This window comes from Antechinus flavipes, chromosome 2 (assembly GCF_016432865.1).
Source record: "Antechinus flavipes isolate AdamAnt ecotype Samford, QLD, Australia chromosome 2, AdamAnt_v2, whole genome shotgun sequence".
NCBI lineage: Eukaryota > Metazoa > Chordata > Mammalia > Dasyuromorphia > Dasyuridae > Antechinus > Antechinus flavipes.
The window spans coordinates 42,219,920-42,364,098 of record NC_067399.1 but is presented as its reverse complement, the minus strand read 5'-3'; the positions used below and the strand labels follow the sequence as shown (position 1 = coordinate 42,364,098).

General features: G+C 42.0%; 2 protein-coding genes across 3 annotated transcripts; both read right to left on the bottom strand.

Annotated features, from left to right (window-relative positions):
• Positions 1 to 18,831: 18,831 nt before the first annotated feature.
• LOC127546396 (U4/U6 small nuclear ribonucleoprotein Prp3-like) lies at positions 18,832 to 35,619 on the bottom strand. The gene is made up of 2 exons (XM_051973527.1): positions 35,468 to 35,619; positions 18,832 to 20,771 (listed from the first exon to the last, which is right to left on the bottom strand). Exons 1-2 carry the CDS (start codon positions 35,617 to 35,619, stop codon positions 18,896 to 18,898), a joined length of 2,028 nt encoding a protein of 675 aa, XP_051829487.1. The 3' UTR covers positions 18,832 to 18,895.
• A 33,581-nt stretch (positions 35,620 to 69,200) lies between these two features.
• ST3GAL2 (ST3 beta-galactoside alpha-2,3-sialyltransferase 2) lies at positions 69,201 to 133,364 on the bottom strand. Of its 2 annotated transcripts, none has more exons than XM_051974626.1 (7): positions 133,135 to 133,364; positions 83,411 to 84,796; positions 78,521 to 78,714; positions 73,908 to 74,087; positions 73,253 to 73,298; positions 72,390 to 72,509; positions 69,201 to 71,692 (listed from the first exon to the last, which is right to left on the bottom strand). In XM_051974626.1, exons 2-7 carry the CDS (start codon positions 83,747 to 83,749, stop codon positions 71,519 to 71,521), a joined length of 1,053 nt encoding a protein of 350 aa, XP_051830586.1. In that variant the 5' UTR covers positions 83,750 to 84,796; positions 133,135 to 133,364; the 3' UTR covers positions 69,201 to 71,518. The 2 variants fall into 2 exon arrangements, with proteins under 2 accessions (XP_051830586.1, XP_051830587.1); XM_051974627.1 differs by having other exon boundaries at positions 83,411 to 84,793.
• Between the last annotated feature and the right edge of the window lie 10,815 nt (positions 133,365 to 144,179).

Genomic DNA, 144,179 nt, shown 5'->3' with positions numbered 1-144,179 from the left:
ATCTTCTATAAATAAATGTTAGAGACTTAGGATAAATTCTTTTTTTCCTCCTTCTGAAAGTTCCCAAATGCTTCTCCAAAGTCTCCTCACCCACCCACCCCCCACACTTCTGCTTCTGAAGATACAGGAAGGGGTCTGCTGTGGTCCATTGAGGTGGAATGGTGGGGAAGGAGAGGAGAACTGGGACCTGAGTTAGGACTTTAGAAGGCTGGTATCACTTGAAGCCATGGTTTACATGGTGCCCAACAATGAGTGCCCAGCTTGGCCCTGAATACCTCTAGTAGGACTCCTTAATTTCTGACAAATCCTAATATAGAAAAATTGTTTCCTGAAACTAGCTAACCATGGGGTCACATTTCAAGTCCTTTCAGGGTCTGGTCTGGGTCTGTTTACCCCTTGTATAAAATCTAAATGGAGCTAGTTAGTGCTATGGACGTTTACCACTACTCAGATCATGTGAGAGCAGTTAGCTCAAATCTTGTACCTCTAAGAAGGACATCCATTTTTTTTTAGGAATCTCTAAACCAGAGCATTTACATTTCTAGGCTCCTTGCTGCATCTATCCTTATCTAAATCAGGCAGTTGGTTTAGACACTGTCAGCCACTGGAGGAAGGGGTTATCTAAAGGGGATACAAAGGGATGTGCCCTTCTTGTTAAAAAAAAAAAAAAAGTTGAATGTATGTATTTCAGTTAAAAAATTTTACAAGGATTATAATTAAGAAAATATGTATCAGAGAATTTCATTTTCAACATTTATTGGACTGCTTGCCTTCTGAGGGGAAGGTCAGAGGAAGCTGGCAAATTTGGAACAGCAGGTTTGGCAAGGGTCAGTGTTGAAAAATTGTCCTTACATATGTTCTGAAAATAAAAAGCTTTAATATAAAAGAAAAAATTTAATAAAAAATGAATAATCAAACCACTCATTAAAATATATATTCTCTTCATTACTTCTTCATTAATCAGAGTCAATTGCAGCCCTTAGAAACATCCACTCATCTAAGGGCACATAAGCATTGAGTGAGTTCCAATAAGGGTTTCTGGCATTTAAGAGTGTCATTGATCTCTGTCATTAAAGTTTTTGCTAGCATGATTAATAAAATAATTACTTAAAACAAATTTTACAAGAAACAAGAAAAAATAATTTAAATATGCTGGAGCTACAATTAGAACTGTACAGCACTTAGCAGCAGCCACAATAAAAAACCATAGGTCCTGGAATCATACCAAGTAACAATTAAAAGAATTAGGCCTATGGCTTAAAACATCCTATCCAGCAATCTTTTCTACAAGATTGAATGAGAAAAAATTGACATTCCACAAAGTTGCAGATTTTTCTATCAGTCCAACCCGAATTTAATAGGAAATTTAACATATTAACATATAAGAGCCAATATAGAAGATGAATTTCAAGGCACTCAAAATGGACTTGTTTTTTACATGAGAAATGAATATCATATGTCACAAAAGCAGCTCTAAAAATGTCCATCTGCGAGGTGAGAATTACTAAGGAAAGGCAGATGGGACCTGAGGATTTTATGTTTTAGCTTATTGGTGCCTAATGTGAAGGTAAGGACAAACATGTCTTCCTAAGAGATCCTGAACACTAAGCATAGACACATAGTAAGAGGTACTTTGAATCAGAAGAAGACATGGTTATGTCTCCTATGTTTCATTGGCCAATTATGTCCTATTTTCTTCCCTGAGTGATATCCCACAGCATTTTCCTCTGATATTCAGATGGATAACAACTCAATTTTTTAAAAATCTTGTCTTTTGCCCAGGTGTATCCTCCTTGTTCCCCTCAAAGTGTATTTGGTCCTCATTAGGTAACTAAGGCTGTTTCCAATTGCCTGGACTTCTGGGATTGGTTCTTTAGAACAATCAGAGGACCTATATACACCTGAGCTAACTCAGTCTGAGCTAATCCCAATTTGAGGAGCCAGTACGAACAAGAGCACCAGGGACCAAGAGGGAGGCACCTTCTCAAAGGTAAAAATTTCAGGGAAAGCCTGGACTCTGAGGACCTTGTGCTATACCCTCAGGCCCACATTGTTGAGAAACAGGCTGACTGACCAGGTTCTGGAGGGAATTGGAGGTGGGGAAAAGGGGGATCCAAGGGACAATTACTTGATTGCTTTGCAGGTTTGACCTAGACTTGACTCAGTGGCCGTACTATATACTCAAGAAGTTGCAGAATCTATCATGGTGAAATTGCAAGTCAGAGGAGCCAAGAGCTCTGGTTCCATTGACAGACACCCCCTCTGTAGATTATTCAGAGCCTGGTTTGTACTTCTGGGTCTCCAGAAGCTCTGAATTAATCTTCTGTGATCTACTATGTATGAGGGTGTAGTGGGAGTCGGAGCTGGGACTATATCCAGACTCTGACATTGCTGCTGGTGTGATTTTTGGACGATTTCATGTTTGGGTCTCAGTTTCATCTGCCAAATGAGAGACTTGGACATTACTGTCCCATCCATCCCTTAATCTAGGATCTTCTTTCAAGCCACAATCTAGGGATGTAGAGAGGATTGTTGGTGGGGATTCTTTTTGGAGGGTTTCTTCTGACCACAATCCCCTCACTCTGCTCTCCCTTTTTCCAGCCCTCCTCCCTTTTTTTTATTCCTTTTCCCTTCTAATTTTTATTCCTTTTCCTTTCTAATTCTGCTTTCCCTTCCACTAGCCTCCCCATTTCCTTTCCTCGCCTCTTCCCTGTTGAATGACACAAGTATCTATATCAAACTCCTTATAATATTCCCTCTGAGCCCAAACTGATAAGAATAAGATTCCAACAATGCTCATTCACCTTCTTTCTTTCTCTCAACTATAATAGGTCATTTTTGCCTCTTCATGTGATATAATGTACCACATTTTACCTCCTCTTTCCTCTTCTTCCATTATGATCCCTATGGCACCCCTGGTTTCTTTTGTATAGCACATTAAAGTCGACTTATAGTTAAACTTTGGGGGATTTCTTCTTCAAAGCTTATGTAAAAGAAGGGAAAATTGGAAAGTCATTGAACCATCTTGTTCAGGAATAATACTTTACAGCCAGATTGAGAACCCAGGTAGAGGGTATGTTTTGACTAGATTCAGGTGTCAGGAATTTGTTTTCATTAAGGAATTCCACCAAAGTTGAAGCAGTGAGCGCGCGCGCGCGCGTGTGTGTGTGTATGTATGTGTGTTACTGAGAGACAGAAACAGAATGAGAGACAGAGGTAGGCATTTGTACGGGTTTCCTAGCATAGGAATGGCAAAGAGAGCAGAAATTTACTATCCAATTAAGGGCTTGCAAAATGTCAGTGGTGTGATGTACAGATATGAGGGCCACCAAAAAAGTTCAAGATCCAAGGGAGGGACACAATGATTTAGAAAATTACATAGTAATCCCATCTCTGTTTGTTCATCCTATTTGTTTAATTTGTTACCTATTTCCTCAGATGATCACTAAAGTTCCCTGCAGGTGTTGGTCTCCTTCATTGGAGTCTAAAGGCAGACTTGGGAAAGATAGTTTTTCAGGAGCTCAGGCAATTGGGTTGTAGATTCCTGCTTTGTCAGAGGACAACATTGCCCAAGATCAGCACATGCTCGTGTTATCTCTGATACTCTGTGTTGATAAGGTCCAGATTTAGGAAACCAAAATGAGATTAGGGTTTCTGGTGATCAGGGAGTTAAATGATAAGGTCTAGTGGCCAGTTCAGGGAACCAAATGAAGAGGTTTGGCTCTCCTGCAACTCCTTGGGATGAAACACAAGGGTAGGGAGTTTTGGGGACTCCCTTCTGGCCATGCAGAGGTTCTTTGTAAAGGAATTTATAGACCCAAAAACCTAGATTTATAAAAGAAGTTTATTATAGGGAAGGTTAGAAATCCTGTCAGAGACATAAAGTCTGGATAGGGAAATAAGTGAGGGTAAAGAGAGTGTGTCACTGGAAAAGAATATTCCAGTGGACAGAAGCTCCTTGGCATAGCAAGCATAGCTAGCTGGCATGTTTAGAACCTCTACAAAGAGAGGATTTTAGTTTGGCTCTTTTATATTGAGTGTCTTAGTCGGGGCTGGGACAGCCCAAGTTGGCTCAGACCAAGTTGGGGCTGGGAGAGCCCAGATCCCTATTGGAATTTAAAGAGATGTTTTTGACCAGGATTTGTAATTGAATCAAAGGCTCCGGCATCCTGGACCAGGGAGGATATGCCTCAGCCAGGAGGGGCTGGGAATCTGAAAGGAATCACAGATCAATAGGGTCCACAACCTGCTTCAATGTGACTTCCAGCCCCGATCTTCAAGGGTATGGGGCCTTTCCATCTGGGACACTTACCATTCAGGACTTTACAAATTCCCCTTACTTAGGCTTTTTCAGACCTGAAATTTTCTACCAAAAAATCCCTTCGAGCTTGAACAACTTCCAGTTTAAATCGGGCTAAATCCTAAGGATCTCTAAGTATTGCATAAAATGAATGTGAAGAGAGGAAGGCTTTGAGGGCAGGGTTCCCTTGGAATGAAACCTGCAAGGAGAATATAAGGCAACATCTCACAAGCTAATAACTGATTAAGAGTAGGCAAGAATGATTGACTTATTAATAATAATAATAACTAGGTAACAAAGGACTTGTTCCCAACCACTACAAATGACCTATCTCAGATGGTTTTTCAAACTCTAGAGATTCTCATTAATTGTTACAAAGGAGGGAGAGAGATCAAGGAGTGATAAAAGTCTTTATATACATAACTGCTACATCTTAACTAGCTAAAGTGTCAAGCAGGCAGCCATTACAATGGCTGGGATCAAGTGAGAACTCTCTTCTCAAATCCCTTCCAGAGCCTCCATAAACCTGAGGGAACACAGTTTGAGAAAGTCCTGGTTGGAGGAGACGACTTCAAGGAGATCCAGCTCTAGCCCTTTCCTTAAACACTGCAAGGACAAAGGTAAGGGCAAGTCTTGTACGAAATTCCTTGGGTTTCAGTGGACAAACCTTGTGTCTTCTTGGGGTTATTGGGTTGAAAATGGTTGTATGGAGTCCACTTCCTGGAGAGCCTGGGCCTACAGATCAGTAGAATGAGATGGACATTGGCTAATCTGTGGAAATGTGTCTGAATATGCATCTAAAGAGCTGCATCTTCTCCTGAGACTTACTTCCTAGAGGTTATTAGGGATGTCCTTAGCTTTCTTTGAGCTGTTTCCTCCTCTGTACATGTGAGTGTGGGGAAAGTAAGTGGGCCCAACATGGCCTATACAGCCCCTTCCAGGTCTTCCTCTGTGATCTTTGGAAAGAGAAAAAGCATCCTGCCTGATCCCAAAGGATAGAGGTTGCCCAACCAGGTCAGAGTTCATCTGCAGTAATATGGTCACTGGTTACTTTGTCAAGCTGTAGAATGTCCAGAGGACAATTGCCAACAGGGGCAGTATCTCAGGCCCCTGTCTTAGGAAGTGAAGGACCAGGGGATCTTTGTATTGGAGAAAAATTGGGGTGACACAACCATGTTGTTAAATTGAGAGGTTGTGATCTGGAAAAGGAAAGCGGTTCCTGCTTGGACCCTGAGGGCAATTTAGGGAGAAGTAGGTAGTGGTGGTGGGAAAGAGGGAAATTCAATCTTGATGACAGAAAAAGCTTATTGTCAGGGAGAATGTTGTCTGGCAGAGAAAAATTCATTCTTGTCTATTCCTTCCAGGACTACCACTAATGGCAGGGGTGCTTGGAAAGGTAAACTTTTCTGTTCCCAAAGAGCAAGAGGGGAGAGTAGAAACAGTAGAGTCTCCTGCAGCACCTTCAGGTACCATTCCTCCTATACAGTTTGGGTTCCTTGAATTCCATGCACCTTCCCATAGAGGCCTCTTTCCTCAGGGGCAAGATGAACAGCAAAAGAGCAGAGAAGGTGCAATCCTTGGCACTGGAGAGCATGATAAGACCATTCATTGGCATAAACAGAGTAAAGAACACTCAGCTGGCAAAAGCTGATCCCAGCCCTGATCCTTGGGTTTAGGATCTTTGGGAGTTCTCACCCTGAAGGAAGATATTTCCCTCTCTGTATCCTCATTCATTTCTAAGGTGCTAGAAGCTGCTGGAGAGCAATAAGCCAGACTGAAAGTCAGGAAGCCCTGCTTCTGAACCTACAACTGCCTTGACCTCAGAGCTTGTGATTCCGAAGACATTTATTGGTAGAAATGGTACCCAGCTGTAAGTCAAGGGCAAAAGGAATGCTAGTGTCAAGGAAATCCCAGTTCCACTCCCTATCCCAGAAACTATGGCATTGCTGACCACTTGGTACTGGGGAGGTAGGAGGAGGTAGGAGTCCATTACTCCTTCAAAATCCGTACTCAATATGATTCCCTTCATAAGGAAGTAAGAAAGTCATATCCACATGACAATAAGACATGGAGAGCAAGGCTCAAGATGGCCCCAGCATGTCTGGCCTGCTTCCTTGAGTGCCCATCGTGACACAGACTCAGAGGAGGGCATGTAGGCCCAGGGATGGACCCATTAAGTCACCTTGGACTGTGCAGAGTTCCAACCATTTCTTCATGTCGTCTCCAGCCATTGGAAAAAGTCAGAGGCCTCAGCCTTCTGTTCCTCAAGGAGACACCTGGAGCCCAGGATCTATTAAAGTCTTTTTGGGTGTGTGGGCTCTGAGGGCAGCCAGGAAGAGATGCTGGGTCATATACCAGACCATCTCTGGGCTTTTATACAAGGATGGTATCCAGAGAAGCGGGGCCGAGTGTCAGGAAATAAGCATAGCTCTGAAAGACTTATATTGGACTATCCAAGATTCAAACCAGAAGAGGCAGGTGATCCCATTCCGTGCCCATTTCATGAGGTCTTTGAAAAAGTCCTTCCCTTCACACGTGCCTGGAGGCACACAGGGCATGGAGAGCGTGAGCCTGAACTCCATGATGCTGGCTCCACAGACTATGAAGCCTCAGGTAAGTACTGGACAAAGGGATTTAGCAGACACTCTCTGTTTTCAAGCACGGCAACTTGGGGCACCCAATACTCACAATTCCTGCTCCCTGGAAGGCACCAGAAAGGGTTATTGGGATCAAGCCTCTCCCAGGACTCTTTCCCCTTGGTTAATAGCACATGTGGCCTTCCACATCAAAAGCCACATTTGAGAATCGGGAAAAGGACAGGGGAAAATTCAGAGAGCTTCTAGGGATAGACTTTTTAATATCTTAACTCTTGTCATTTTGATAGGGGCATATGGTTGGAACCCCAAAACAGCTTGGACTCCTCCTTGGCTGGGTGCAGTACAATCTGAGTTCATCCCTTGAAATGAAACCTCCATTGCCCAAGTGTAGAATAGCCAGATGATGAACAGCACTCTGAAGCCTACAAGGATGATCCCCACCACATTTATGTGTACCAAACCATGTGACTTGTGGGAGCACCCCCAAGGTTTCCAACAGAAGATTCCTCTATTCCAAGCCCTCTATCTAGACTGGAGATAGCTTCACTCAGCAGCACGTGTTGTCCCATGCACCACATATGATCCCATTTCAGGAAATTCTACTTCCCTACACCCATCATCCATGGATTAAGGAGAACAATCCCAACTGTCAGCTCCAGGAAAGTCTTTCAATGATTGGTAATGACAAGAAAGATCAACAGACAACAGTAACAATTTTACCTCATAGACAAAGGAATAATCAGGTGGGATACCCACAAAAGTGAGCCAGAAGGATCCTACCTAAGAGGAACTTAAGGTTCCCGCCAGCTTGTCCTCAGAAACAGATCCCCGCCTGTAAAAGTTTACAATCACATCTTGCTCAACAGCTTGTGGCATTTCTCTTGAATGGTGGGTTACTGACTTAATGATCCAAATCATTACCTGAATTCAAAATTCAAAAACAATCAGTTATAATCTCAAGACACTTTTTTCTCAATTGACAATTCTCACTAATCAAGAGTAGCTTCTGGGTTCAGCTCTCAAGGATCACATACCTAAATGGGTATTGATTATAACTTTACATTTACTTTTACTTTTTCCTTCTTTAAGAAGAGGAAAAAATGCATCCAAATAAGTTAACCTTTTAAACTCATTCTGGTGTAAGGACCTATCAATAGAATCTTCCCCATATAATAAACAACTTGGAAACCCTCAGCCAAGCCAAGTTGATTCTCTAAAATCTAAACTATCATATTGTCCAGGACTGATGAGCTTGCACACAAAATGAATTAAAGAAATCTGGCAAAATTTTAAATTATGGGGAATAACAGATAAGGAGCCCAGAGAAGGGGCAGAGCCTGCTATTCTTGCTTACCCACTCCATCTATCCCTTAGAGCTCCCATGAGCTGGGCTCTTTGACACCTCCTACACTCTCTGAAGAGGGAAAGGAAAAGGCTAAGTCTTATGCATACCCTTATTCTCTATGAAATAATAGTTTGGATGATCAGAGAACACCAATTTTAGATTTTTAACAAATGACAATAACTCCAAAACTTAATCTTACATGTTATATAAATGATACCCAAATTGTGGGTTAGTTATAGTATCTTCTAAACTTACAAGCAAAGGTGAAAGGATCCTGTTTCTAAATGACAACTTTTGGAATTCGGGGAGATCTCAAGGGGGGCTTGAGCTTCCCTCTTCTGTTCACTTAATTAAGTGGGAGCCCAGTTTTTGGCCATCTTTAAGGTGATCGTAACTTATTTGAATGCCCTTCCCACTTGCCTTGCTTAAAAAAAAATCACTCACCTGAACATTTGGATTATATGATAGTCACATCTACAAATGCATATAAAGTTATCAAGTGTGATGATAGCTTTTGATCTATGCCATACACATTTACAGTCAACTTTTTCCTGGGTTCTTTCTCATTTCAGCCTTTAGAAGTTTCCCTACATTTGACGTCTTTCAACTGTAACATAATCTTGCTCATTATGAGTTTTGGGAAGGATATTTAATTTAATTGGGATTATAGTAAGGGTCATAAAATTATTCTTTCTTGCTTCACCTGATATAATATTTAGGACTTACTATTTGCAGTTTGTTTTAGTTCTACTAGTGAGATAATGTAATTACTCTAATGCTTAAATCTGAATACTACAAGGGTCAGAGATAGAAAAAATAGCTTCATACCTAAAGGAAAAAATTTGTAAATCAACTCAGTTTATAAATCACCTTCTGTCAAGAAAGAGAGTCCCACCTAAATTCCTTGAGCTATATTAACTCCAAGTGATAGGATGGATGATTTCCTGTCTCAGAAGGTTTGGAACTATATCTAACTAATTTAATATCATATCAGACCTGAGTCTTCATTTATGAGATTGCAAATATTATCAAATTTCTACATTTTCTTGAATTGTAATATTTTATAAACCATATAATAGATGAAAGGAAAGCAGCTTCTCTTGGATTAGATTATGAATGAATTGAAAGAAAGGATAAAATAACAAATTTGAAAATATTATTATTTAATTAGCCCTGTTGATTAGCTGTTCTCAAATTTTGAGGTAATGCATGTCCTGGATATTACATTTCTCTTGAATGGAAAATTTTCCCACATGGCTGTTTCTAATGTTTCATTAATATGTGTATATTAGGGCTGTATATATTAGGGTATCTTAAACTTTTTCCACTCCATACTCTATCGGAATAATTTTTATATAACATCAGGTATATAGGCATATAAAATACATATACAATGGAAACATATGCTGATAATAAATAATACAAACTTATTTGAAAACAATTCTTTGACATACATAAAATTCTCATTTATTAAAGATAGAAACTAATCTGTGTAATAATGTGCATGTGCTTCTTTATTTGTACATAAAGAATTAAATCTTGGTGAAATTTTTAATGTTTTAATATTGTCAGATTTTCCGCAATCCCCATTCAGTTGTGAGCCCATATGGGGTCTTGACCCTCAGTTTCAGAAATTTTGGCCTAGATAACTTTAAAAGTGATATCAAGTTGGGGAAAAATTTTCTCTTTATTATTCTTAAGTCCCTATTTTCTTTTCTCTGGCAAATCTCTAAAACCAGTTGATCATCAATAGAAGAAATGAGTACAAAATTCAATCTTTAACTCCTATAAGATAAATTCAAAACTAGAGCACATCTGAACTACTATAAGAACATGTAAGTATGAAACCTCAAAATATTTCAGCCTGAAATTATGTTCTTTTCAATAACCTACTCAACTAAACAGATGTAAGTTCTTGGTTTTGTTCTTTGCCTTTTATTATGTATGCTATACAAGGTAGCATCCTTATAGCAATTTTGGGACCAGTAGGTAACTATTGTTGAATAAAGTTAAAATAGAGAAATTTCAGTATTGTTTTTAAATTGTTTTTAAAAAATTCTATTTCCCTTGAACACGGTTAGTGACTGTGTCTGTAGACAATTCATTGGAAAAAAAAAAAAAAACGGAACAATTTCTTTAGTCCATTCAGATATCCCATCAAACAATTTATTTTTTTTATTCTTTTTTTAAATATTTTATTTTATTTTATTTTATAATAACTTTATATTGACAGAATCCATGCCAAGGTAATTTTTTTACATTATCCCTTGCACTCCAAACAATTTTTTAATACAATTGCAGTAGAACCACCATTTTTTGGGTATGTTCATTTATGTAGCGATCAAATATAGACCAACAAGTCACCTACGTATAAAGTTTTGTTACCTAGATACATCTGTATATTAGATTCTTTGCACCATACCATCCTCTTACAACAGGAATGCCCAGCCCAACAATGGTTAAAATAAATGATTAAAATGAATAGCTAGAATGAAATTTTCAGAAATAACCCAATTACATCACTTAAACCTTAGCTGAAATAATCATTCATAATTATCATTTTTGTAACTAGAGCTGCATATTCTTTGAGATTCTTTCTTCATCCAGTGTTTGGCAGTGTCTAAATCAAGTTCCTGATTTAGATTAGTTTAAGAGGGTTAAAAAGTATAGAAAATATAAATTCTCTGGTCTAGAGTTTCTTAATTGAATGCTCTTATTAGAACTAAGTCTGTTTCCTTTTGTGTTTTTTCCCCCAAGGCAATTGAGCTTAAATGACTTGTCCCAGATCACATAGCTAGTAGATGTTAATTGTCTGAGGCAGGGTTTGAAGTCAGGGTCTCCTGAATGCAGGGCCCCACTACTATCCACTACACCAGTGGTTCTCAAAGTCTGGTCCAGAGCATCCTGGGAATCTCTAAAATCCTTTCAGAGAGTCTACAAATTCATAATTAGTTTTTATTTTTAATGTGATCAATAGCTATAACTACAAACCACATAAACAAAAACTCTTTGGACAGATATTCAATCATTTTTAATAGGATAAAGATTTTGAGACCAAAAGTTTGAGGACCACTGCTACACCATCTCACTGGCCCTAGAAATATGAGATAGGAGCTAACTCATACAAGGATGGGCTTATTGTCAAAGAAAAATTCCAATGTATTAAATTTCATTGAGATCTGTCTTACAAGGGATTTGAAGAGAAAGAGATCTGTATAAGTGATTTAACCTAGAGAAGCAGATCTGCTGGAAGCAGGTCCTCTGAGAATCAGTCTGTTCCAGAATTCCTAAAAAAAGAGGCTTCCAGAGCATTGGAGGATTGCATTAAAAGATGCTGAAGGAGATGTCTTGAGTCCTGAGGATGATGGACTGATGACATGGACAGTGGGAATGTGTTCCTGAGGAAGAGTCATTGACCTTCCCTGTCACTCCTTTTTTGTTCACCATTCTTCTTTGTAAAATCAGCTCCTGTCAATGCTTTGATCAGTCTCTCTACTCCTACCCTCATGCTAAAACCCATCATGTTAAAACCAATAAGTCTGACAGTTAAAAACCTTTAACGGAATGTTTGTCATACTAGTCAGCTATTCATTGAGGAGAAATCAAAGGGGCATAAAATGGGTGATGATGTAAATGAATTTAATGTATCATTTTCTTATTAATATTAATTAGTAATGTTTCCTTCACTTTAAAATTTTGCTTTGTAGTTCAGCTGACATAGAATAACCATCTAAGAAAGGGATCACATACCAAGCCCTGGTCTGGACCTGTTTATCCCATGCATAAAAGCTAACCTGAGCAGATAAGCGCTATCAAGAAGTCCTCCAGTCCCTTTGTCATCACTACAGTTTAAGGCACCGTGACTCACAAAGGAGAAATTAAGCCCAAACAGAATGTGTTTTCCTGCCCCAATTCTTGGAGGCAGCACAATCTTGTAACTAGGGCTCCCCCTTAGTGATGAAATAATAGGGAAATACTGAGTACTTGTGGCCCAAGCATCATGGAATATGCATCAATCGCAGAGAACGTTTCCATGTCAAGGAAAGTTTTTGTCAGAAGGGAAGCATGTCCAGTGACATGACATGCTGACTTTTCTAAGTGTTTTGTCACAGAGAAGTACCATTAACCATCGATTTCTGGATTATTGGCCTTCTAGTTAATAAACTGATTTTCAATATTCTAGGTTTTCTCAGAATTTTAATTATAAAGGGAAATAAGAGAAGGAATCCCTCAGAGACATTTTGCCTTCATCTCCAGTGAGGAAGAAGAGGTAAAATGAGAACAAGAGGAAAACTAGAGTATAAGGAAGCAGACAAAGAATCCAACAGGCTAGTCCTATCTGAAGTTGATAATGAAATTATTTTATATTGTGCTTGTTTTGGGGTTCCTATCTTGTTTGGACATAGATGTTGGGAAGGAAATATAGAGGTACGGGGAGAATGGTGGGGGTCCATGTGGATAGAGAAGTGGGGATAGATAGAGTAAGCCTGGATTTGGAGGGTAGCATTCATAGATTCCTGGTTTCTGGGTACAGGATGTTAGAGTGGCAGGGATCTTCTGTAGAACATGATCTTGTTTGATGTTACCAGTCTCCTCATTCTGAATTGAACTAGAGTTGACAGTCTGTGGAATTTGGGCTGTTGAGTTTGGGGGACTGTTTCCAATTAGCTCCTAGGGGAATTGTTTTGTTTAATTTGTCCTTTGTGAGCCATGTTGCCCTAAACTACAATGATGACAATAAAGTGACTGGAGTAGCTTTTGATGGCATTGACTAGTTCAATTTAGCTTGCATGTATAAGATAAATAGGCCAAGACTAGGTTAGGAGGGCTTGCAATGGTTTCCTATTCTTAGCTAATTGTCATTTTTTCCCGAAGATACATATTATTCCATTTCAAGAAATAACATGAAGCATGAAGTGCCCCTTAAAAACCTTTCCCCAAATCAACTGTCAGCTAAACTAAAAAGTGAAAATTTTAAAGAGAAGGGAATAAGACAAATTGATATCACTAATAAAAGATACTACTTGGAAATTCATCTATTTGCTCACCAATCTTATGCCCCTTGATTATCTTTAGTAAGGAAGGTTCTTGTCAGAAGGGAAATAGATGGGAGGTGACATGAAATGCTGCCTTTCTGAAAGTGTGCAACTACTGAGAAAAAAACATTTCCCATCTATTTGTAGATTATTTAACCTCCTATTTACTAAATTGATTTTAATGCTCCAGGTTTCCCAGAATTTTATTCAAAACAAGCACTTGAAATGGGACATTGAGAAGGAAAGCACGTACATTAGAGATAATTTTCCTTCTTCTCCACCCAGGAGGAAGAGAGGTAGAATGAGGACAAGAGAAAAACAGGAGTATAAGAACTAAGCCATGCCCTCCAGCAGGCTATCCCTACCTGGAGTAGGTAATGGAATTACTTTGTGAGGCTGTTTCTTGGGATTTCTATCTTGTCTGTATATAATTGTGGGGAAGGAAATATAGAGGTGGAGAAAAGAACAGTGGGGATCCATGTGGGTAGATAAGTGGGGACAAACACATTAAGCCTGCATTTGGGGAGTACCATTCACAGGTCCATGGATTCTGAGTAATAGATGTTGGGGTGTCAGAAATTTCCTGAGGAGTATGATGTTCTATGCTGTTCACTGTCTCCTCATTGGTCACTGAATTAAGAGCTGGCACACTCTGTGGCATGTGGGCCATTTGATTTGGGGGACTGATTTTAAGGGGCTCCTCATGCTGCAAGTTGATCAAAGGGGTATCCATGGAAGAAGTTTCCTGCAATCTAATCTCAGAGAAATTCTGATCCATCTCTTCCCTTTTCTTGTTAACATCCCAAACTGAAGGGCTGTCCTGGAGCTGACAACCGAGGTTTGTTCTCCATAGTCCATGGAAGATAGGTGAAGGTAAATGGTATTTTTTAAACTGGAATAATATGTCATATGGAAGAGCATGTGCTCCTGAGGAAAGCTACTTTCAATATAGACAAGAGGCTCTGGGGTCCATGGCTTGAACCTTGAAAGGTACTTCAATGAGGTGGTTGGTATGGTATACAGGACAAAAGTCTAAAACTTATCTAAAACTTATATTAAATCACTTCAGTGGTAAATATCTTTTGTTGTTGTTGTTGTTTTCTACTAGGGAATATTCTACAACACAAGATAAAATATTTTTAGATTTAGATATATTTAGTTTCTTGTAACAAACTCTTTAGTAGCTACTTGGACATCAGTCACTCAATCACATATGTTCATAATAACCAATTCTGGGTTTGGGGAGAAAGTGTCAACTCAATCAAGTGGCTTGATCCTGATTTTCCAGTAAGTAAATGTCAGAGACTTAGGATAAATTCTTTTTTTGCCTCCTCTTGCAAGGTATCAAACAGTTCTCCCAACTCTACTCGACCACTCCCCCCCTCACACACACCCCTGCTTTTGAAGACTACAGGAAGGGGATTGCTGTGGGCCATTAGGATGCAGGGTAGGAAAAGAGAGAACAACTATGGCTATGTTAGGACTCTAGAAGGCTGGTATCACCTGAGGCCATGGTCTACATGGTGTCCAACAATGAGTCCAAAGCTTGGTGCTGAACACCTCTAGACCAGAGAATTTACGTTTTCCATACTCCTTGTCTAAATCAATTACACTGTCCACCACTAGATGAAAGAAGAATCTAAAAATATTTTATCTTGTGTTGTAGAATATTCCCTAGTAGAAAACAACAACAACAACAAAAGATATTTACCACCAAAGTGATTTAATCTAAGTTTTAGTCTTTTGTAATTGGGCTTGGGTTTTTTATTTGTTTGTTTCGGTGTTTTGTTTCTAGGAAGTGTTAAGTGTCTGAGGTCAGATTTGAAGTCTGGTGCTCCTGACTGCCAGGCTGGAGCTTTATCTATCCACTGAGCCACCTAGTTGCCCTGGGCATTTGTTTAAAAAAAAAATATTCTATTTGCTCCAGTTTCTTACTCTACTCATTCCCTTTTGGCTGCTCATTGCTGCTTTATATACCTGCATCTTATTGTAGTAGCTTACATGTACTCTAGGTTTATGACTTAAAGATTGCATTTTGTTTTCATCTGTTCTCTCGACCATTTGCTATAGTTTGTAGTTAGAAATTTGCCATGGAAGGAAAAATAGGGACATAAACATAGATAGGGGAAATTGCTCCCCCACCTTGCTAGTAATTCTAGATAAGAGTTATAAATGCCAGAGTTTCAACTTATGAGTCACGTGAACTCCATATTGAGTCACCTTACTGAATGTGAGATTTGAGAAAAATTTGGCAACAGTAAAAGGTACCAAATATTTTCCCAAGATATAATTTTTATGTAAAAATAAACAAGCAAACTACCTCATTAGTGTGCAAAGAGCTTTTGTCTTTAATAAATAGTAAACATGTATACAAAAGAATTGTTTTCAAATAAATTCCTTATTATTTATTTTCAATAATTGTTTGGTTCATATACCTATTTTATGTAACCATATATTTGGAGTCACATAATTTCTCTGGTGAAAAGACCTTAGGAGTGGAAAATTTTAAGGGGCCCTAATATAGGCAGCCAATAGTATTAGCAAATGTCATAGAATCAACCAGGTAGGGAAATTTGCCATTGAGGAAAAATGACATGTGAGAGAAATCAAGTTAGAAGAGTTTTATTACAATTCATGTCAGAAATCACTCTCCCAGATTTCCTTGAAACAAAAGAACTCCACTGAAGGTCATAGAAGCAATAGCATTTCTTGATGATTGTACCAATAATCAGATACAAACTGCTGAGATGAATGAGAAGTCTGATTAACACAGTTTCTAGATAATTAATAGACAGTTTATTAGGCTAGCTGATCATAAATTAATAAATTAATAGACCACTATTAATCAGTAACCAAACCTTGTCTTTGATTTTTTAGCAGTATGGCACAGGAGTTAGAAGAATGTCCAAGGTCTAGTCTACTTGGTAGGTTATGCAGTTCATGGGTGTTAACAAAAATTGTGTTTGTGAAGTTCATGACTAATGGGACTTAACTATTCTCAAGCCTCTTTTTACATCCCAGTTCATAGATAAGATTTCAAGTATTGCCTAGACTGTTTGGAAACCCTGGAGAATGGAAAGGAGGGATGGATCTTATGCTCTTGATATTGACTGTAAATTCAAGGTGTACACGTTTCAAGAATATACACAATTTTATTTCAATAATTATTCCCCAATTACAAGTAAAACAATTTTAACACTCATTGTTAACAATTTGGAGTGCTCTTCCCCCAATCCCTTAAGTAGGGAAACAATATATTGATTATACATGTGCTGTCAGGTAAAACATTTCCATATTAGCCATATTGCAAAAGAAAACACAAACACATACACACACACATTCACAGAAAACCCACTTTACAATAAAGGAATAAAAGGGCAGCTAGACGGTGTAGTGGATAGAGCACAAGCTCTGAAAACTGGAGGACTTAAGTTCAAATAACCTTCAGAAACTTACATCCCAAACTGAAGGGCTGTCCTGGGGCTATGTGGGACAGCTACCCTTACCTAAATTAAAGTCAGAGACTCTCAAGGTAAAAACCAAAAAGGATTTATTATGACAGAAATATTCATGATAAGAGTGTAACACACAAATTGTAAACAGGTTTTTATAGATCTTAAAACACAGAAGATCTCCCAACCCCACTTCCTGAACTTTTCTCTCATTGCCTGGGAGTCCAGACTTAAGTTGGAATCTACCTAGAGCCAAAGAAAACTAGCCAATAACCAACAGTTTACCAAAGTAGGAACTTCACCTGGAAAAGCAGATCTGCTAGACACAGCTGCTCTGAGTATCAGACTGTTCCAGAATGCCTCAGTGAAACTTTCAGGGCACTGGAGGATTGCATTGGAAACCCGAAAGCTAAATGACATGTCTGAGCCTGGAGATATGATGGACTCATAACATGGACAATGAGAAGGGGTTACTGAGCAAGAGGTACTTGACCCTTCTTTTCACTCCTTCTCCATGCACCATTCTTGTTTGTAAGATCAGCTTGCCAAAGGGGAAAGCCACCATCAGCTCCTGTCAATGCTTTGGTAAATCGCTCTCTACTCCTGCCTCTCATTCTAAAACTATCATGTTAAAACCTTTAAGCTTGAGAGATAAACACCTTTAAGGAAGTGTTTGTCCTGCCAGTCAGTGATTCACTGAGGAGAATAAATCTCTCCGAGAATCAAGGAGCATAAGGTTGGTGAGGAAATAAATGAATTTTCAAGTAGTATCTTTTATTACTGATATTAATTAGTAATATTCCTTTCACTTTAAAATTTTCACTCCTACATTGCTTTAAAAAAAAACACTATAGTCCATTTAAAAACTTATAAATATGTTTCTTTTAATAAAAAGGTTGGTAAGCTCTTGCTCCAGGACATAAGGGACAGTTGGGTACACAGTGCTGTTTGTACCTGGAAGAACTTGGGGATTAAGGAAAGAGAAAGGATATGTGTTAGGAAAACCTTATTTTCCCTGATGTCTGAGAATCTGTTGTAAGTTCCAAATATGCACAGATTGACTGGCACCCCAACTTGGTTAGCAATATTAATTTTTAAGGGAACACCAAATGTAAGCATCCTTTCTCTAACTCTACTCCCCAATGATGTTAAATTAATATCCCTGAGCTAGAAAGAACTTAAGAGATATTGTTGACTCCCTTGCATTATTCAAATGAGGAAATAGAGGCCAAGAGAATTTAAGTAAATTACCTGGCAAAGGTCACATAGCAAGTAAAAAGAGTCAGGATTCAAGCTTAAGTTCCTAAATCCAAATCCAGAACTCTTTGCATGTGCCTGATACAAATTATACAGCATAAATGGAGGGTATAGATATAATATGAAGGAATCCCAGACCTTAGATTATTTCTAGAATGACTTTAGAGGATGTCAGGGTGATGAGATGTTAATATCTCCCCCAAGCTATCCTAGAGATCAAATATCAAAGTAGAATTCTAGTAGTCTCTTAAGTGTAGGGGTGGGGAGGAAGAGAAGGAGAGGGGAAGGGGAGGAGAGAAAGAATTTTTACTTTGTAAAGGGGAGAAGTTTCACTACATCTCCAAATCTTACCACTTCATCCATCTACCTACTACAGCCTTCTTAATTGCCTCTCTATACGGCACTGCCAATATCTCCTCTTCACCAGGAAAGGATTTAAAAGTTTCCTGGATAGGAGTATAAAATCTCTACTTGCTGTCTAAATGCCTTTGGGGAAATGAGATACTATTTTCTCTCCTTTCCTCAATGGCTACCCCACTCTGCTCCAAAAAATATTAGTCTTTACTGCTTCATTCATAAAAAGGTCCCTATTGTATTTGTCAAAAGAAAGTGGAGTAAGAAAGTTCCCTCAAACAGCTAGGTGTGGAAAATGCCATAGCAGGTTTAAAAGTAATTCTTTATCCATATGCACAGAAAGGGAAAGGAAGGCAGCACCAGACTGACTGGGAACAAAGCAGCAATTCTTGCTCAGTCCCACAGTCCTGTCTGGTAGTTTCTGGAGATCTCTCACACAAGTACACGCTCATATGTGCGTGTGCACAGAGACAGACACAGGTTGGGGTGAAGGAATAAAGGAAAGCTGGAGGGACAAAGGCAGTGGAAAGGAATGGGTGGGGACTGTAGTGGTCTCAATCTGTGGACTCCAACACAGACTCACTCAGTGCAAGGTCCCAGTAATGTTCAGCCCCATGCTTTCTGAAATGCTCCCTGGCCATGTTCTCTGTGGTGCACTGTTTGAACTTCATTTTTCCAAAGCTCCGATCCTTGGCTGTGCCCTCCCAGACCAATACACACTTGTTGGGTTTTCTCACAGCCTCCTCCTCAGACTCAGCTTTCTCATCTCCTTTCATGTCCGATGTCTGTTCATCCCATTTTATCCGGTGCAGCATTAGGTGCTTGAATTTTTTCTGTGCCTTAGGGCCTCCTTCTACCACCACGACATTGACGTCCCTGTGAAGTACAATCACCCCTGAAAGGTACAGCTGCTCAGCGTTGGCTTCAATCTTGAACCTCTTGGCTGGGTGCCTCAAATTCCGTACTCTAAACACGGATATGTGCACCCCCTGGGAAGTGTCTTCCTGCAGCTTTCTCATTTTCTTGACCCTCCTCTCTTCTACTGTCAGTTTCCGGGCAGCATTCGCCTCTTCGTGCATTCTCTGTCTTTTGGCCATCTGGGCCCTGATGTGAGCTTCCACTCGAGTGGGATCTTGAATGGCTTCTGTGCCTAACACTCTCATCAAATTGGAAATGTTGACTTTGGGTTCAGGAGGAGGCAGGAACCCCAGCCGGACTTTCTCTTGCAGCTCCTTCTGGGCTTTCCTCCGGGTCTGCCTCCTGAGTCGTTTCTGTTCCTTTTTGGTGAGGTACACCCCCAATGTCACTGGTGGGTCACTGTCCACTGGAGGATTTAGTTGGGTTGGATGTTCTACAAGGTTTGTGATCCCAAAATAATCTTCTTCCTTGGGAGCTTCCCCTGTAGGGTCAAAACCCTTGGGGATGATGTAGGCGTCCCACCATTCAATATCAGGAATCTCTCCTTTTAGTTCGGTTTTAGTGGCGATGAGCTCCAGCTTGGCTGCAGTATGGATGCCAGTTTTTTGGGCTGCCTGTGAGATCTCTGCCTGCAGCTTCTCTAGCTGAGCCTTTGTCCGTAATCTCTGGGCAATCTTTTCAAATTTGCCCTTGTCATGGAATTTAAAGCTTCGTCTCTGGCGTTGGGAAGGGGCAATAGAGACTCGGGGATCAAAAAATGTGTTGGATTCCCCGTGCTCTGGTGGCTTTTGCTTGAGCTGCTGCTTGAGTTGTTCCCGCTTCGCAGCCCGAATGTTGGCCTTTAGTGTTGGCATTCGGGGTATCAACTCAATCTCTCTGCCTGCAGCATCTACGGTTCGGCCTTGTTCATCCAGGATAAGGGGTGCGGGCTTCCTCTGGTCCTTCTGTTCCACTTTCGGACGAACAATGCCCATAGCACAAAGGCTGGCGGGTCCAACCATGATGGCATTGCCAATAAGTCCTGGTCTCGATGCCAGCAGAGCCTGAATCCGAGCTTGTAGTTCAGCTGCTTTCCGTGTCCTTTCGATGGCATCTTTCATGAAGGTGGCAGCCTGGGCAGGCTGAATAGTATTGCCCATTGGCAGTCGTTCTGGTGGCGAGGAAGAAGTCTTGGGCTGAGGGGGAGGAGCACTAATGAAGCTCAGCTGTCTTTTCCTTTCCTCGATCTGCCTTGTGGTTGCCTCCTTTATTTGTTTGATCTGTAATTTAGTCAGCAGGACTGAGCTCTCTGATGGTGGTGCAGGAATTACCTCTAGTTCCTCCTGCACCTCCTCAGACCTTGATATACGCCTCTTCTTCATCCCTGGTGACTCCTTAGAGTCTTCTGAGTCTTCATCAAACACCTCCTCCAACTCTCGTTTTCGCTTCCTGTCACTGCTACAGTTGGAATGTCTGGAACTATGGCCCCCTTCCATTGCTTCAAAGAATTGGAGCTGGTCCTGCTCAAGCTGCCTCTTCCAAACACAAGTTTCTCAGACTGTGTTCCTTCAGGCTTTTATAGGCTCTGGAAGGGATTTGAGAGGGGAGTTGGCACCTCATTCCAGCTATCCTATTGGCTGCCTGCTTGACTCGGCTACTTAAGAATTCAATAGGAGACTTGTAAACAAGGATCCTTTCTCAGTCTCCCATCCTGTGAGGATGAATGAGGACAAGTGTGAACTCAATCACTTATATCTCTATCAATCAATTCTAAAGGATGGGGGAGAATGAGAAAGTGTCAACTCAGTGAAATAGCTTGATTCTCATCTCCCTGCAAGTAAATTTCAGAGACTTAGGATAAATTAGTTCTATGTTAGAGTTATATAGGTCATAATTTCAAACTATGGATCACTGCCGTTCCATATAGGATCTTGTAACTGAATATGGGAGTTGAGACAAATTTGTCAAAAACATGATATCAAAATATTTCTCTAAAATTTAATTTTATGTAAAAATAAAAAAGCAATCCAGCTCATTAAGTTCAAAACAACTTTTGTCTTTAGTAGATGGTAAAATTTACTTTCAGAGAGATGAGAATCAAGCTATTTCATTGAGTTGACACTTTCTCATTCTCCCCCACCCTTTAGAATTGATTGATAGAGACATAAGTTATTGAGTTCACACTTGTCCTCATTCATCCTCACAGGACAAGTATATATGTATGTGTGTGTATATATATGTATACGTATATACATATATATATACACACACATACATATATACATATATATAAATATACAAAAATATTCTTTTGAAATAAATTTCTTTATGATTTATTTTCAGTAAATGTTTGGTTTATATATCTACTGTTATATCTGTATGCCTAAGGTCACATAAAAATTTCATTGGTGAAAAGGATAATGAGTGAAAAAAATCTAAGAAGCTCTGACATATAGGCAGACAATTATATTAGCAAAAGGTTATCGAATCAGCCAGGTGGGAAAATTTGCCATTCAAGATCAATGACAAACTGGAGAAATCGAGTTAGAAGAGTCTTACTTCAACCCATACCAAAAAACACTCTCCCAGATTCCCTTGAAACAATAGAACTCCACTGAAAGTCACAGAAACTCAATAGCATTTCTTGATGATTGTACCTAGAATTATATGCAGAGTGCTGAAATGAAACCTGAAACAGAGTTTCTGAGTAATTAACAAACTGTTTTTTAATTAGGCTAGCTAATCACATCTGGAGGGCCCTGTCTTAGAATCCTTGAGCTCAACTGGGATACAAGGAACCTGCAGGTCTCTTCCCACAAACATGAGTCCAAGGGCTCCCAGATACATAACAAATAATAACAATCTAAGTTTACAAGAACAGGTGCATACATTGTGCCTATCAGTACCAGGAATGTTTTGTACTTTCAAAACATTGATATGAGATGTTAACAAGAAAATTATGTTATCCTTGCATTATTGCTTTTCAAATGAGAAAGGACAAGCTTTCTCTGTGATATAAGGACATTGCTTGCTTAAATAAACTAGTCAAGTTTTGTATTGCAACCTAACCCACCAAGCTCAAGCTTTTTCTTTATTTCGATTGCCTTTTCTCACTATCTCAGCCTGTACCCACACCAGTTGCTGACAACTGCAAATTGATAGTCTTTTTTTTTTTTTTTTTTCTGAGGCAATTGAGATTAAGTGACTTGGCCAGGGTCACACAGCTGGGAAATGTTAAGTGTCTGAGGCTAGATTTGAACTCAGGTCCTCCTCACTTCAGGGCCAGCACTCTATCTACTGCACCATCTAGCTCCCCCAATAGTTTTTTTTCAGTAATAAAAAAAAAACCTGTCTTGGGTTTCTTTTGCCACCAAGGGATATGGATTAGTAAAACATCCAAGGGCTAATCCCTTGTTCTGGTTCACAATGTTGTTTATAGGAAGCATGTTTTTGATGTGGCTTGAGTAATGGGATTTTAACTATTCTCAAGCTGTTTTTTCCACCCATTTCATTGATAGGACATAAATTGTTACCTGGGCATTTTTCTGGGGAATGGAATGGATGGCTTATGTGTTCTTGATGTAGACTGCAGAATCAAGGTTGTCCTTGTTTAAAGAATATACATATTTTTATTTCAATATATATTTGCCAATGACAAAATAATTTTAACACTCATTATTAAAAATTTGGAGTGCTCCTCCCCCAAACATATAAGTAGACCAAAAAATATATATGTTATACATGTGAAGTCATGCAAAATATATTTCCATATTAGCTATATTATAAAAGTAAACAAAAATCTCCACATACATACAGTCACACAAGTTATTTTAAAAGTAAATGGAAAGGGAGGCAGCTAGATGGTGCACCGGACAGAGCACTAGCTTTGAAGTCAGGAAAACATGAGTACAAATCTGGCTTCAATGACTTAACACTTGTTACCTGTGTAACTCTGGACAAGTCGCATAATGTCAGTTGCCACACACACACACACAGCCAATAAAGTAGGCTCTAATCTGAGTTCTTTAATTCTCTCTCTGAAGAGAGAGAGAAGTTTTCATCATGGGTGCTTATAAATTATCTTAGATCATTGTCTTGGGGAGAGTAGCTCCATTTTCCAAAGATGATTGTTATACAATATTTCTATAACCATGTACCATGTCCTCCTGGATCTTTGCATCAGGCCATGGAAGATTTCTCAGGTTCTCGGAAGTCTTCTTCCTCATTTCTAATGGCACAGTGAGTCACAGTAGTTCTCATTGAATTAGTTGCTCTTTTTTCTGATCTTCTGCTCCCTCTGCTTTCCTTCTCCATCTTTATCTCCATCCTTTGCTGGCTAGAGATATTCACAATAAAAAAAATTTCAAGAGCTAACTATTCAAAGATGTAGGGATTAATTTTAGTGGTTTTGGGAGACAAAAGGAGCAAATGAAATTGTGAGCATTTCTAAAATCAGTGTTTGGGAGGTCAGCTCTTCCAGGGATCTGAAGTGAAGGATCAGACAGCGCCCATAAAGAATGAATGCTCAGTTCCCTACATGCAAACCAATCTTGAAGAGAATTAGAGATAGGAAATCTCTGAAGGGTGAAGTCATTGGGAAGAACTGAGTTACCTGCACCAACCTAATACAGGATCACCTGAACAAAGTGTAAGGGTCAATCCCTTCACCGTGTCCAATTGGAATGAGCCTTTCTCTCGTCTTAATTATTTTTTTTCTGAAAAGTCAATAAATTTGATTATGCTGTGCATAAATTCCAAAAGGGGTTTAAGCCATTGCCATTCCCTCATTGCAAGGAGCAATATATTATAAGGTATGGCAAGTTGCTTCTGAACTAGATATAAAAAGGGGGAAAATGTCGTTAGGCTTGGCAAAGGTCTTAGGGAACTTACTGCCATAAGGAAGGCTAAATTTTAGAGAAGTTAGCCTTTGTGATTATGCAACAGAATAGTGGGACAGTTCTTAATGAACCTACACAAAAGGGGAGGTACAAGTAGGTTCTTTTATTGGGGAGGTGTTATGGGCCAGAACTTGAAACAATCTTGCTAACTCACTGGAATTGATAGAAACAATGCTTATGTACTTGAGTTCACATCTCTAAGAGTTCACACATTAGCATTTGAGATTCACAAGTCAGGATTCAGTTGGGAGATTCACAAATCAGCAACCCACAGTCCTACTCTCTTATGGGTTCTACTTGAAGATGTGATGAGTGGAGGGCCCTGAAGCTAGTCACAAAGGATGCTGAGTCTCAGGATCAGAAATAAGATGGTGTTTGGTGTTGATCAAAGTTGATCAGCTGGACAGGAGAGGAAACAAACCTAATGAGAATGGGGTAGGGACGACAACATTATAAACAGTAAAGGGGTAATCAGGTAGCCAGGGGTAGCCAAAGTGTTTAAAGGAAGCTACACACTGGTCTGACAGGATTGAGCTGAGGGTTTTTCCAGCTTTACACCAATTGTGCTTAAGTATTTAAAATTCTCCAAACTATACTGATCCATCTTTCTAACTTCAGCCTTTAGAAGTTTCCTTTTGCTGGCTATATTTGAAGTCTTTCAATGTAACAGAATCTAATTTACTACTTTGGAAAGGATATTTAATTTCATTTGGGATTATAATAAGGGTCACAAAATTATTTTTTCTTGCTTCATCTGATACAATGTTTAGGAATTGTTTTTTGCTGTTTATTTTAGCTCTGCTGGTGAGATAATGTAATTAATTACTCTAATGCTTAAATTTGAAGGCTACAAGAGTCAGAGGTAGAAAAGATAGCTCCACACCTAAATAAAAGGAAGAAATTTGTAAACTAGCTCACATTACAAATCACCTTCTCTCAAAAAAGGGAGTCCCACCTAAATTCCTTGAGCTGTATTAACTCCAAGTGATGATTTCCTGTGTCAGAAATTTTAGAACTATATCTAAAATTATATCAACTGATTGATCCCGAATCTTGTTTTATGATATTGCAAATATTATCAAATTTCTACATTTTCTTGAATTGTGAAATGTTGTAAACTTGTGTAATGCATATGTTGTAAGGAAAGCAACTTCTGGATTAAACTATGAATGAATTGAAAGAAGACAAAGGGTAAAAAAAAATGAAATATTTGAAAATGTTATTTAATCAGACCTGTTGACTAACTGTTCTGATATTTTGAAGTAATGCATGTCCAAGTATGACATTTCTCTTGAATGGCAAATTTTCCCACATGGCTGCTTCTGTGATTCACTAATGTAATTGGTTGTGTACATTAGGATGTCAAACTTTTTCCACTCCATATTCCTTTTCATCAGAGAAATTTTTATATGACACCAAGTATCTAGGCATATAAATTAGCTATATAAAGGAAACGTACTGATAATAAAGTATACAAACTTGTATTTGAAAACAGTTCTTTGATATACACATAATTTTCCATTTATTAAAGACAAAAAATAATTTGCATACTAATGATATTGATGTGCTTGTTTATTTTTACATAAAAAATTAAATCTTGGTGAAATATTTATTATGGCCAAATAAATTGGTATATAAACGTAATGGAATATTATTGTTATGTAAGAAACAATCAGCAGGATGACTGTAAAAAAGCCTAGGGAGACCTGATGTTAAGTGACATGAGTAGAACCAAGAGAACATTGTAGACAGCAACAAGATTATGCAATGACCAACTCTGATGGACTTGGCTCTTTTTAACAGTTAGGGGATTCAGGCCAATTCCAATAGATTTGTGATGGAGAGAGTTGTCTGCTTCCAGAAAGAGGTCTATCGGGACTGAGTCACAACATAGTATTGACCTTTTTGATTGTTGTTTGTTTGCTTGCTGCTTTTCCTCTATTATTTCTCCCCTTTTTGATCTGATTTTAATTGTACAACACAATAAATGTGGAAATGTGTTTAGAAGAACTGTACATGTTTAACCAATATTGGATTGCTTGCTGTCTAGCAGAGCATAGTTGAGAGAAGTGAGGGAGGAAAATTTGGAACCAAGGTTTTGTAAGGGTGTATATTAAACTATCTTTGCCTATATTTTGAAAATTAAAAAGCTTATTTGAAAAAACTCATGCCTATATCTAATACCTGTCTGTCAATGTCCCCCTGTCCTTATCCGGACTCCCATGTGGAGCTCCAGATGGACCCCACAGTCACATATACTATTAACCAAGGGGGAGAGCCATGGGAGAGGCTTGATTATGATTCCTTCTGGTGCTTTCCAGTGAGCAAGGAATGTGAGTGTTGGGTGCCCAGAGGTGCCCTGCCTGAGCACAGTATGACTGGTAAATCCCTTTGTCTAGTATTTACCTAAGGTTTCATAGCCTGTGGATTCAGCATCAAAAACTTCATGCCCAGGGCTTCCATTCCCTGTGCCTCCAGGAACACATGAAGGGAAGAACTTTTTCTAAATCTTTATAAAATGGGCAGGGAATGGGGTCATCCTGCCTCTTCTGGTTGGACCCCTGGATAGAACAATACACGTCTTCTAGAGCCAGCACTATTTCCCAACACTCAGAAAAGCTCCCTGGATCCCCTTTTTATAAAAAATCTTGGATATTGTCCTGTATATGACTCTGAGCCTCTTCCTGGCTGTCCTCAGAGCTTGGATATCAGGGCCTGCCCAAACATCCAAAAGGACTTTCATGGATTCTGGGCTGAGCAGAAGGGGAGCAGAAGGCTGAGGCCCCTGACTTCTTCCAGTGACTGAAAGAGGCATGAAAATATAATGAGACCTCTACACAGCCCAAGCTGACAGTGAATATGTCCATCCTTGTCCTACATGCCTTCTTCTACAAGCCTGAGGCAGAATGGGTGCTCAAGAAAGCAGTCTAGATTTGTTGGGTCCAACTTTGAGCCCTGCTCTCCATCTCTTATTGCCCTTTAGACTCGGTGTCTTCCTTCTTCTTTATGAAGGGAATTGTATTAAGGATGGATTTTCAAGGGGTCCATAACACACTTCTCCTACCCCCACAGCACTCTGGGAGGTCACTAATACCATCATTTCCAGGACAGAGAATGAACTGGGATCTCCTTGATCCTGGCACCTCTCTCTGTCTTTGCCTTGAAGCCTTCCATTTTTACAAATAAAGGTCCCAGGAGTCAAGGGCCTTGCCCAGAGCTCCAGAGCCTGTAGCTTTCAGAAGTAAGCCTTGAACTCAGGACTTCCTGACTTAGAGGATGACTTGCTATTCTCCAGCCTGGTTCTATAAGCTTAGAAATGAATAAGGCTGCACAGAGAAAAATGGCTACCTTCAGGGACAGGATCAAGGATGGGACTTGAAATGGGCTCTTTCCAGGTGAGTGCTCTCTCCAGTCTGTTCATGGCAATGGGTCACTGCTCTTCAGTGCCAGGGATTGTACCTCCTCTATTCCCTGGCCATCTATTACTGCTCTAAGGAGGGAGGCCGCAATGGGAAGGTGAGATTGGGGGTAAAGAATCTCCTTGGGTTTCAAGGAACTGTATAAAAGGAGGAATGGTACCTGAAGATCCTGTAGGAGAATCTCCTGGTTCTACTATTCTTTCTTGCTCCTCAGGAATATAATGATTCTCTTTTTCAAGCTCACTGGCCATTTCTGGTGATCCTGGAAAGAAAAGGCAAAGCTTAAGTCTTCTTTGACAACTTCTCCCTTACAATAAGCTTTTCCTGATATCCAGCTTTAATTCCCCTTTTTCTCACCACTACACACTTCTCCCTGATGAACCCTCAGGACCTGCAGAGGTAATGCATTCCTTTTCTAGATGACAACCTCTCAAATTTGTGATAATGGCTATGTCCCCCTAAATCTTCTCCTTTACCTCCAAGAAAAGGCCTGAAGTGTGACCCATGCTATTAGTGAGCTCCTACTTGGGAGGGCACTTTCTACCCTTGGGGGATCAGCCCTTGTGCCTTTTCTCTTTCTAAGAAATACAAAGGAACACCTGGAAAGAGTTGTATTGGCCACATTGGGCCCATTTACCTTCCCCAGACTCACATGTACAGAGGAGGAAACAAGAGAAGGGTAAGGACATCCCTAAGATCCTCTAGGAAGCAATCCTCAGGAGAACAACCAGCTCGTTGACTCAACATCCAGAGACATTCCCATTGATTAGCCAATGTCCATTACATCCTCCTGATCTCTAGTTTCAAGGCCCACCAGGAACTGGACTGCCATCCAACCATCCTCAATTCACTAACCCAAGGAGACACAAAGTGGATCCATTGAAGCCCAAAGAATTTCATACCCAGACTTCCCCCAACCTTTGACCTTCCAGAAAAAGTCTGAAGCTGGTCCTGCTGAAGCTGCCTCCTCCAACTAGGAGTTTCTCAGACTGGGTTCCTTCAGGTTTATGTAGGTTCTGGCAGGGAGTTGAGAGGGGAGATCTTACCTAATTCCAGAAATCTTATTGGCCACCTACTTGGCATCTTAGCTAGTTAAGGACTAGTAGTCATGCCCACAAAATCTCCTTATTAGTCCTGGACCACTTTCTCTCCCCGTGAGAATTAATCAGAATAATTATTTAAGGAGCTCTTGAGTTTGGAAAACCAGATGAGAGGAGTGGTCATCTGCAGGTATTGGGGGTGGGGGAAGCTCCTTGTCACCTAGTTTCTGGGAATCAATCATTTCCCATTTTTTTTGCATCAGTTACTAGCCTGCTAGGTATCATCTTTGGCTCACTTTGCAGGTCCCATTCCAACGGATCCCTACCCTCAAAGGCTTCTTCGCTACATATTCATTTAGGACACTTAGGATTAGGATGCAGCCTGATGGAAACCAGATGTCACTGACTGCAGGATTATTGAGCTCAAAGGGACCTTTCAACAGAGAACGTCAGATCTGCAAGGACCTGAGCAAGTAGAGCATAGAATGTCTCAGATGGAAATGACCCCAGACCCTTGTAGGTGAGGACTGGAAGCCAGGTAGAGTATGAGAGATCACCGGACTATGAACCAGCCTTGGCCCATGCTTTTTTCTTACAAAGCAAGGATCTACAACTTTATTGCCTGGGTTCCTGGAAAATACAAGTTTTTCCATGTCTCTCCTTAGATTTTAATTAAGAGGACTGACACCTGGAGGAAATCTTGGTGGTCATCTGGGGAAATAGGTAACAAATTAAACAAATAGTATGAACAAACTGAGATGGTGTTACTCTGTGATTTTCTAAGTCAATATGTTCCTCCAAAGGATCTTGAACACTTTTGTGGCCCCCATATCTCTTTATGGGTCACACCACTGATTTACTTCCAGCCCTTAACTGGGTAGGAGCAAGTTTCTACTCTTTTTCCCGTTACTTTGCTAGGAAACTCCTAAAAATGCCTCTCTCTCAGTCTCTCATTCTGTTTCTATGTGTGTCTCACACACACACACACATATATACACATATACACACACATAAACACACCTTCTCTCCCTGCTTAACCTTGATAGAAACCCTTTATTAAGATACATGAATCTAGCCAAAGCTTCTACCTGGACATGCTCTCAATCTGGCTGTAAAGTCTCATTCCAGAAAGAAGATGGTAGTTTCCCTTTTTCTAATGTTCATCCTTTTAGTTAAGGATGGGAGAAGAAATCTCCAAAATCAAAACCACTAATAATCCTTTCTACCATCCCGAGATTTTAGCTTAAGAGAAGATCCTAAATTAAGAAATGAATGGGGCAATAATGTCCAACTCTCATTTAGCAGATGAAACAGGCCCAAACGTGAACTTGTCCAAAGGTCAGCCTAGTGCAATGTAAGAGTCTGGATACACCCCCCAGCTTCTATGCCCACTGAGCCCTCATACATAGAAGATTTTAGAAGGATTCCCAGAGGCCCATGCTATGGATGGGGAATAGAGGAGGTGACTGTCAGTTTCACTAGTACAGGTTCTGTAACTCCCTGAGCACAAAGTAGGGCCACCAGTGCATACACCTAGGTCAGGCCCTGAAAGGAATCAGATCATTTTCCCTTGAAAACCTTTGCTCCTCATCTTTAGTTCCCTGCAAAACCTGGCCAGTCAGCCTGTCACCAGGTCTCAGGACAATTATACAATTATAAGAAGGCCATAGGGTGACGAGAAGAGAGATTGATTGACACATCGACAGAAGATGGGGCTGCCCCCTTTGGCAAGCTGATCTTACAAAGAATAATGATGTGGGGAGGAGTGAGATGGAAGGTCAAGTGGCTCTTGCTCAGTAACTCATTCTTACTGTCCATGTCATCAGTCCATCATATCTCAGGGGCCAGACACCTCATTCAGCTTTATGGGTTTTGAGAGCATCTCCTAATCCTAATCCAGTGCTCTGGAAGATTCTCTTCTTAAGCAATCTGATCAGACTGATCCTCAGAACAGCTACTTATAGCAGATCTGCTTCTCCAGGTCAGGTCAATTGTAGAGATCCCCTTTTTGTTCAAATCCCTTACAAAGCAGATCTCAGTAAAATTTGAAACATTTAAAATCTGCTTTGACAATAACCAGATCCTGTGGTAAGAGCTAGCTAAAATCTAAAAGCTCTCATGAAAGTATCAAATTAGGAACCTCTGGACAGAGCATGTTTCTAGACCAGTTTCTATGCTCTTTGCTGCACCTATTCTTATTTAAATTAGGAACTTGATTTAGACACCATCAACCACTGGATAAAGGGGAATCTAAGAGGATCTGAGGTGTGGATTGTGTTCTTTTTTATTTTTTTTAATTTTATTTTATTTAATAATAACTTTGTATTGACAGAATCCATGCCAGGATAATTTTTTTACAACATTATCCCTTGCACTCGCTTATGTTTCGTTTTTTTTCCCCTCCCTCCCTCCACCCCCCCCCAAGATGGCAAGCAGTCCTATATATGTTAAATATGTTGCAGTATATCCTAGATGGATTGTGTTCTTTTAAAAAAAAAAATTTCACTCTAGCTATTCACTCCAATTATTTACTCTAATTCACTTTTGACTACCCATTCCTGCCTTAGGAGAATGAGATAGTGCTAAGGATCTAATTTCAGATGCATCTAAGTAACAAAACTCTTTGTAGGTAGATAATTTGCAGACCTATGTTTGATGTCAACATAAATGAATGTACCCAAAAGATGGTAGTTTTATAGAAATTGTAACGAACTCTGTAATAAGCTATCTGAATAGACTAAGGAAATTATTCCAGATTGTATTCAATGAATTGTCTATAGTTGAATACCATGTTCAACTGAACTACATTCTTTTTCTTTAAAACAAAATTGAAAAATCTCTGATTTAACTTTATTAAATGATATAGTAATGAGTTACACATTGGTCCCACAAATCACCACAAGGATCCTATCTTATATATCATACATAATAATGGGCAAACAAGGCCAAGAACTCATATCTATTTAGTTGTGTAGTGTATTGAAAGAAGTATAATTCCAGACTGAATCATTATGATCTTACATACCTACATCATATATTAGCTTAGATGGCTTTAGCCTTGGTCTGAGATAATTGAATAGTGTTCATTTCTTCTATAGGCCATCTGCCATGATTTTAGAAATTTGCCATAGAAGCAAAAATCACAATTATAATAAGAGGAAAATGATCTCCTAATTTCTTTGTTAGTTATATAGGCCAATGTTTCTGAAACTATGGGTTGCTATCTGATATGGGCTTACATAACCAAATGAGGGGGTTGTGAAAAATTTGACATTAAAAGGCATCAAATATTTGTCCTAGATTTAATTCTTGATGTAAAAGTAAACAAGCACATTCACCTCCTTTGTATGCAAATTAGCATGTCTTTAATCAATGGTAAAATTATATGTATACCAAAGAATTGTTTTCAAATAAAATTTTGTATTTTTTATTATCAGTAAATATTTCATTTATATACCTATATACTCAGTGTCATAAAAATTTCTCTGGTGAAAAGAGGCATTGAGTGGAAAAAGTTTAAGATACTCTGATGTAGAGAGCAAATTATATTAGTAAAACATCATAGAATCAGCCATGTGGGAAAATTTGCTATTCAAGAGGATGTCATATTGGGGAAACTGAGTTAGGAGACTTATCTCAGCCCACACCACTGAGTCACTCTCCCAGATTCCCTTGAAACAATAGAACTCCACTGAAAATCATAGAAGCTCATTAGCATTTCTTGATTGCAGAATTGAGATAAATGAAAAGCCTGAGGGACAGAATTTCTGGATAATTAATAAATAACTTATTAGGCTATTTGATTACAAAAATGATTGCCAAAAACAAAACCATGGAGATCACTGAATGCTTAAATACCTTTGGAAAATGGGGTTCCCCTGAAATCAACTCTGAGTGGTGAGGGGGAGACCTTTCAAATGAAGAGGTAGGCCAAAAACCTTCAGCTCCTAATGTTGATCATGAAACTCACCTCCCTCCAACAATTTGGACAAAGAGACCCATCTATCCAGACCACTCTGGATGCTCCTCACCTCCATTAACTGGGTTATCTAAACTTCAATGGAAGGCTACAAGAGATTAGAGCTAGCAATCACCATGATTACTTTCTGTTTATACTCTAAAGAGTATTATTATTAATATTAATGATATTATTATTTAGAATTATTAATAATTAACAATAATTATAAATGTTATTTAAATTTTTATTATTTTATTTTATTTTTTATTATAGCTTTTTATTTACAAGTTATAAGCGTAATTTTACAGCACTGACAATTGCCAAACCTTTTGTTCCAATTTTTCCCTTCCTTACCCCCATCCCCTCCCCCAGATGGCAGGTTAGTAAAATCTTTTAGCTTGGTGAGGTCCTGCCCAAGACTTAGGAGTATGTTCCTGAGGATTTGGGCCACCTCATCTATTAGCAATTTGATTCAGAAACTAATTGCCTGACCTAGGAGTTGATCCCTTAATAAGGAAATTAAGAGAAAAAAATAGGACAATCCTAATTTAATAATGTTGTTGAAAATAACAGAAAAATGATTACTTCTCTCACTATTATCACTACTATTGCAGTCCATAAAATTTTAGTTTACATAGCAAGTTGTACTAATAATCCTTAGAGACTAATTTAAGCTACTCTCATATTGCTACAATAAAATCAGTTTATCAACTCAAAGTACTAGACTTTGCAAAATTTACACAACATCCTGTTTTTCTGCTCAATTTTATTCTTTTCTAGTTCAAACTCATCCTGGTTTAAAATCAATTAATAATCTATAATTTCACCTGGATAATAAATATAGGATAGATTATTCAAATGCCTAGAAAAAAAATTATACCAATTGCCTTCTGTAAAGCTCCACACTAATAGATATGCATCTCTTAAGGTAGATTAACTCTTTTAAAAAATAAAATTTCTAAGGCTGGTATGTTAAGAATAAGACAGTTGAAGATGTGACTTCAATAAACACTATTACAATCATCATTTTTACTTTTACAAGTAATAAATTATCTGAGATGAAACACTAAATTATAAGCAAGTTTGAAAAATTCCCTCTAATTTAAGGCGAGGAATATTTATATTCCTTGTGCTCAGTAAGAATTCCACAACACAGCAAGTTCTTGTGCATGGTGGATATGAATTTATGATTAGATATCCCAAGAAACAGTGTAAGTTTACAAACAAGTATATTTAATAGTTTTTTTCTTTGTACTTTTTCCAACACAGGAATCAATTATCTATTTTCTCTTGAAAATATACATGTAAGTGCTTACTAATTTTTTACTTCATCATACTAACCCCTAATCACTTTAGTAGTTATTTAGCAAAATAACTTTGTGAATGGATATCCAAATAATTTTAGCTAAAAATTCCTCATCTATAGGCAAACCTGAAAATTTCCAATTTCTCAAATTAAATTACTACAGAATATCAGAACATGTGATCAACTGATTAAATAATATAACATTTTCAAATATTGTTTTTCTTTTCACCCTTTTTCTTCTTTCAATTCATTCATAATGTAATCTAAAAGAAGCTGCTTTCCTTGCATGTATTACACTAACTTACCAACTTTCACGATTTAAGAAAATGTAGAAACTTGACAATATTTATAGTATCATGAAAAAAAGATTCAGTACTAATCAGATGATATTAATTTAATTTAATATATTTCCAAATCTTCTGACACAGGAAATCATTCATCCTTTCACTTGGAGTTAATTTCCAATTGAGATGGAATTCACTTCCTTGACAGTAGCTGATTTGTACTATGAGCTGATTTACAAACCTTCTCCTTCCAGTTAGCTATGAAGCTATCTTTTCCTTCTCTGACGCTTGTTAACATCTGGATTTAAGTATGAGAGTACTTACCTTATCTCACCAGCAGAGCTAAAACAAACTGCAAATAATAAATCTTAAACATTGTATCAGATGAAGCAACAAAGAATATTTTTGAGACCTTTATTTTAATCTCAATGAAATTAAATAGCCTTCCCCAAACAGTATCTTTTAAACTGCTCTTGAACAGCTGATTCTCTAACCTAATCGAATTAGGCAGGTTGTTTTTCTGTTGGTAATACCAGGTTTCATAATATAAGTATGCAATTAATGTTACAGGAACAGTTCTAGAAAATACATCCAAAGCTTGAACAACAAAGATTCATAATGTAATTATTAGGTTAGGTCAAAGTTCCAGGGAGCAGCCATTTTTCCTCAGACGAAATCTTGAATTTTCCCAGAACAGAAAAAGAGTTCATGATTCTCCATTTGTATAGAATATTCAGTGAACATCACACTAATCAGCCTTTTCAGAGAGCTTAATGTACATAGTGTGTTGAGGGTCCCTTGCTAAGCACTCTAAAAATAAAAATGTATCAAAAAATATCAGGAAAGGAGGGCAAGCATCATTACAGGATGCTTATGTAGCCTCTTATATAGAATATGGGAGAGGGGTCATTCACGACTCAGTCTTCACTAACTAACCAAAGTTGTTTCCAATAAACTCCTGGGATCAGCTCTTCAGCACAATTACAAAGACTATATAAGCCTAAGGTAATTCTGCCTGAGCAAATTCCTATTTAAGGAGGCAGTTTGATGGGGAGCCCTAATCGCCAAGCAGAAGATACTCTGTCCTAAGGCTTGCTTTGTTGGGGATGGCAGACTGGCTGATGAGTTTCTGGGGAGAAGTAGAGATGGGGAGCAAGAGAGTGAAAGGGAGCATTTATCAGGCTCCTTTCAGGGTCTTCTCTTGGACTTAATTCGTGTACCCAGTGGTAACTCTTCTACGTGCTCAGTGAGTTGCAGGACAAGTCCTGTTGACACTAAAAGTCAGAAGAGCTAGGAGCCCTGGTTTCATTGCCCTTCTCCAGACCTTCTCGAACATGGATTGGCCGGTGGAACTCCAGTGGGGCTCTGGATTCGATATTCTTGGATCTGTGAACAAGGGCTCAGTGGGCCTGAGTGGCTGGCGTATCCAAACTCTTCATTTGCTACGGGGTGCGGTTCGAGCTTCAGTTTCCTCATTTGTCAGATGAGAGTTGGTCGTTATTGCTCCATCTCCTCGTCTAAGATCTTTTCAGTTGGGAGCCTGGGATGTCAGAGAGAATTATTGGCAGGTTGAAGGGAGACGGCAGCGAGGGGCGACCGTCTGCGAGGGGCGACGGGCTGCGAGGGGCGACCGGCTGCGAGGGGCGAGGGGCGACCGTCTGCGAGGGGCGACCGTCTGCGAGGGGCGACCGTCTGCGAGGGGCGACCGTCTGCGAGGGGAGACCGGCTGCGAGGGGAGACCGGCTGCGAGGGGCGAGGGGCGACCGTCTGCGAGGGGCGACCAGCTGCGAAGGGCGAGGGGAGACCGTCTGCGAGGGGCGACGGGCTGCGAGGGGCGACCGGCTGCGAGGGGCGAGGGGCGACCGTCTGCGAGGGGCGACCGTCTGCGAGGGGCGACCGTCTGCGAGGGGAGACCGGCTGCGAGGGGAGACCGGCTGCGAGGGGCGAGGGGCGACCGTCTGCGAGGGGCGACCAGCTGCGAAGGGCGAGGGGAGACCGTCTGCGAGGGGCGACGGGCTGCGAGGGGCGACCGGCTGCGAGGGGCGAGGGGCGACCGTCTGCGAGGGGCGACCGTCTGCGAGGGGCGACCGTCTGCGAGGGGAGACCGGCTGCGAGGGGAGACCGGCTGCGAGGGGCGAGGGGCGACCGTCTGCGAGGGGCGACCAGCTGCGAAGGGCGAGGGGAGACCGTCTGCGAGGGGCGACGGGCTGCGAGGGGCGACCGGCTGCGAGGGGCGAGGGGCGACCGTCTGCGAGGGGCGACCGGCTGCGAGGGGCGACCGTCTGCGAGGGGAGACCGGCTGCGAGGGGAGACCGGCTGCGAGGGGCGAGGGGCGACCGTCTGCGAGGGGCGACCAGCTGCGAAGGGCGAGGGGAGACCGTCTGCGAGGGGAGACCGTCTGCGAGGGGAGACCGTCTGCGAGGGGAGACCGGCAGCGAGGGGCGACCGGCAGCGAGGGGCGACCGGCAGCGAGGGGCGACCGTCTGCGAGGGACGACCGTCTGCGAGGGACGACCGTCTGCGAGGGGCGACCGGCAGCGAGGGGCGACCGTCTGCGAGGGACGACCGTCTGCGAGGGACGAGGGGAGACCGGCTGCGAGGGGCGACCGTCTGCGAGGGGAGACCGGCAGCGAGGGGCGACCGTCTGCGAGGGGCGACCGTCTGCGAGGGACGAGGGGAGACCGTCTGCGAGGGGCGACCGTCTGCGAGGGGCGACCGTCTGCGAGGGGCGACCGTCTGCGAGGGACGAGGGGAGACCGGCTGCGAGGGGCGACCGGCTGCGAGGGGCTACCGGCAGCGAGGGGCGACCGTCTGCGAGGAACGAGGGGAGACCGGCTGCGAGGGGCGACCGTCTGCGAGGGGCCACCGGCAGCGAGGGGCGACCGTCTGCGAGGGACGAGGGGAGACCGGCTGCGCGGGGCGACCGTCTGCGAGGGACGACCGTCTGCGAGGGACGAGGGGAGACCGGCTGCGAGGGGCGACCGGCTGCGAGGGGCGACCGTCTGCGAGGGACGAGGGGAGACCGGCTGCGAGGGGCGACCAGCTGCGAGGGGAGACCGTCTGCGAGGGGCGAACGGCAGCGAGGGGCGACCGTCTGCGAGGGGCGACCGTCTGCGAGGGGCGAACGGCTGCGAGGGACGACCGTCTGCGAGGGACGAGGGGAGACCGGCTGCGAGGGGAGACCGTCTGCGAGGGGCGACCGGCAGCGAGGGGCGACTTGCAGCATTTGTAGGAGATTCCTACCAAAGGAATGGGACAAACGTTAGGAATTTTCTTCTGCCCTGTGAAAAGCTGGCACTAACTCAGTGTCACACACACAGAAATGAGAGCTACAAAAATGTACAAAAAGATCCCTGGGGATATCGATTTACAAATCCACAGAACATCATATATTTCACCATACTTTTCATTTAGTTTGTTACCTATTTCCCAGTTTGATCAGTAAAAGTACCATTTACCTCCATTGGAATCTAAGAAAACCTATCCTAGAGATCCTTTAAATAATTGCCCCAAAACTCGGGAAGGAGAGAGATCCAGGACTGATAAAGGGTCTTTGTGTACATAACTGCTAGTCTTTAGCTAAGGGGACAAGCAGGCTGCCAATAGGGTTTGCTGAGATCAGGTGAGAACTTCCCTCTCAAATCCCTTCCAAAGTCTACAAACCAACGCAGTCTGAGGAACTCCTGGTTGGAGGCAGCTTTGGCAGGACCAGCTCCAGCCCGTTTCTGTAAGGCCAAAGGTAAGGGGGAGACCTGTTTAAATTTCTTGGGCTTCAATGAACCCACCTTGTATATCCTTGGGGTTAGCAGGTTGAGGATGGTTGGATGGCAGTCCAGTTCCTGGAGGACCTTGGGGTCAGAGATCAGGAAGATGAAAAGGAGAATGGTTAATTTCCCTTGAGATTCTGACCTAGACTTGAAGTTGTGTATATTATAACAGAAGCGTTGGCTGAAGAGCTTGCTGACAGGGGACTGCTGAACTGAAAGGGGAGGAATCGGGATCCCTGGGTCTAACAAGAATTACCTGATCAAACATTTCTTCTCCTGCACTTCAAGTTCCTTGTCTGTAGAATGGGTGATCAGCCAATGTTGTTTACAAAAATATTCTTTGTCTTTCTGTGACCTGGAGCCAATAAGCAGGGGACCCAAGTGTACATCTTGCCTCTGCACATTCTATTGTGTCACTGTGACATTTTAAGTTTCTGACTTGGGCATGAAGTAAATATGGTCCCTTCTTGACTGCAAGAGAGTCTGTGGAGCTATCTCTGGATGTGGAGCCAAAGAGCTGGTGGTTCTTTTGATGCTTACTATTTAGAGGCTCTCAGATGTCCTTTGCCTTTTCTAAGGATCAGTTTTCTCTTCATAAATGTGGGTGTGGGAGAGATAAGTAGACCCAATAGGGCTTGTAAGACCTCTTCTGGATCTTCCTCTGTGTTCCTTAGGGAAAAAAGCACCATGGCTGATTGCCAGGGGTAGAAGGGTAGAGGTCACCTGCAGTAATATGGAAGGTGTCATGTTTTAGCACTGAGAGCCTTGCTAAGCTAGGGCATATCCAGAGGAGGGCATCTATCAGGGACAACACCTCAGATCCCCGTCCTAGGGGTTGAAGGAGCAGGGGTTCTTTACCTTGGAGAAGACTTGTAGAGACACAGCTATTCTCAGTTTGAGAGATTGTGTCCATGAAAAGCAATGTACTTCCTCCTTCTGTCCTAAGGGCAGAACTAGAAGCAACAAAAGGTAGAGGGAAATCAAAACTTGATGTCAAGGGGAACATTCTGTGTCTGAGAACTTAAGCCTTAATTCTTTCCTTTAGGACCACAAGAAAAATGAATGATGTACTTTACAAAATGAATTGTTTGGTTCTTGAGGAGCAAGCAAGTAGAACAGCCCTACCAAATTCCCCTTCAGATACCATCTCTTCTCTTTGTACATTCTGGATTCCTTGGAACCCAAAGGGATCATCAGGCCGTCCACATTTCCATTGAGTCCTCCCTCCTCAGGGCAGTGATGGAAGGCCAAGGCATAGAAAATGTGCTAGCTCTGGCATTGATGAGCAATGAATCTGCTCACCCATTTGCTTGAACAGAGCAAAGAGCACTCTATGGGAAAGAGCCCACTTCAAATCCTTCCCTAATTCCTGGCACACCCATGAATGTGGAGAAGGCATTCCCCTCTCAGTGGAGCCTGGGGCTCCAGATGTCCTTTGACATCTCAAAGTTTGAAACTACTGAGACTTTCCATTTTTAGAAATGGTGCCCAGCTGTAAGGCAAAAGCAGAGAGAAGTGCTAGTGTCAAGGAGATCCCATTTTCATACCTCTCCCTAAAATTTTGACATTGGTCACATCAGAATTTTCTTGGGCATAGAGGTGTGTAATGATGCTCCTGAAAGTTCAACTCTGATTACTCCCTTCATGTCAGACTCCAAAGGAGGAAGGCATCCAGTCCAAAAGGTGATAAGAAATGAAAGGCAGGCTAAATCACTGTTTACAACCTTGCTTCTTAACCTGTGGTTTGGGATCCCATATGGTTTCTCAATGTGGGGATTGGAAGATAATTTATCAATGAATGTTTGATTCGTATACCTATTTTATATACCTGTATCTACAGGATCACAAAAATTTCTCAGCCAAAAAGGAGTCACAAGTCAAAGTTTAAGAAGCCCTGGTTTACATGATCAAGTAGGATTTATACCAGGAATGCAGGGCTAGTTCAATATTAGGAAAACTATCAGTATAATTGGCCATATTAATAATCAAATTAACAAAAACCATATGATCATCTCAATAGATGCAGAAAAAGCATTTGATAAAGTCCAACATCCATTTCTATTAAAAACTCTTGAGAGTATAGGAATCAATGGACTTTTCCTTAAAATAATTAGTAGCATCTATTTAAAACCAGTAGTAAGCATCATATGTAACAAGGACAAACTGCAACCATTCCCAATAAGATCAGGAGTGAAACAAGGTTGCCCACTATCACCATTACTATTTGATATTGTATTAGAAATGCTAGCTTTGGCAATAAGAGTTGAGAAAGAGATTAAAGGAATAACGATAAGCAATGAGGAAACCAAATTATCACTCTTTGCTGATGATATGATGGAATACTTAGAGAACCCCAGAGACTCTACTAAAAAGGTATTAGAAACAATCCACACTTTCAGCAAAGTTGCAGGATACAAAATAAACCTACATAAGTCATCAGCATTCTTATATATCACTAACAAAACCCAACAGTTAGAGTTACAAAAAGAAATTCCATTTAAAGTAACTACTGATTGTATAAAATATTTAGGAATCTATCTGCCAAGGGAAAATCAGAAACTTTATGAGCAAAACTACAAACTTTCCACATAAATTAAGTCTGACCTAACCAACTGGAAAAATATTAAATGCTCTTGGATTGGGCAAGCAAATATAATAAAGATGACAATACTACCTAAATTAATCTATTTATTTAGCGCTATACCAATCAGACTCCCAAAAAACTACTTTGATGAACTAGAAAAAATAACAACAAAGTTCATGTGGAAAAACAAAAGGTCAAGAATTTCAAGGGAATTAATGAAAAAAAAATCAAATGAAAGTGGACTAGCTGTACCAGATCTAAAATTATATTATAAAGTAGCAGTTACTAAAACCATCTGGTATTGGCTAAGAAATAGGATAGTTGATCAATGGAATAGGTTAGGTTCAAAGGACAAAACAGCCAATAACTTTAATAATATAGTGTTTGACAAACCCAAAGACCCCAGTTTCTGGGATAAGAATGCATTATTTGGCAAAAATTGCTGGGAAAATTGGAAATTAGTATGGCAGAAACTAGGCATTGACCCACACTTAACACCGTACACCAAGATAAGGTCAAAATGGGTTCATGACCTAGGCATAAAGAATGAGATTATAAATAAATTGGAAGAGCATAGGATAGTTTACCTCTCAGAGCTGTGGAAGAGGGAGGAATTTATGACCAAAGAAGAACTAGAGATCACTATTGACCACAAAATAGAAAATTTTGATTATATCAAATTGAAAAATTTTTGTACAAACAAAACAAATGCAGACAAGATTAGAAGGGAAACAATAAACTGGGAAAACATTTTTTACAATCAAAGGTTCTGATAAAGGACTCATTTCCAAAATATATAGAGAATTGACTCTAATTTATAAGAAATCAAACCATTCTCCAATTGATAAATGGTCAAAGGATATGAACAGACAATTCTCAGATGAAGAAATTGAAACTATAGACATATGAAAATATGCTCTAAATCATTATTAACCAGAGAAATGCAAATTAAGACAACTCTGAGATACCACTACATACCTGTCAGATTGGCTAGAATGACAGGGAAAGATAATGTGGAATGTTGAAGGGGATGTGGGAAAACAGGGACACTGATACATTGTTGGTGGAATTGTGAACACATCCAGCCATTCTGGAGAGCAATTTGGAATGATGCTCAAAAAGTTATCAAACTGTGCATACCCTTTGATCCAGCAGTGTTTCTACTGGGCTTATACCCCAAAGAGATACTAAAGAAAGGAAAGGGACCTGTATGTGCAAGAATGTTTGTGGCAGCCCTGTTTGTAGTGGCTAGAAGCTGGAAAATGAAAGGATGCCCATCAATTGGAGAATGGTTGAGTAAATTGTGTTATATGAACGTTATGGAAAATTATTGTTCTGTAAGGAATGACCAGCGGGATGAATACAGAGAGGACTGATGAGACTTACATGAACTGATGCTGAGTGAAATGAGCAGAACCAGGAAATCATTATATACCTCAACAATGATACTGTTTGAGGATGTATTCTGATGGAAGTGGATCTCTTCAATAAAGAGAGCTAATTCAGTTTCAATTGATCAAAGATGGACAGAAGCAGCTACACCCAAAAAAGAACACTGGGAAATGAATATAAACTGCTTGCATTTTTGTTTTTCTTCCCGGGTTATTTATACCTTCTGAATCCAATTCTCCCTGTGCAACAAGAAAACTGTTTGGTTCTGCACACATATATTGTATCTAGGATATACTGCAACCTATTCAACATGTAAAAGACTGTTTGCCATATTGGGGAGGGGGTGGGGGGAGGGAGGGGGAAAACCGGAACAGAAGTGAATGCAAAGGATAATGCTGTAAAAAATTACCCTGGCATGGGTTCTATCAATAAAAAGTTATTTAAAAAAAAAAAAAGAAGACGCCCTGGTGTAGAGAAATGGACATTAAACCAAGTCTGAGGTACTATATTAATCCTCTCAGATTGGCTTATATGACAGAAAAGTAAAATGATAAATGTTGGACATATTGGAAAATTAGAACACTAATCCATTGATGGAGTTATGAAGTGATCCAGCTAATCTAGAAAGCAATCTAGAATTGTGTCCAAAGGACTATAAAACTTTATATCCTTCAATACAGAAGTACCACTAATTTGTTCTGTATCCCAAAGAGATCACCAAAAAAGGGAAAAGGCCCACATGTACAAAATATTTATAGCAGCCCTTTTTGTGGTAGTAAAGAATTGGTAATAGAGGAAATGCCCATCAATTAGTAACAGCTGAATAAATTATAGTATGTGCATCTAAATGGAATACTATTTGTTTTATAAGAATGAACAGGCAGATTTCAGAAAAACCTGGAATCAGAAGAACATTGTACACAGTATAAAGCAACATTGTGTGCAATGATCCATTGTATGGCTAAGAGCTAAATCTAAAACAATTCCAGTGGACTCATGATGGAAAATACCAATCACATCCAGAAATAGAGATTCTAAATTCAGATGGAAGCATACTGTTTTCACTTTTTCTTTCTTTTCTTTCTCGTATTTCTCTTTTGTTCTGATTTTTATTTCATAATGACTAAAGTAGAAATGTTTACTATAATTCACATATAACGTATATCAGATTGTTTACTCTCTTGGAGAAGGGAAAAGAAGGGAGGAAGAAAAATTTGGAGCTCAAAATCTTCGAGTTTTCAACATTCATCTTTATATGTAATTGGGAAAAATTAAATAAAATTTTTAAAAGGTTAAAAAAAATAATGCAAAACATGACTCAAGGTGGAATCCAACATATCTGACCTGTTTCTTTGAACCCTCATCTTTCCACAGGATCAGAGGATAGCACCCAGGCCCTGGGCATACCCCCTTCACAATCAGTGTGGGGTGGTGTCCAGAGTGCTAACCATTTCTTTGTCTCCTACAGCCCCTGGAAGAAGGCAAGGACCTTAGCCTTCTATACCCCAAGGGGATGCATGAAGCCCAATGTCCATTTGAGTCCTACCAAGTATTTGAGCCTTCTCTGATACCAGATAGAGACCCTGTCACTTACAACAATATAGACAATTGTTTACACAAAGCGGCTTGTAAAGAAACTGCATCCAGTATCATAGTAGGCTCTCTTTGGAAGACTTGTTCTGATCTAGCAAGGAAGTCCATGAGAAAAGACAGTGTGACCCCATTCCTTGCCCATATGAGGGTTTGGAAAAAGTTCTACCCTGCACACCTGTCTATCATGGAAGCCCTGGACATGAAGTACCATGCAGTCTGAGAATCTTAGGTCTAGTCTCTTCTTTCCACGATCACCAGGAAAAGGACCAACATTTTACAGGATATGAACCCTCAGGTAAGTACTGGAAAAAGGGATATAGTACTGCTCTTCTGTTCAGACAGAATACTTTAAGGGAACCAAGAGTACTTGCTCTTACTGTATGACACAAGCAGAGACCATCAATCAATTCCTTTCCATGGTTTCCCCTTTGGGAAATAATACATAAAGTCCTGTGGTCCATCTGGAGTTCCTTTGGGGTCTGGACTGGGTGTGGGGAGAGCTGAGAATAGGCCTTCAACCATTTCTATCCCTTTACTTTTTTTGTTCTTCTAACAGGAGCATAAAGTTGGAATCCAACACCTGGGGAGGGGCTTCCTGCCTGCATTACATGCTACCCCAGGTGATGGTTTGGAATGTAACCTCCATTGTCCACTAAAGAGAACAGATATAGGAATCGGGTGATCCCATTTTATATACATTCCAAATAATGACAAACACCTCCAAGTTATACCTTGATTAAACCATGAGTCAGTGCTTCTTCCCATCATCCTGAATCAAGAGACATAGGACAACATCTCCCAAGATTTACCCCCCAAAATCCCATGGACCTCAAGCCTCATTGTTTCTATCCCCAACCAGTATCTCTTCTACATGTCCCAAATCAAGAGACATAGAAATACATTCCCCAAGGTCTGTAACATGAGATGCCATTGACTCCCAAGGTGTCTCATTTTGATCTCAAATCACTTCACCCATGAGACTTTTTTTTAACATCTACCATTGATAATTCTGGATCCACCCATATTCCTTCCTCATATCCAGAATCAAAATGGATGAAAACTGTTCCCATAAATCAACTTCAAAATATTCTTTCTACTATTGATGTTTTTAACATCATGGAAGAAGAAAAGAGATGTAAATTTAGTTTCCAAGATCAACTTCAGAGAATCATGTCTACTATTACCCAACATGGTCCCTGAAGAGCAAGTTGTATCTTATATACCTGCATCTTATTATAATAGCTTAGATGTGCTCTAACCTTAGCCTGTGAGTTAAAGATTAAATATTGTGTTCATCTCTTCTACTGACCATTTGTTGTGGTTATAGAAATTTGCAATAGAAGGAAAAATTGGGGAGGGAGGTGGAGCCAAGATGGCGGAGAGGACAATTTCTTTTTTTTTCCCCCGATCTCTTCCTACAACCTTCAGACTAGCTTATCAGTCCTGGATCTCTTTCCCTTAGATGTGATTAATATCAGAACAAATATTTAAGGATCTACAGTTTGAAAAACCAGTTGAGGGTCATCTGCAGATGTTGTGAGCAAATTCTATAGTACTTAGTTGTCTGTAAATCAATCAGTTCCTATCTCTTCTTGGTTCAGTTACTAGCCTGCTCTCTCCAGGCTCTCCTTGAATGTTTCAGTTCCCAGGATCCCTGCTCGCAGTGATTCCTCTGTACACATTTTCACTTCATATAATGGCTAAAGATCCTTAGGATGCAATCTCTTGGGAAGCAGAAGTCACTAACCGCAGGATGTTCAAGCTCAGAGGATTCCTTTAACAGAAGTCTAAAAGGATATGAGAGAGTGGAACAGAATTTCCCAGATGGAAAGACTCTTGAAGGTCAGGGCTGGAAGCCACATGGAGTATCAAAGATAAAAATGGTATTGGCTACTTTTGGTCAAGGCCCTCCTCTCAGAAAGGAGTGATTAATAACCCCTTTTCCTGAATTCCTGAAAAATAGGTTATGTCCCCTTAGACTCCAATGAAGATGACTGACACCTGGAAGGGACCTTAGTGGTCGTATCTGAAAGTAGATAACAATAAAAAGATGAAACACAGGTTGTTACTGTGTGGTTTTTCTGAGCCAATGTACATATCCCCCTTTTATTCAGGGATCTTTTTGCACCTTTTTCTGGCCCTCATCTCTAACTGAGACATCACCAGTTTAGTCCCAGCCCTTCACTGGGCAGGAGAAAATTCCTAGTATCTTTTCCATTCCTTTAGCAGGAAACCCCTACAAAGCCACTTACATCCACCTGACCGAAAAGTACTTAACACAAATTGCTGACACCTGAATCTAGCCAAAGCCTCTATGTAGGCATGTTCTCACTATTCCTATAAAGACCCCTGGAGAAAAAAGAAGCTAGAATCAATTTTTAAAATTTCCATCCCTCTCACCAATTAAGACAAGGAACCCTCCAACAAGAAATTGTAAACAATCCAATCTACCCTCCCGAGTTTCCAGTTGAAAAGAGAATCCCAAATTAGCAAATGGTTAGGGCAATAGTGTCCAAACTCATTGGACAGGGAAAGAACCTGAAACTAAACATGAAATTGTCCAAAGATCACCCCAATAGCAATGACAAGTTTAGATACACCCCCTAGTTTTTATGCTCACTGAACCCCAGTACACAGAAGTTTAATTCCAGAGCCCCGCTGGAGATTCACCAATCTGTTCCATGCAATGGCTGATCTACAGAGGGGGTGCTGTCAATGGAACCAGGGCTCCTGGATCCTCTGACTTTCAGTTTCACCAATACCAGTCCTTCAACTCCCTAAGCATTTAGTAGGGCCACCATAGCATACATTGAGTCCCATCTAGTCAGTCACTCAATGAAAGAAATTACATAACTCTTCCTTTGACTCCCTTGCTCCCTATCTCAAGTGCCTTCAGAAGCTGGTCAGCCAGCCTGCCACCCTCAACAATACAGGCTTGGGGACCCAGCCGCAAGATCCCCAGAACCCTGGCTTTCCCTGAAACTTTACCTTAGAGAAAGGGCCTCCCGGTGACTTGTTCCAGATGCTTCCTCAAACAGGGATTAGCTCAGGCTCATAAAGGCCGAGTGACCGAGTCCAGCTTGTTGGAATCAGCCTTAGCTGATTTTTTAGTGAGGACTGAATAGACTCTGAAAGGAACAAGGTAGATATACCTTCTCAGAGTTCTTTGGGACCTTAGAGAAATGATATATTTAGCTCCTTGAAACAAACTGTTAAGTACCTACTTGGAGTTAGTCATTCAATTTAGCGTGTGGCTCAATCAATTCTAAGTAGAGAAATGATTCAGTTCAGTCAAGTGGGCTTGAACAATAACTATATGTACCTTAGTTTAAATTCCGTTTTTTCTTCTTCTCCAGGTGCCCAAACAGCAACTCCCCAATACACACCTATTCTGAAGGCTACAGAGAGGGATATAATTCTTTTTTATTCTTTTTACCTTTTTCTACACAGGTTTTCATCATACTCATTCTACCCCAATCTTTCTTTCATACCATCCAATTACTAATGACAATCTTAGACATATAGTTTATATTTCTACATCTAAAATTTAAAGTTTTTTTTTCCTATTGAGTCCCCTGAAATTGGTCTTTAATATTGACATTATATTTCTCTTGAGTCTTGTAAATCAAATTTTCTATTAAGTTTCTATTAAGTATTCAGGTCTTTTTTTGCAAGAAAATTCTGAAAGTCTGGCAATTCTATTGAATATCCTTTTTTTTTCAAGATTACACTTAATTTTGCTGGAGGAAACATTTTTGGCTACAACTCTATTCTTTTTTCTTTGACATATATTGTTCCAAGACATCTTTTAATGTAGCCATTGCTAGGTCTTCTGTGAGTCTGATTATGGCTTCACTATATTTGAGTTTTTTCTGGTTGCTCATAATTTCTTTTTCAGTAAAGGGTTTCAGAATTTTGCTATGATATTTCTATAAGTTTTCTTGTAAAGATCTCTTTCAAGTAGTGATTGGAAGATTTTTCCTCCTAGTTCTACTTTCCCCTTTTGTTCTAACACTTCAGGACAATTTTCTTTAATTTAAAAAAAAATTTTGCACTATTGTATTGTGATTCTTTTTTTGATCACAGCTTTCAAGTAGTCTGATCATTCTTATGTTTTCTCCTTATCTGTTCTCTAGAACAGTTTGATTTTTTTCTTATGTGATGTTTCACGTTCTCTTCTTTTTTTATTCTTTATATTTTGTTTTATAATTTCTTGGTCTCTTATAACTTCATTGGCTTCTCCTTGTCCAATCTAATTTTTAAGGAGTCAGGAAGGATTCTGGATCTTCTTTTTCAATTGGTTGACTTTCTTTTCATAGTCTTCTTGTTTTTCTTGGATTATTCTTGTTTTTAAAACATTTTTCCTTAATTTCTCTCATTTAATTGTTAAGCTCTTTTTGTGAAAATTGGATGAGGATTTAGTTTCCATAGATGCAAAACTTATATCAGAAAAAATGAAATTGAAACCTAAGAAGTGGCATCTAAAGGTTGATAAATGGAAACAAAAGTTATGGAGAGAAGCCATAAAGACTAAGAAACACATAATGAGTTGTAATCAGGGGACTCACACTCAAAAGAAGAGAAGATAAAATCAGGGGTAGAGAATCATGTAGGGAGAACTAGATTCTACAGATAGATTGTAACCTTTGTAGTACCTAGCCAGTGGGGAATTGGGGGGAGAGACTGAATTATGTACAAATAAAGTGACTGCCAAGGAGAGATGTAATTAGGAATAGAAACTTACATGGGAAATTAGGTGCTTTGAAGAGACTTATAACCTTTGTAGTACTCAGGAAGGAATCAGGAAAGGGACTTACCTTATAGGAGACAGGGTATAAAAAGACATTTCTATTGATTCCAAGTATGTCTATTCTATAGGACACCTGCTGCTGCAGTTGTGTAATAAAAGGATTTTTACCTTCACCTCTTCCACTCACATTTTTTAAGTTTTTCTATGAATTCTTTTTGGGCAGGTGACCATTTCACATTACTCTTTGGGGAGTACTTAGATCTAGATCAATTAATCCATAAGTATTAATCAATCAGTTTCTGGGTTAACAGGTTCTGAGCATGGATCTGGAGAAGATCAGAAAGAGAAATAATTCCTGCTCCCCATGAATTGCCACTCTAATGAAGGCATAAAACATACCTAAGTAAAATAGAATAGTTTCTTATATTTTGCATATTTGGACAAACAGTAGTTGAATGATGCTTTGTCCTATTCAGTGTTTCCTGTATACCTTACTGTAATCCTTAGTATTTCAAGTTCTGGGTGTAGAGTAGAGAAATCAGTAGTCCTGAGTTCAAATCTCACCAGGAAATCAGCTTGCCACAATAGTCAGACCAAGTATATAAGCCTTGAAGGTTTAACTGGACCTCTCTTGTACTCAGTTTTCCTTTCTGTCAAATGGGAACTTGAACAAGATGGTTTCTGTTCTAATAAATCAGTGCCTACAAAGTCTAGCTCTGCCCCGTTAATGGGAAATAGATTGGATGCTTTAGCACCTGATAAAGAAGTTTTGTTAGAATCCTTACAAAGTGATAAGTCAGTTGCCTAATTTGGCATGGTACTTAGCAAATTCTCTAGCTCATTAATGTGTTTAAGTACTCATTGGAGTTCACACTCTTGGAAGATTTACAAGTCAATATTCAGTATGAGATTCACAAGTCAGAAACTCACACTCCCACTCTCTCAGAGGAGGAGTCAACCTTTGAGTTCACAGGAGCTGAATTCGTGAAGTGATTCAGTTCAGAAGAAGCCCACTCTTGGAGACAGAGCCAAATTCATTCATCCCATCTGACACCACCGTGGTAAGAGGCTCTCCTCCTTCGCTTCTCCACTGAAAGATAGGCTTCTAAGAAAGCTACCTGGGCCCAAGGAAAGAGATAAGACTTGGAAGGAGAAAATAAATGTTTGGATTTTATCAGTGATTATTATTCTGAACAGAAACTAAGGCTGCCTCTAGAAAACCTCCCTGAGAAACCTGCTCCCAAAGAGAATCATTATATTATAGAAAAGAACAAGAACACCACAAAGTTTAGTGTTCCACTCCATTCAATTTTGTTTTTTATTGGAAGCAATTGGGTTTAAATGACTTGCTCAAGATCACTTAGCTACCGTTTCCCCAATAATAAGACCTATCCTGAAAATAAGCCCTCCCCTTACTGTGTAAGATTCCTCTAAAATAAGCCCTCCCCCCAAAAATAAGCCCTATTGAGATTGCTACTGTGGTGAAGTTGATCCCCTGCGCTACACGCTACATTACGGTACCCTCTGTATGAACCTTCCTCCCTCCCCCCTCTATCCCCCACCCCCTGGGTGAAACACACGCTGTGCTCCAAGCTGCATCCAATCAGAGCTGTAGCAGTGACCGTGTCATCCTGTTCTTCTCCAGTGATTTGCTTGCTGGCACCATTGAGAGCATTAAAATAAGCCCTCCCCTGAAAATAAGCCCTCTGGTGTTTTTTCTGTCCAAAAAAATAATGACAGTGTCTTATTATCAGGGAAACACAGTAGTAAGTATCTGAGACTGGATTTGAACTCAAATCTTCCTAATTCCAGGGATAGTAATTTATCCAATGCACAACATAGTTATCTCCTTTTTTAAATTTTTTAAAATTCCAATTCTATTCCACAACCATGCAAGGCATGCTCTAGGAAAAATTCCCTTATTCTTAGGAAAGCTCCTCAAGGGCAGTGACATGTATTATGCCTGTACCTCTCGTTGTAGTTTTTACTCTAGCACTAAATGTGCCTTTGTTTAAATTCCGTTTTTTCTTCTTCTCCAGGTGCCCAGACAGCAACTCCCCCATACACACCTATTCTGAAGGCTACACAGTAGGCACATAATATCTGCCTCTTATTTGACTGATTCTGTCCTATAATTTGGGTATGCAAAGTCAAAAAGGAGTAAGACCTTAAATTCTTGTGGCTTATCCCATGCTGACTTGTCCAGCATTGAAAAGCTGACAACTCAACCCTTACCATCCACCATGCATTCATCTAGTGCTGATATTTATCCAAAAGCTACAAAAGCTCTTAGGGCCAAAAGAGCAAAAACAGAAGACGTGCCCTGCCTACCAGCTGTTTGGGCTTATATGTAGACTGTTTGAGTCTTAGGCTGGAAGAAGATAATGAATGGGACTGATTGGATGAAATATTTCTCAGTATTTAGTCACATGGCCCCTGTTCCCAGAACTGGGAACCTGGAGAGGTCATTTGATCTCTGAAAGGATGAACTTTGAATCCTGAGAGATAGGAAGTTGCAGGAAATGACATGACCTGTGGGAGGCAGACAACATTGGTGACCACTGGTCAAGGATGATTCCATCCTTTTAATCTATCCAGTGAGAAGGCTCGAGTCTTTTTCTTTTAAACCCTGATCAAGCTGGAAGCTGGCCAGATTCCAGGAGCACATGGCAGAGTTGGGATGGCTCCCAGGTGTGTCTGGGCTTCTCCCTGCAGGGACTAAATAAATGCTTTCTCTTTATACCTGATGATGTCTCTGATTAGTTAATTGGGAAGGGGATCTTGCACCCAACCTGTCCCAAGAAATAAGACAAGTCCTGCATGAGGAAACTTCCAACCCAGAAGAAGCATCCCATAGCAAGAGCTATCACATAGGGATGGTGCTAGTTTACCAAGACTTAGAACTTTTGGAGAAAGACATTGAGTAGGGAAGAAGGTCATCCTTTACCCATCTTCTCTCTTGGAAAAGTTCCTGGTGGTGAGAAAGGGAGACAAGAGGGACTACTTGGATAAGTCTGAGACTTGATAAGATTCAGTGTAGACCTGATGTAATATGATTTTGTGGTCCCCTGGCCTTGTACTGGGCGGGGGGAAGGGGGGAAGGAGAAGGGGAGGGAGAAGGGGGAAGTTCTGTTCTAATAAGTCAGTAGTCCTAAATCTTCTAGCTTTAGAATCTGCCTCAGGAAACTCCAGGGCCCAATCTGTCTGATTCTGACCACTCCTTAGTCAGATAGGAAGCTCCCACAGATCACACTCCTGAGACAATAGCGAATAAGACCTCAATTGCTGACTGGTAATCTTGTCAGTAATAATCTGGTCATTTCTTCCTACCTATGAGCCATAGAATTAGCATATCGATGATTGAAAACTGGATAAATGTATTTCCTTGCTTCTGTTTCTCTGCTGAAATTCCCTTAGAATTCCAGACCACTTTTGTAATGGCATTACTATTACTATTGCAATAAAACTTTGCCTCCTGAGTAGGAGATGTGTTCAAGACCGCAAATTCTTTTTTATTATTATTATTATAACTCTTTATTGACAGAAAATATGCATGGGTAATTTTTTACAACATTTTCCCTTGCACTTACTTCTCCTCCAACTTTTCCATTCCCTACCTTCACACCCTTCCCTAGATGGCAGGCAATCTTATACATGTTAAATACGTTGTAGTATATCCTAGATACAATATATGTGTGCAGAACCGAACAGTTCTCTTGTTGCACAGGAAGAATTGGATTCAGAAGGTAAAAATAACCCGGGAAGAAAAATAAAAATGCAAAGTTTACATTCATTTCCCAGTGTTCCTTCTCTGGGTGTAGCTGCTTCTGTCCATCATTGATCAATTGGAACTGAATTATATCTTCTCTTTGTCAAAGATAGCCACTTCCATCAGAATACATCCTCATACATTATTGTTGTACATAATTGTAATGGGCTGAGGCTTGAGTTGATGCACTGAGGTCCCAAGTACGTGAGGCTAAATAGTAATTGGACCATACTCTATTCATATATATGCTTGGAGAAAGAATGGTCCCTGCCCACTCTTTGTGCAAGTCCTGATGTGTTGTATAGGAAATGACATTTTTGGTGGGTGGGGGCAAGGGAGTGGAAAGGGAAGTGAAAGGAGAGACTGCTGGCAGGTGTCTTGACACAGCTGCTCGCATTGCCATTGCGACGGCCCTTCAGCTCCGATCTCCCTCTGCTAGCTGGCTTCCTGTCGCAGCTGCCCATATTGCTATTGCAATCCTTCTTGCCCATATTGCTATTGCAATCCCCCCTCCCCTCTACTGAGAATAAAGATTGAAGATTTTCCCCTTAACCTGAATTCCTGACTCCGGCTGATTTTAAATACGTGGTCATCACATATAATGATCTCCTCGTTCTGCTCATTTCATTCAGCATCAGTTCATGTAAGTCTCTCCAAGCTTCTCTGTATTCATCCTACTGGTCATTTCTTACAGAACAATAATATTCCATAACATTCATATACCACAATTTACCTAACCATTCTCCAATTGATGGGCATCCATTCATTTTCCAGTTTCTAGCCACTACAAAAAGGGCTGCCACAAACATTTTGGCACATACAGGTCCCTTTCCCTTCTTTAATATCTCTTTGGAATATAAGCCTAGAGGTAACACTGCTGGATCAAAGGGTATGCAAAGCTTGATATCTTTTTTTAGCATAATTCCAGATTGCTCTCCAGAATGGTTGGATTCATTCACAACTCCACCAACAATGCAAAAGTGTCCCAGTTTTCCTGCATCCCCTCCAACATTCATCATTATTTTTTTCTATCTTAGCCAATCAGACAGGTGTGTAGTGGTATCTCAGAGTAAAGACTGCAAATTCTTTTGAGACACCTCATGACACCAGTCTGGGACCCCAAATTTTGAGGGTCCCTCCTTTCCCAACTCAGATCAAGGACCTGGCCAGCTCTGCTCCCCAACTTCTTTATCAATGTTTTTAGAAATAGGGAAGTCTTGATATATATTGTGACACTTAGGCTGAATCTGGTGCCCTAAAGAAACAAAAACAAAAACAACTCTAACTAACTAAGGATTCCTGAGGCTGGTAAAAGGGAATTTGCTAAATAGGCTATACAACATTAAACCTCCCTCTTCCTTCCACATTCTTCCCCTCCACATACTCTACTTGTATAGAAATAATGAATGATGCACTGAACAGAATGCTGGAGTCTGAAATCAAGAAGATCTGGGTCTAAATTATGCCTTGGCTGAAAAAAATTGGGGTATATGTATGCAATGGGATACTATTGTTTTATAAGAGATAATGAACAGCCAAATTTCAGAAAAGCTTGAAAAGACTTATATTAACTTGAATGGGACTGAGTAGATGAAGTTTTCTCAGTTTGAGACTAAGTCACATGATCCCTTATACCCAGAGCTGGAAGATCAGGTCTTGGACCTTGGGTTGCAGGGAGTCACATGGTCTCTAAAGGTCAGACCCTCAGGAAGTTACAGGAAGTGATGTGACCTGTGGGAAGCAAACATTAGTGCCATGGGTCAAAAATGATGTTATGTGATTTTAGGGAAAAGTTCGGATTTGCTCCTATAAATGACACTCTCAGACTCAATCAAAGTGAAAGTAAAATTTAATTATACAATACATGGAATAGAATGCTTACAATAACAACTAATACAGCAAATAATACATAAAAGACAAAGAATAATGAGGATTATGATTAGGATAGAGAGAAAGAGAGTACATCATCCATTCGAGGGAGCACTGGAAAGTGACTGGGGACCCCATTCTGCAGCCTTCAAATTCGATTGAGAAAAGTGGGTCCCAGGCAGATCATCTTCTCCATGGGGGAGGCTCCGAATAGAGAATGCTTTACCTGACTTTTATAGGAGTCAGGACAAAGAAGGCTTTGCGTCAAATAAAGGCATCATATAAGACAGGGAAGTACCAACAAGGGCTCCAGGTGGTTGTAGTTAAGTGTTATATCGACAAGGGGGCCTGTCCTTATCAACAGCAATTGTTCCAAGGAGTGGTGAGTTCCTGGAATCATGTATTTGGAGCTAAAATATATGTGGTACATTATAGGTTATAGGTTATATGGCTTATATTTTTTTACTTTTCAGCATTTACTTTTATAAGATTTTGATTTCCATTTCCCCCCTCCTTTCTTTCCCTTTTTCTCCCCTTTCTTCAAAACAGCAAGCAATCTGATATAGGTTATACATGTATAATCATGTTAAACATATTTCCACATTATTTATGTTGTGAAAGAAGAATCAGAACAAAAGAAAAAAAAGCACAAGAAAGGAAAAAACAAAAGTGAAAATAGTATATTTCAATCTGCATTCAGACTCCATAGTTCTTTCTCTGCCTGAAGAAGCACTTTCCATCAAGATTCCCCTGGAACTGTCTTGGATTGTTACATTGTTGAGAAGAGCTAAATCTGTCATACCTGATCATTGCTTATAGGTTAAAAAACGGTCAAGGTCTCACGGGAGAAGGAGCTAAAACATATGCTCTGATAGGTAGAGAACAGTCAAGTTCTCACAGGAGAAGGAGCTAAAACACCTGTTCTTATAGGTTAGAGAATGGTCAAGTTCTCACAGGGGAAGGAGCTAAAACATATGCTCTTATGGGTTAGAGATCAAGTTCTCACAGGGGAAGACACATCTTACCTTGATTAGGTTCACATGGTTCATATGGGGAAAGGCATTCATATGGAGATTGGGTTCACATGGTTCATATGGAGATTAGGTTCACATGGGGAAAGTCACGTTCTTACAATGATTTGAAATGAACTTACTAATAATATGGAGATTTCTTATTCAAATGGTTATGTCCTTTTAGTCTATCCAATGAAAAGTCTTGGGTCTTTTGCTATTTAAACACCACACACACACACAAGCTGGAAGATGGTCAGGTTCCATGAGCACATGGCAGGAGCTGGGATGGTTCCCAAATGTGTGTCTGGTCCTCTCCCTGCAGGGGCTAAATAAATGCTTTCTCTTTGTACCTGAAGATGTTTCTGATTAGTTAATTTAGGAAAGGGGGTCTAGCACCCATCCCACACAAACTGATACTGATTGAAGTGAGCAGAACCAGGAGAATATTGTACAGTAACAGTAACATTGCGCAATAATCAGGTATGACAGATTTAGCTCTTCTCAACAATGTAACAATCCAAGACAGTTCCAGGGGAATCTTGATGGAAAGTGCTTCTTCATCCAGAGAAAGAACTATGGAATCTGAATGCAGATTGAAATATACTATTTTCACTTTTGTTTTTTCCTTTCTTGTGCTTTTTTTTTCTTTTGTTCTGATTCTTCTTTCACAACATAAATAACGTGGAAATATGTTTAACATGATTGTACATATATCAGATTGCTTGCTGTTTTGAGGAAAGGGGAGAAAAAGGGAAAGAAAGGAGGGGGGAAATGGAAATCAAAATCTTATAAAAGTAAATGCTGAAAAGTAAAAAAGTTTTTTTTCTAAAACTTTCTAATAGAAATTTTAAATGAAGAAGAAGAAAAAGAAGAAGAGAAACTAAAATGCAATTAACTTTTTAAAAAATTCTACCTTAGATATTTCTAGCTTTGTAACTCTTGGCAAGTCACAAAACTTCTCTCAGCCGATTTCTTCATCTGTAAAATGGGAATGACAATATCCCTATTCCCAGGGGTTATTGGTGAAGATTAAATGAGATCATCTTTGCAAGCATTTGGCACAGTTCCGGATATATACGAAGTGCCTAATAAATGCTTAATTCTTTCCTCCGACACAATATTCCATTCCTTCCTTCCATGTCTTTGTGAAATGGCTGTCCCCCTTCCTGGCATGCAACCCCCCCCCCTCAATACTGCCTGTGAGCATCCTTAATTTCCTTTCAGATATTGTTCAAATAACATTTTCTACTGGATGTATTTTCAAGTCCCCAACCTTGCTGATGTGTTTCTTGACTTGACTATATAACAAGTATATGTATACATACAGAGAGAGATAGAGACAGAGAGAGGCAGAGGGAGAGAGGGAGGGAAAAAGAGAGAGAGAGAGAAAGAGAGAAAGAGAGAGAGAGAGAATCTTCTTTGTGAAGGTTAAGCTCCTTGAAGTCAGGGAAGAATAGGCTTTATTTTTATTTTATTTTTACTTTTCTTTGTATCCTAAGTGCCTAGTGTATATAATAAACGCTCATTCATTGAGTGTTTCACTCTTCTGAACTAGTCCATCATTGTGTTGTGCCACAGTTCTCTTTTAATGTCCTGACCCAGTTTCCCTAATTTCCTATTTCTTCCTCCTTTTTTTTTCCTCACGGAAAGGAATTATCAAATAACCATCCCACATATAAATTATATACATATGCATATACAAAATAGACAAAAAATCCCTCAAACATAACAGCAATGGTTACACAAGTTAAACAATTTCCATCCCAAGTCTTAAACACACAGTAATACAGTTAAAATTCTAACAATTCAACCACTTTCCCACTCTCCCATATAAGTCCAAATTACATCAGGAGCAGGGGCAATGGTTTTCTCAAAAGCTGCTTCCTGCTGAAGATGGGCGGAGATGCTCAGTCCAGGAAGGGGGATGGGTGTAGTGTGGCATGTTGACAATCAAAGGTCTAAGTCCCAGAAGCAAGTCAATATATCTGTAATTTGACCAAAACTAAAAACAAAAACAAATCTAACAAAGAAAAGTTAGAACAGTCTGAGAATAAAAAGTCTGGTTCACAAGGACTGCTACAAGATGTAGCCTCTCATTAGTTATAAACTTAAAAACAAACTTGACTATCCAGACACAATAACTAGTAACCGATAGATGACTAGACTAAATACTTATTTGCTCAAGTATTTAGGATATAATGATTACAGATAACCAGATTGGAAACAACAAGGTATGACACAATTGAATTGCATTAACAATTTCTTATTGACCATTGCTCTGATTATAGAAATCAGTTACAGGAGGAAAAAATGCAGTGACATATTAACTACAAACCCAAGAAATTTTACTTCCAATAGCAAATCCCATTAACCAAAGTTTTGGATAAATCCTAAACAGATATTTACCATAACTTTATATTTATATAAATCAGTTTGCTCCTTTTAGCCAAGAATCAGGGGGCTACAACTTGATTTTTAAAAATGTCTGGAACAGTTTAGAGAGGGGGGGAGGAGAGGATTCCATGTGGCCACCCTTTCCCCCACTCCACCTCCAAAGAGAGGGGGAGACGGGGAAGGGGAAGGGAACTAGATACTCCAATAGCTGAAGTAGCAGCAGTGGGGGGCAAGTTTAAATCTTTACCTTTGAAGACAAAAGATCCCTACCCCACTCAACATTTAAAATAGCAGAAATCCGTTGGGGGGAGGGGAAAGATTCCATAAAACCCACATGTACAAACAAATTACACAGAACACAAAACTCACATAGATTGTTCAGCAGTTAAAACATTTAACACAGACCAGGGGCTATCTGGAAAGAATAGCCCTGAGGGAAGTGATCAGCTCCAGTCTTCCCTTCCATAATTCAAATGGAGCCTGCCTTTTTTTTTTTAGCCAAATGGTGTCTTAAAAAAAAAAAGACACCCAGATTTATACTCTGGAATGCCCAGAGTTGTGTCAACTAGCACACAGAACCAGATGTGTCTTAGAAGACACTCAGGTAGTGCAACCTGTGCCCAGTTCAACACTAATCAAAACCAGAGCCAGATAGTGTCTTAAAAAGACACCCATATTTATACTGTGGAATGCCCAGAGTTGTGCCAACTGGCGCACAGAACCAGATGTGTCTTAGGAGACACTCAGGTAGTGCCAACTGCCTCCAGTTTGACACTACTTCTCAGAATTTTAACACCTATCAATGTCCTGTTATTCTGAGAATCCAGGTGCTAACATAAGCAGGTAACCAAATAGTGCCCAAAGAGGCACTCAGAATCAGATCAGACCAGGTGTCTAGAAGACACAAAATCAGAGGGTATTATCCAACATCCTGAATAATAACCTTCTCAGAATTCAATGCCTGTCAGCATTCTATTATTCTGAGAATCTAGGTGCTAACACAGCTAGACAGACAAACAGATCAGATTGTATCTTCGGACGCTTGGACTTACTCTCCCCTGGCTGAATCAAAAAGTATCCACTCAGATGTGGCCGAAGTTGGTAAACTACTCTCTTCCTAGAGCCTCTGGAGGAATCCAGAGGATTAACCTTTCCCAAGAAAAAGAAAACCCAGATCCCCAACTGTTTCCAGGCCCAAAGTGGAGACTTGAAATGTCTCTAACCCCTAGTCCCGGTCTCAGTTTCTAATATCTCGTTGGGGAGCTCCAAAATGTAATGCCAGAGAAATTGAACAAGACAGAGATTAGAGAATAATTTAATAGTTTATTAAATGGAGAGATTTACTGGGACCAAATGATCCATGTTTGGTCCCAGGGCTGAACGAGACTATTGTCTCAAAGAATCCAGGATGAATGTAGGATAACAAGATTTTTTTATAAGATAACAAGAACAATGACATAATGGGGGAGGTACCTGAATGGAGATGACCTAATGAGGGGAGACACCTAGGATGACATAATGGGAGGATGGAGAGGCTCCTGATATTCTAATGATATCTACAATGGATAAAGACCTTTATCTCATCAAACATTAAGAGGGAATGATTATAACCTGAGGTCTAAGATATAAGACCTTTATCCTATCAAACATTAAGAGAGAATGGTTATAACTTGAGGCAGAGTAACTGAATAGGACAATTAGGGAAACTGGATCAGGACATTAAAAGGGAACTGTGGCACAACATTAGGAGGTATCTCCTTTGAACCTAACCTATTCCACTGATCAACTAATCTATTTCTTAGCCAATACTAAATGGTTTTGGTAATTGCTGCTTTATAATATAATTTTAGATCTGGTACAGCTAAGCCACCTTCATTTGATTTTTTTTTCATTAATTCCCTTGAAATTCTTGATCTTTTTTTCTTCCATATGAACTTTGTTGTTATTTTTTCTAGGTCATTAAAATAGTTTTTGGGAGTCTGATTGGTATAGCACTAAATAAATAGATTAATTTAGGTAGTATTGTCATCTTTATTATATTTGCTCGTGATTACGAGGTATCTCAAAAGAATTTGCAGGCAAAAGAATCAAAAGTCAAGGGGCAAAGCTTTATTGCAAGATAATATAATACTATTACAAACCAGACTGAATTCTAAGGGAATCCAGTAAAGAAACTGAAGCAAGGAGGTACACTTACACAGCTTTCAATTATAGTTATGTTAATTCTGTGGCCCAAAGGTAAGGCTAGGAAGTAATCTCCAGATGAATTGAGAGTGGTCTCCGAAATTTGATTATCCCTGACCAGATCATCAGTCAGCAATGAACTGAGAAATATTCTTGTTCACTATTGTCTCAGGAGTTTGATCTGTGGGAGTTTCTTAAGGGAAGAAGCTATGTGGCTGAGGAGTGGTCAGAATCACATTGGGTGTAGAGTTTCCTGAGGCAGAAGACCCATTAGAACAGAAGCCCCCCCCCCAAGGTCTGGGGATCACAAAATCACATTAAATCAGAACGAGAGAGAGAGAAAGGAAGAAAGAAAGGGGAGGAATAGAGGAAATGAGGGAAAGAATGTAAAAGAGGATAGAAAAAAGAGGGAAGAGAGAGGTAGAGAGGAAGGAAAAAAGAGAACAAAAGGAAATGAGGGAAATGTGGAGGGCACTTGGCTAATTAATAACCCTTCCAAAGAAACTTCTCACCAATATCCCAAAGAGGCTTGAAATTAAACTTTTAATTGATTATAATCATTCTACATATTCTTTCTTGCTTAGCATTCCATTTTTTGTGTGGGAATAAAATTCCCTATTTCATACCTCATTCATGTTTTCATTCAGGGTCACTTCCTCCCTACCCTGGTATTGGGGAGGAATCTTTAGACTAGATCCTGAATGTTTGGTTATATAGCAATTTAACCTTTTTGCAAAACGTTTCTTTTTAGATTTGATCTTTCCTGTGCAACAAGATAATTATATAAATATGGATACATATTTGTATTTAACATATACTTTAACATATTTTAACATGTCTTGGACTATCTGCCACCTAGGGGAGGGGGTGGAGGGAAGGAGGGGAAAAGTGGAAACAAAATATTTTGCAAGGGTCAATGTTGAAAAATTACCCATGTATATGTTTTGTAAATAAAAAGATAATAATAATAATAACAACAACAATAACAAATATAATCTCATTTTCTCTTGTCATTTCTGCTGGAATCTAAGGTAGAGGAGTTGAAACTAGGAATTAGGAAGACATGTTTCCCTATTCCTTATTCCCTATTATTTCCCTATTCCCTATTTAACTCTAGAATTTAAAAATTCCAAAAGCAAACTCAGAAGATATTAATTACAGAGATAAATGAAAGGGCCCAGACCTTGTGTACTTGAGCTTTTGACAACATTGCTAGCCACTGTGCAGGAATACAGGGTGTCCCCAAAATGCTAGACCTTAGGCATATCCTGTATATAGTAAAATAGTGACATAGTGCACACACATGAGCACACACACACACACACACACACAGAGAAGAGTAGTTAAATGGAAAGTAATTAAGGAGGGCACTAATAGTTCAAAGCATCTAGAATGGCTCTGATTAAAAGGTGAGATTTGAGTTGAGTTTTAAAAGAAAAGTCATGTGGGATGTTAAAGGTCATTGAGACCAATTTCACTATTCACCATTTTTTATTATTTTTTGGAAAACATTATCAAAATTCTGAACTTAAGAACTCCCAAAAAGAACACATAGGAGAACCCATAAAGAAAATTCTTAAGGAAATCCTGAATCTCCACAATATAGGATTGTTTTACTTGTAGTAAGTGGGTTTCCTTCTAAACTTTATTACGTCTTCTTTTATGTATTTTTTCCTGAAGCAATTGGGGTTAAGTGACTTGCCCAGGGTCACACAGCTAGGAAGTATTAAGGCCAAAGTGAAGCCAAATTTGAACTCAGGCACTCCTCACTTCAGGGCTGGTGTTCTATCTATCCACTACGCCACCTAGCTGTCCCTATGTATTTTTATAGTTATATAATGATACCTCACAGAAATTTAATAATTACAAAGTATTCATATACTTAGAAATATAACATTTTATGTATTAGTGCTGGGCTCAATAAAGTAGGCAGATGGCCATAAAAAGGGGCAATTGACAGAAGAAGATCTTTGTGAATTTAAATGGAATTTAAGTGGGCCCTAGTTGAATTTCCATAACTACTCCTTGAGGCAATCAGGACCCTAGTGGGTCATTTTGCTTTCCTTAAGTATTTATTGCAGTGTGCCCTTGTTGAATTCTTTGTGGAATTCTATGCATTGACAAAATTATTGTGACCCCTATAGTTATTGTATCCAATCAGAAGGCCAAGTTATGATGTCAACCCCTGAAGTTGTTTTTCTCCTATAAAAGAACCTACTATATCCCACTTTTTATTCTAACTCGTTTTAGGATCAACCAGCTTATTAAGCTTCACAATGGCTCTCTCTTTTTAGGAATGCTGCTCATTTAGCAAGTGTCACAATGGCTAATTCCATTTAGGGTTAGCCTACTTAGTAAGTAAGCATCACAAGGGTGAACTGCTTTTTGGGAACTTAATTTACCAGTTAATGATATAATAATAAAATCTGTGCCTCTTGATTTGGAGATGGTCTAAGCCTACAAATTCTTTTTAAGATATCTCACTAATATATTTTTGGAGTCCAACCCCCACTCCCCAAAAATTATATTGACATTGAAATATAATAACAATATAACAGTAAAATAAAAATGCCATATTCTATAATCATAGTCAGTCAATAAACATCTGTGAAGCAACTTCTGTGTGCTATGTGCTAAGTCCTAGGGATACAAAAATAGGCAATAGACAGTATTTGCTCTCAAGGAGCTTACAGACCAATGAGAGAGACAAGTGAACAAAATTTAGTCATGTCTGACTCTTTGTGACCCCATTTGGGGTTTACTTTGCAAAGATACTGGAGTAGTTTGCCATTTCTTTCTCCAGTACATATTGGGAAACTGAGACAAATAGTTAAGTTTCTGGTCCAGGATTACACAGCTGGTGTCTGAGGCCAGATTTGAACTCATGAAGTTGATTCTTTCTGACTTCAGGCCTGGCACACTATCCAGTGCCCCCTAGCTGTCCCTAAGCAAGTAAATATAAATAAATTATTAAGAAAGATTCAAAGAGATTGGGAAAGACTTCTTGTAGAAGATAGGATTCTTAGGGCTAAACAACAACAACAACAACAACAACAACACTAAGAAGGTTAGTGGAAAATTAGGGGGGAGAGTATCTCAGGCATTGAAGAGAAAATGCCAAGATGCAAGAAATGGGGCATCTTGTTCATGGAACAATCAGGAAGTGTCACTGGGTCAAAGTGTGTATTGGGGAGTAAGAAGGAAGAAGGCTGGAAAGGTAGGAGGGGGGGCTATGTGATGAAGAGTTATGAATGATAAACAAGAATTTTGTATGGGATTCTGAAAGCCATAGAAAGCCACCTGAGTTTATTCAGTAGGGATGGGGGAGATGGCAGAAATGATAGAGAATGTGGTGACATGGCCAGATCTGCATATATAGTGTGATTTATTATCTTTCACAATATATACTATTCATAATTATAGATTTGTTATTATAAAAATATAATTTATAAACTACCAATGCAAATACATATATATATCTTTATGATATATTTCTAGAATAAATTCTTCATGCTATTTCTAAAACTACCCTGTGCTTTCTTCTGAACTTCCTTCTGTTTTTGCTGTGCTCTATTATAATTATGAAATATTTGTTTACATATTTTGTGATTACAGATCACTTATATTCTATAATTATAAATTATATTTATATGATTTTCTCTTGTGTTGTACATTATATTGTGATTATGACACATAAAGTTATATAATCATATTTGGCATGTTTTATTATTTTATTAGAATTATTGATTGTTTAATTATAAAATACTTATACAATTATATAAGTATACAGATATTATAAATTCTATATGTCACTTTGAAAACTGTCCTGGATTTCCTTCTCTTCCCTTCTGTGCATTTAAAAAAGTGTTAAGCTGTGTGCATTTAGGGTTAGTGTTCTTGGATATTGTTACTAACCTCCTCCCTACCACCTCTCCTCAATTAAAAACCAAGAGAAAGAAGAAGCTTTCAACAAATAGCAGAATAAAAATCAAAATCCCCAAAACTCACTCCATTTTTGACAGATGAAGGAATTTGAGACCTAGAGAGAATGAGATTTGCCAAAAGCTACAGAAAACTAGTAAATAGAAAAGACCCATCTTCTGGTTCCAAGTCCAGCTTAGCTAGCATTTCTATAGTGCTTTGAGATTTGCAAAACTCTTTTGACAAATATTGAGCTCATTTACCCTCACAACAACTTACCCTGGGAAGTAGGGGCTATTTTTATCCCCATTTTACAGATAAGGCAACTGAGGCTGAGAATACATAAGTGATTTGTCCAGGGTCACACAGATTATGATTGTCTAAGGCTGGATTTGAACTCAAGTCTTCTTGACCAAAAGTCATAGCCGACTTTTGTGATCCCATTTTGGGAATTTATTGGCAAATATATTAGAGTAGTTTGCCATTTCCTTCTCCAGATTATTTCACAGATGAGAAACTGAGGCAAACAGGGTAAGTGACTTGCCCAGGGTCACCCAAGTAGTATCTGAGGCCACATTGGAACTGAGGAAGATAACTCTTCCTGACTCCAAGCCCAGAGCTCGTGTTCTCTGGTGCCACCTAGTCGCCCTCCTGATTTCACCTCTACACTAACATCTGAACACAGATACACACACTTACCCTTCACACACACACACACACACACACACCCTTTTCACTCATTAGTTTTTCACAACAGGCAGCACTTGTGTAATGGAAAGTGCTCTGGAGCAGGATTGGTGATGATGTTGGAGGTGGTGGTGATGGGGATGATGGTGATGATAGTGATGATGATGGGGATGGGGATGATGGTGGTGATGATGATGATGATGATGGTGATGGTGGAGGTGGTGGTGATGGGGATGATGGTGGTGATGATGATGGTATTGGTGGTGGTGGTGATGGGGATGATGGTGGTGATGATGATGGTGGTGGTGGTGGTGGTGATGGGGATGATGATGGTGATGATGATGGTGGTGGTGGTGGTGGTGATGGGGATGATGGTGGTGATGGGTGGTGATGGTGATGATGGTGATGATGATGGTGGTGATGATGAAGATGGTGATGGTGGAGGTGGTGGTGATGGGGATGTAAGTGGTGATGATGGTGGTGGTGGTGGTGGTGGTGATGGGGATGATGGTGGTGATGATGATGGTGGTAATGATGGTGATGATGATGGTGGTGATGATGAAGATGGTGATGGTGGAGGTGGTGGTGATGGGGATGTTAGTGGTGATGATGATGGTGGTGGTGGTGATGGGGATGATGATGCTTTTTCTTTGTATCCCAGGTGCTTAACCTGGACATAGGAAGCACCGTAGATGTTTGTTAATCCCCTCATGACCTAACTCACCCCAGGACTATCTCACGTCCTGAATACTGAGGAAAGAGTTGTTTCCCTTCACTTATTTATCCCCTTCCAGGGCCAACCTTGGGGTGTCAATTGACTTAAGGAATAGAGCAGTGACCCCAAGGCAAGCACTTGGACATGTGAAACCAACAGGTTCTAAGGCAATAGCCAAAGATTGAGGACTGCCCAGAAGTCCCAGGAACAAGAGTACTGCTAAGCACTGGCTGTTTACCTTTTTACACCTCCACCCCGGAAGAATCAATGGCCAACATCCTCAAAAGTTGCTTGATCCTTTCCTTCATTGCCTCAGAAATACAGCCACTAGATCAACTTTCAACCTCGCTTCTAGGAAAGGGGAAGATGTCATTTCCTCCATAACCATGTTCCCTTCTCCCCCAGGAAGGGCCTGATGCCAGGAATACCCAAGAGAGCAGATAAGGACATGAAAAGTGGACAGAAGCTGGATTCCTACCAGGCATAGCCTGGAAAGTTAGGGCTCATCTGAGCTCCAAAGGAAAAGAGGGGAAATGAGAGGGGAAAGTGGCTAAGGGAAGTCAACCCGAGTTTGTCAGGGAGGAAGTGTGGCATGGTGGGAATAATGCTTGACTGAACACCTACATGCCCTACATTGAAATGCCCCCTTGGTTATTCCCCCTGTGCCCCAATTTTTTATCTAAGCTTTATTGCAAGACATATAAGGAATTGACCTTCTGATCTACTGGTTGGTCTTGCTGCCTTATGTCTCTCCCCACTCCAATCCATCCTCCATTCACCTATCAAAGTGATGTTCCCACATCTCACCACATCACTCCCTGACACAGAGGCTCCTATTACCTCCAGGATTAAATATAAAATCCTCTGATATTCAAAGCCCTTCATCACCCATCCTCCACTCATCCACCTCTTACACCACACACACACACTCCTGATAATGTTCTTCCCCTTCCCAGTAAACCATAAGCTCCTTGAGGATGGGAATTATCTTTTTTTCCTGATGCACTTGGGGTTAAGTGACTTGCCCAGGGTCATCCATCTAGGAAACAGTAAGTATCTGATTCCCGATTCGAACTCAGGTCCTCCTGACTTCAGGGCTGGTGCTCTCTCCACTGCACCAACTAGCTGCCTCTGGTAACTATCTTTTACCATTTTCGTATGCTCAAAGCTTAGCACAGGATCTACCATAGACACAGAGTAAATGTTTTTTGCTGACATATATGTATATTTGTGTCTACACACACACACACACACACACACAAGCTCATTGAAGGTGGAAACTAGTTCATTTGTTAGGCTATAAGATCCTTGAGGGCCATTTCATTTTTGTCTTTGCGTCTCTAGAGGCCAGCAGGCACATATCAGATCATTAATGGCTCCTCGTCTCATTGACTCATTTTACAGATGAGGAAACTGAGGTAAATGGGGTTTAAGGGGAGCATCTCTAGGGAGTTCAGATTGGAATTGATGAATCCGTCTTCCCGGCTCCAAGCCTGGCATTCTGTGCACTATGGCGCCACCTAGTGTCCCAACGATATTGATGTTGATTTAAGGATGGATGAGGAGCTATCCCTGCCTATCTGACCTTGGGAGAATTTGGCCTGGCCGCTGGCCAAACCCGACAGCCACATAATCCAGCTCAGGTTTCTCTCCGATTTTCCTTTTTCATGCTCCCTTTGACAACAGAGAGATAGCCTAGAACCTATCAATCAGCCAAGTAACTAATTTATCGGTAAGGATTTTCCAAATGCTTAGTATCTAAGTTCTAAGCACGTACTTATTGCCAGGAAATGTACTGAGCGTTTGGGATTTGGGACAAAATAAGGCCTTGACCTCCAGAAGAATGAAATCTAACTTGATTTTTCATTGAAACCTTATAATCTGATTGCCTCATTCATTGCCTGCTGAATGCTAAGGCCCTGGGGGGTAGCCGTTTTCCTTGGATGATGAGATATAGACCCAAATAAACTCACCTCCTAGTTTAAACACATCAAGTTTAAAAAAGGGGGGAGGCAATACCTTCTCAGAAGTTGGGCCCCACAATCAAAGAAGTCAGGTTCCAGGATCATCTGGTACAGCCCATAAGCATCCCTCTCCTTCTTCCCCCAATTATTTGACTATGGGAGGCGAGATGGCCCTTTCTGCTGTATTGTTCCTTTTTCAAGAAAGTACTAAATGAAAGGGTAGCAGGCCCAGCTTTGCTTTTCTTCTTTTAATTGGTATTTTGGGAGTCCAGCAACCAAGAGATCCAAGCTAGAGCACAGGGTGGGAGAGAGCTGGGGTTGGGTGAGGGGGAGATTTGTGTGGAAAAAATATGGTGGCACAATATCCCCTCGACCAGAGCTTCTAAAATTTTTTCCACTTGTGACCCCTTTTCATCTGAGAAACTTTTATATGATCCCAGGTATAAAATAGGTATAGGAGGTTCTTCTTAATAATGAAGTGATTAAAGCCAATATCAATAGACTTGTGATGGAGAGACCATCTACATTCAGAAAGAGTTCTATCTATAAGGACGAGTGTGAATCACAACATAATTTTTTCACATTTTTTGTTATTGTTTCCTTGCTTTTTTCTCTCATTTTTTCCCCCTTTGACCTGATTTTTCTTGTGCAGCATGATAAATGTGGAAATATGTTTAGAAGAATTGCCCAGGTTTAACCTATATTATATTACTTGCCATTTAAGAGAGGGGAAGTAGGGGAAGGGAGGGAGAAAATTTTGAAACACAAGGTTTTGCGGAGGTGAATATTGAAAACTATCTTTGCATGTATTTTGAAAAATAAAAAGCTATTTTCTTTTTTAAAAAATCATCATTTCACAGCCCCCACATTCAGTTATGAAAACCTTTTTGGAGTCATGAACCATAGTTTAAGAAGCTGGATTCTAGATCATGCATGAACATCTCTGAGGCAAAATTTTTTAATATTAAAGTTTTTTTTCCAAAATATATGCACAGTTTAACATTCACCCTTGCAAAACCTTGTGTTCCAAAAATTTCTCTCTCTCTTCCTCCCATCCCTTCCCCTAGATAGTAAGTAATCCAATATATGTTAAACATGTGCAACTCTTCTATACATATTTCCACAATTATCATGTCTGAAGCATATTCTTAATTGGACTGGTGAGCTGAGTGAAGCTACCCTCTCCAAGTATTTTGTCCCTGAGAGATGGAATAAAAGTCCCTCTTTCCCCCCATTCTTGATGAATCTTAATATCAAAAAGACTTGAAGCTAACTCCTCTCTCATAAGTGATTTTGGTTGGGGGGGCAGGGCACACAGTGGGTGATTTTACTACTTCTTTTAAAGGAAAGACCAGCAGTCAAGGTAATGATTGAAGATCTGACTGTGCTACACACATGAACATACCTCACTGAGCTCCAGGGCTCTCTACCCAGAACCTCTAGAATCAAATACTAACTCCACTCTTTGGCTTTTAAAGCTTTTCATAACCTGGACTCTTCCTTCCTTTACTTCCTTACATCTTCCTCTCCACCATGTACTCTATAACTCACCTATATCATGATCTATTCAAAGTTGTTCAAATAAGAGATTACATCTCCTTCTTAGAACATTTCTTACTTACATTCATAATTGAAGGAAATGTTAATTTTCAGCAGAGGGGCTAGTGAAAATAAAAATGTAATTTGTTCTTCCCATCCAGATTCACAAGCTCTGAAATTTATCCACAGACATATTGAAAGTCTGTGGATCTCTAGATTAAAAACATTGTCCTAGAGGCCTCTAAGTCAACAAACCTGGGGATGAGGGGTGGGGAACAAGGGGCGAGGGCTTCTGGGAGAGCAGACATTCTGCTCAAGGTGGATGATCTTGAACAAGTCATTGAAAGTGCTAAACCTGTTTCCACATCTGTAAAATGAAACGGGTTGTATGAATTGAGAAGTACCTTCTCCTTTAACATTCTGGGAAACCAGCTTTCCCAACTGCTCTCCTTTCCTGTCTGTACCCAAATCCACCATCCCAAATGGACCATCCCTGCTAAAGACCATGTCTAGGAGCTTCTACTCAATCCTACAGGCCAATAGGATCCTGCCCCTTCACCTAGCTCTGAAACCCTCTTCCCCTTCTTATTCTGAGAGCTGTAATCACATCAGTCAATACTACTATAATTTGTGGAACGAGCACATCAATGAACTCTGTGATTTCTCTGACCAAAACTTCCTTCCCACTCATCCCAAAATCATAGTGCAGTTTAGTTATTAAAGTGTAAATCTGCACTAAGATTTTGGGGATACTGTGCAGAAACTCCCAGAAAGCAAGGCGGGAGCAGGGTAGGGGGAGTGTCTTTTTCTGTATCTTCCAAAAACTTCGCCCATAAATACTTAATAAATGACTTCTGATTCATTCTTCCTACCTGGATTAAAGACATTTCCAAACAGAAGAACTAGCCACACATAAATCACTTTTAAAAAACTTTTTAATTAATAAAGAGGGAGGCAAGAAAGAAAGAAATATTCATTTAAATAACTATTGCAGAAAAGGAGATCTGGGTCAGCTGATGAGATCCGCAGCTCCCAGAACAGGATTCCATGATGATACAAAAGAAATAAATTACTTTGTTCAATACTGTTTGGCGTGACTGCATTTCCCCCCATCTTCTAAACACTCAGAACAGCCTCTTCCTCAAGATGGGACTAGCGAGCCCCCGTCACTCTGGGATTGGCTGGGGGAGGCAGGGCAACAAAATGCACCCTGTCCTAGCCGTCTTGTTCTTACTCCCCTTCCCTTGGGACTGACTGGGAGAAAGGTCTGCACGGTCCAGCCCCATCAGGTCAGGGTTTTCTCAGCCATCCTAGAAGGGCCTGCCTTGGAGCTCTTACCTAAAAGAGGCTGTGAGTGCATGTGTGAGTGTGTGTGTCTGCCTGCCCAGGAGGAACTGTGGAGACCGAATCAGTGCTGAGCGAGGAGCTCCTTCTGGCGGTGGGGCAGCTTCACAGAAGCCTTTGCTCCCTCCCTTCCCAAGCTCCCCTGACTCTCAAGGGCTAGGTCTTCCCTTGGGGAGATAGCTGAGTTTAAGGCAGCCAAGCAGATATTAAAAAATGTAACCCTTGGCTGCCCCTTCCAGAGCTGAAATGGGCAGGGGGTGGGTGGAGACCCCAAGAGAAGGGATGAAGGGGAGGAGGCATGCAGTGGGGGCAGGCCCCCCCCTCCCCAGCAAGGCTCCTGGCTAAGTGCATGGCTAGCTTAAAACAAAACGAAAAAACAAAACAAAACAAAGCGCCCCCTCCCCCTTTGGTGCCCAAGCCAAGGCTGGCAGCTTCAGGTTAGCTACTCGGTGAAATGGAAGCAGATTCCGCACCCCCCAAGCCAACAGGCTTCCTGCCCCCGCCTGGCACGGTGGAGAGAAGTGGGAAGAAATGCATGCACCAAGCTGGTGAGTAGTAAGAATCCCTTAGCTAGAACTTTCTGGAAGGATAGCTCCCCAGAGATAGTCCGAGAAGTACAGAAACAGTGGGGTTTCCATCCCCGGGAATTCTCTGCCTCGGGGCTTCTCCTTGGAGCAGGGTACAGAAGAGGGGGGGCCAAGGGCCAAGAAGGGGAACAGGAGGGGCTGAAGTGATTGTGAATTGAAGGCCTGTTGGATTTGAGGTGCCTGGGATTCCCCCCAGTGCCCAGGGCCAGGATGCTTGCACCTCCTGCTCTAGGATCTCTCCATTGCCAGCCCCCAAGGAAAGGCTGACTTCCCAAATGAGAAGCTGGGAGCTCCAGCTAAGTCTCTCCCATAGGGAGGCAGTTAAGTGCTGATCCAAGGGTTGAGGAGGTTGAGATGGAAGAATCAGAATGAGGGCAACCCATAGCCCCTCGGCTCAGGGTTCCCACTATGATTGCATTTTGCTTCAGTGGGGTCTACTCTACCCTCCAGCCCTGAGGAAATAAAGGAAATATCCTGGATCAACTGTGGATATGTGCCTAGAGAGCTGTGGGGGGCTCCTGCTTGATTTCTTGGTCAAAGCTACCCACAAGCACAAGAGGCCAGAGCGCCATCTTTCCCTAAACCATTGGATAACATCTGAAAGGATGTGGAAAGCTTTGGGGTGGTCCTTTCCCCTCCCTTCCTCTTCAAAGAGGCCAGAAGAGGGTAACAGCAAATGGGAGAAGTGTCCTTGTCCAAGATGGTTGGATGGGCTAGGAAGTAAACCCCCAACCTTCTCCTCTGTGGCTAAGAAGGGCCTCCAGAAATAGGGATGCTGCTTTCTACTCCCAGGGGACTGCAGCTTCCAGCACGGGGATTGTTTAAACCAACCAGTTTGCCTTAATTTTAAAATAATAATAATAATTCCACACCAAAAAAAAATACCCCTATCCAAAAAGTATAGGAGGGGAAAGTAGCCACTGGCTGGACTCTGAAGGTCATTTGCCTCTGCCAGAGCCCCTGGGTCACAGCAATCATCGGTCCCAGGCATTGGATTCACCTGTGAGTCCTTCATGATTGGTTTGGAGAACAAAAGCCTCCACTCCATCACCCTGTGATTGGGACCAGAAGTCCGCCTTTCTCCAGACTTCTCATAATTGGTTGGGGGGGAGGGAAGACAAATGCTCCTGATTGGTTTCAAAGACTCCAAGTGGAGTCGCTCGTGATTGAATGGGGAACTTCAACACTCCTCTGGGACAAAGCAGGTGCCCTGTGAGTGGCCTCCAGGCTGGAGCAAGAGAGAGCCGTGGGTCCCTTGCGCCTCTGGCCACAGCAGCAGAAAGGTACAGTTGGGTGGCCAGGGCTCAGTTGCCCCGATAGACCTCAATCTTGCTGGCCTTGGCCAGCATGTCAATGATGTGGGCTTCAAAGTCCGCATCATGTACTCCCGTCTTCCGGAATTCCCCGGCATAGCGGTTATTCTCCCAGTAATGGTGCCAGTTGCCTCGACTGTCTGCCCCGAACCCGTAGACGTTCACCTGAGATCAGAAGTAAAGAAGGCATGGATCAGCTGAGGGGCAGAAGCAGAGTTAAAAGGGTTTGGGTCAGGGGCTTGACCTTCTCCCTTCACACAGGGCTTTCCTGTCTCCAGGGGTCTTTGGATAGTCTCACATCACCAACCCAGTGAACAGCCACAGGTTTCAAGTAAGAAAAGATATACCAATAGAAGGTTTAGGCTCAAAGTGTCAGTAGGGGCCCTGGATACCTTGTAGGAGAGGGTCGATTTTAGCTACATGAAACAATGCCCAAAACTCCAGGTCTTGAGTTCAAATCCAGCTTCAGACACTTACTAGCTGTGCAAATTCCCTCTGCTTGCCTCAGTTTCCTCATTTGTAAAATAGGGATAATAATAGCACCTATCTCCCAGGATTGCTATGAGGATGAAATGAGATCATCATAAAGGGTGCCTGAGATGCACAGTGCACATAAATATTATATAAATATTTGCTATCATTATTATTTATTATTATTTATTTATTTAGTGTCTTAGGGATTTGCTGTCTCAGACCAAGGAGAGATCAAAACTAGTCAGTTTCTGCCCAAATCTCCAATGTGACCCAGAATCCTCTGGAACCTGGGAAGATCAGAACATGGTCTTTGTTTCCTAAATCTGGACCTTTCCTACCTCAGAGGACATGGGGAGGGAGAGTACTCAAGGTCCCTTAGCTCACCCACCTCGTCACACACATGTAGAGCAAAGAAGAGCACTAGCATGCCCGTGGAAGGATAGCGCCCATGATGCTCTGTCCACCTGTCATGAATGTACTTGAAGAAGGCTGGGTTGTAGATCTGGACCTAGGAGATGAGAAGTCAACTAGTCAGGGAAAAGCTGGGGAGTGAGGGGGAGGAGGAGGAAGGAGTTGACCCTGGTAGTTCCTGATGTCTGGATTTATCCCTCACGAGGTAGGTCCTTGATAAGGGCCACCTGAAGGTTATCAGTGGATAGGGGTCGAGGAGCCATCAGAGGCCCTGAAGTAGTGGTCCCATTGTCACAGGGGTCCTCAAACTTTTTAAATAGGGGGCCAGTTCACTGTCCTTCAGACTATAGGGAGAGCCGGACTATAATAAAAACAAAAACTTTGTTTTGTGGGCCTTTAAATAAAGAAACTTCACAGCCCTGGGTGAGAGGGATAAACGTCCTCAGCTACTGCATCTGGCCCGCGGGCTGTAGTTTGAGGACCCCTGCTCAGTACTTCCATCATTGAGGATGTACCAACAATTCTTCTCTGTACCAAAAATGTTTGAAAATGGGTCTATCCCAGGATCTGACATCAAACTACTACTCCTACCCAGTAGAGGAAAAGCTAGAGAGCCAGGTGATGCAGTGGAGAAATTTCTCAGTCAGGAAAACTGCAGTTCAAATCCAGCCTCAGACACTTATTGGCTGTGTGATCTGAGCTTTTGCCTCAGTTTCTAATCTGTCAAATGGGGATGATAATAATAGCACCTCCCTCGAAGGGTTGCCCGACACACAATAAGCACTATACATCAATCCTTATTCCTTCCCCTTCCCCTCCCTCTAAGCAGAGTCAGCCTACCTTTTCCTTGTCCACTCGGAGGAAGGATTTCACAGGGGCATAGGTGCTGTAAACAGAGAAAAAGTCATACTTAATGTGGTCTAGAAAGAGCAGGGGAGGAAGTCCTCACCCTATCTCAGAACTCATCTCCCAATTCTAATTTGCCCTGATCCACTGCCAGATTAATCTTCCTCATTGGAATTGAATATACTACAGTTAACATTGAGAATCAAGAGTCCTTTCTCTGTCATTTACCCACTGCACTGGGGAGTTCCTTTCCCTTAGTTTCTACCCAGCAGGTTACAACATAGAAGTAGTCCTTGGACAGCCCTAACTCACCCAACTAGCCCTCCAGATCTAGCCTCACCACTGAGCCCTCCTTGGCCTTTCAGGTGAGTGTGCTAGATTTTCCAAGACCCAGATCCCAGGGTGAGAGATCCCCCTGAACCCCAAAGCTTATTTTTTACCCAGCAGGTTACAACAAAAAAGTAGTCCTTGGACAACCCTAACTCACCCAACTAGTCCTCCAGACCTAGCCTCCCCACTGAGCCCTCCTTAGCTTTTCATTTGAATGTACCAGGGATTGCAAGACCCAGATCCCAGGGTGAGAAACTCCCCTACCCCAAAGCCTTTTTAAAAACCGCACCCTCCCCATCCCCAAGGAGAAGGGTCTCACAATCGGATCTGCCCTGTGGACAGGGCACTGGCAATCCACAGCAAGTCCAGGGCCTTGAAGGGGACCAACACAAAGCTAACATTGGCAGGCAGGTTCTTGGCACTCTCTGGGTACATGAAGTGATGGGTGGTCCGGCTGCCAACATCTTGCTCAAAGCCCACTGTTGGGGCTTGGTTCATCCTGAGAGGGAGAGAAATGGGACAGAGAGTTAGGAGATCAGCCTGAACTCCAAGATTCTTACACCTGGGCCAGAGAGGCCCAACACAGGAAAGCTTTAATATGTCCCCCTCTTGACTCCTTGATCCTGAAGGATCTGCTCTAACTGGCAAGTCCAGCCTAGTCATTCCAGGAACCATTTAACCATTTTCCTAAGAGATCCGAATTCTGTATGTGGTTCCAGTTGGTATCATTCTCAGTCCAGGCTCAGATCTCTCCTTCTAGACAGCTGAACCAATCATCTCTCCCAGCTTCTATTTTCAGTCCAGGTCTAATTTCCTTGGTTTCTTATGATGTCTAACTCCTAATGAACTTAAAAAACCCTTCTCTTTTACTGACATCTGAAACCTGACTAGATGCTTGGGTTTCCCTTTCGCTATCATTCTTTGAGGCTCAGAGACACTTTGGTTCTCCTTGGAAAAGACAGAAAGGCATCTCTACCCATTACCAATTAGCTGTTAAGTGTATCTATATGGACAAGAAAATAATTATTCGTAGTTAAACTGACTATGGGGAACAGTGTACCACTACACCAAAGTCAAGCAGGGGAATGGTGAGATGCTCAGGTGCGAGCTTAGTTGGAGACGATGGCTGAACCAGTGGACCAGGTAGTCAACTTCATTTTTATTTTTATTTTTGATTAAGGAACAAGCTGGTAAGAAAAGGCTGCCTTGGATCAGGGGCCAGGAAACCTGCTGAGTCCTCTGGATGAAGAGAAATGCTAGGTCGAGAACAAAGGTAAGAACTCTCTCCCAGAGGATTGAAGAGAAATCATCAATAGCCACTTCACCTGGGGAATGGTGCATGGAAGCATGGTTAGTCCAAAAGCTCCAAGATTCTGTTCTTAGAACCGCAATGCTAGAAGGGGTTTCTATGGCAACATCTCCAGGATCTTCACTTTCTTTTAAACACTCAATGACCCAGCAGACCAGAAGGGTTTCAGACATCTTGGGTATTCCCCTCCAAGGTCATACCCTTGACTCTTGGCTCCAGAATCAGAAGCCAGAATCTCCATCCTCATGTTGGTTATAGAGGACCCTCCTGGGACTATCTAAAATCTTCTCTCCACCAGAAAAACTTTACTTTTCAAAATCCCGGCAGGAAGAAGAGATTGAAGATGGAAATCAGGGTGGGAATTGGATTTGGAAATCTTACTCAATCTGGAGAGACCAACCCTTTAACTGGTGGGCTCCAAGGCAGAAGGCTCTCTGTGCCTAATTCAGGGCCTCTTCTGGACCTTTGATTCAGGAAAACACATCAAAAAGATACTGACACCTCCTTATCCTCCAGGAAGATTACATGTAAAAATGGGCAAGAGCTTTCTTCCATGGCATCAAAATGCTTAGCATATCTCTTGAATCATTTTTCAGTCATGTTCCACTCTTCACAAATTCATTTGGGGTTTTCTTGGTAAGGATACTAGAGTGATTTGCCATTCCCTTCTTCTAGGAGGAGAGATATAGCACATAATAGGTACTTAATAAATGCTTAGTGGTATCCAGATGCTGGAATGGGTAGAATTTGACCCTAGAGTCAGGAGGACCTAAATTCAAGCCCAGCCTCAGATATTGTGTGATTCTGGGCAAGTCACTTCACCCTATTTGCCTCAGTTTCTTTATCTGTAAAATGAGCTGAAGGAGGACATGGCAAATCAGTCCAGTATGTCTGTGGAGAAACCTCCCAAAGAGTAGAATACGACTTAGACAATTCAATAATAACAACAAAGAAATGCTTTCTGCCTGCCTGCCGGGAAACCCTTTTACTCACACTCCCACTGTTCCATCGCTTTAAAGGGACCATCCTTCCCCAGACCCTCATTAGGTTTTACATCTGATGCCTCCTCCAGGGGACGCTTTAGTTCAGTGGAGGAAAGGGTGGAGAGCTTCAGATACTCTGGGAGATCTGTTGTGGCCCATCCTGACCTCATGCTTTTCAAAGCTATTGCTCTTGTGTAGAGGATAAAATTGGGATAATAACAGCACCTACTTCATAGGGTGGTCATGAAGATTAGATGAATTAACATGTAGCAAAAAGTGCTACATAAATATTGTTATTGTTATTATGTTGCCCAAGTTGCAGACGGTATAGAATTTCCCTTTCCAGTCCAATGTGTCTGCCCAAGACTCCCAGAAGGGCTCCTCTGGAGGCCAAAGTGGGGCTGGTGACTGCACAGCTCTGCCCCACTTAAAGCCAATTCGCCTGCTAGTCAAGACATCACCCTGCTCACGTCATTGGGCCCCTTGAGGAACGAAGGATGAACAGCAGTAAGTGTTCCCAACTCAAACGTTCAGTGCCCGACGATTCTTCAGAGCAAAGAATAATAGTTTGAGAAATACTGGCGTGGATTGATAGAATCACCCTAACCCTGGATCACTGGCCTTGAGTACTTTTTGACATGGGCAGCTAGGTGGCGCTTGGAACCAGAAAGACATCCTTGAGCTCAAATCTGGTATCAGACATTTACTAACTGTAACCCCAAGCAAGTCACTTAACCCTTTTTGCCTCAGTTTCCTTATCTGCAAAATGAGCTGGAAAATAAAATGGCAAACTAATCCAGTATCTTTGCCAAAAAAAAAAAAAAGGCTCAATGGAGTAATGGACAGTCGGATATGATGAAAAATGGCTTAATCACAACAAATCTTTACTCTCTCTGCAGAAGAGTCACAGCAGGGAAGGGAAGGGCGACAAGTGTAATGAGACCCTCAGCTCCAAGGCAAAAAGGGATTTAAGAAAACTTGGGGCTTTCTAAATACCCCGATTCACTCAAATGAACGTTCTTCTGGCAGAGAAAATGGAGGCCCCTCTGCGTTCCCCTGAGTGAGGGGAAGGAGAGCCTTAGATAGATAGACACATTGCTGTCTTGGTGTTGCCATGGAAATAAAACCCTGCAGAAGCCTTGAGACAAGGCTCTTCCTCTTTCTTCCAGAGGATCTCAGGCTTCCTAGGATGCTAATTCTAGGAGATGTCTGGGAGCAACAGAGAACTTTCAACCTATTTATCCTTTTGACTCCTCCTGTGTGGCTTTCCACTTTCTAACCCCAAAAGGAAAATAGTAATTCAGGAGCAGATGGAGAGCACTGAGACTTTTTTAAAAATAGGGCTTGGAGGTAAATTCTTTAAATATTCAAGTCTCTGCACATGTCTAACCTGTATCAAATTATTTGCCTTCTCAATGAGGGGAAGGGAGAGAGAAAATAATTTGAAACTCAATTTTTAAAAGTGTTTTACATGTAATTGGGAAAAATAAAATTTTTTTAAAGTAAAAGTAAAATAAAATATTTAAGTCTCAGGAAGGTAAAAGGACAAAAGTATGCAATAAAGGGCCTTGGCAGATGCTCTCAGTAGGACTCAGCAAGCAAGATTGGATAGAGCAGCTGGCTCTTTTCAGCTAACTCTGCAAAGGCTTAGGAATTGGGCTCGGGCCACTTTGGAGTTACAAAATGAACTGCTCATACCCGTACTGGGCAAATAGCCCAACAAGCTAAAGGGAAAAAAGCCCCAAATATACACAAATATTCACTGCAGCACTTTTTATTGTAGCAAAGAAATGCAATCGAATGAGATTGTGCCATAAGAAATGACAGAAGTGATAGATTCAGAGAAACCTGGGAAGGCTTGTATGAACAGATACAGAGTAAAGTAAACAGAACCAAGAGAACGGTTTATACAAAGACAATGATAATGTTGAGGAACTCTGATCAACCATAACTCCAGAGAAGTGAGGATGTTTAGAGCTGGGGGACTAGATATAGTCAATATGGGGAGCTGTTTAACTTTGCTCATTTGTTAGAAGGAATTGTTTTAAAATTTTGTAGAGGGAAATTAGGAGAATGGGAAGGAAGGGAGGAAACAAGGAAGGAGAGGAAAAAAGAAAATGAGAAAGGAGGATAGGAAGGAAGGAAGGAAGGAAGGAAAAGAGGAAAGGGAGGAAGGGAGGAAAGGAAGGGAGGAAGGGAGGAAAGGAAGAAGGGAGGAAGGGAAGAAAGGAAGAAGGGAGGAAGGGAGGGAAAGAGAGAAGGAGGGAAAAGGGAAAGGAAAGGGGAAAAAAGGAAAGAGAAAAGGAGGGGGAAAACAGAGGAAGAGGAAGAAAAAAGATGAGGAAGGGAGGGAAGCAGACAAGAAAGGAAGGAAGAGAAAGAACAACAACAACAACCAAAAAAACACAACCCCAAAACTTTAAAAACCTGAACTCTCAATACTTCTGGTTTCACAGTTTGGAGGCAATTTCAAGGAAGGAGGCAGAGATGCAGAGCTCTCTAGAATCCAGTTGTCTCCTTCTCTTTTCTAATGGCTACCCAATTGCCTCAATTTCAACCCAGTCGCTAGGGAGACTCCCCTTGACCAGCCTCTCTCAGGCGCCTCCCCTTGGTTTCACCGTCCTTTCAGGTAAAGCTCACCTCATGATAAAATTGTGTCCATCGACGTCCCTCCCGTAGCCAGAGCCACGCAGATTGCCTGAGTTTCCAACCACAGCACAGCGCCGGCACTTGTGGGGGTCCCGGAAGCGGTAGGGGTTCTCCCCTGGCACAATCTGGAACAGCTTCTCCAGCACCTCATTGGTGTTGTGGGACTTGAACTGGGGCTGCAGCATCTGTGGAGATGGAAGACAAAGGGCTGCAGCCGGGGAAGGCAGGCCAGCTTCGGAAGCTTGGGTTTCTGTCCGCCCTTGTCTCCTTCAGTCTCCAGTCATGTCTGATGCCCAGAGCCTCCTCACTTGGCATTCTACTTGGGCCTACTCTTTCACAGGCCGTGCCAAATGCCTGCCCCTCCCTCATTAGTATTCGCCTGCCCTTGTATCCCATTCTCTCTTGGGGCCCTGCTCTCTCATGATAAACTACCCTGGCGGTAGCGTTAATGGGTTAATGTGCTACTCATTACCAGGTAATGTACTGGCATTGGAACAGGTGCCTCAAGCCAATTTCAAGACACCAGCCTCAGTGTCACTCGGATCACAGGATCAGGCCCCTGCCTCCTCCACGGAAGGCCTCCAGGGCTATACAGAGAGAGAGGCTGTAAAGGCTTTCATGTTCCTTCCCAAAAGTCTATAGAAAGTACTCCAGGCTGGGTATAGTGAGCTCAGAACTAGGGAATAAGAAAAGCATGGGGAAAAGGGACCAGAAAAGGGAGGAAGAGGATGGGCAGATCCAAAGATGCCCTGCGTTAGCACCTCAGCACCCATGGATGACCCAGAGGCCTGGAGCCACTGGGTAGAGGCTAGGTTTAGAAGCTTGGGGCACAATTGTCACAGGATACAAGACCAGTAATCGGCAATGTGGGGAGAGGGCTCACACAACCAATTACTTGAGCCTAGCATTAAATCTACAAAGTTACTGAGGGGGCAGTTGGATGGCACAGTGGACAGAGCACTGGCCCTGGAGCTAAGAGGACCCAAGTTTAAAAAACAGCCTCAAATACTTTAACATTTCCTAGCTACCTGATCCCAATTGCCTTGTCAAAAAAAAAAAAAAAAAAAAAAAGGTTCTTTAATTTGCGTGAGAAACTGAACTTATTTTTTTAGGGGGAGGAAAATTGTGGGGTTAAGTGACTTGCCCACAATCACAAAGCTAATGAGTATCTGAGGCTGGGTTTGAATTCCTGATTCCAGAGTCAGTGCTCTACCCACTATATCACCTTGAGGCTCCATTGAACTTTTTTTTCTCTAAAACTGTCAAATCTGAACCTCAAACTCATAGTTCTTCAGGAGATGAGGGAGCTTGGCCACTGAGAATAAGCTGGGAAATAAGGGGGGCAGGGTGGAAGCTGGCTGCATTCCTCTCTGAACACTAGGGAGGAGGGGGTGGGGCTGTCAGGGACACACGAGAATGATTCAAGAGCTCGAGGAATGGACTTAAGAACAAGAAAATGAACTCAGTCTGGAGAGGGAGTTTGGCGCCGAGTCAAGAATTCCTGAGCTCATGGGAGAAAGGGAAGAGGGCTCAGCCCCCATTGAGAAGCGTTTGAGAGGGGACGTGTTTGGTGGTTAATTGCCTGTTCAGAATACATTAACACATGGTGGCGCCCAGGGCTGTCCGCTGCTGCTGCGGAAGCTGTTTTTTCCTAGGCCCTCCTTTGCCACAGACTGACAGTGGAACTGCGGGCAAGAACCTGATACTGGGCACAAGGCAATATCATAAAGAGTTCCGAGCTGGCAAGGTCAAAGATGGCATCGTGGGCTGACTGACCCCTGCCTCTCCTTGCCCGTCATTAGCAGCTTTCAGGCTCGCTAGACAGAGATGCCCTCTCCATCACTAATCATACCGACAGGGCTCGTGATTCTGCCCCCTTGCAAGAGAAGAGGAGGGAGAGAGATGCTTTTCTGCTTTGAGTATGCAGTTTGAAGATGGGTTCAAATCTTGCTTCTGCTGGGCAAGCCAAGATCTTTCAGCCCGTTTCTTCATTTGAAAATGGGGATAAGAGCTAGCACTTCCATAGGACTTTATGGTAGAGGGCTGAAACTCTGAAAAAGGTGCACTGGAATCAGACCACCGAGCACTTAAGGCTAATTAACTATGAGATGTGAGACAATGACTCTATTAACATATGTTTGGATAAATGGCTCATTTGGATAAATGGATAAGTGGATGAATGTTTGGTGTTAAGCTAATCAGAAGCAAGGATTGTCGGGCTGAGGGAGAGAGGGGCCAGAGAGTCACTTTGAGGCAGGACAAGGAAGAGAGAATTTGGTGACTTTGGACTCAAGAATCCAGGATACATCATTGGCAAGCCTCGTGGCAGTTTGTCTGCCTCCTTCACTTCTCCCTTTAAAGACCAAGGACTTTAATTTATACTCTGGCTGACCCCGGGGCCATCCAGGGAGCGAGCCCATACTTCACACTTTATGGCTTGCAAAGTGTATTATATATGTTATTTTGTTTGATCCTCATAGCAATCCTACGATCAGCCCCCTTTTACAGGCAAGGGCAGGTAGATGGCACAATTGGATAGAATTACTCTATCCAATTCCATTCCATTCCATTGGGCTTGGAATTAGGAAGACATCTTCCAGAGTTCAAACCTAGGGTCAGACACTTATTAGCTGTGTGACCCTGGGCAAATCACTTCACCCTCTCTGCCTCACTTTCCTCATCTGTGAAATGAGCCGGAGAAGGACATGGCCAGCCACTCCAGTATCTTTGCAAGAAAACCCCAAATGGGGTCATGGAGAGTCAGGGGCAAATGAAAAGACTAAACAACAATCATAGGTGCGGAAGCTGATCCTGAGAGTTTATTTGATTTGGTTGGGACACAAACTAGTAAATACCTAGGGCACAATCTGAGCTTGTACGCGACTCCCAATCTAGAACTCTGCCACTGTTCCACCTAGCCAGGAGAATAATGGTTGGGACCGGCTGCTTCACAGGGCTATCGTGAAGAAAAGGTTCTGTGACCCTTAAAATGGCTTATAAAAGTGAGCTAGACGAGGCAGCCAAACTCAAAATTGCCCAGGAGAAGATGCTGGGACTCAGAAGCCATCCAATATCCCGTGCTAAGCCCCAGTCCTACCAATGAGTCAATCAGTTAGTACATTTGTGGGCCTCCTGTGCGCCAGATATTGGAGATTTAAAAAAAAAAAAAGGCAAAAACAGTCCCTGTTCTGAAAGAGCTCAAATAACTGTGTACAAACAGGATGGACACAGGATAAACCAGGGGATGTCAGAAAGCACCAAGATTAAGAGTGGCTGGGGAAAGGTTTCAAAGAGAACATGTTAGTTGGGACTTGGAAGCCAGGCAAAGATGGGGAGAGCCAGCAGGACCAACCAGGGAACCGCCAGGGTCATCAAATGGAGGAACAGAAAGGAGGTCAGTGTCCCACGGTATACGACTGGAGAGGGGAGGAGGGGGGCTTAGGTTAGGAAGGAGTGGAAAGATAATCAGTTGAGCTTGGATATGCTGGGTTTAAAATGACTACAGAAATGATGTCATTCAAATAGACACTGTATATAAGGATCCCTGTGGGCTACAGTGTTACTTAGAAAATCGCACTTTAGCAGTATGTTCTATTATAGTGAGGGTTATAGCTAGAGTGCTGGGGGATGGAGTCAGGCTGACTCATCTTCCCGAGTTCAAATCTGACCTCAGACACTTACTAGCTGTATGACGCTGAGCTAGTCATTTAACCCCATTTGCCTCGGTTTTCTCATCTGTAAAATGGGCTGGAAAAGGAAATGAGAAACTACTCTTGCCAAAAAAAAAAAAAAAAAAAAAAAAACCTCACAAAGAGTCAGACATGACTGGAAAACTGAGAAAATTACTTAGGGCTCAATGTAAAGGAAGCCAGGATTCTCTGAAGCAGAGGGGAGGACAAATAGCACAAGGAAAGAAAGGGAAGAAGGGGAGAAGGTCCAGGTGGTGCCCAGGATTCGGAGCCCCCGCTAGTCCTTCCTTTCCACTCCATCCTAGAGTCTGGGAAGTGTAAAAAATGCTCTCAAATCAAGCTGCCTCCTTTCACAACCTGTCTGCCCAGCTCTGACCCGGCAGTCAGGGGCTAGCGGATTGGAACCCTAAGTGGTCCTTCTGGTCTGAAACGGCCTTTCTGGCATCCCACTGGTGATGTGGACCCTGACTTGGCCCGAATGGGAAGAGATGCCCTTGGTCCTGCCAGGTTCAGCTGCACTTAGCGTGGCTCCCTGTAATCTCAGCTCACTCTGCTGCCATCTGCTCCTTGGTCATCCCCTTCTCCTCATCCTATACGGACCGTTGCCCTGTGATGAAACTGGGCCAGACTTGAGAGGATCCTAATAAGATTCCATTCCATTCAGATAAATAACCCCGCAAATAAGAAGTGCCTACTAAGTGCAGGGCCATTCCCTAACTAAAGATAAAACTACCCTCAGGAGCTTCCATTCTACCAGCCTGGATATAAGGTACACACACACACACACACACACACACGAACACTCATGCATGCACACCGAATACACATGAAATCACACAACTCATACACGCACACATGTTCACACATGCATGGACACATGTACTCGTGCATGCACATGCATTCACAGATATTGCATTTAGATGTGGCAATACTCATGCACACATATGCACATGCACACATGCTCACCATTCATACATGCACACGTGTTGCATGTGTGTATGGACACGCTCATGTGTGTAGCACATGCTCTCACATGTACACGTGCACACACATGCTCACTGCCGATAATGCATGTGTGCACTGCATGCACACACCCATTCCTACATGCACACGTGTTCACATGCATGTGCACACACATATGGATACAGATGCACTCATGCACACACAGGCACACACCCAGCTGATCCCTTACCATCCACCACCGCTGGACATCTAGGGGAAGATCCATGTTCTCTTTGGTCCAGACAGGAGAAATGTTGCCATCGTAATGACTGTCAAACCAGTCGGAAGCCCCGGTGTCCCCCATGCAGCGGCGGCAGGCGCAGCTCTTGCTCAGGAGGCCCCCCTTGTTGAGGCGCTGCAGGCCCGCGTAGCTCGGCACCAGCTTGACCCGGTGCGTGCCGCCAAGGCCTCCGGAGTCCAGGTAGGGCAGGGTGGCCATGCTGTGGTGGGAGTAGGTGAAGAGGAGAGACATGACAAACACCAGCAGGAAGGCCGTGGAGAGGAACCAGAACCGCAGGGAGCACTTCATGGCTTGGCCGAGGGGGACGGGACCCCCTGCTGGGGCAGGGGTCACCGGGGTCCCTCCTTCACCAGCTGGCCCCAGCGCTGCCCACCTGCTCTGGCTCCACAGAGAAAGAGCATAGAGGCCTGAGCCGCGCTAAGGAAGGGGAGACCAACGGGGGGGCCCGTTCTCTCCCTCAAAGGTGAGAGAAAACAAAGCAGGCAATTGTGGCTTCCTCTGCCGCTGGAGAGTCCGGGGGCGGCTTCGTCTGGACCTGCAACTAGCTGGGCCACAGGGGCTGTGCTTCTCCGGCCCCCCCGCCGAGGGGGAGGTCAGTCCATTCTAGCCCTCTAGTCCCTGGGGATCGCTGGGTACCAGCTCTGGGAAACCTCCTCTTTGGTGATTTGGAATAGTCCAGTCTGGGGCAGCCGGGGTCCTTGTGGCTCATGGGCAGACTCTGAGGCTGTCCCTCCCTCCCCTGCTGCAGGGGAGCTTGCTCTGTCCCCCTGGGGAAACCGAGGATTCCCACCAGCAGAGAAAGCGCCACCCGTGGGATGGGGGGTGGGGAGAAAGGCTCGGAGAGGCCTCGGAGAGCCACTGATGGAGCCCCCGGCTTCACTTGATTCTGCTCCTTCTGGACAAGGAGAGGGCAGCACCAGGAGGGCCTTGGTTCTTAGAAAACAGGAAAACAAAAAGAAATACAAAAAAACCCAAAATCTCAGCAAGCTGACGTGCTTTCAAGGCCACGCAGTGGAGGGTGCCAACGTTCCATGCTATCTCACACTTCCACCGAAGCCTCCCGCCTCTGGGGCTGCAAACTCCTTAGCCCTGGCTGCTCATCCCAGAGCCCTGGCTCCCTGGAACCGAACAGCTGCAAGCCAGCTGCTGCGGGCTCCCTCGGTTATTGGCAAGCGGGTTGAACGCCCCTCTGCTCTCTTCTCGGTCTTCTTCCCAGCAGTGCTGGCCGGGGTTCAGCTGCCCCTCTGCCCATTCCTGCTCCCTGGGGGCCGTGTCCTCAGCTGGAGCCGCTTTCAGTAATCCCCTGGCAGCCTCTGCCGCTCAGATCCAGGTCTGCTGAAAATGCAGAGAAGAAAAACACTGAGGCACAGATAACATTCTCCGCCATTCCTCTCAGTGCCCCATCCCCATCCCCATTGCCAGTCCATGTGGTTGCTCAGTTGTGACCCCATTTGGACTTTTTTTTTTGCCATCGCCTTCTCCTGCTCATTTTACAGATGAGGAAACTGAGGCAAACAGGATGAAGTGACTCGGTCAGGGTCATACACCTTATAAGTGTCTGAGACCGGATTTGAACTCATGAATTTTGAAATTTGACCCCCTAGTGTGGTGGGATAGCTAAAGGCCAGATTTGGAGTCAGGAGAGGCCTGGATTCCAATCCTGTCTCAGACACCTACTATCTATGAGACCACAGGTAAATCATTCAAATGCTCTGTGCCTCAGTTTCCTCATCTGTAACATTAATGGCTTAAATTAAACGACTTCCAAGTCCTCTACAATTCTAAATCTATGACCCAAAGGAAAAAAAAAATTAACACCAGAGGGAGCTCCCTACACCATAGAGAAGTCATAGATTTCATCTCGCTTTATGTTAACTATGCTGTTATATCCTAGCCAATATATCAAATAAGTCCTAGAGAAGTTAAATGCCGTGTTTAAGGTCACACAGATCAATGGAGCATTATTAATGATTATTATTAATCTCTGCTAGGCACTATGCTACAAGAAATAGTCCTTGGTCTGTTGCTTAGAAAAAAAGCAACTCAAAATAAAATAAAATAACTAAGAAAAAAAAAAAGCATCCCTAGATGACAAAGGATGATTTAGGAATGTTCCCACCCGCTCCAGGGCTGTGTGTTTTGGGGAGGGCACTCCTACTGAGGAAAGAGGGTTGGGACTAGTCCAATCCAGTCGGCCCCTCCATTTGCTTTTGACAGAAGTTGGAACACTACAGTCAAAGTTTCCTGGGTCATGCTGGAGGCCAGAGGTGTAGTCCACAGACCACCCAAACAGATTCAAATATATTTCCTAAGAGGACTCTGGGAAGATGGCAGAGCAGGTGAGGAAAATTTTGCTTCTCCAAATTTCCTCCACAAAAAATAAAATAAAAGAGCGAATATCCCCGAAGAGTAACAGAAATAAACACAAGGTAAAGCAATAGTCTTCCTAAGACAACTTGAGAAGATTCCAGGAAAGGCTAGACCTCCAGGGGCAGAGGTTCAGCCAGAGTAAAGCATAAACACAGCCAAGTCAACTCTGCAGAATCAACAACAGCCTTGGGGGCAGCTGGGGCTGGGGGCTGCCTCGGCCTTAGGAACTTTCATCTTTCATCTCCCAGACCTTCCACTATTGAAGGATAGAAGGCACAGATGTCAGGGACACTGATGCATTGTTGATGGAATTGTGAATACATCCAACCATTCTGGAGAGCAATTTGGAACTATGCTCAAAAAGCTATCAATCTGTGCATACCTTTTGATCCAGCAGTGTTTCTACTGGGCTTATACCCCAAAGAGATACTAAAGAAGGGAAAGGGACCTGTATGTGCCAAAATGTTTGTGGCAGCCTTGTTTGCAGTGGCTAGAAGCTGGAAAATGAATGGATGCCCATCGATTGGAGAATGGCTGGGTAAATTGTGGTATATGAACATTATGGAATATTATTGTTCTGTAAGGAATGACCAGCAGGATGAATACAGAGAGGCTTGGAGAGACCTACATGAACTGATGCTAAGTGAAATGAGTAGAACCAGGAGATCATTATACACCTCAACAAAGATACCGTTTGAGGATGTATTCTGATGGGAGTGGATCTCTTTAATAAAGAGAGCTAATTCAGTTTCGATTGATCAAGGATGGACCGAAGCAGCTACACCAAAGAAAGAACACTGGGAAATGAATATAAACTGCTGGCATTTTTGTTTTTCTTCCCAGGTTATTTATACCTTCTGAATTCAATTCTCCCTGTGCAACAAGAAAACTGTTCGGTTCTGCACACATATATTGTATCTAGGATATACTGTAACCTATTCAACATGTAAAGGACTGCTTGCCATCTGGGGGAGGGGGTGGAGGGAAGGAGGGGAAAAATCAGAACAGAAGTGAGTGCAAGGGATAATGCTGTAAAAAATTACTCTGGCATGGGTTCTGTCAATAAAAAGTTATTAAAAAAAAAAAAGAAGGCACAGATGTGCTGACCAAATGCACCCCAGGCTGTGACTGCTGGGAGAAGGAGCTTGCACACACCTGGGGAGGGCAATAGCAGAGGGGCAGGGACCTGGCGGGCTACGGGCACTGGCAGGAGAGCCGAGTCCCTGGTTTCAGTTCTGGGCAGACAGCCACCAAGGGAATGCAGGGAGCAAGATCATTTGGGGGACAGTGTGGCTGGGGGCCCTAATCATAGCTTAGAAGTGGAGAGGAGAACCCCAGAATAGACCTCAGAAAATAACAGTAAGAAGGACTTGAAGCGCAGGATATTATTCCCCATACATTAATAGCTGCTAAAGACAAAATAAAACAAAAACAAAAAAAAACAAAACAAAAATAAATATGAGTAAGCAAAGGGAAAGAAGCCAGCCATAAATAGTATGGGGATAGAGAAGATCTGGATTCATGAGGAAGACAATGGAAGTGAAAAAAAAAAGCCTTTTTTTTTTATAATGAGAAATATCAAATGGTCCCAAGCACAAAAAGAGTTCTTAGAAAAAGTCAAAAAAGACTTTAAAAAATCAAATTAGATTGAGAAAAAATTGGGGGGTGGGGGGGGAGAAGGAGAGAAGAGTAATTCAAATCAATCAAATTATGAAAAGAAACTTAAAGAAAAAATAGTCCCTTGAAAAGTGGAATTGGGCAAGAGGAAGCTAATGACATTTTAAGACATCAAATCAATAAACAAAATTAAAAGAATGAAAAAACAGAAAAGAAAGCATCGCATCAGGAAAACAACCAATCTGGAAAACAGATCAAAGAGAAATAAGAATGGTCAAACTATCTGACATTTATGATAAAAATAAAGAATCTTGATACAATTTTAAAAGAAATTATCAAGGAAAATTGCCCTGAAATTTTAGAACAAAAAAAGCAAAGCAAAAATAGAAAAAAAAAAAAATCCACTGAACCCAGGAGAAAATATTGGAAGCAACAAGAAAGAAAATTAAATATCATGGAGCTACAATAAGGATTATATAAGCCCTAGCAAACTACTACAGTGAAGAACCCTAGTTCTTGGAATAATATATTCCATAGAGCAAAAGAGCTACGGTTATGACCAAGAGTAATTAACCTAGCAAAATTAAGTATAATCCTGAATGGGGTGGGAGGGAGGGAATGGCATTTAACAAACTGAAAAAATTCAGTAAGGTCAAATTGTTTAACATATCAGTTCTTTTATAACTCATTTATATTTGGATAGTTTGAAAGAAAGGCTTGTGCTAGGCTGAGCATGGTAGGGTGATTCTTTTAAAAATATAGGGAGAGATAAAAAGGAATAATTATCTCATACAAATAAAGCATAAAAAGAAAAAGTGATACAGAAGAAAAGAGGACAGGTAATGCTGAAAGCTTACTCTCATTGGGAATGGGTTAAGGTGAACAAAAGTGTGTGTGTGTGTGCACGAGCACACATAAAAGTCTACATTCACAAAGAAATAAGAGGGCAAGGAAATAGAATGGGGGGAGAAAACAAGGCAAGAACTATTAGAGAGATGGGTAAGTTAAAAAACAGGAGGGCAAGGTAGAAGTAAAGCAGAGGAGTGAGGAGAAATAGGGTAAATAGGATGAGAAAAAAGGAAAAAAAAAGAAAGGAGCAAAATACACAAGTAATTATAGCTTAGAATGTGAATGAGACAGATTCGCCCATAAACCAAATGGGAAGCCGATTTAAAAATCTGAATTTAACAATATGTTGCCTTCAGGAAACATGATAAAAATGAGAGATATATTCAAAGATAAAATAAAGGACAGAAGTAGAATTTATTATGTACCAAAAGCAAAGATAGTAATTATGATCTCAGAAAAAGTTAAAGTTAAAATAGATTTAACTACAAGTGAAAAATAGAGAAATGTGTTAGCAATATTATTCAATATAGCTTGAGACCATTTAAAATACCTAGGCAGTATAAAATACCCAAGTGTATACCTGCCAAAACAGATGTAGGAATTATATGAACATAAACATAAAACACTTTTTATAGAAACAAACTCAAATCTAAATAACTGAAGTAATTTTATTGTTCATGGGTAGCTAAAGCCAATATAATTTTTTAAATGACAATTTGACCTTACTAGTCTATTTATTCAATGTCATCCCAGCTAAATCACTACAAAATTATTTTACTAAATTAGAAAAAAATAATAACAAAGTTCATTCGGAAGAACAAAAAGAGGAACTTCAAAGAAACCAGGAAAAAAGATATAAAGGAAATAGATTTGGCAGTATCTCACCTTAAACCATATTATAAGGGAGAGTACTGTTAAAGTATAAAAAGGAGAATTTTGCTCATTTAAATTAAAATTTTCTTATATCAATAATACTTGTATTGCCGAGAAGAGACAAAGCAGAAAATGGGGGGAAAACTTTCATAGACAATCTCTCAGATAGATAGGATGTGACTGGGTTGGAATACTGCTGTATTGATGAGCTGGTTGATTTAGAAAAATATGGAAAAACTTGAACAATGAAGGAAGATGCTATCCACCCTGAGAGAAACAGATGACAAGTAGAAAAAAATTATAGTGTGTTCATACATATATGTGTATGAGTGTATTTATAGATATCTGTGTATAAGTGTGTTTATACATGTATAGCACATATGTGTATATGTGCATGCAGACACATACGTGTATATGAAGTGTGTCTGTGTATATATCTCCACCCTTAATTTCTTTAAGGGAGGAGAAAGGAAAAACAAAGTAAAGAGTGCCCATCAGAGAACAAAAGAAAACCAATAATAAAGTAAAGCTGGGCAGCTTTGAAAATAATGTGTAGTATTCATTATATAGGTTTTCTTGAAATGAAAATTTATTATTTTATATTGAATTCTCTCATGGTCTACTGTGTATAGGACAATTTTTTTCTTTTATCATTTTATATTTAAGTTTAAAATAAAAAATTATAAAAACATGTACTTCTCATATGATTTTAATGGGTTGGTGTGTTAATTTTTAAAAAAAGAAATCTAAAAGCATGTACTGCTTCTAAGTCAATCTGTGGCCCATGGGCATCCTTGTAGATTCTTTAGCGGCCCTCGTTTCTTTCTGGGTTAATCCCCCAGCTCCTCCACTGAGCTGCATTAGGGACAGTTCAGGGGCTCCTGGAAGCCACAGCTGGCATCTATGCTGAGCACAGATGGGGGAGGGAGTATCAGTTAATGAGTGGCCTGGAAGAGGATTCCAGTTGCCCTATTTCTCTCCCTTAATCTTCAGTTCCTTTCCCTATAAGTGCTTGTCATTATCTGACCCATAGACTCAGTCTTTCTGGATAAACTCTACTGACTCCATGTCAAATTTCCAGCCAGCACGGTCAGCACACGCAGCCAACTGTCTCTCTCAGAGCTTCTCTCATCGAGTTTTGCAGCTGAGCAGAGGACTGCCTGGGCATCCATTGCAACCAGCTCAGTGGTAAGCCAGGACATACCCAGAGACTTATCTTTTCTCTCCAAGGCACAGCCATACCACAAACACCTGCCACCCAATGGGTTTTCTTTCTCCCTGGGTAGAAGCAAGTAAGGAGAAAGGAAGAAATCATTTCCCAAGAAACAAAAGGCCAAATTGCCTAGATGTCACCATGCTAGAAACTATCTTCTAGATGTTTTTGCTGTCAAATAAATGGAGCAACAAATGGCAAATCACTCCTTTTTTTTTTTTTTTTTTTTTTTTTTTTTTTTTTTTTTTTTTTTTTTTTTGGTCAGGAAAACGCCAAAGAAGGTCACAAAGAATTGGACACAAGCCAACTGAACTGAAGGCTCAATAAAGTTAAATGCTTTGGCCAAGGTCACGTAGATAGCAAAGAGCAGAGCTGGCATATAAAATAAGTTCTATTATTAAATACAGGGAAAGGTGGGAAAATGGCAAATGCCTGGGGAAAATCACAGAGGGTGAACATGACCCTAACGACAAAATCAGGAAAACATGAATGACTACCAAACGTGGGCCTCTTTTCTCAGCTCTGAAAGTATTTTTGAGAATGATCTACATACACAGATCCTTTCCCAATCTTCCTCAGTGTCAAGTCAATGCCTTCCCTCTGAGATTTTTCTCTAATTTGTCTCATGGGTGTCTTGTCTCTACATAGTTATTTATCATCTCCTTCATTAGAATGGAAGCTCTTTGAGGATAGAGACTATTTTTTGCTTTTCTGTGTATTTCTATGCTTTGCACAGAGCTTAGCATACACTTTTTGGCTGATTTTCAGTTGATGTCTGATTCCTTATTCTTAGCAAAGATACTGGATTGATTTGCTATTTCCATTTCCAACTCATTTTACAAAATAAGAACTGAGGCAGAGTGAAGTGACTTGCCTGGGATCACACAGCTAGTAAGTGCCTGATGCTACATTTGAACTCAGGGAGATGAGTCTTCCTGACTCCAAGCCCTAAATTCTATTCACTGTGCAACCTAGCCGACCCTGGTGCTTAATCAATGCTTAATACATACTTTTTTTTTTAACAGTTAGAATTTGGTTAGTTATTGAAGGCATCAAAATCATCCACAGCATCTTAGGTCATCTTGACTTTAGTCTTTTTTTTTTTTTAATTATAGCTTTTTATATACAAAACATACGCATGGGTAATTTTTCAACATTGACCCTTGCAAAAACTTCTGTTTCAACTTTTCACTTCCTTCCCTCCATCCCCTCCCCTAGATGGCAGGTAGTACCATGCATGTTAATTATGTTAAAGTAATATATATTTCTTGATGAAAATATGAAAAAGGAAAAGACAGGCTTTCCCAAAGGAATTCCTCAAGCAGATCGTATCTTCAGTCACATACAATTGCCTAAAAGATACAGAAAATACAAGATCCCACCATGTTGATTGTTCATTGATTTTTGAAAAGTTGACTCAGCACAATACAGCCTTAAGAGCTCTCCATCAACAAAGCATTTCTTGCCTATGTTAAGATCATGCAAGATTACTTGACAGATGTGACCCCAGAGGCAGCTTTGTTCAAAGATCCTCTTAAGCATAAACCAGGAAGATGTATGTTTGCCAAAAAGGCTTCTGTCAGTGAAGGTGCCCTATACAGGGAATACACTGAACACCAAAACATTTTGGTGTGTGTTACGGCTGCCTCTGATCACAGGCGTGAAATGTATGGAGCCCTTCTCCATAGAAAAAGAAGGCTTTTAAATTCATAAAATTCTTACATAGCATTACAAAGGTAATGAATTCTAATGAAGTTTGCATGTCAACATATTTTAAAAGAACAAATTCCTGGCTCCCAGGTTAAGGACTCCTGCTATAAATAAATGGTGAAGTCTCCCAGATAACTCCTACTTGTAGATGGTAATCTGGTGGATTAATTAACTAATCCCTAGTGTATGAGAAGATCTCAACAAAATTTATCACCCCTAAAGAGAGACTCTTACCAATTCATGTAACAAAGAAAAAGAAAAAAAAACAAAACACTTAACTTAAATATACAAAACTGCTCCCAGTAGTCATCAATTTTTCCAATTTTGTGGTATAAGGTGAAAGATAGGAATTGTTTCGATTTCTACTTTTCTTCTGATTTGTAATGTAGAGCAACATTTCATATAGCTATTTTGTCTTTTGATCAGATATGTGATTTCTTGGGGTAGAGAATTCCCAGTGAGGAAAGTCCTCTTCCAGTAGAGATCAGGGCCTTTAAGGTGATTCACCTAGGATTCACCTAGGATCATGGTAAGTATGTATTTACTCAACTTGATGCAAAGGACAACAGAGAAAACCAGGAATACAATATACATGGCAATACCAATGGAAAGACTACAGCCAACTGCAAAGAGCAATCAAAACTGAATGCTTGGAAATCATAAGGACCAAGTTTAACCCAAAGAAGATTTATGAAGATACCCCCCTCCCTTCTTTGCAAAGGTAGAGATTAGAGTTGTGAAACACTGAAGAAAATGCCACACTTTTGCAGTGTGTTGGTTAGTTTTGCTTTCTCTCCCTTCCTTTTAATCTTTTCTTTCCCAACATGACTCATGTGGAAATAGGTTTAAAAAATGAATGTACACCTATAAACTATATCAGAATGCTTGCTAGCATGGGGAGGAGGGAAGGAAGGAGAGAAAACAAATTTGGAACTCAAAATCTTAAGAAAATGAAGGTTGAAAACCATCTTTACATGTAATTGAAAAAATAATATGTTCTTAAAATGAAATTTAAAAAAAAAATTAGGGCTAGCTCTCTGGGAGGAAATAGACAGAGGGATATATTGGGGAATGTGGAATAAAAACAAAAAATAGCAACAATTTTTTTAAAAATTCATACAAGAAAACCCAAATGGATGGAGAACAGTTCTGACCAACACTAGGGGGTTTAGCAGAATCAACACCCAGGGATTGGCATCCTTCCCCCTCCCTCCCAAATCTGAGAGGTCATCAGTACATTTATCTTGGAAAAGACTGCAGATAGCAATAAGCTGAAGCCAGACTGCACAGGAGGAAGGAGGCAGACTGAATTGCATTTGGGGAAACACACAGCACTTTTAACAACCACAAGCTTTCAAATGTCAATATTCTTCTGGTGTTGCTGTAGGGCTATAAATCACAGAACACAGCAATCTCAGAAGATTCAAAATGATAGACACACAGAGAGGGTATAAACAGGCTGCTACGTGTTATTGATAGTGTCCAATAATATCATCTGTTCCACTTTATAAATTTAATTTTTAAAAAAGTCTAATCTTAACAAATACCTAAAAAACAAGTATTTTCGTAGACATTTTTTCTCCATTTCTTGAGCAAAAATCATCACCCGGTTAATGTGTGACTGTGATAAGTTGTGGGCTGGCCAAGGAGAGAGACAGCCAGACTAAGGCTTCTCCACTGAGAGGCCTAGACTGGAGGAAGGCCTGTAGCTATCAGGTAGCTAGCTTCCTTATAGAGGAGGTATGGATGGGAGCTCCACTGTGGAGGTCAATGCTAAGGAATGGTTTGTCAGAAGCCACATAATCCTTTCCCAATCCTGGGAGGTGGGAAACAAGCCCAGGCTGAAAGGCAGAGTCATTTTGGCTGACAGAAAGAACCATCCTTTAAGCCCCAAGCCCAAGTTCCATAGGACAGATGAGGATAAGGTAATTCTTAACCAAAACTGACATCAGCTGTTCCCCTTCCCTCCTCCGGCTTAGTTTGCAAAAGTTGGTGGTTTGAGCAACTGGGAGTGGGTGGATTATGAGTGCATGGGAGAAGGGCGTGTAAACAAGCTTGGGGAACCAGCTGTTTGTGAAACGAACTTGGTCGTCTGTGTTCCCAAGTTTTCGGCTCATGATGTGATGCCGAAGAAAGAAAGATGAAGAGCTTGATACTTGAGTATCGATACCTTGAAAGGAGGAAATACAGCTGGAAGACAGCAGCGAGAGACAAGGCAGATCGCAGGCTAAGTGGGGTTTCACCTTTCCAAGTTCTTGGAAATATAGTACAAGGATCACATTTTTTTTTGTCCTGTCATTTGAAAATCACAGATAATTTTTCTTTTTATATCACTTCTATTTTCCAATACTTTTCTCTACTCCCCAACTCCTGCCATTCCTTACAAAGAATAAAAAAAAGAAGGTGGGGAGGGGCAGAGAAACAGTTCAGCAGACTTTTGTTAATTAAGTCTGACAACATATGTGACATCCAATCTCCATAGTTCCCCACTTCTGCAGAGAGGTGCATTCTGAAGCTTGGTCATTATATAATTACCTATCATTTAGTTTCTGTGGAAATACGGCTGGATCTTAAAAGAACAGTTATAGCACTAATAAGGCATTTAACGTTGAACATGTTTCTAACTTCCCTCAGCCTCAACTTGTTCATCTATAAAATGGGAAGAATAACCTGCCTGTCTACTTTACAGAATTCCTGTGAAGATCAAATGAGATAATGTATAAAAGTTTCACAAACTCGAAAGCATGATGCAAATATAAGGTATTATTAGTGTCATTATTCTAAGAGCATTCCTGTCCCAACTGCCTTCCCAGCTCTTTGCAGGATCTAGGGTCCGAGACTGACTGAAGGGACTGAGCTGACTGCAGGCCACAAGTAAAAAGGAGTATTTGGTTATTAGGGTCCCCGACTTCCCCCATTTCTGTCTATCTTCTCTTTCCTGCTTACTCCCACTGGTCTTCTCCCCCCGCCTCCCAATTTTTGGCCAGCCCCCTTTTCCTTGTCAGAGAATGAGAGCCTTGAAAGAAATTCTCCACAGCACCAGATTAGATAAAGAACGAAGGCCGGCCATCAAAGATCTGTGAATAGATACCGGCCATCAAAGATCTGTGAATAGATAACAGTGACAACGGTAGACTGGACCAGAGAAACAAAGGGAAGGGAGAACACAGAGGAGAGGTTTAGAAATGATTTCTCTGCTCCTAGTTTGCCCATCGGTGGTGTGGCTAGAATAGAAAAGCTCTCGGGTCCTACCTCAGACAGCAAGTGGGGCAGTCCCATGGCAGCGCATCTGCCCGAGAGGGCAACGGAACAAGACCTAATGATCTCTTCTTCAGGGCCAGAATAACAGCAATAGAAGCTCCCGGTCCTAAGCTGCCCACGGAACGGACCAGGGCATTAACCTAAGTAGGCATGGCACGGCACTGTTCTAGATCATTGTTACTGAACATTGTCTTCTTGGCAGCCGGAGAGCCAAGGCATCAAAATGAGGCACAGGACTTGGCTAGGAGTCAAGGTGGGGGTAGGGTAGGGGTAAGGTCAGGCCACAGGCTGAGGAAAAGAAAAGCTCAATTCATCCCACTGCCCTTAGCATGCAATCCCACGGAAACCCTGGACCACATCTCCCAACGTTGTCCCCCCTCCCATCCCATCTCTTCAGGGCATTTTGACTTTGGTATGCCCTGACCTGAGGGACCCTCCCCCAAACACCTCTCTGTCACTTATGATCAAAAGGCTTGGTGCTGATGTCAAGGATCTATGTTCTGTCCCTGCCTCCCTATCGTGCCAGCGCCACCTGGGCTATTCGCAGCCCAGCAGATCCCCCGCCATCTGGAGAGAGGCTGGTGTCCCAAAAGCCTGCCCTAGCCAGGGATGCCATCTGGAGCGAGTATCTTACGGAGTATCTTACGGGAGTCAGCTGAAAAGTCCCACACTTAACTCCCAACTGCTCTCCCGGTTCTACGGAAACCCGCTCCCATACATCTGAGAACTGGTTACTTCATACCCAGTAGTGTGGTCATTTGAGCCATAACATTGTGACACCTTGAAACAGGACCCTACACCTATAGCTGTAGCCACCCAAAGGAAAAGAAACGTTCTTCTTCATTTTTCTGCCCCATATTTAACTGACCTACGAAGAAGGAAATAAAGTAGCCGAAATGACCACAGCCTTTGGCCCAGAATTCCCACCACTAGACTGATACCTCAAGGCATTTACTGACCTAAGGAGACCCATGAGCAAGAAAAGAACTGTGTGACAGTAAAGAACTAGAAGCAAAGTAGATGGCCATCAATTGGGAGGAAAAAAAGCTGAACGACTGTGGTATAAAAATGTCATGGATTATTATGGTTCTCCAAGAGGCTGCCCAAGGAGAAGTATGGAAAGACTTAGATAAACTGCTGCAGAGAGAAGTGGCCAGGAAAACAGCGCCCACAATAAGGGTAACAATGTAAATGGAGAGAAACAATCAAAAGTGAAATGTTGCAAAGTTACAAAGATGAGATAAGAAAAGAAACTTTGCAAAAGCTGAGGCTTGGAGTCCCTGCGTAAGGAACACCTAACGTGAGGGCAGGTTTTTTGTTTTGTTTTGTTTGTCTGATTTTTTTTTTTAATGTGTTGAGTGGTTTTGTTGAATTTTTTTCTCCTCCTTTTTCTTTCTTTTTAGAAAAGCTTTCTGAAAAGGAGGGGTTAGAATACAGAGGGAAATCTAGAGGAAGTAAAAACAAAAGAGCAATCAAATATATATATACACATTTTTTAAAGGAGGCAGGGAATTAGGTGCCCCAGGAATCCTGTAATGTCTCTTCTCAATATCAATCTCATCTCCAAAAATATCTGTATATCCCTCCCAGCCTCAAACCTTATCTTTCTCATATCCCAATATGCAGTGACTCTCATATCTCATATGCTGTGAACTTCTTATCAAAGCTGGCCTGGAGCAAACTCAGGGAGCAGACTCAGAGTATTCAGCTATCAAGATGGCTCCCAGAAGCCTTCCTCCTCCTCCTTAGCCTTTCAGAATTCCCAAGCTACCCACTCAGAAGAGAGGATCTGCTAAAGTCATTGCCCAAAGGCTTTTGAGATTGAATGTTAAGATTTTTTTTCCCCAAAAGAATTCGCTTTGATCAAAAAACCAGAGGGTAATTTTTAACCCTAAGGAACAATATTTTAATGGTTATATTCCCTGGAGAAATCCCCTTCCTAGCATACCTCCTCACCCGTAGCATATCCCTAGGAATTTATCTCAGTTTCCTAGGACCAATTCTACTTTTTGTTGTTATTGTTGAGGCAATCAGTTAAGTGACTTACCCAGAGTCAAACCACTAGTAAGTGTCAAGCGTGTGAAGCTGGATTTCAATTCAGGTCCTCCTGACTCCAACACCAGTGACCCACTGTGTCACCTAGCTGCCCAACGCCTTCTCTCTTAAAAGGTTCATCCCGTAGCTGGCAGAATTGGTTTCTCCCCTTTCTACCATTTGGAAAGTTTTTGCACACTCATTTTATTCCACGTGGATCAAGAATAAAAGTCAAGGTTGCTTTAATAAAACAAACACCCAAAGTTTGCTCAATAGTTCAGGAGAGAATGGAAAATTTGGGGGAGGAGATGTCAAGAGGAGTTAAAACTAGTGAGAGAATAGGAGAGCTCCAATTAAACTCACCTTTTTTTTCCCCCAGCTGATCTGGCTTCTCCACATGTGAAGTTTTTTCTTAAAGGACCAAACAAGTGGTACCAGGGAATTTCTGATTCCTGGCAACTCGCCACCCCGGGGAGCTCCCTCCTCTTGGGAGAAAAAGCTATAAAATCCTCTCTTCCAAAGTGCCTAAATGCCCTGGCCAGCAAATCCAGGCAGGCAGATTTTGATAGCCTATGGCAAGCTGATAAATGGTTCCAATTAAGACTGCCCCTCCCAGCTTCATTAAGCTCCAGAAAAGGATGGCCAAGGGAAGGGCTAAAGAGATCCTAGCTGGCCCTAAGTTTCCTAGGAGCAGGCCTTTATAATGAGGAAGAAGAGGTCACTACTATCACCTCCTCCCTTCCCACCCACTGGCTTTGGGACACAGCTGGTACTCCATACCCCTACTAAAAAGTCCACTTTGTCTGGAGAGACAGCAAGGCCTGAAGAGGCCTACAGAGGTGGCCGGGCTTTGGCCTGCCACCAGCATAGCTGATGTCAATGCCCAGTAGGCCCCTGGATAGGGAACCCAGAGAGAACTTTGAACATTTTGATCCGTAAGGCCAGGGGGCTAAAACACTGGCGACAACTTGCTCAGTGACGAAGAGAGCCACCTACATCCAGAGAGAGGGCTGTGGGAACTGGGTGTGGAACACAACATAGCATTCTCACTCTCTGTTGTTACTTGTTTGCATTGTGTTTTCTTTCTCAGTTTTTCTTTTTCCTCTTTCTTGATCTGATTTTTCTTGTGCGATAAGATAACTGTATAAATATATATATCTAAATGTATTTCAATCTAAAATGGATTTCAACATATTTAACATGTATTGGACTATCTGCCAGCTAGGGGAGGGGGTGGGGGGAAGAAAGGGAATATTTAGAACAAAAGGTTTTGCAAGGGTCAATGTTGAAAAATTACTCATGCATATGTTTTGTAAATAAAAACGCTTTAATTTAAAAAAAAAAAAAAACCACTGGAGACAGAAATAGTAAAGAGCCAGCTAGCCTAAAAGGCTCACCTCTGACACATGCTGGCTGTAGGACCCTGGGAGAATGAGATAACATCCTGCTATCCCCAGGCATCTAAGATTATAAATGAGCAGGTATCAATTTGCTTTGATAAGGAGAGGAGCAAACATTTATTAAGGGTGTTTATATGTCAGACACTTTGCAAATACTATTAAATCTGATTTCCACAACCGGCCTGGGAGATAATAACAGTTAATAGTTATATCAACTAACATTCACTAACAGCTAATAATATACAACACATAGGGTTTGCTACATACCAGGCACTGGGCACTTTGCAATTATTATCTCATTTGATTCTCCCAGCAACTCTGGGAAGTAGGTATTATTATTATTCCCATTCTACAGATGAGGAAACTGAGGCAAACAAAGGGTCATATATCTAGTAAGTGTCTGAAGCCTTTCTGATTCAGAGCTTAGTGTCTCTTCACTCTGCCAGTGCTGTTATAATCCCCATTTTACCCAATGAGGAAAATGAAGCAGATGGCAGGTAAGTGACTGGTAGCCAGTAAGTAGCTGAAGCAGAATTTGAAATTGGGGCTTCTTAACTCCAGGTCTAGGACTCTAGGCACTTGCTTATAGCTTCCTCACCAAAAGTTCCTTTTACTGATGAAATCACAAGTCCTGACCAAAAAATAATTTTCTTAAATGTTTTATGTATATATGCATTTTTTCTTTTTTTTTTTGAAGGGGGAGGGGGAAGTCAATTGGGGTTAAATGACTTGCAATGAGCCATTCTCCAATTGATAAATGGTCAAAGGATATGAACAGACAATTTTTAGATGATGAAATTGAAACCATTACCACTCATATGAAAGAGTGTTCCAAATCATTATTAATCAGAGAAATGCAAATTAAGACAACTCTGAGATACCACTACACTTGTCAGATTGGCTAGAATGATAGGGAAAGATAATGCGGAATGTTGGAGGGGATGTGGGAAAACTGGGACACTGATGCATTGTTGGTGGAGTTGTGAACGAATCCAACCATTCTGGAGAGCAATTTGGAATTATGTCCAAAAAGTTATCAAATTGTGCATACCCTTTGATCCATCAGTGTTATTACTGGGCTTATACCCCAAAGAGATACTAAAAAAGGGAGATGATCCTGTATGTGCCAAAATGTTTGTGGCAGCCCTGTTTGTAGTGGCTAGAAACTGGAAAATGAATGGATGCCCATCAATTGGAGAATGGCTGGGTAAATTGTGGTATATGAATGTTATGGAATATTATTGCTCTGTAAGGAATGACCAGCAGGATGAATACAGAGAGGCTTGGAGAGACTTACATGAACTGATGCTAAGTGAAATGAGCAGAACCAGGAGATCATTATATACCTCAACAACGATACTGTATGAAGATATATTCTGATGGAAGTGGATTTCTTTGACAAAGAGACCTAACTGAGTTTCAATTGATAAATGACGGACAGAAGCAGCTACACCCAAAGAACGAACACTGGGAAACGAATGTGAACTATCTGCATTTTTGTTTTTCTTCCCGGGTTATTTATACCTTCTGAATCCAATTCTCCCTGTGCAACAAGAGAACTGTTAGGTTCTGCACACATATATTGTATCTAGGATATACTGCAACATATCCAACATATATAGGACTGCTTGCCATCTAGGGGAGGGGGTGGAGGAAGGGAAGGGAAAAAATCGGAACAGAAGTGAGTGCAAAGGATAATGTCGTAAAAAAAAAAAAAAAAAATTACCCTGGCATGGATTCTGTCAATATAAAGTTATTATTAAATAAAATAAAATAATTAAAAAATAAATGACTTGCAATGGGTCACGCAGCTAAGAAGCGTTAAATGCTAGGTGTCCGAGGCTGGATCCTGTCGCCAAGGCTGGTTCTCTATCCACTGAGCCACCTAACCTCCCTCCCCCCTCCCCTACTCCCAATAGTTTTATGAAAGGGAAATCAGGAACCCAAAGATCCAGCCAGTCCGAGTTATGCCCCAGGGGGCAAGACTTTGTGAACCCGGCAGAAAGCAAGCGGCCGATCGATTTAAGGGTCGGAGAAAGCTCTGGAGAGAAAGTGAGGATTTGGATCGAGGGCTTCAAACTAAGGACTTTAAGAGAAATCACGTGACAGGCTGGCTGTCGCCCAGCTCCTAATGCCCCGCATTCTCCCTCCAGGGCCCGATGCCTGAGCAGGCTTTGTCTGTGACTCAGCAGCAGCTCATCCCTCTGGGAAGGCACCGAGTGAGGGGGCCAGAGATCCGGCGCCATCCGGGTCTCCCTTTGCCTCTCGGTAGCTCACGGGAGAAAGTCACTTTCCCTCCGGGAGCCTCCTTTCCCAGCGCAAGTCTCTAATCAGCCTAAAAGCCAGCGTTGCAGAGTAGACAGTCCAGCGGTATTATCTTATATGATCCTCTTCTATGATCTCCAGGTGGCAGCTCACTATTATTATCTGCAGTTCACAGATAAGGGGACGGGCTGAGAAAGGAGTTAGGCGGCCGGCCCAGCGTCACGCTGTCACTTGGCATCTCCCTGTCGCCAAGCCCAATGAGTAATCTGGCTACTGTTCTAGCCGCCTGCCAAGACGCTATGGAAGCCCAAGGCACCCATGGTTAAGCAGGGCCCAGAGAAAGCTGGCCCCAGAGCAAATGGATTTTATTTCTCTGCTGCTCCTGCTGTCTCTGCACCTACCCGGGCTGCCCAGGGCCCTGCATGCAACTCTTGCTGACATCCTCCCTCTTCGTGACTGACTGTATAATCCGTTCCCTGGGACCCCGATTTTAGGTTGACAAATCCGGAGAAAGCAGAGAAGCTTCAAATGGCTTTTTTTCCCCCTTCATATGATTTTCTTTCTTTCCTCACTCTTCTTTCTTCCATCCTTCCTTCCTTCCCTTTCTCCCTTCCTCCCTTTCTTTTTCTTCCTTCCTTTCTTCTTTCCCTCTTTCTCTCCCTTCCTTCCTTCCTTCCTTTCTCTTCCTTACTTTCTTTCCTCCCTCTCTCTCTTTCTCCCTTCCTTCCCCCTCAATCTTTCCCTTCCTTCCCTCCCTTCTTTCTTTTTCTTCCTTCCCTTTCAATCTCTCCCTTCTTTCTTTTTCTTCCTTCCTTTCCTCTCAGTCTCTCCCTTCCTTCCTTTCTTTCTTCCCTCCTTTTTCTTTCTTCATTATTTCCTTTCCTCCTTCCCTCTCTCCCTCTCTCCCTCCTTCTCTTCCTTCTTTCTTACTTACTTTCCTCTTTCTTTCTTTCTTCCATTCTTCCTTCCCTCCCTTTCTCCCTTCATTCCTTTTTTCCTCCCTCCCTTCTTTCTTTTTCATTTTTTCTTCCTTCCTTCCCTTCCTCTTCTTTCTTCCTTTCCTCCTTCCCCTTTTTTTAATTTCTCTCTTTTCAGAAAGAAATCCAAAAGAGAGAGCTGGATGGTGGGAATCTGTCACAACAGTGAGTGGATAGTACCCAGGCAATGTTTATTTGGCATTGGGCTAGCCTGTAGCCTATATAGGAGAGTTGTGCACTAGGCAGGACCTTTTCGATTGAGAGAGAATCTCCCAGGCAGGGCTAAACTTCAGGAAAAAAAAAAAAAAAACCTGGGAAAAGGATTGTCTCTTCCCTGCCCTGGACACCCCTATCCTTTTTCCTGGTTCTCAGTCATTCTTCAATGCCTCTTCCTTCCAGGTATGTGATATGTTCTCTCCCAGTCTCAGTAAGAAATCTGAAAAACTTATTCACATGAAGCCAAGTTCTAATGAGTTATCCCTTCCAAGAGTATTTGTATTTTAATGAAGGGCAAAGCTTTAAGCCAATATGTTCTTGGCTTACAATGGCGTACTTTCAAGAGCAAAGAGAAGAGGAAGAAACTGGACAGTAATATGAAAATATCTAAGGATTTGTTGATGGGGACTGCTGCCAACTATACTTTAAAGAGCATCATGAGAGGATTTGTAGGAAAGAGACTTGCGAATATCAGCTCTGACACTTATGAGAGATATGGTCTTGGGCAGATAGCTTCCCTGCTCTAAGCCTCAGTTTCCATATTTGTAAAATAAAACAATTGCCCTTGACTACCTCAAAGGTTCCTTCCAGTTTTCAGTTCTATGAGCTCATTCCAAAGATCCACCCAGCCATAAGCCTCTGAAGACACAAGGTCTGCCAACATTCTGCTCTCTCTCTTGCCAGTCCCAACATGAAACTCTGGGAGGGGAGCATGTCTTCATGGGATACAAGAGAGAAGGCGTCTCAGAGTCCTTGCAGTTTTTTTAAGGTTTTCCCTGATAAAGGGACAAGAATTCACCAGCACTCACTCAGTTGCTGGAAAACAAGCTCAGTTTCCTGGAATTATTATGAGATGAATCTAGATCGTGGCCCTTCTCCCAGGAAGGCAGAGCTCAATGGTTTGATACTATCATGGCCAAAACTGCAGGCAGGCTTTAAGGCCTCCATTCTTCTGCACCCCTGAGAACAAATATACATGAGGATAGGAAGAGGATTCGAGACAGGCTTCTTCAGATCAGCAAATCAGGAATTATTTTCCCATCTCTGGAACGACATAATTGCTGCATTTCACCACCGTACTTTGGGCTTCCCTCTCCTAAAGCTTGGGGCATGATTTGGCCAAAATCTCAGATTTGGGCCGGACAGGTATTGACATTAGGGATGCTGTTTACTGATTTAGGCTTCTGGGAAGGGATGCCAGGCGTCTTCCCAGGAGGAGCCTAGAGGCAATGACACAGAGCTCAGGGACTCCAGGGAACCAGGCTTATCTCTTCATCACAGCTCAGTGAACCTTTGCAGCAACATACTGAAGGGGGTTGGGAAAAGGGCTTAAGAGGACTTTGAGTGATTTATCCCAAGGTCATATAATAAATTAGTAGCAGAGCTGGAATTATGCTCTTCAGATACAGCCTTTTTCTCCCTCCATAAACATTTATTAAGTACTTCCTGTGTGCCCAGCACAGTGCCAAGAACAGGGGCTGCAAAGAAAAGCAAAAACATTCTTGCCCACAAAGGGCTTAAATTCTAATAGTCTCTAAGTGAGGCAGCTGGGAAATACGTGAAGTCAAGCCATCAGCTCCTTTAAGACTCCAGACCAAAAATAAATAAATAAATAAAAATCAACAAATAAATTTAAAAAATAAAAAAAGACTCCAGACCCAGAGGACAAAGGCTTCTGACCACAGCAGAAATCACCTCCAACCTGCTTCATACCTTCCCACCTCTCTTCCAAAAGGTTACTAGAGGATTAACTGAAGCCTGCTTTGATGCTAAATCCCCATACTTCTCCTCTTCTCTCTCTAGCTCCTGAGCTTCATGATGACCTTTGAGAGAATAGAGTAACATTTTTTGGGGGGGAGGGGGTGTATCTTCTCTTCCATCCTGCTGAGGAGAAGTAAGCCTTTTTGTTCTGATCTGGACAGAGATGGAACAAGACAATTCTACTTCTCAAACACCTACGCAGGGATCTCAGCCTTTTTTTTTTTTTTTTTTTTTTTTTTTTTTTGCCTCTTAACAAGCCAGTGAAACCTATAGACCCCCTTCTTAGAATAGTGTTTTAAAAGTCATAACATAAAATATATTGGATTATGATTGAAAACCACTTACATTAAAATATAGTTAACTCATATATAGAGACACATACACACACACACACACAAGTTTAAACATCTCAGGTTAAGGACCTTTACTTGTTTCTCATCCTTCTCCCACCCCCCACCCCCATCCCTGATACCTTCCCTCCGTCACCAGATGGTCTCTGTTCAGGGCTTCCCAACACAAAAAGCTTCCATTAATATGGCTGAACCCAGCCTCATCTCTTCCTTGGGAACAGCTAGAAGCTACTAATACACTCTCCTCCTCTCCTCCCTGCCCCCTTCCTACCCACCCAGCCCTATCCAGCATCCTGGAGAAGAGGAAAGATCAGGATAATGCTTTTAGCTAACATCCTCAGGACTGAGCTCTGGGACCTGAGACTGGAGACAAATCCTAGCACATATTAGACCAAAGAAAACAGATTCTTTGAGCTCTGTGCTCCAGCCTGCTGGGCCTCAGGCCTGCTGAAGGGCAAAGGGGCACCCCGGACTCCAGACAGATGAAATCCAGCTCACTTCTTACCTGAGCAAAAACTCATGCAAAGAAGTTTGCTCCCCTTATGCTCCAGCCAGAATTTATTCGGTAGATCCACAGCTGGTTCTCCTCAGCAGCCCACTGGATGGAAGATAACCCCCTCCCCAATCACCCCATTCTTTGGAAGTCATGGTCTAGGGTCATCAGGAAGTTTCATCAGGAGATTTGTGAAGCGAGAAGGATTTGGGTTAGTATTAAAGCCTCAGAAGAATACAAAGTGCTAAGGCAGTTAATCTTCCTGTAGCTTCCAAAGAAAGCTAGAAACGAGATGAAGCTGGGACTTGGGCATTTAGGGCAGACCTTAGACCAGGATTCCCCTCCCTCTCCCTCTAAGGAATCAATGGAGACATTTCAGGGACATGAGATAATATTTGTAAAGTATCTAGCAGACTATCTGGCACATAGAAGACACTTAATAAAAGTTTATTCCATCCATTCTTCCAACCATCCATCTATCTATCCACAAGGGCTGTGAACCTGGGAGAAAAAAAACTCACCACTTTGACTTAATCTAATTGGTCTCTTTTATAATCCAATGGATTTTATTTTATCCCTTTAAAAACATGATTCTGAAAAAGGGGCCCATAGGTTTCACCCAAGTACCACCAAAGGAGGCCAGGACACAAAGAGCTTAAGATGACAAAAGAAAACTGAATTTAGCCCTTTACTTTCTGTGTAACCTCGGGCAAATCACAGGCCTCTCAATTCAGCATCCTCACTTACAAAATTAGAAAGCTACTGGGAATCACCCAGCACTCAGAGAGTGTTTTGAGATCAGATATTTATAACATGCTCCAAATTCCTTTCAGATAATAGGGAAACTTGGATTGACTTGACATTTGCGGTATTTTTCTTAAGAATTTAGTCTCAGCCACAAGCAAGGGGCTCAGAGTTTCACTTTTGCTTCCACTTTTATGTGTCTGCAATGTACTTTGGGATCTTAAGTGAAAAAGCAGAGAGCATTCATTCACCCAATCTATTGTTGTTGATCACCTGGTAGGGGTGAGGATGACAAGAGCTTTGGATGACCAAATGACCCTTGTGGCAAGACTTTTTCCTCTCTGATCCATGTTTTCATTCATTCATCCATTTATTCACTCGAATATTTATTAAACACTACCAATATGCAAAATCCAACTTTAGGTAGTTGGACTACAAAGATCCCTTTAAAGACTTGAAATTCTGTCACAGAGCTGGTCTTTTCTGACTTCCTCCCTCATCATTATTTGTCCCATAATTCATTTCCTTGTATCTAAATTTTAGGTGGACTAACTTGGGAAACCAAAGGAGTTCATCGTTTTGGGGCAGATTTGTTTTTTCTCCATACAAACTTTGAGGACTCTTCCAGAACACTAAGACTCCATCCCATTTCAGACCTGGTGAATGAATGGTACCAGAACTACCGAGTCTAGTCACCCATGCCTTCTCACTCACTATGTTCAACAAAAGAGGCTTCTCCTCTATAAGGAGTCTTCCAAGAAGAATTCTTAATCTGTGGGCTGAAAATTTGCTTTAAAAAAATGTTATAACTGTATTATTAGTTTTTTTTTTTAATCCTCCTGTGTATTTTATTTCATACATTTAAAAATATGATTCTAGGAAGAGCCTCTCCCAAATACCATCAGCGGGGGGACTATAACCAAAAAACAGAAATGAAAAATTTCTAACTTAGAGGCTGGAGTCCCTTGCCACAAACCCAACTCACTGGATTGGGGTTGGAATAAACCTTTAGAGATAATATGTTTACCCTCAGGTATGCTTTGCATCCAGTAAGTGCTTAATAAATGCTTTTTCATTCATTCTTTATCTTATAGGCCAGGAAGCTAAGACTCAAACAAGGGCAAGTGAGATAATATCAAAGTTCAAACTGGTCCAACTACTGTTTCCTCCCTTGATTTTTGTGGTGATAGTGGTGGTGGTGGAGTGTTATTTCAGTCCTGTCTGACTCTTTGTGATCCCTTTGCAGTTCTGTTGACAAAGAGACCAGGATGGTTTGTCCTTTCCTTCTCTGGCTCATTTTACAGGGTTAAGTGACTTGTCCAGGGTCAAACAGCTAGGAAGTGTCTGAAGCCAGATTTGAACTTAAATGAAACTTCCTGACGCCAAGCCTCTAACCACTGTACCACTTAGCTTCACCGAACTTGATCGTTAGACATTTTGAGAAGGTGTGAGAGTTGTTGCTCATGTGCTTACTATGCTATTCTCAGAACTCATCCCTTTCCCCGGAAAGATGTTTCTGGCATGACTTAAGGTAGATCACTGATAGCTGAGGACAAACCCAGGGAGAGTTCAATACTCAACACTCCAGCTACAGATCACTTTCCAAAAAATGTTCTTTCTCCCTAATTTCGGTCCCTCTTCTTCCAAAAACACAATAGCCCACCTTTCCTCCTGCTCCTGAAATGATATTTTCCTCAGCCCTGGTTGTTTAAGTTAGGATTGTGTGATCTTATGTGTCATGATGCCCTTTGACAAGCCTGCTAAAGCCCATATACTCCTTCTTAGACTAAGGAGACTCCTTCTTGAGACTAAGAAGACTCCTTAGACTCATTAGACTAATATGACCCCTTCTTAGACTTGAGACTCCTTAAACTAAGGATTCTCCTTTTTTAGACTAAAACAACTCCTTCTTAGACTGAGGAGACTCTTTTTTAGACTAAGGAGATTCCTTAGATTTAAGGGGACTCCTTAGATTCTTTTTTAAACTAAGGTTTTTAAATAATTGAGGGAAATGCTCCATTTTAGTTAGAAGTTAGTGAAAATGCAGATTTTTTTTTCTTTCCGAGTTCACGGGCTTCCTTGAAACTTATTCACAGACTCTTTGGGTTAAAACTGTGTCAGTTCACTCTCTGCTTTCTCACCCCCCACCCCCACCCCCACGGGATAGGCTGAGCTATTAACACATGGAATAAAATGGGACATTTCTCTTTATTCCTCATTTTGGCAGACTATCACAGAGTGGGTCAGAGGAAAGAGAACAGAGCTCTCTCTACTGCCCCACCCCTACCCCCAAGAAAAGGACTGTCCATGCAAACCAAATGCAGGCCAGCCCTCCTTGGGCCCTGGGCCAGGGTGGGTAGCCTGAGAGTTTTAGGCCTTCTGGTGTCATCCTGGAGCTTGAAGCTTCCCTTTCCCCTTCTCAAGCCTCATATCGAATCCCAAAGTAGAATTTTCTCCAGAGCACTCAGTGCTAAAACAAATATTTCAGAATCAATTATTGTCCATTCTTCTCCCAGGGAACAGGACATCCAGGACATTTCCAAGATGTCAATGCATCTTGCTGAAGGAAAAGAGGGGGGCAAAGGGTGGGAGATAATGTTGTGCTTGCAAACCCTTAGCCTAATCCTGCGGGTATCAAAGCCCTCAGCTCTTACTCTGCAAAACAGACTCACTGGGTGTTGATTTTTAACTCCTGACACTGAAATCTCAGCAGAAGTCTGAAGTTCTGGGAGAATGAGAAAATAAGGGAGGAGTATCCGTGCCCAGAGAGCTGCCGGGAGATCTAGGGGTCTCAGACAACATTTCCCACATTTTTATCTCCCTGATTAAGGGAGGGGACCAGGATTCTTTTACAAGTCAAAGAGAGAGAGCAGAGGCCCAGGGGAAGGAAATGTTTGGCTCAAAATCTTGTGTGGAGGATTTATTGTGTTGAAGTCAGACATGAAACCAGAGGCCACACCCTAATGTCTCACGAGGAGGCAGCTAGTAACCCACCCTCAGGGGAAAGACAAAGATAAATAATGGCATTTTATATAATACTTTAAAGTCTGCAAAGGCCTTTACAAATGTCTCGTTTTATCCTCACAATGACCCTAGGAGATGAATGCTACATTATCCTATTTAACAGATGAGAAAATTGAGGCAAACAAAGCTAAATGATCACAAAGCTAGCTGATGTCCACGATGACCTTTCAACTCGGGTCTTCCTGATTTCCTGATTCTACCTAGCTGCCCAGTGATTACTCAATCATTATCCAATAACTAGATTTTTATTTTCCTGTGCCTAGTCCTAGAAACTTGATTCTCTCTCCTTGAGCAGAGGATTTACTTCTCTTCCTTTGCAAGACCCTTTCTAGAAAGAGAGGTCTTTCTCAATATCCTCCCTAAGACCAACACATAGTCTGGTTGTCCTCCATGAAAGCACTGCCATCATTCAACCCTTGATTCTCTCCCTTGGGCAGGAGCCAGGGTACCCATGGAAAGACCACTGGCTTTGGCATCGGAGGCTCTTTCTGGCAATACCCAAACCATTCTATCTATACATCTCCCTCATTCTCCTCCCCTCCTCCAGCCGGAACTCAGCCTGGGGCCCCGGGCTGGAAGAGGCTAGAGCTTTGCCTTATCTTGACAGGAATCAGGTTCCTGGACCACTTCCTGGATGTTTCCAAATAATGCTCTATTCTGTACTCCTCCCCCTTCCTGGTTCTCTTTTATGTGCTGTCTTCTCTCATTAGACTCAGAATTCGAGATCCAGAGCTAGAAGCAATGTTTAGAGAGGCTGGGCTAGTTCAACTTCATTTTTAGAGATGAGGAAAAACCTAAACCTAAATCTAGGCCAGTAGGTCTTATTCAAGATTTGAACTCAAGTTTCCCTGCCACCAAGCCACGCCCTACTCTTTTTCTACTTTTCTTTATTTTCCCCAATTTTTAAAAACATTTTTGTTTAAAGTTTTGAGTTTCAGATTCTATGCCTTCCTCCATCCTCCCCTTTCTGAGATGATAAGCAATAGATATGTATTATACGTGTGCAATTATGAAAAATATTTCCATATTAGTCATTCTGTATAAGAAGACTCAGATAAAGAAAAAAAATGAAAGAAAGAAAGTGAAAAATAGCAATGCTTCAGTCTGTATTCAATCAATATCAGTTCTTTCTCTGGAGGTAGATAATATGTTTTGTCATTAGTTTTTTGGGATTGTCATAGATTTTTCTATTGCTGAGAATAGCTAAGTCATTTACAGTTGCTCATCGTATCATGTTGCCCTTACTTTGTACAACATTCTCCTGGTTCTGCTCACTTTAATTTGCATCAGTTCATGTAAGTCTTGCCAGGTTTTTCTGAAATCATCCTGCTTGTTATTTCTTATAGCACAATAATATTCCACAAGAGCACAATCATATACCACAGCTTGTTTAGCCATCCCCAATTGAAGGGCATCTCTTCGATTTCCAATTCTTAGCCACCATAAAAAGAGCTGTTATAAATCCTCTTATACAAATAGGTCCTTCCCTTCTTTTTATGATCTCTTTGGGATATAGAACTAGTAGTGTAATTGCACCATCAAAGAGTATGCACAATTTTATAGCCCTTTGGGCATGGTTCCAATTTTCTAGCCCTATTCTTTTGTTGTTTGTTTATTTCCTTTTTTAATTAAAGCTTTTTATTTTCAAAACATATGCACGGATAATTTTTCAACATTGATCCTTGTGTTCCAAAATTTCCACTCCTTTCTCCCACCTCCTCCCCTAGATGGCAAGTAATCCAATATATGTTAAATTGTTAAAATATGTATTAAATCCAATATATGTAAACATATTTGCACAATTACCTTAATCCACCTCTCAGCCACTAATTATTTTGTTACTGTAAACTCCTGGAGGGTAAGAGATCATCTCTCTTGCTTGTAAGTGTATCCCTAACACTTAGCACAGTACCTGATACAAACTAAGTATTTTCATTAGTTTCCATTCATTCTATTCATTCATTCGTGCACTTAAGTTGAAATATTGACTGAATGACATCAATACTATCTGAGCATTAATTTCTAAATTACTTACAAAATGAGGGAAGTTAGACTTGTTCAAACATTTTTCAATCATGTCTGTCTATCTTAGTGACCCCACTGGGGTCAGCACATTTGACAGATAAGGAAAGTAATGCAAATGAGGTAAAGTGGCTTGCCCAGGGTCATACAACTGGGACCCTCTGAGATAATATTTGAATTCAGGTCTTTCAGACTCTAGACCCAGGGCTCTATACACTGCACCACCTGGCTGCTCCTGGGATTATACTAAATGATCTCTAAGAGGTTCCTTCCAGCTCTCAATTTATGACACAATGACTTTTCCTGCTGCTTTCTTTAGGATTGGCAAGAAGCAAGCAATTGTGGCTCCCAGTGGCAACTGATTTTGACCATTCAGTGTGGAAGACTGACCACTTCAGACTCCTCAGATCCATACCCATTATAAGTTCTGGCCAGAGTCTGAGGGGAAAAAAAACAGTAAAAAGCAAAAGCAAATATTCTTCCTCTCCCCAAGTACCCACTCCATGCCTCAGTTGGGTGGTCTACAAATCATATAGTATAAGATATAAAGAACATATGACTCAGGTCATAATGTCAGTGACTCAGTCTCCCAAGCCCAAGTGGCAAGTAGTGGGATGGGGTCAGGACCTGGGAAAAGTAAAGCCAAATCCCCAGTCTTGCCTGGGGAAAGGCCAAAGGATAGAATGCTAAAGTCTTGCCTGGGGAGCGAAGTGGGTTAGAAGTTGTGGATAAGATCTCTGCTAAGAGAAGAGATCCCAACACTGTCCCTAAGACACCTTAACAGCCCAGAGAGATCAGGCCTCAATTACACAGGCCGGTTATCTGCCTGTTCAAGTCATCTGAGAGTTCTCAGAGCCAAAATAGCAACGAGATATCGTGGTAGGAAATTTCAGCCCTGCAGAACAGTCTGAGTCAGGAATCTTCCTGAGGCCTCTTTCCATTGGCTCTGCTTCCTCATTCCCCAGGGGGAGTACAGAGTGTCCAGACGCTACAGGTAACAGACAGGCTGTGGGCACCTACATCTTGCCTGTCTCAGCTCCTGAACTGAAACACACTCAGCATTTATTAGCACAGCCACCTGGTACAGACAACCAGGGAGACAAGATCTTCGGTTCGGTCCTCAGGACTGACTCCAACATCATCCATCTTCCCCTACCCTCCTACCCTGTCTCCGGTACTGCCTCTGCCTATTAGCTTCTCATCGCAGGCACTCTGGCCAAATCACCAATGGCCCTTTAAATGCTGAAGTCCAACAGAGACCCATGGGGTTCTCTGGAGTTTCTGATTCTTTACCATGGGCTCACGGGACCTGGAGAGGAGAAGTCAAGGAGAAAACTCATTGCTATAATCTCCAGAGCCCAGACTCTCAAGGTTTTAACCACAGAGATTGGCTACTTTGAACTGCTCCTTGTCGAATTCTTAAGACTTCTGTTACACAGATAGAGGATGGTGATAGAATACTAGTGTACTATTAGAACTGACAAGCAGAATGGTTTCAGAAAAACCTGGAAAAACTTACGTGAAATGATGCAAAGTGAAGTGAGCAGAAACAGGAGAACCTGTGAGAGCAATATTGTAAGGACTATCAAGTGTTAAAAAATGTAGATAGTCAAGACAATGACCCAAGATAATTCCAAAAGATCTATGCTGAAACATGCTATTCCCCTCTGGGAAGAGAACTAACTGATGAACTCTGTCTGTATGGAGACTGTAGCATATCTTTTTAAAACTTTCTCTTTTTTTTTTTTTTTTTTTTTTTTTGCAACATGGCTAGTATGCAAATATATTTTGCATGACTTCTTATGTATAATCAATATCAAATCACTTTAGAAATTGCTTTCTAAAGGAGGGAGGAAAAATGGAAGGAAGGCAAAAAATTTAGAACTCAAATTTTTAAAAAATAATTTACATGTAATTGGGAAACAGTTAATGAAATAAAAATTTTAAAAAAGACTTCTCCTTATTATGTCCTATAACAATCAGCAGAATTATTTTAAAGAATCCTGGAGAGACTTATATGAACTGATGCTAAGTGAGGTGAGCAGAATTAGGAGATCATTGTACATGGCAACAGCAAGATTACATAATGATCAATTCTGATGGATGTGGCTCTTTTCAACAATGAGATGATTCAGGCCACTTTCAGTTAATCTTATAATGGGGAGAATCATCTGTACCCAGAGAGAGGACTGTGGGAACTGAGTATGGATCACAATCTAGTATTTTCACTCTTTTTGTTGTTGTCTGCTTGCATGTTGTTTTCTTTCTCATTTTTTTTCCCTTCTTGATCTGATTTTTCTTGTACAGCCTGATAATTGTGGAAATATGCATAGAAGAATTGCACATGTTTAACATACATTGGATTATTAGCCGACTGAGATAGGGGTGAGGAGAAGGGAGTGAAAAAATTTGGAATACAAGGTTTGCAAGATGAATACTGAAAATTATCTATTCATATGTTTTGAAAATAAAAAGCTTTAATAAAAAAATGGAACAAAAAGACTTCTGTCGCACAAAGACCCAAAGCTTTAACCCTTTTCTACCCTTCTCTTCATCCTGCTCAGTCACCTTTCTACTCAGTCATCTAGGAGGCTAAGTAATAGTTATTGACCTGTCTTGATCTCTCTTGAGACAATGGCTCTAGAGGATTTGGCTTTTCAAATTAATGCCTAATTACTGAATCCCCTGGATTCTTGGTACGCCCTGCACCAAGATGCACGTGGTTCTCTTTCTCTGCTCAAATTCCAGTCGGGTTTAGAAGCAGAAAAGAAATGCAGGAGGCAGCTTGGTAGCAGCTTGATAATTCAGCTTGGCATCCAGGCTACTAGCTAACTTGGAAAGAGACTAGATGGTTTCTGTTTTGTTGTGGAGTGTGTGTGTGGAGGGGTGGGGAGGGAGGGGGTGGAACTTAAAGAAAATAACAACCTCTCATTAGAAACCAATCACTACTTTGTGATTGACCAAGGCAGTGGAGACAGAAGTTTTATTTGTCCATCAGATAGCTCTAGAACGTGTGAACAGTGTCTCTGCTTTGTCCTGGCAGCTTTATGAAGAGTCACTCACTTCTCGTGCCTCGATTGCCTCATGTGTACAATTAAGTCTAGCAGGAGCTCGAGTAGCCAAGGACTCTGCCTGGTGAGCTGGGTTTCCCATGGCAGCTCCCCGCCAAAGAGAAGCCAACCATTTCAGTAGCTAGGAAGAACTGGGAGCTGCGTCTTCACTAAAATATCCATAGCAGCACTTTTTGTGTGGCACAGAGCTCAACCCAAGAGCACAGAGCCATCAATTAGGAAATGGCTAAATAAACCCCAGGGAACTCAAGTAATAGCCTATGGCTGCACCACTCAGGAAGTATAACTAGACTAAGAAGAATCCAAAAGCTCTGAACACTTATATGACTTGATAAGCTCTTCTAGAGTAAAGTCGGCAGAACCAAGAACACCATATAGACAACATGGGACACAATATATAATGCTGGAAATGGAAAGAACAAAATAAAACATAACAAATCAGAGTTCTGAGCTATTAGAATGATCCAGCATGGCCCTACGAAGAGCTTTTAAAAATCCCTCTTCTTAGGTTGTATTCTTAAACTGCCTTTTTTTTTCTTTTTTTTTTAAACCTTTTTTTTCCTTCCTAGTTGTGTGACCATGGGCCCATCACTTAGCCCCAATTGCCTTGGGGGAAAGAAAACACCAAAAAAAAAAAAAAAAAAAAATCCAACATTAATTAATTGATTAATCTTTTTTTTTTTCCCTTTTTTGTTTCTTTGTTGCCAGGGATAATTCACTGGGTGATAGGAGAAGAGGAGGAGGAATATATCTGGAAATGAAGATGATTTAAGAACTAAAGATAAGACTGAATTTTTAAAGAAAGCCTATTGGGGATAGAAGAGCCGGAAAAACCTTTTAAAAGAAGGGAACTCAGCCCTCCTGGGCTCCCAGTTGGGCTTCTCACCTTCTCTTGGCAATTCTCTATTCCCCACCCACTCACTGCTCCTAGGTATGCCAAGCTCCCTTTCTCCCCAAAGTCACAGCTGTCTCCTTTCGCAGAGTTGGGAAAGCTCTATAGTAGGTTTCAACCAAAAAGAACCATGCAAAAATGTGGAAAGGAAGTCCAAGAACAAAAAGGAGACACCCAGTTGTTCAATCTGAGAGGATGAGCTAAAGTAATGATTCTGATTTGGTTCCCACTGTCAAAAAAAAAAAAAGGCAGGAATCATCCGGGCAGTCCCCCAAAGGCGGTCCCCAAAAGGCCATGCTCTTGAGATGAGGGACCTTTCTCTTCATCAAACCTTGGTTATCAGCCTAGGCAGGATGGGTAGGCAAGCCCTTCCCCTCCTCGCCTGCCTCCCCCCTCCCCTCCCCCCCCACACACACTCCTAAGATGAGTCCAAAAAATACGGCAGCCAGGACAGACCACTCAGACCTAGTATCCCAACCTTATAGAGGAAAAGAATTGGCAGCTGAACAGTGAAAGGGCAGCTTTCTGAAGTCAGGGAGGCCCTCAGCCACTGGCCTAGTCTGGAAGGCCATTCGGGGGAAAGACACCATACTTGCCAACAAGGAGCTCAGAAAGGGGTAGAAGAGGGGTGGGCATGGAAGGAGAGAAGAACTGGGGGGAGGGGGAAGATAAAAGGTCAAAGTTCAAGAAAAAAATCTGACCTGAATTCATAAAAGTCTCACTTTATTCTCAAGGATGGAGGTAGGGAGGGGTCAGGGCCCAGTAGCATCTTCGCCAATGTCCCTTCCTTTTGTCTAACTGTGAAAACACTGAGTTTAAAGATTTTCTAGGCTTGGACACCATTTTTCCTCCTCCTAACCTCCAAAACTAGAAATCTACAGTTTTCTTCCCGCCTAGTCTGCTGCAGGGGCTATAAGGTCACATTGCCTTCTGGGAGGCGTTGTCTCCTGGAGGCTCTCCACGTGTTTCCTGAAATCTGGCTCCCCTTTGTGAAATGTGAAAATTCTTGGCTCCAAAAGACCAAGCCAGATGTTTTCATTCCCTAAAGGTTATAGGAGTCGGGAATGGGGGACGCAAAGTCAGGCTACACAGAAACAGTCCCAGACTTATACAACCCAGATGGCCCCAGGTTCACAATGGCTTCCTCCCAGCTAGCCCAAAGAGCCAGGTAGGAGTCATGGGGTGGAGGGGTGGTCTGGGAAGAAGCTCAGCTCTGAGTCTGGAATCAATCAGTGAATAAACATTTATTAAACAGCTCCAGCAGCCTGACACCTACTGGGTGCTGGGGACACAAAGGCAAATGAGAGAGCCCAGCCTGGAAGGAGTTTACTTTGTATCAAGGGAGGCAAGAGGGATTATATAAAATATAACAGAATAGCCTCCAAGGGAACTATGGAGGGGAGATGCTCACATCCATGGAAATCAGGAGAGCCTGCGTGTAGGATGTAATGTTGAAACAGAGTTTCAAAAGAAAGGAGGGATTCTCAGAAGCAAAGGGGACAGCCTCCCCCTCACTGAGGTTTTCAAGTAAGGCTTGGATATGTTGTAGTAGGGATCTGTTGGGCTTGAATGTGATTCAAGGGCTGTAGAGGCTCACATTCTATGGCTGCTTCCTCTTACCAAGAAGGGGAGCAGGAAATGCATTGAGAGCCAAAGTGTAAAAGAAGGTTGGTCAGCCAGTCAGCTGGCAGCATTAAAAGCCCTGACCTCCTCTCCCTGAAGAAGGACTGCTTCATCTCCGGATCACCCTTCCCTGGGGCAGCACGATGACCCTTTCTCAGAACCATGTTGTTAATGAAAAGAAATGCTACTTTTCAGTGAATTTAAGAATATAATATTTTTTTTCTCCATCTAAGTTCCTGGAAATGTATCCATGGACTGCTTAGGGGAGTGTGGACTCCCTGCTTTAGACAGAGCCACCATATAAATAGGAGAAGGCTTCCCAATCTGGGCAGATTCTAAGACAATATCACTGCATCAAACCTAAGTCAAAAGAGTAACTCAGAGCATAAGAGAGCTTGGGTTCTGGAGCAGCACAGGTGAGGGATAAAACAAACATTTCCCGGCCGGAGAACAAGTATCTGTTATGTCTGAATTGGGAAGAACAGGAAGCCGAAGGCAATTGAGCATCACTCAAGGAGCAGCAGTGTTCTCCTCCCCTTTCTCTCTAAAGTGACCAAATAGAAGGGGAGTCAGGCTGGGGGAAAGCCCTCACCACTCTAACTTCCTCAGTCACAAATGTCCGGAGGACCCTCCTCCATTGACCAGCACAACGTGATTAGCCATGATGGTGACTGCCATCTTGGGCTCAAGTCTCCAGTCATTGTAGAGTTCCTCAAGATCATAGAAGTTAGAAACCAGATGTCCTAACTTTTAGCTGGCCTGGACTAAGGCAGAGAAGGGTGTTGAAATTCAAGGGTGACCCTTTCATGACTGAGCTGAAGTCCTTATTGTTGTCATTCAGTCACGTCCAACTCTTCCTGACCCCACTTGGGATTTTCTTAGCACGGTTCGCCATTTCCTTCTCCAGCTCATTTTACAGATGAGGAAACCAAAGCAAATAATGTTTGGTGACTTGCCCAGAGTCACAGAGTTAATAAGTGTCTGAGGCCAGATTTGAACCCAGGAAGATTAGTCCTCCTGACCTCAAGCCTGTCATTCTCTCCACTGTGCCACCTTGCTACGCAAAATGAGGTCCTTACAAAGCAGAAACCCAGGAGATGAAATAAAGCTATATAAACTGGCAACCAAGATGGCCAGAGTTTTCAACTCTTTCCATAGAATTCAGTGGCAGCTAGATGGTGCAGTGGATAGAGCACTGATTCTGGAGTCAGGAGGACCTGAGTTCAAATCTGGCCTCAGATACTTAACATTTACTAGTTATGTGACCCTAGGCAAGTCATTTAACCCTAACTGCCATGCAAAAAAAACAAAACAAAACAAAAAACACACCTAAGCCTTAGTAGAGAGAAGTCAAGCAACCGAAGCTCATCAGGACACATTCTTCTCTCAACTTGTCTTTAGGGTGTCCATGTTCTTTCAGATTTCCTTCCCCTCCCTGAGCGTAGAGACGCAGGGCTCTGCAGATGCCTTTCATAGAAAGACATCAGATAAACGGATTCATACTAAGGTGTTAAGGACTTAACATGTAACAGGCAGTAAGTGAGAAATGTTATGAATGAGCCATAATTGTAAAGTGACTGTGACGATGATTGTAGCATTCAGTTAAAAGGTGAGTCCTTTTGTGTCTAAGACTGTCATTATGGAATAGAAATGGATAAGACAAGTGAGAATGAACATAGCTAATGCATCCAATTGGAAGGGTTTAAATTACCAGAGACTGGAAGTCAGCAGGAAGGCATGACAGAATGGCCAAGTCGTCACTGTGTGTGTGCAGGAAGGGAGGAAGTCACTGAAGTGAGTTAAAGAAATGTTTAAAAATCCAAGTTGCCTGAAGAACAATGGGAGCATCCATCCATGTAAGGAGGCCCTGGATGCTCTTCAAGGTTTGCGCCAACCGTCCCTGGCTGAAAGCCTGCCTCAGGTATATAATAAAGCCTCCTGTTCTCCCTGACAATGATCTGAAAGAATGGACCACACTGGGATTTCCGGACGTGTCTCATGGGTACCTGATGACCACCCCACCCCTTGACTAAGACTGATCACTGTGATAATTAGGAGTATGTTAGGATAAATGAGGCAAGGAGACAAGCAAATCTTGTAGAATCAAAAGGCTCCCGGCATTTCTCCCCAGGAATCCCCTTGTAAGGGTCTGGAAGGTAAAGGTCTTACCCCTTGTAAGGTTATGTGATCGCTAACATGTATTTCACCTTTTTCACTGAAAACAAGGCAGACTTTTGAGAACAAGGAGTACGGAGCATTGGGATGGCAAGATGAAAGATCATCTGCAGCTGAGGATGCCTGGAGTGGTCAGTGCTTCAAGGAGGGAGATTCTACAAGCCAGGTACCTGAGGGGAAGGATCCTGGGGTCAGCGCCCTTCAAAGCATCCTTTGGGAAACGTGACAGATTAGACAACAAGAGAGACTTCCCTGGACCTCACCCTACTGCCTTTCCAATGCTCCCGAAGGAATCAGAATCCTTCCCATTTAGAGCAGTGAGTGTTTACGCAGTTAACGCTGTGTTTACAATCACTTTGTGAGGTGGATAGAGCAAATAACATTGTCCCTTTTTTTTTAATATAGATAACTGAGGCACAAAGGGCAAAAATTCAAACTAAGGAAGCAGAGTGAAGGAAGGCAGAAGGAAAAGAGGGAAGAAAGGAGGAAGAGAAGGAAAAAAGGAAGGAAGGAAGAAGGAGGGGAAAAGGAAAAAGGAAAGAGGGAGAGAAGGAAAAGGGGAGGAAGGAAGGAAAGAAAGAAGGAGGAATAAAGAAAGAGAAAAAGGAAGAAAGGAAGAAGGAAGGAAGGAAAGAAGGCTTAGATCACATGATCTCTAGGGATTCTTCCAGCTCTAAATACTAAGAATCTGACATGGCAGATAGAATATTGTACTGGAGTCAGGAAGACCTGAGTTCAAATCTTCCCTCAAAGACTTATTAAACTGTATGACCTTAGCCTTCTCAAACCTCATTTTTCTCATCTGTAAAGTGGGAATAACAGCACCTACTTTCCAGGATTACTGTGAGAATCAAATGACATAATGTATATAAAGCACATACAATTCTCTCTAGAAATGCTAGGGGGAATTATTTGTACTAATAATTAATAGTTCCTAACAATAATAGCCTACTCTCTAAAGCCGCGGCTTTTTCCACTAACCATTTATCCTCTCCTTTCCCAGACAAGGCAGGGCAGGCCTCGGACTCAGTCCCCAAGCCAGCCATGTGTTGGCCCCTTCGGCTTTGGGACAGACCTCCAGAATCCTAGCTCACTGATCAGATTCAGCAACAGCTCCCAGGCCTGCAGTTGGGGAATCCCCACGAGCCGCTCACTCTCTCACTGCCTAGCAAGGGATCCTGCCCAGCTCACTGGGGCCTGAGGAGAGCTGGCTTAATGGAAGATGCAATGACGCACTGAGAGTTCCACAGTATTTCAAGATAGTCATTACCAACCTCCAGGGACCGCTCAGCCATACTAATAACCTGGTAGGAGGGAGAACTCTCTGGATCATTCTTCACATTATCTGCTACTCAGTATCTCATCTGGTCTTCCAAAAATACCTTAATGAACATCCCAGATCACCGTCGACTTTTATGAGGGTCATCGCTCATTCAGGAAAAGCAGAGATAGGAGCCACAGACCCCCAAAGAAACAGCACTTGATAATCAGACAACCCAGAGTTGTCTTGTGATTGTTGTTTTAAAGTGATCCAGGTGACCATCTCTTTCTAACCTCAGTTTCCCCATCTGTAAGACTATCAGCTTTAACAAATTTGGGCAGATAATCCACCAGTGTTAGGGATAAAGCTGGAAATGGATTCCATTTAGAAGAATGAACGGGGTTATTCAACATCCCAAAGCATGATGAAGCCTGCCATCTATTATGCATATCAAGACGTATTTTAAGGCATGGTCAATATAGGAATTTCTTTTCTTTTCTTTTCTTTTTCTTTTTTTTGCTGAGGCAATTGGGGTTAAGTGAGTTGCCCAGAGTCACACGGCTAGGAAGTGTTAAGTGTCTGAGGTCAAATTTGAACTCAGGTCCTCCTGACTTCAGGGCTGGTGCTCTATCCATTGAGCCACCTAGATGCCCCAAGAATTTGTTTTTCTTGACCATATATATTTGTAACAAGGGTTCTGGTTTGGGGTTTCCTTTTTTTAAAGTTGGGGGTGGGTAAGAAAGAGTAAATGTTTGCTGATTGGGGGGAAAAATCAAAATGAAATTTTTTGTAAAAGATTGAATAAGTTTGACAAGAGGAAGTTATTTTAGAAACCAGTGGAACAAAGGAAGAGAAATGTCCACATCCTATTTCTCTTCACCCAGGATTACACACCTGTCACTTTTTATCCTTACCTAGAAGGGAAAGGCAGGACCAAAAGGCTTAGGAAAAGCTTCCTATTGATTATAACTCGTGGGCATGGGCACGCAGTCATGGGAAAAAATGCCTCCAAACCTGGCATCTGGAAACACTGCCAACATTTTTCCCTCTCTGCCAATGAACAAGGCCCCCAGAAGTTCTGAGCCTCTTTCAGGAGCTAAGTCGGGGGATTGGAGGCGTGACATGGGAACGGGAGCCTGCGTCTTAATTAACACACCCACCCAACTCAGCAACTGGCATTTGTACTAGATCCTCTGAGGGTCTCCAACTGCCAAGGTCCCACGGGAGCTTTCTGTCCCAGCTCCACTTCCACTGGCAGAACTTGAGGCAGAGGAAAGCCAACCCTAGACTACTTTGGGATCCCAGAGTCCTCATAGCTCAGCATCTTCTCCCCCCAAAGAGAAGAAGCTGAAGGTCCAGATCTGTTTATCCACAACTATAACCCTTAGTATAAATAACTTCTGTATATATATAATTTAACATTTTATATATGTATATATAATGTTAAAGGATTATATATATAATATCTATATAAAGGATATATATATACATATATATATATATCCTTTATCTGCCTCATTTGTAAAGTAGGAATAATGATAGCACCTATCTCTGATAAGTATCTCAGTGGTGCAATGACTAGAATGCTGGAGCTGAAGTCAGGAGGAACTAAGTTCAAATCCAGCCTCAGACACTCCCTAGCTGTGTGACTCTGGGCCAGTCACTAAACCCTATTTGCCTCAGTTTCCGCATCTGTCAAATGAGCTGGAGAAGGAAATGACAAACCATTCTTAGTATCTTTGCCAAGAAAACCAAGAGTCGGCATCCGCTGAAATGACTGAACAGCAACAACAACAGGGTGTTCAGAGGCTCAAATGAGGAAATAGATGTAAAACAATTTGAAAACCTTCAAGTGCTAAATAAATGCTAGATATGATCAATTAAACCACCATCATCATCATCATCACCATCCCCTCATCACTTTCTTTCCATGAGACCGATCTCCAAAACCCTTAAAGCACGTTAAAGAGCTAACAAGTTTATCATAAGCGACAACCAACCCCCTATTTGCCAAGTACCTACTTAGCATTTAGGTCCCAGAAGATACAGCAGGGGTAGAAGAAATAACTTTGGATTATGAAATCCAAGTAAGAAAGGTTAGACTTGACTGGTGAGACAAAGTCAAGCACTACCTCGGGAAAATGATGGGGTACTGGTGATGTTTGGGGAACATCTGCTGGGAATGGTTATGCAGATGAATGATGGGAGACCAAGAAGGCTGATGTTTCTACTTTGGAAGTAAGGTTTAGCAGAGAGAAAGAGGAAGACAAAACTCATAGAAAGATTGGACGCTCTCACTCTCCCGACCTGAATCCTACGCCAGGGTCACTTTGAGAAGCCTTAGGGCTAAGCTTACACCTCATAGATACTCATGGGTGGGAAGATGATTCACTTCAGTTTTATGCACCCATCCGGTCTCTCTTCCTCTGCCACTGGGACCACACAGCCCCAAGAAGTTACCATGGCAATCTTCTTGTTAGGGAAGCCCACCAAGCCTGCTCCTTTTATTCCCTGAAGAGAAACAGTAACAGACAGTAATAGGGTGGGCTGGAGGCAGGCAGGAGGCTTTTCTGTCCCCTGGGATAGGGTGGCTCGGGGCCAGACTATCTTTAGCAGAGAGGAGTTGGAGACGCTGACCAATGAGGGTTCAAGCCTGAGGAATCCAGCATACCAACCTCCATCTAGAGTTGGCACAAATCTCCAAGTCAGGCTTGGTACCAGCCTACTCTTGTCAGGCTAGACGATCCTCCCCTTGGGCACAGGCCTCCTCCCAGGATGCCTTGGCCATGAGAAAAGGAAAGCTGATGGTGGGCAAATCTCAGAAAAGGACTTCTAAATTTCACAAGAAAAACTGAGTTCGGGAAGGAAAGGCGAGTCTAGTTTTCTAACAGATTTGTCAGTATCTGTGACGCCCTTGGAGAGAAAACAGCTGTTGGGAGCTTAAAACTCAAGAAATTTATCTCTTCGCTCTTATCGGGCTGACCCTTGGCATCCTCACAGACAGCAGAGAACAAAGACAAGCATTAAACCAGACCTCCATGCACATTTCCTGCAAACACGGCTCCAGCCGACAGCCCAGCGGGAGACAGGGCAGGAGGGGCAGATGCCTTCCTCCCCGGACCTCAGGGGGCAGGGCCTGCCTGCCTTATCCCTCCCTCTCGGATAAGGCCTTCTGAGTTCTGCGGCAGCCCACTTTCTTTCCCCAACTGCCCCCTTTCCATAGATCTCCCCACCACTGTTAGTGAGTCACTTCAGTTGTGTCCGACTCCGAATCCACTTGGGATTTTCTTGGCAAGAATACTCGAATGGTTCGCCACTTGTTCTCCAGCTCATTTTACAATTGAGGAAACTGAGGCAAACGGGTGAAATGATTTGTCCAGGGTAATACAGGTGGTGTCTAAGGCTAAATTTGAACTCAGGTCCTCCTGACTCTTAATACCAACGCTCCAATCCACTGTGCCACTTAGCTGCCCTACTTCCCCATTTCATCCCAAAGCAAACCCTCCCCATTCCCATTCTCAAATGCCTTCTCCTCCATTAAGTTTTCTCTGAACATTCAAGGACAGGGGTTCTTAACCTGGGACCCATGAACTTATTTTTTAAAAACTATCTTAACAATTGTATTTTAATCTCTTTGGCTCCCTTTGTTATCTTACATATTTTACTTCATGCATTTAAAAGCCCAATTTTGAGTATTCACCAGATTGTTACTAAAGAGGGCTGCAACCCAGAAAAAGTTAAGAACCCCTAGTCTAAGAGCTCTCTGTATGTCTGACAAACCTCTAGAACACTTATCTTATCATTCTCAAGAATTATGAACTAGTGGAGGTAAGATTTTGCTTTCTATTTCTTTTCACTTCCTACAGTAATACTCAATCAGTCAATAAGCATCTATTAAGCACCTATGATATACTAGGTGCAGAGAATATAAAAACGAAAATCAAATAGTATCTTAAACCTCAGGGAACCTACATTCTACATGTATACACACTGTATGTGTACATGCAAGTGAGTACAAAATAAATGCAAGACAAATTGGGGGAGGGGTCAAAAAGGGATAGACCAAGCAGCTAGGGGGTCAGGAAAGGTTCCAAAAAGAGGGTGGCTTTCTGAGCTGAGTTCTCAAGAAAGCTAGATGGTATTCCTACAGCACTGAAATGTTTATGAAGGGCTTTGCCTATTCCTTATCTTATTTGTTCTTCCTAATATTTGCTTCTCCTAATGTCCTTATCGGAGGACATTTAATAAATACCAACAAAAACGAAACAGGTGGAGGAGGAAAGGTCAAAATCAGCAAATGGTAGCTGGGTTCTCTGTTCCTATGCCCTGAGCCTCTCTGCTCATCTGTTCATAGGATGGGATTTCATTTTTTCAATACAGTATATATATATATATATGTAAATATATGTAAATATATATATAGAATAATAGAATATGAGAGAGAGAGAGAGAGAGCGCCTTGTATAATAGGTACTTAAGGTTTGCTCATCCCCATTTTCATATGGGTTAACCCAGGGGGTAATCAAGCTTGGTGGCTTGGTTAAATCAGTAGGAAATATCCAGTCATCTTTCCCTTCTAGCAAGATGCTACTCCAGGCCAAGCAAGGAAGAATCCGCAAAGGTAATTCAGGACAGCGCTGGTTAATTCTGTCAGCAGCCAGCGGAAGAAAGTTCCAGGAGATAGGTAGTACGGAGTTCCCCAGCTTGCTAGAAGCAGATGCTAAGAAATCAGGTCACAGAGGGTGGAAAAATCATTCCAAAGATTGTTGATACCAATAATATATACAGACAACAAGATATGTCACTTTTACTCCAAGGAAAATAATCTGAGTCACCCATGGTCTCACTTCCCTTATCTGAGGACATTTAATAAATACCAACAAAAAACGAAACAGGCGGAGGGGGAAAGATCAAGATCAGCAAATGGTAGCTGATTTTCTCTGTTCCTCTGTCCTGAATCTCTCTGCTCATCTGTTCATAGGATGGGATTTCATTTTTTCACTTGCAAGCTAGGTAGTCACTTAAAAGAACCAGGTCATTGTACTGAGACTGCTCTACCTAAATATCTCTGGGGAACGCTGGGAATATTCTGAAGTCAGCACTGTTCCCCAAATACCCAGAGGCATCAAAGGCAGGATGGAGAAACTGAGGTCCAGCAAGTATAGTAAATAAGACTCTGTTGGGACATCTTCCTTATTAGTGAGGTCTAAGAGTTCACATTCACATCTTTAACCATTCACCTGTTTTTCATTAGGACTAGTGGAGCTACCATCTTCTGGCAAAAGAGGGTGAGGATGAGGGGTTCCAGGCTGTAGGATGAGAGAAGTGGGACCAGATGACCTCAGAGGACCCTTCCAGCTGCAGGTCCATGGTCCCAGTTCCATGATTTTCCCTGTGTGAGTTCCATTTTCGGACATCATTTTGCAAATGAGCTGCTATTGGTCAAGGCTCAGGGCCTCCCTCTCTGTTTTGTCTCCTGGCTGGGGGCTTCAGCCTTGGTCGATTCTCCAAACAAAGCACCCCCATCAACCTTCTCACCACAGCTGGGAGTTGTGTAGACTTGGGTCCAACAGGAAGTGCTAAGATTGGATGCTTGAGAAAGACAACCCACTAAAAATACCACAAGAAGAAACTGATTTCCTCTATAAGTCTTTCCCCACAGAGATCCACCAGAAGATGCTAACCAGACTCTCCTCAACTCTGCCATTGTGATTTGGGAACTCAGAAGAAATTTCTTAAAAAAACAAAAGAATGGCTTAATCAAACTTTGGCCTGAAACTGCTCATTTTCTGCCAACCCCAGAGGTGAGCAAAAGATCACAGGCCATGGCTACTATTTCCCAATCACCTCCACCCACCCCTCTATTCTTTTTTGCTTGGGCAAAGGAATGGTCTCTTGTTTTCCATTCTTCCTTTATCTCCATGGGTTACATTCTAATACACCTCACGATAATGGCTAAATATAAGTTCTCCTCTTTTTTTTATTGAGAAAAATCATCCACACTTTGCCCTCATATTCTCTCAATTTCTCCCTAAGTTCTAAATATCCTGCGGTCCCCACCCCCACCTCCGGTCCCACTGTAGCACTATCTGCCTCTAGCTCATTTTAGAACACAGGATGTGGGAAACCAGGCAATGGAGTAATGAAGTGCCCTTTTCTCAGCAGGGAATGACAATGACCTGAGACTTTCTAGTGGCTTGGGATCCTGGGTCTTTGATGTTTCAGGAGGGAAGTGGGCCAGGGCTGGTAAGCACTTCCCTAGTCCCAGTACAGAACTCAAGGGATTTGGGTAGGAAAGGAGAATCTCAAAAGAGGCTGGGGCTTTTTGTCCCCCACAGTGGCCTTGCGATATTTCTGCTCTACCGCTCCAGCTGAAGTGTCCAGCACAAATACCCAGGATGCCGCTGTCTTTCCCCTGTCCTCCAACTATATTAAAGAACAGTTGTGGGGGCAACAATCGGGGCTGCCCTAAGGGGGGGGGGGGTGACAGGTGAGGAAGGAGGGATTCTGTTCCTTCCAATATTAAGTCCTCTGGATGCTACAGAAAGAACTAGGGAAGGAGAAAGGTGACAAAGCAGGGAGAGGCAAGTAGATAGTGAGGAAATTAGGAGTCTGGCTTTAGCCCAGCAGCAGGCTGCTAAGTACCCCTCTCCACAAAACACACACAAACACACCCCGTGCCAGATCGCTAAGTCTACACCGAGTTCTTCACAATCTACTTTCTGTTCCTGTTCTTCTACCCCTCCCCCCAAACACCCCCTATAGTCACCCAAAATAAATGTGTATTTATTTTTTCCTCACCAAATCCAGTCCCTCAGGATCAATTAGCTGTTTACTGTTGGGCTCCCAGAGAAGTCACTGGGCAGGCCTGTGGGAAGCCATTAGCCTGAGTATCTCCAACCACCAGTGGACTGGAAATAGATGATTTCGAAGATACCCTATCTAGAATCACAGTGAGCACACAATGCTCCTGTCTTTTCCACTAATCCCAGTGCAAGCAGTGATTCCCCTGAAAGCACCATCATCTCCCCCCACTGCTCCCCAAGACCGAATCCCCAGAGAGAGGATGGAGGGCGCATCCTCAGGAAAGCCGGGGATTTGCTGCCAAAAGAATATGTGCTGTGGGAGGGGCATTAGGAAAAAATCTTTGTATAACGAGCTGGAGACTGGGTTTTGAATCCTCCCTCTCCCATATGTGTATGTGTGTGTGTTTGTTTCCCTCTTCTCCTACCCTCTCCATCTCTCTCTCTCTCTGTGTCTCTCTTTCTCTTTGTCTCAGTCTGTCTCTCTCTCTCCCCTGTTCTCTGTCTCTCTCTGTGTCTCTCTCCCTACCTCTGTCTCAGTCTATCTCTATCTCTGCCTCTGTTTTGTCTTTCTCTGTCTCAGTCGCTCTCTTTTTCTCTCAGTCTGTTCTGTTTCTCTCTGTGTCAATCTGTCTCTCTTTGTCTCAGAGGTCTCTCTCTTTTTCCCCCTTTCTGTCTCTGTTTTTCTGTGTCTCTCTCTGTGTCTCTTTCTCTCTGTCTCTGTCTCCCTATCTGTCTGTCTCTCTGTCTCTGTCTCTCTGTTTCTCTCTTTCTCTCTCTCTCTTTCTCTTTGTCTCAGTCTGTCTCTGACTCTTCTCTTTCTCTCTCTGTCTCTCTTTCACGCACACATACATACACACATACAGCTCTCAGGTGCCTCACATAAAACAATCATACTTTAATTTTCTGAAGCCAGAAATACTAGATAATCTCTTAAGATTCCTTTCATCTAAGGCAACATTTGGCCACTGAAACCTGGCTTTGAATCTAGGCAATCCTCAGGATGATAGCTTCCCATTTTTGCCCTTTTTTTTGGGGGGGGGGGATCTGACCTCATCTCTCAGAAGCCAATTCACATTATTGTTTATTTCCTTTTGTAGGGTACACCTTGTCATAAGATGAACTAGGAATGGGTGGGATAAGAGAGGAAGAAGGCAAAACTGAAAAGAAAAAGAAATTAAATTTAAACAAGAAGAAAAAACTGAGGATCTGGAGCACATGAGATACCTTAATATATGTCTCCTCATCCCCAAAGTCAATTGGAAATTAGGGGTGGCCCCAAATGCTGCCTATTTCCTTCAGGCCCAGTGAAAGAAATTTGTACTGATAATATCAAAGTTCACTGATAAAATTATAATTATACATGCTCATAATTGCACATAACATATTATTAATAAGCAACAAGAAATGTAGTGAAATTACTTATTAGTGAATAGAATGAAATTGGATGAAAACCCAATTTCCCTCCGATACCCAGCGAGCTGCAAACTCCCTCCCTCTCAAATGTCATTTAGCTTGTTTTGTCCAAGAGCCAACCACCTTTTATTATTATTAAATAGTCTACAATCCATAAATAGGGCCCTAAAACTCCCGCAGGGACTGGACAAGTCCATCTGGATTACAAGATGTGTGTGTGTTTGTGTGTGTGTGATTCTGCATGCACACCTGTGTGTGTATGTTTGTGTGTGTGTGTGTGTGTGTGTGTGTGTGTGAGGGAGAGAGAGAGAGAGAAGAAAGAGGAGAGAGAGGAGAGAGAGAGAGAGAGAGAGAGAGAGAGAGAGAGAGAGAGAGGAAGGGGGAGAGAGAGAGAGAGAGAGAGAGAGAGAGAAGGGGAGAGAGAGAGAGAGAGAGAGAGAGAGAGAGAGAGAGAGAGAGAGAGAGAGAGAGAAAAAGAAGGGAAGAGAGAGAGAGGAGAGAGAGAAGAGAGAGAGAGAGACAGAGAAAGAGAGAGAGAGAGAGACAGAGACAGAGACAGAGACTGTGTGTATATAGAAAACTAAATTTTAGGAGAATGAAGAAGCTAAAAACCAGAGAACTGAAGGAAAGATGTCCCATCCAAAGCATTGCAGAAGGCACTCATTCATCTAGAGACAAAAGGGAACAGTGGGAGCAAGCTTTGATACTTAAAGTCCCAGGTTATACTCCCATCCTTAGGCATATGATCTGATCTTTTTAAGCCTCAACTTATTTAAATGCAGCAATACTTTTAGTACTTGCCCCCTATGTGCCTGGCACACATGATGGGACAATATTCATATTTATTGACAACTGACTCAAAAGAGATTTTTTTTAAAAGCCCTTTGAAACCTTAATATCAGAAGTTAATGAGCTCACTGGCTTCAAAGGCCAGCTCCCTAGCCTTTATCTCTACTGCCTCTCATACTTTCCATCCCAATTCTGTCATGAACTGCCTGGGTGACTCTGGGAAAGTCACAATTCTCTAAGCAAAGTTTTAAGATTATAAATTGTAAGAGAGGTGCCAACTTGCCTTGGTAGAGAGAGTTGAGTAATAAAATCATAGGTCCGCTCCTTATGTTCAGTTGTTTTACCTCATATCTGTCTCTGTGGGACTCCATTTGGAGTTTTCTTGGTAGGGATGCTGGAGTGATCTACTATTTCCTTCTCCAGCTTATTTTACAAATGAGGAAACTGAGGCAAGTAGGATGAAGTGACTTAACCAGTCTCACATATTCCAGTCCTTGGTGTTCTAAGTACTTCACCATCTAGCTGCCCTATTCCTACAGACCTAATCCCTACATCCTGCTAATATTCAGATTCCCACAGTAGTTTGTCCATGGGTCTTCCTCAAACCTTATACTTCACTTCTTTAGGATGAAAATGACCCTTTGTTTCCAGAAAATCAACAATCACCACAAACATGGGTCCATCAGCTTCTAAAAATTACAGCAGCCCAGGGAATTTGAAAGGAACTTGGCTGCTGACTTCCAGGGGAGACCTGCTCCAGAGGATGACCCTACATTTACCCAGAAACCTTTAGGATGAGCCATGAAGAAACCCCAACATAAATGAGAGGGCCCAGCACCACTGCTGGCCCTTCTATGTGATATAAAGCAATTACTTCACTGGACCTTAGTTTGCCTACTTGGGGATAAAAACACTCATTCTCTGGACCTGGCAGGGACGTTATATGAATAACATGAGATAGATAGAAAGATGGAAAGAGAAATAAAAATGCAATGTTGTCACTATAATAGCCAAGTTAGACTCAAATAAGGAAATAGACCTTCTTTCTTCCCTTCACTATAGAAATGGGAATGATGGCTGTGGATATACAAAGATGCATACACACACGTGTGTATACTTCACAGTTCATGTTTGACTCTGTGGAACAGTTTTTGTTTTTTGTTTTTTTTAATTTTCTAAAATGGAAAACTCACTGGGTAAGGAAGGTGGGAGGGGAGCATTCAGAAATGAATGTAATGTAAAAACAAAAGGCAGCAGTTTCTAAAAAGAAATGCTTAAACAAAACTCCCAAAAATTCGTTGGAGGAGGTCTATAAAAACTTTCTGAGGGTGGAAGTTATAGTTGATGGGCAGAGACAGTTAGGTTTCAAGCTGCATTATGGGAGAGAAGCCATCTCTCAATCAAAGAGAATCGCTTGAGTATTAAATTCAACACAAGTGATTTAATCTTTTTCCAGATGTATTGGCTCCCTTGGGAGCTGGCCTGACTCAGTCTTACCCTTCCCTTTGTTTGAGGTTGTCAACATCTGCTTCAGGCCTTCAATAAGAGGCCTCTGCACGAACCTGACCCCCTCGGGCCTCTACCAAGCCATAGCCTCCTTTTGCAAAAAAGCCTGAAATTTAAGTCATTCTAGAAAAGCAATTTCATCTACTCCTCTAGTCCTAAGGTCTTTCAATTCAGTCTTCTATTAAGCAGCTACAGGCTAATTTTGTCAGCGGATTTCAATGTCAACATTGAATTTCTGAAAGATTAAGGCTGCTTGAGTGGGTCTGAGAGCAAATAAAACATCTATATCATCAGCTGAACAATAGGACATGAGTGCCTGAAGAAAAGCAGAGAGAGCTCTTTTCCTGGAAATGGCTAGAAGGAAGCAAAGTAGAAGGAGGTGAAGAAGAAGACCTCTCCTCCATCTGAAGAATGTATTCCTTTTCTTCCCCAAGTTCTTCAACTAGAGTGGCTTCTTTCTCATTCCCCATCACAAGAAACTCTAGGGAAAGGATCAGTTTCCCTACTTTCTATTTGGACTCCTTCCCTTATGTTACTAACCCTATTAGCCCTGATCCAATTAGCCCTGAATTTTCTCTAATTTCTCCTCCATCTGAAGAATGTATTCCTTTTCTTCCCCAAGTTCTTCAACTAGAGTGGCTTCTTTCTCATTCCCCATCACAAGAAACTCTAGGGAAAGGATCAGTTTCCCTACTTTCTATTTGGACTCCTTCCCTTATGTTATTAACACTATTAGCCCTGATCAATTAGCCCTGAATTTTCTCTCGTTTGAAACCTGAGCAAAAGAAAACTGGAGGTCAATATCCCACTGCTAAGAACTATAAACCATCAGCACTTTCAAACCAAGGCAGTTTCTTCCTGCTAGCCTTGCTTGTTCCTGTTAAGAACTCCCTCTCTCCATAGGCTTTATTTGTATTCATGTTATGTCTGTGTGTGTTTACTTTGGGGAGGGGGGCTTAAGGACTGATGGACCTTTGATCCCACTATTTCAGGAACTCACTTAGGTTGACTTGTAAACACTTTGGGAATCCAGGAAATACCCAATAATCCACCAACTACCCAACTCCACCACATGGAATGGCCTGCTCACGCATGCACACTTACACCTAAGGTTAGAGGAAGGAGGCTTCCAGTGGAAAGAAAAATGTGCATCTGACACCCCCCACCCCAAGCTTTTCTCCTTTCATTCTCAAGTTACAAGGGTAATAGCTTTCTTTTCTTTGCTACCATGGAAGGTGAGGGGCCCATCTGGTTTGGATCAAGACAGCTCATTCAGGACACAGAAAAACTCCCAAGAGCCTCCCTCTTCCACATTCTTTCGGGTCCTTTGCTCAGAAACTGGGCTGGAGGATAGAAAATTACTGCTAGATAGGACTCCAAAGGAGAGGATAGGACTTTCATAGGTTCAGAACAGCAAAAACACCTTAATAAAGTTTGTCAGCTCTTCTGAGGTTGGGGATTGAGGTGCATTTGATTCCATTCAGGTTAAAGCTAAATCTTGACTTCAGAGCAGGGAGATGGCATCCAGGAAACAATTCATCAGCCCTTTGTGAAACGCCACCACCACACCAATTGCCCGCTCATGCATGCGTACACCCAAGGTTGGAGGGACCTGTGTGGTTCCTGTTAACCTTCTCCTTCAGCTCTCTGTTAGAACAGAGATCACCACCTACAGAGATTGCCTCTCTCCAAAGAGCTCAAAGCATTTTGCAAGCATCACTCAAGCAGTCTGCAGTAGAAGCAGAAGAACCCAGGAGACTTGTGTTCCAGTCCTAGCTACCTGCCCCCCTCACAGGTCCCTTTGCCTGGCAATTTCAAGATGAGAAGTTTCTCCCCAAACATATTGTCTCTGGGGATCTTCAGATCCCACTTGGAAGAAATTATTGGAGTAGGTTGGGGGGGGGGAGGGGAGGGGGTGTGTTGGAATGATCACAAGTTTCCTGAATAACTGTCCCAGAGGAAGATAAGAAGTTAACTAAGAATAATTTTGGTGGCTGCTTCCAAACAGACAAGACTTGGGAGGGGGAGTGGAGGGGGTAGGAATAGAAAAAAAATTTTTTAAGCTGCAAAATAATTAAACAATCCTCCTTATACCACGTCTCACTTTGGATCCTCTCCCTACCTCCTTTTAAGCTCTGTGTATGGGAAAAAAAGAAGGGGCCAAAAGAAAGAGGGGAGTTGGAGAAACGGTAAGTACAGCACAGCGTCAAGAAACAGGAACCAGAAGGCAAGCTTGAACACATAAAAGGCAGGCTAGTGACTTACTCGTAGGCCAGAGGAAGTGAGAAGCAGGTTCTAAGAGAGGGTGGGAGTGGTGAGAGCTGGGGGGATGGGGTGGGAGGAGAAACCATGGCCAGAGAGCAAGGAACAACTAAACTGGGTCTGACAAGTTTGGTCTGCTTCCACAGGAGCACCGAGTACCCTGGGACAAAACAATGGAATTGAGTCCGGAGCCTCCTGGGCTGAGCCATTTACGCATCTCGTTGAGTTTTCGGAGTTTCCAGAGGACAGAGAAGTCCTGCTCTCTGTCATCTCCCTAGTACCAGGAAGATCGGCTGTCAAGTCGAGACAGCTGAACCCCAAGTCTTTGCTTAAGGACTCTGGAAGGCTTGGCAAGGCCAAGCTGCCTTGTGTCCCAAGGGGGAAGGAAGGTTGGGAGTGTGCTGGAGAGTTAGGGGGAGGGGAAGAAAAAGAGTGGGGGACGATCGTCACCTTGGCAACTCTGGTCCCTGGGGAACGGGCTGGGCAGGGGCCAGAGCTGGTCTGACGGCCCCGATGGCAGCGGTCGGGGGAGGGGCGCCTCCCCTCCCTCTTGGCGCCCCCTCCCCCCACGTGGCTCCAGAGCAGGGAGCCCGGCGCGCGGGTCCCCGAGGGGAAAGTTGCCGGGGCGGGGACAAAGCCCCGGCTCGGGGCGCCAACATCCCACAACGCCGCCCTCCCGCATCCCCGCCCAGGTACCTGGGTGCCATCCCCGCCGCCGCCGCCGCCGCCGCCGCCGCGTCCTCCTCCTTCCAGTCCTGGGGGTGCTGGTGCAGGCAGCCGTAGTTGCCTCCCAGCCCTAGCAGTGGCCGCAGCAGCAGCAGCAGCAGTAACAGCAACACCAGCAGCAGCAGCAGCAGCAGCAGCCTGCGCCCCAGATCCGTTAGGTCCGCCGGCCCCCTCTGCTCGCCGCCGCCGCCGCCGCCGCCGCCGCCGCCACTGAGAGTCCCCTCCCTCCTCCTCCTTCTCCTCCTTCTCCTCCTCCTCCTCCTCCCTTCTGCTCCTCCCTCCTCCCTTCTCTGGCTGGGCGAGCCGCCTTCCCCTCCCTTCCCCTCCTCTCCCTCCTCTCGCTTCTCTTTTCTCCACCCCCACCCCAGGCGCGGATCTGAAGGCAGGATGCTCCGGATAGGGAGCGGGCGTCGGTTGCCCCCTCCCCATTCATACCCTCTCCTGAACCCCCACCCCCACCCCTCTGTCCTCTTCATTCCCCCTCCCTCTTTATTTTGGGCATGCTGGGAAATGAAGTCTGGGTCCCCGCTCTAACCAAATCGACCACAGAAAGCTGGGAGAAGGGGGACTACAACCCCCAGGGCGCGGCGCGGGCCGGGGTGAGCATTGTGGGTCCTGTAGTATATCTAGCGTTGAAGGGGTCTCCTGATAAAGGAGGGCGAAGGGGGCTGAGGAACCGCCATTCCCAGAATGCAGATCTCCCGTGGCCGCTGTCACAGGCAAAGGGGATGGCGGTGGAGGTGGGAAAGGATTGATTAACCTTTGGGTAGAAGATGTGAAATGGAGCTGTTACGGCCAAGCGGTCTGCAATACACGGATCCACGACGTTGGTATCTGCACTCCCCAAGAAGGCTGGAGAGCAGTCAAGTTGAAATGCAAACTTGGCAGGGAATGGGGACCCCCGCTCAACTATGAAGTACACCAGCTGTTGTACAGCTGCTGGCCGGTACGGGGGAGGGAGCCCAGAGTGCGCTTAAAGACCAGACAGTTCCATATCAGAATGGGTCTCCACCCCACCCTCCGACCCGGGGTTCCTGGCCTCGGGCTCGTTTCTCCACCTTCCGAAGTTCAGGCCTGCAACTTCACCATACCCGGGCAGGGGGTGGGAAATGGGTGGGGGGCGGAGAGAAACTAATCAGATCTAACCCACAAAGACCAAGAAATCTGGAGCTGAGGTTGGCCAGGTGCCCAGAGTTCTGCAAGCTGGATTGGACAGAGGAGCTAATGAGGCACGGGCCCAAGGCCGGGGGCCTCGCTGCAACGGAAGGAGAGAAACGTCTCCGTTGGATCTAGTAATAAAGTGAACTGAATGAAGGAATCCGAGAACAGATCGGAGATCGAGTTACACCCCTGTTGTTCTCGTACTTATCTGAGGCTCTTTATGCCTCAATTTCCCTTAAAAAAAAAACCCTAATATTTTCCACTCTTTCCCTCTTAGTGGTATTATGCCTCAAAGCCTTCGGAAGAAGGTTGCCTTGACTAAGAAATCAAGAGGATTGTTGTTATCCCAGTATAACAGTCTCCCCAACTACCCCTTCTACCCCGACTATATGTTCAATCTCTTTAGCCCCTGAGACCCGGGTCCTTGTTTCACCTTTTTTCTTGAGAAATCCTCTACACCTGCTCTATGCATCTGCCTACATTAGGCATCTCTACTATCGATTTTGAGCTAGAAGGGATCTTGGAAGCCATGGATTCTAGCCCCATCATTTTCCAATAATGTCCACTACTCTCACAGGCAGTTGCTGGTGCAGCACATAGATCTCTGGACCTGGGCTTAGGAAGTTCTAAATTCATACAGCCCATTTATTCACAGCTAATGTGAACCTTGAGGAAGCTGGGTGATGCACTGGCTAGAGCACTGGGCTAGGAATCAGGAAGGCCTCAGATTTGCTAGCTGTGTGATCTCAGGGCAAGTCACTGAAGCCCTATTTGCCTCAGTCCTCATCTGTAAAATGGGGACATCCTAGAGAAGGAAATGACAAACAACTCCAATATCATTTTGGTCTTTGTCAGGACTTTGTTCCTGGGGTCATGTACAATCTGAGGTGACTGACGGGAGACATTTAACCTGTTTATCTCACTTTTTTCCTCCTCTGAAAATGAAGATGAGAATAGCGTTTAACCTCCCAAAGTTGAGAAACAAATGAGGTGATATTTGTTTGGTTTTTACGCACCAGATATAACTTCCCCAAAGCAATCCCAGCAAATTTATAAAACACCAGAGCATTGGATAGAATTTCTAGGGAATTCACAGCTCTGCTTCCCATCCCACCCCCCCATCTTCCCCTCTTCCAGATACAAAAAAGCCAAGTTATTCTTTAAGCCAGTTGTCCCATGGGCACATCTGCCCAGACCATGTGATTGGTCTGGAAGTGATTTTCCATTATCCTGAGAGAGCCCTGCTCCTAGATGAAAGTAACATCCCTATAGGAGACTAGAGGACAGAGTAAAGCAGCATTCATGTGGCTCTTGGATTGGGTTTTTTTTTTTTTTTCTATAAACTAGCAGCAGATAACAGGATCCCCTACTTGGGTTTTCCTCTTTACCTGACACCTGCAGTTTCAAACGATTTCTTTGAAAATAGTTAGGAAATAACTTTCTGTGAACTCACACCTACTTCACAAAGCCTTTTGTGCCTTTCTTTCTCTAAGGACCAAGAGATTATGCAATTAGAGCAGAAATTCTTAACCTGGGATTTGAAAACTTAAAATGTCTTTTGAATAAGTTATTTCAACATAATTGGTTTCCTAGATAATTCTATATATTTAATTTTATGCATTTTAAAACATTAATCAGAGAAGGGATCCATAGCTTTTCCCAGATTGCAAAAGGGGTCTAGGACACACAAAATGTTGAGTTTTATTGAGCACCCCGTCTGGGCCAGCCTTGTCTCTCAATGTCTCATATATAACTTTGTCACTCGATGTTAATCTTGACCTTAACCAAGGTTAAGCCAATGGCTTGTGCTTATCTCTTTATCACTCTTCGGATGTGCTGTCCTGGCATTCACGATAATGAAAGATGAGACGTGAATCAATCCATTAAAAAGCATTTATTAAGCACATACTAGGCATCAAGTGGTGAGCTGAGTACTGGGATCATAAAGAGAAAAAGTGAAACAGTCTTTGGTCTCAGGATTGTATTCTATCAGGAAATAATATGTAGACATATAAGCATATAAAAAATAAATACAAAGTAATTTCTGGGGGGAAAGAGGAGCTAGTATCTTGGAGGATGAAGAAAGTCTTCATGGAGAAGGTGATACTCTGAGGAACTTGGGATAAGGGATTTGGGACTGAGGGAACCTTGGGATTATAAGAGGAGCAGATAAGGAGTGAGTGAATTCCAGCTATAGGAGAGGGAAGATGAAGACCAGAAAGAAGGTAAGTCTGGTTGGACCCAAGAGTATATATGGGAAGGGAGCAAACCGGAAATGTAGCTTAGAAAATTGATTATAAAGACCTTTAAAAGCCAAAAGAGGAATTGCTATTTGACCTTAGAAGTAATAGAAAGTCATTGGCATTAATTAAGGAAGTGGCATGATCAATCCTACACTTTAGAAAAAAGCATCTGAATGAAATGTATTGTTGCTGGAAGATGAATCTCAGTGGATAGATCCTTGAGACAGGGAGACCAATCAAGAGTCTAATGTAATGAGCCAAGTGAGAGGTGAATTAGGATGATGGCTGTGAGTTACGAAAAGGGAACTGATGGGAGGGATGTTATGGAAATAGAAACACGTTTGCTAAGTGGTCGGCTAAGTGAAGGGAGGGAGAAAAAGGAGCAAAGGATAGGAACGGTGGCAGGAAGAATGGTGATCTTAATAGAGCAGGCAAGATCAGAAGAGGGAGGAGTTTTGGGGGGAAAGATGGTGAGTTCCATTTTGCATATGTTCATTGTTGAGATGTCTATAAGACATCGGATTTGAAATGTCTACTAGGTTATTAGAGAAACTCTTAGGAGGGAAACTAGGGTTATCACATGAGTGAACTCACCAAGTAAAAGTCTACAGAGAAAACTTAGAAGACCCCTGCATTTGGGGATGGGATGGAAGAGAATAAAAATTAAGGATCTACTATATACTAAGCATTGTGCTAAGCATCTATTATTCCCATTTTACAGCTGATAAACTGAGGCAAGCAGAGGTTAAGTGACTTGTTTAAGATCACACAACTAGTAAGAATCTGAGAGCCAACCACATTTGAGCTCAGGGTTTTTTTCAGGATTTCTAACCACTGCACTACCTGAGGTTGGCACAGGAGAAAAGAAGGGCATGACCTGGGTAATAATATAGCAAAGGAGGCTGAGAAGAAATAGTGGGAGGAGGATCAGTAGGGAAGTAATATCATAAAAAAGGCAGAGAGAAGTAGGTATTCAGGAGAGGGTAGTCGCTAGTGTTCTATAGGGTACATTTAGGAATAGCAGGAATTTGGCTAGAATCTAGAATATAAAGGGGAGTGATGCGCCATAAGCAGCTTGGGCCAGGTCATTGAGGACCCTGAATGAATGCCTAGGTGAAGAAAACAGTATCTCAACAAGGCAGAGTATTCAGTGTAGGAAATACAAAAGCAAAAGCAACTCTTAAGACACAATTTAATGGGGAGACGACGCAAAAGCAACATAAAGGATAAATTAGAGATTCTCCTCAGAGGGAAGGCATTAGAATTAAGGAGCTCCAGGGAAAAGCTTCCTATAGAAGGTTTTGCTCAGAATTGAAGTCCACCGGGAAGCCAGGAGATGAGGATCAAGAACATTCCAGGCACGGGGGACAACCAGAGAAAATACCTAAATTAAGCAGAGGAAATGTCTTCACGGAACAGCAAAGAAGCCATTGTCTCTTGCATTATAGAGTATGTGGGGTGTAAGGAGGCTGGAAAGGTAGGCGAGGGCCAGGTTGTAAAGAGTTTTTAATACCGGACAGAAGATTTTTATCTTAGGGATAATAGGGAGCTCCTGAGGTTTAATGAGTAGGGGGTGACATGGTTTTGGAAGTTCACCTTGAGAAAGCTTTCCTAATGAGTGACATTAATTCCAGAACTTAGATTGCTTCTTATCCCTAAACTGCCAGCCAGTTGGTAAGTATCTTCCATATACTGTGCCCTGTGTTAGATTCTGCAAAAATCGAAATTGTTTTCATGGAATTTACAATCATTGGAAACTAGAGCTTGAAGGACCTCAAAGACAATGGAAGATGAGACAAGTACATCTGGGAGGATGGTAATCTTTGTGCTCTATTAGTTACTTTTCAATGCAGAAAGTAACTGACTTCCACAGCTGTGGAATAACAAATCCAGCTAAGCAAAGAGAATAAGGTTGCAAAATTCAGATGTTCATGATGGGATTTGAATCCAAATCTTTTTTTTCCCTCAATAGTATTTTATTTTTCCAACTACATGTAAAGATAGTTTTCAATATTCATTTTTGTAAGACTTCGTGTTCCCAATTTTTTCCCTCCCTACTTTACCCCTCCCCTCCCCAAGACAGCAAACAATCCGATAAAGGTTAAATATGTGCAGTCCTTTCAAACATATTTCCATATTTGTCATATTGTGCAAGAAAAATCAGACCAAAAGGGAAAAAACAAACCGGAAAGAAAGAAGCACACAAACAAAAGGTGCTTTGATTCACATTCAGTCCATAGTTGTCCCTCTGGATGCAGATGGCATTTTCCATCCCAAGTTTATTGGAACTGTCCTGAATCACTAAATTGTTGAGAAGAGCCAAGTTCATCACGTTGATCATCACATAATCTTCTTGTTACTTTGTACAATATCATCTTGGTTCTGCTCACTTCAGTCAGCTTTAGTTCGTGTAAGTCTTTCTAAGCCTTTATGAAATCAACCTGGTCATCATTTCTTATAGAACAATACTATTCCATTACATTCATATACTGTGACTTTGAATCTAAGTCATTTGACTCCAAAACTACTACTTTTTCCAGCAAACCACACTGAGTGAACTATGAATGTCACAAATCTTGAGCCTTTTAATCTTATTATTCTGCTAATAAACTGAAAGCAGTAATAATTTTCTTAATTGCCTTAATTGCTGTGCCTTTGCCACAGCAGGAAAGTAGGGACTACCTGCTGGTACGTCGGACAGAAGGCTACATTGGAAGTCAGGATCATCTTCAGTCAGGTCCTATGTTTGACATTTACTAGCTGAGGTACCATGGCTAAGTCACTTACCCTCTACTAAGCCTCCGTTTTCCCATCTATAAAATAAGGGTAATAATAGAACCCACTAGCCAGGCTTCTTGTAAGGATAAAATGAGATGTTATTTCTCAGTCATTTTGCAAATCTTAAAAAGCAGTATACAAAAGCTAGTTATAATTAGGATCCCTGTTTGACAGATGAGGAAATGGAATCATACAGAGTTAAAGTGACTTGCCTTCATCAAACTGCTAGGAAGTATCTGAAGCTAGACTTGAATTCAGATCTTCCTAACTCCAGCTCTAGCCTCTATGTGCTGTGCTATGTAGCTACCTCATGGGATTGTGGTAGAGCTCAAATGAGATCTGCAAACCTTAAGGAGGCTATCGAAATATCAGTTATTATTGATAATTATTTCTAGCTCTCTGCCTTGTCTTCAATTTCTCAAAGAAGATGAGAGTTAAAACCCACATTTCCCACCGGATTGTTCACAGTGGCCCCTTAACTAATGCCTCCAAGAATGCTAATGAAGAAGTACAAGGTAATGGATTCTGGGAATGTTTGGAGCATTGGGTTTTCAATCCTGAATTTCTTAAGCCTATATTCCAGTTGTGTAAACCAAAAACGTTGATTTGTAAACTCAAGAAATTACAAAGTTTAAAAAGGCTTTAAAGATTGTCTCATTCAATTCCTAAATAACCAGGACCATGAATCCCCTCTCCAAAAGTCCCATCTGAGGAAGAAATCCCCTCCATGAGTGGAATCCCCCTACAAACCTGTGGTTTCTTTAATTCCTCCAAGATTTCTGATAACCTCAAATATGGGAGAATCTGCTTTCCTAATTCTTCAATCTATCCCTTCTCAATATTCTTATATTGTTTCCTGTCCCCAGGAATGACCTTTTGCCAATACCCCACCTCTTTGGAGAGAGCAGCAAGGTACAATGGAAAAGAACAGTGTCTCTGGGGGCAGATTTGGATTAGCCATTCTAGAGAACAATTTGGAACTATACCCAAAGTACTATCAAACTGGGCATACCCTTTGATTCAGCAGTGTTTCTACTGGGCCTGTATGCCAAAGAGATCAGAAAAAAGGGAAAAGGACCCACATGTGCAAAAATGTTTGCAGCAGCCCTTTTTGTGTTGGCAAGAAACTGGAAACTGAGTGGATGCTCATCCATTGGAGAATGGCTGAATAAGTTATGGTCTATGAATGTTATGGAATATTATCGTTCTACAAGAAACAATCAGCAGGATGATTTTGAAAAGGTCTGGAGAGACTGACATGAACTGGTGCTGAGTGAAGTGAGTAGAATCAAGAGAACATTGCACATGGCAACAAGAAGATTATGTGATGATCAGTTCTGATGGACATGGCTCTTTCAAGAATGAGGTGATTCAGGTCAATTCCAATGTGGAGACTGAGTGTATATCACAACATAATTTTTCACCTTTTTTGTTGTTTGCTTCCTTTTTGCTTCTTTCCCTCATTCCCCCCCCCCTTTTTGAACTGATTTTTCTTGCACAACATGATAAATGTGAAAATATGTATAGAAGAATTGTACATGTTTAACATATAGACTTGCTGTCTAGGGGAGAGGGGAAGGGAGGGAGGAAAATATGGAACACAAGGTTTTGCAAAGATGAATGCTGAAAACTATCTGTGTGTGTGTGTGTGTGTGTGTGTGTGTGTGTGTGTGTTGGCTGAGGCAACTGGGGTTAAGTGACTTGCCCAGGGTCACACAGCTAAGAAGTGTTAAGTGTCTGAGATCAGTTTTGAACTCAGGTGCTCCTGACTTCAGGGCTGGTGCTCTTTCCACTGTACCACCTAGCTGACCCCTTTGCATATATTTTGAAAATCAAAAGCTATTAAAAAAAAAAAAAAGATTTGCATTCAAATTCTGTCCTTGCTATTTACTTTACTAGCTATGTGATTGTGGATAAGACACATCCTCCTTGGGCCTACATTTCCTCCCCTGTAAGGTGGGATTAAGTGATTTGTAAGGTCCCTGCCAAATCTAAATTATTTTGCCTTCTGAAAAACTATCATGAATCATGAAGCCCTCAGATTGGCAAAGACTCTGAAAGATCATCTAGACTATCTTTCCCCATGGTGATGATATGAATGAGCAAGGACCACAAGAATTCTATTCTAAGATGCATTTCACTTAAATGCACTTAAAGAATCCCTAAGAAACAATGAGTTCAGCTGTTTCCTTGTCCCACATCCAGATTTTCATCTGCAGACTTTTCCTTTCCTCTTCCCAGTGGAATAAGTGAGCTGCATTGCTGGCAGCAACACCCCCAAAACAGCTCCTTGTTTCTGCAGTGCCTCTGGGGGTTCTAATTTGGGAGCATGTGGGTAAAAAGTGGGGAGAAGACAGAGAAAGTTCAGGTAGATGGAAAACAGAAGGGCTGGAGTTCAAGGAAAAAGTATAAGATGGCTGAAGTGAGAAACACTGGGAGTCTGGGAGGAAAAGGCAGTGCTCTGAGAAGGAAGAGAGGCACCCTCTAGGACAAGGATTCTTTATCTTTTTTTATCCATGGACCTCTTTGGCAATCTGCTGAAGCTTATGTGTCCCTTCTCAGAATATTTATAAATACACAAAATATACAGGATTACAAAGAAAATCAAGTTTACTGAAATATGGTTTATCTATCTATCTTTAAAAACCAAGTTCCCAGCCTTCAGGTTAAGAATCCCTACTCTAAGACCTAAGCCATATAGTCATGCAGCTCATCCACCCCCACAAAATATTTTATACTGTACTCAGCTACTCTGGAATCGGTTGCCAAACAATGCTTTTCCCCTGCATAGCCTCTGCAGATATCCGTTGATTATCCATATATACTGCTCTCTTGATCACCCATTATTAGCTTCTCTTCCCCATTATCTGCCTAGAATGTCTCCTCTCATTCCCAGAGACAAGCTGACAGATGGTGAGCTCACCTGGGGGATGGGGATGGGGAGGGAAGAGGGAAAAAGGAAAGGATGAAAAGGAATAAGAATTTATTCATCAAGCCCCTACTGTGGACATGTACTTTACAAATATCTCATTTGATTTTTCACAACAATTCTGGGAAATAGACACTATTATTCAGTCATTTTCTTTTCTCTTGAGTTCTATATTTGTAGATCAAACTTTTTGTTAAGTTCTGGCTTTTTCATCAAAAATAGGTGAAATTCGCTTACGTCAGTCATTTTCTTTTTAAAAAAATAAAGCTTTTTATTTTCAAACATTTGCATAAATAATTTTCGACATTCACCCTTGCAAAATCTTGTTTCAAATTTTTTGCCTCCCTTCCCTCCTCCCCTACACAGCAAGTCTGTATATTAAACATTCTTCTATACACAGTTCCACATTTATCATGCTGCACAAGAAAAATCAGATCAAAAAGGAGAAAAAAGAGAAAGAAAACAAAATGCAAGTAAATAATAATTTTAAAAGTGAAAATATTTTGTTGTCATCCACACTCAGTTCCCACAGTCCTCTCTCTGGGTGCAGATGGCTCTCTTTATCATAATACATCGGAACTGGCCTGAATCACCTTGATGTTGAAAAGAGTCACATATATCAGAACTGATCATTGTAGAATCTTGTTTTCCTGGTTCTGCTCACTTCACTTAGCATCAGTTCATGAAAGTCTCTCCAGGCTTCTCTGAAAACATCCTACTGATCATTTTTTATAGAACAATAATATTCCATAACATTCACATACCATAACTTATTCAGCCATTTTCCAACTGATGGGCATTCACTCAATTTCCCGTACCTGCCACTATTTGTTGAGTCATTTTCAACTGTCTTACTTTTCTTGACCCTGTGGTCATCAATTTCCCTATGGCTCCACTCACAGCACCAGTGATTTATAGCTTGACTTGTAGGTTGCTTTGTCCAAAATCCCATGCCCGATTACCATTTCCTGTTCCATTATGCCCCCTCTATATCACCCCATTCCACTCATCCTTTCATTGGGTCCTCTAGAATACCTGTTATATTGAGAACAGACTGCCTTTTAGATTAGATCTGTGCCCTTCTTCCCAAAATATGGGTGTATTTACATGGGTAAATAATGTTTTCTCTCCAATAGAATATAAGTTCATTGAGGTCAAGGACTTTTTCTTAATTGTCTTTGTATTCCTAAAATATAGCACACCAAGCAAGTGTTATCGTTGAATCAAATCAAATTAAGAACTTAAACAAGGTTTGGGCAACTAGGTGGTGAAAGGGACAGAATGTCTGGCGTTAGAAAAACAAATGTGGTCTCAGACCCTTCCCAGTTGGGTAACCCTGGCCAAGTCATGTCACTCCGTTTGCTCAATTTCCTCATTTGTAAAAGGAGCCGAGTCTACTCCAGGATCTTTGCTAAGAAAACCCCAAAATGGGGTCACGGAGAGGTGGACACGAGGGAACAACAAAAGTAATCCACAGAAAAAGAAGCAGAGGCTGACAGAGTTAAAAGAGATGTTTGGGTGGATGGAGCACCAGCCCAGAAGTCAGGAGGACCCGAGTTCAAATTTGATCTCAGACACTTAATACTTCCTAGCTGTGTGATCCTGAGCAAGTCACTTAACCCCAATTGCCTCAGGAAAAATAAATAAAATAAATTAAAAATAAAAATGTTTGGGGTCTATTATGTACAGGTAAGAGTTGAATCCACCGGACTAGGCAAGAAGAGTTTGGGTCAATCACCGCAGACAATGAATGGGAGTTTCCTGCTTCCTAGATTAAGATTGTGCGATTTCCGAACGACTGAGAGAGCAGGTCACGCCCAAAGCGACTGGTTTAAGGACGTCCCCGCAGAACTAGCAAGATTCTGAGCACTTCCTGCCCACCTCGGAGGGAGACCTTGCGGAAT

Excerpts from the sequence above, each read along its gene's own strand:
- ST3GAL2 (XM_051974626.1), bottom strand. The coding sequence starts at position 83,749 with ATGAAGTGCTCCCTGCGGTTCTGGTTCCTCTCCACGGCCTTCCTGCTG. Across the intron at positions 74,088-78,520 it reads GGACACAATTTTATCATGAG|GATGAACCAAGCCCCAACAG; the intron begins GTGAGCTTTACC and ends TCTCCCTCTCAG. Across the intron at positions 73,299-73,907 it reads TCCACAGGGCAGATCCGATT|CACCTATGCCCCTGTGAAAT; the intron begins GTGAGACCCTTC and ends CTCTGTTTACAG.
- LOC127546396 (XM_051973527.1), bottom strand. The coding sequence starts at position 35,619 with ATGAGGAAACTGAAGCTCGAACCGCACCCCGTAGCAAATGAAGAGTTT. Across the intron at positions 20,772-35,467 it reads GCCAATCCATGTTCGAGAAG|GCAGCTTGAGCAGGACCAGC; the intron begins GTCTGGAGAAGG and ends TGTTTGGAAGAG.